This window comes from Gouania willdenowi, chromosome 12, assembly GCF_900634775.1.
Source record: "Gouania willdenowi chromosome 12, fGouWil2.1, whole genome shotgun sequence".
NCBI classification, from domain to species: Eukaryota; Metazoa; Chordata; class Actinopteri; order Blenniiformes; family Gobiesocidae; genus Gouania; species Gouania willdenowi.
Window position 1 is genome coordinate 17,784,587 of NC_041055.1, and position 116,450 is coordinate 17,901,036.

Consider the following 116,450-nt stretch of genomic DNA (forward strand, 5'->3'; position numbering starts at 1 on the left):
TGTCTGTAAATACTGTCTTACCTGTAGCAGCCATTCCTCACTCAGGTCTTTACTATTTAACCTTTCAAACTTCACAAAAAATGCTTGTTTTACTTGTTAATACAAAGATACTCAGAGAGCTTTTGCTACTTAACCACTTGCAGTGAGAGAAGCAACTGGCATTCTAAAATTGTTTGGTTCTCTTTCATCTTGCTGCCACGGCAACCATTCAACTTTCAAGTAATGTCAACAAACTGTTACCTAAGAAAAAACAAAAAAACTTGCAAATCCAGTAAGTTTGCATAATAATAATTATAAAAAAAGTATTAAGTATTAATACATGGAGCTCCTCCTGATATATCACATTCATTCTGTGAACATTGAGGTCAAACACCTTTTTTTATGTATTACATGTAGGGATGGGAATTAAACGCGTTAAATGCGATTGATTAAATAATTACAGAAAAATAACGCCGTTAATCGCTTTTTTTGCGCTCCGAACAGAGCGGAACCTTTGTTATTTAAAGTGTTCCCGGTATACCCGTAATACTGATGCACAGACTACAATACAAGACGGGACACAGGTGTGCTTCTTTGGCGATAATTTTGGCTTGTAAAAAGACCAGATGGAAAACAAAAGCCAAGTTGTTTTCAAATTGTGCAAGAAAGAGAGTTTGCTGGTCACTGGACCTTTTGCAGCCTCTTGTACCACCTCAATGCTAACATGTAGCGGCTAGCACGGACACTCGCACAGTGCTAGCTGCTACATGCTAACACGCTGTGTTGTCTGTACACACTGGACAGGATGACAGGGTTCAGATCCAAAATGAATAAGTCTACGACTGACAAATGAACAAAACTCACTGGATAAATGTTATTATCTGAAGGAGAGAAAAAGTAACAAGTTCTGTGTAATTACACGGACTGTGTTCAATGATGTTATTGCTCAGAAAAGTTTGGTTACTGTTTTTGATGCGTTAACTTATAGCACTTCATATGTACCTGATGTTTTATTTCATTTCTATTTTTTTATTCTTTGAAAATTGACAAAATTACACAGCAATATTCTCCCCTGATGGTGTGAACTAAAGGTAGCAGCAGCCATTGGGATTATAGTCTCAAATACAGATGAATTACAGTATATAGCTACAATAACCACAATAATGTTATTAATTTAAATGAAAATACCTGAAGTTGAGGGCTTTTCTCAGATAATTTTAGGTGAGATTAAAAAAGACATTAAATGAATAATTACAAAGCACAATTAGTTCAACACTCTTTTTTTTTTTTTTTTAATCTCTTGACACTAATAATTTGAGGAAAAAATATTTTCAAATATATCAAAACCAGAGTAAAAGTACTTTCTAAAGATCTAGGAAAATCTAAGGATTCTTTCAATGACTACAGTTTTCTTTTATCTTAGCAGATTAAAATTCCTCCTCATTTTGTCTGTAAATTCTGTCTTACCTGTAGCAGCCATTCCTCACTCAGGTCTTTACTATTTAACCTTTCAAACTTCACAAAAAATGCTTGTTTTACTTGTTAATACAAAGATACTCAGAGAGCTTATGCTACTTAACCACTTGCAGTGAGAGAAGCAACTGGCTTGTTTGGTTCTCTTTCAACTTGCTGCCACGGCAACCATTCAACTTTCAAGTTATGTCAACAAACTGTTTCCTGTATTGTACATGTATACATACAGTGTGAACAAAGTTAGTTAATGTACTTAAATACTGTACTTAACTAATATTTTCAAGTATATGTACTTTACTTGAGTATATTTTTTTGAGATATTTTTTACACTACATTTCTATTGATGCCCTTATTATTACTCAGTACTTTTTCTCTCCTGTCAGCTTAGTTTTTTTGCAATTGCTTAATTTCTGATAAATAGTTTCAGTAGATTCTATGATACATTTAGTCTGTCACACTCATCATTGCGTTCAGTATTTCAACACTAAAACCATGGAAATCACATCTTGTTCTGTCACTCCTAAAGTTTGGATTAAAATAAAAATAGCAGGCCTGTACACACCTTTGTTCTGAAAGCTCTCAAACTGCTTCAAACAGTATCATTAACACAAGATATTAAACTTGTTTTTGAAGGAAAATATTTTCTCAATATTATAACCACTGTTAATGTATTTTCTAAGGATAATCCATACTTTTATTTATTTTATTTTTTTTTGAAAGAAAATCTAGTGATTCCTTCAATGACTAAAGTGTTCTTTTATCTTGGCAGATTAAAATTAATCATCATATTTTGTCTGTAAATACTGTCTTACCTGTAGCAGCCATTCCTCACTCAGGTCTTTACTATTTAACCTTTCAAACTTCACAAAAAATGCTTGTTTTACTTTTTGATACAAAGACACTCAGAGAGATTTTGCTACTTAACCACTTGCAGTGAGAGAAGCAACTGAAGATTCAGTTTTGTTTGGTTCTCTTATATATTGCTGCCACGGCAACGTTCACTTTCAAGTAATGTCAACAAAGTGTTTCCTATATTGTACATGTATACATACAGTGTGAACAAATTAAGTTAATGTACTTAAATTTTGTACCTGACTAGTATTTTCAAGTAAATGTACTTTACTTGAGTATTCTTTTTAGGGGATAATTTTAAATTTCTACTGATGTCCTTATTACTCAGTACATTTTTTATTCATTCAGCTTAGTTAGGGGGCCAAGCCCGCGGGGACAGAGAACCGCAAATCCTATTGTAATCGTAAGGATTTATATTATATTCAGGAGGCCAAGCCCGCGGGGCCAGGGAACCGCATATGTAAGCATACGCGGTTCCTAGGACCAGTGGTGCTAGGAACCCTATTGTAATCGTTCCGATTATTATTATTAGAATTGTTACCTTTTATAGTTCCGTTGTTCAAAGTGGTGCTGCAGAATAAACCGTGCAAGGTAGGGCGGTGCCCTTTGGTGGTTGGGTCCAAAACCCCAGGGGACCTTGGATGCAAAAATTTACTTATATCCGCCAGCAGGTGGCGCTATAACAAAGATCAATGCGTTTTGGCTAATAACTCCCACACCGTTTGTTGCAAATTTAAAACCTTCATATCCACAGATTCCTTGAATAGCACTGAATCACCTGGGCTAGGCCAGGCCCAGGTAATTGGAAAACTAACTTTTTTGAAATCCTCTTTGGGGTTTTGTCCAATCAGCGTGAAACTTGGCACGTAGAGTCTTCAGTTGGACGTGATATACAGTGAACTAAATGAGTCTGTCAGGGTAACTTATGTGCAAATTATTAATGAGTAAAGTTTTCTAGCTAGCGATAAAAATGCGAACTGGCGCATACTTCGGTCAAAATAAATGCTAACAAGGCCAAATCTGAGATCCTTAGTTGGCATGTGACTGTGAAGAAATGCGCCAAATTTGAATGATGTAGGCCACTAGGGGGAGCTACAAATAATGAATATTTATATCTCTTAATTGGCAAGACCAATTTTTACCAAATTTGGAGGGTATGATCTTGGTTCCCTCCTGCGGCGATATCTCAAAGTTAATCGCAATTGGTCAAAGTGGGCGTGGCTAATGACATCATAACACATAAATAAACAAACATTTATTTCTGCTGAATTATTATGTTGAGGGCAGTGAAATTTACAGAGTAGATATAGAAGACCACACAGACCACCCTCACCAAAATTTGCACCACTAGGTGGCGCTATAATTTTCAAAACTTTTTTGCCTTTAACTTTCACAATTTAATTCACATCTTCATAAAATTCATATCCACTTGTTCCCGACATAGAGTCGCATTTTCTGACATAGGCCACGCCCACTCCCACAGCACAATGCTCGTTGTAAGTCACGACATATCAAAAACCTACTTTTTCAAATTCCTCTTTGGGGTTTTGTCTAATCAGCGTGAAACTTGGCACGTAGAGTCTTCAGTTGGACTTGATCTACAGTTCAGCAAAAATTTTGTTCGGGCAAAATATGCGCAAAATATTAACGAGTAAACTTTTCTAGCTCGCTATTAAAACGCCAACTGTTGCATATCTTGGTCAAAATATTTGCTAACACCACCAATTCTGAGATTCTTGGTTGCCATGAGACTGTGGGGGTATGAGCCAAATTTGAATAACTTAGGCCTCTAGGGGGCACTGCAATTATGAGAAATTTATATCTCCTAAATGGCAAAACTGATTTTTACCAAATTTGGTGGATATTACCTTGGGTCGCTCCTGGGAACGCATCTCGAAGTGAATCGTGATTGGTCAAAGTGGGCGTGGCTTATTACTACATAGCATATAAATAAACAAACCTTTATTTCAGCTGAAGTAATATGTTGAGGGCTGTGAAATTTACAGGGTAACTATAGAAGAGCACAGAGATCACCCATACCAAAAAGTGCACCACTAGGTGGCGCTATAATGGGTGCAAATGCATTTTGGCCTGTAACTTTCACACTTTAAATCACATCTTCCAAAACTTCATATCCACCTGTTCACAGCAAATGGCACGTTGGCCTATGTCCTGACGCTCGCCACGAGCCCGTCATCCTTCGTGATGTACTTCCACGGGCTCCTCGAAACCTGGGGGCAGAGTCGCACGGGAATGCTTGGCCCCCTTTAATAACTGCTTGCAGTTCAAGTTATTATTATTATTATTTATTTATTTATTTATTTTTTTTGTCACTGGCGATGTTTACATGGTAGCTTTCATTCCTCTTTAATTCAGAATAAAAGTTAAATCATCTTTAAACATTTAATTCCTAATGTAAATTATATTCCAAATTAAACTTAAATCTGAATTTGTGGCTGGTTCATTCCGATTTAAATTCTGAATTAAATAATTCCTCTATCTTATATTGCATTTTTACCCAACCATAGTAAACACACTGACGAAACAGGGAGCGGGTTTAAACCTCTAAACCCACAGAACACTATAATAGGAAAATAGTTGAGCAAAAACAACACAGAAAATCAGGTAACCGGGACTCGAACTCGCAACCCTGAGCATGAAAATCCAAAATATAACATAGGACAGTGGCTTCCAAAATTTTCCCAGTCCCGTACTGCTTCAGACATTTAACCTATAAAACCATGTACCCCCTACTCCTCCACACTTAAAAAAACATAATAATGTAATGTCATATGCAGTTTAGCCCTACAAGGGAATTTTTCTCAGAATTGTACCTATCCTGTTGAGGAGTAATATATAATGGAAAAAAACAACAATAAGAAAACATCTTATTCAGAATTATCACTTGTTTGATTCATCTAATAATTTAACCTACTGGCATTTTTAGTAATAAACCTACTTCTTCTTTGTTTTAGAAAAATAAGTTGACCAAACATTCATGTAAATTTGTTATGTTGCTGCTGTTTTTATCCTGCAATACGGGCCAATGCAACGACATTTCATTGTTATCTGTACTGTAAAGTTCAAGTTTGAATGAAGTTTGAATAAAGAAAGTTTATTATTTATTTTATTTATTTATTTATTTATTCAGTTCATTTCCGACATGTTTGCATTCACAGAAATTCATTTGACATTCAGAGCAAAATCACATCATTGTTTTTTTTTTTTGTCCTTTTACATGCCGGAAAGGGCGACGGAAAGAAGCATTATGCTTATCTAGATCCGTCCCCTAATTTGAACACAGATAATTTTACATCCAACCTCGTTTCTTCACATTTTATTTATTATTTTATTTATTTAAAGTCTAAGTCTTAATTGAACGTATCGCAGTAATACAGCATATTGATCACCCTGAAACTGTGAAATACAACTCACTACAACTTAAATAAGATGGATGAGCCAATGTTTGGCTGAATTTGAGTGAATCTGTCTTTAATCGTTCTCCACATTTCTATTTTTCTGTCCACATTCACTCAAGTAGGGGTCTATGTTTTGTCAGATTTTATTCCATCACAAATGTTTTACCAATTCTAAATATATGATCTGTTATTGTATCAGTGGCATTATTGTTGAAGCATTGCATGAGGTGAATAGATGGGACAAAGGCCACATGGACCTCTGGTAACCATAAGAGGAAGCTGAGATCATGCTACCATGTTGGTGTTTGGAATTAGTTTTTCAGGCCGACATGTATTGGGCAATGCCCAAACCCCTAGTGACATAAAAACAAAGCCCATTTTCATTTCTATCCAGGACTTTTAGCAGCTCTGCAGAACATTTAGCACACTACAATGTCAGGTACTTCCCCAAAAAGCTGAGAAAAAAATGTTTGAGAAAGGGGTTAAAACTATGAAAACATTAACAAAGCAGGTAAGTCATAAATGTTATTGTAAAAATGTCGCTAAATTATGCCAATTGCATGAGAGAGGGTACTCAGTACTGCAATCTTTGGGTTAATATGCCACAATTTTATTTAAAACAGGGTACTCAGCATCCCAATCCTCAGGCAAATGTGCCTCAATGAGTCCACATTTGCCGTTTGCATTAAATATGGGGTACTCAGCATCCCAGTCTTCAGGTGAATGTGCCTCAATGAGTCCGCATTTGCCGTTTGCATTAGATATGGGGTACTCGGCATCCCAGTCTTCAGGTGAATGTGCCTCAATGAGTCCACATTTGCCGTTTGCATTAAATATGGGGTACTCGGCATCCCAGTCTTCAGGTGAATGTGCCTCAATGAGTCCACATTTGCCGTTTTCATTAAATATGGGGTACTCGGCATCCCAGACTTCGGGTGAATGTGCCTCAATGAGTCCAACTTTGTTGTTTTGATGAGAAACGGGGTACTCGGCATCCAAGTCTTTGGGTGATTGTGACTCAATGACCTGTGCCTCGGTTTGACTAGAGGAAAAATTTAAAAAGATTAGTATAAAATTCAAAAGAACAACAAGTTGATTTCCATGTGCGCGAATGCTTAAACAGTGCAGTTACTCACTGTTCTCTGCTGTCTGGCTCCTGGCTCAGGTATGACCCCGTAATGTAGGGATGCTGAAGAGCATCAGTGGGAGAGATTCTCTCTTCACCATCCAAATTCAACAGTTCTTTCAGGAACTCGATGAAGACCTTCCTGTCTTCTATTGTCTCATTGTCCCATAGTTCAGTCATCTGGATTAATAAAAATATAGAGCGTTAGGTCAATACACAAGGTCATACCTCTCTTGCGCATGTTAACAAAAAAGAAACAGTGAGTAAATTCAGCTTATAAACGTATGTCTAAAGTAGGTTACATTTTAAAGAAGAGATCTCTACGTATTTGAACTCAAATATCATAGAGAACACTTACATAGAGCAGGTCATCTAATGATGACAAATGTGGACGATTTTCGGGCCACTCCTCAGCTTTTGTTCTGTTCCTTGACTCGTACTCTTCTGGTGTCTGAGGAAACACAATGACAATAAAAGGGGTTTAAGATACGTTTAGGGCAACAATCAAGGTTCAACAACAATAAAAACTATGTTTTACCAGCAGCCTCCATCTTGTGCCCAATTCATCCACCTCATGACAGAAGAACTTCTTGCTGTAAAGGCCAAATTGGAGCTGCTGGTTTGATGGCATTCCCAGGATCTCCACCATGCTCTGCATCTGCAGAAAGAACACAGTTACACACATTAGGGGCAGGTCGTCAAGACTATCTATACCTGTGTACATGTGAAAAAGAGAACGTAGGTACTTAAATGATTGGAGGGATGATGTATAAAAAGACGACCTACCATGAGGTATTCGCATTCGACCGGAAAGAGGCTGCCATTAAGGAAGAGGAATGCCAGCGTGCAGCCCACTCCCCACATGTCAATGGCCCCCGAGTAAGGAAGGCCAAGACAAATCTCTGGGGCCCTGTGAAGCAAAAATAATGAAATACACTTTAGAACACTAAATCTTAGCATTAAGTACCAACACTATAATAACACAGATTTGTTACAAAAATCCAGAAGTTGTTCAGGGTGACACCCTCATACCTGAAGCCGATTGCTTGAATTATGGTCCCGGTCATGGCTTCAGAAATGGGAGAAGCCACTCCAAAATCAATTAGCTTTACGCTAAATGAACTGTCATCATTGTTGACCATCATGATGTTGTCTGGCTTGATGTCATTGTGTATTATTTTTACAGCTTTGAGTCCCTGTAATGCCACCATCAGCTGCAGGGACACAATGAGAAAAGGATGAGAATGGAGTTCCTCTCATGGAGCTGTTTAAGCTCAGGTTTGAACTCATGGCTTTCTTAATTGATCAGCAAGTAATAAAAAGATTCATACCTGCTTTGCAATAGGACGGATGGAGTTGATGTTTAATGAACGGACCAGGTTGAGCAAATCCATGTCCAACAGCTCAAAGACGAGGCACTTATAGCCCAGGTATTCAAACTGCTCATAAAATGTCACCAGATTGAAGTGGTCAGCATTCAGAGAGCTGATGGTCTTCAACACTGACAGCTAGAGGGGAAAAAAGGACAATTAGATCATCTTTATCACTTTACCCCAAAAATTCATAGTTAAAGTTCTGTTGAAGGCACCAAACACTTACTTCGTCCTCAACATTTTGAAAATACTGACTCTTTAGGATTTTTACTGCCACCAATTTGCTACTGTTGTGAGCACGACACTTGGCAACTTTCCCGAAGGTACCTTCTCCGATAAACTCCAGGATTGTGTACCGAGTGGAGGGGCTGTGGAGGGCATGGCCTACCATTAGAGGATGTGCTGTCAAAGTGGATAGACAGGGCACAAGGTTAGTATTCAGTATTTTAATACTAATAATCAATCAATTGTTCTGTACTGTCACTTCTAAAGTTTGTGTTAGAAAAAAAGCCCAAAAGAAAAAGTCCTGAGTAACAAGAGCATCAATAGAAACATAAAGGTAAAAATATCCAGCAAGAATAATAATAAAGTACAGATAATTCAAAACTAGTTAAGTACAGTATCAAGTACTTCAAGTTCATTTGTCCATACTTAATGTATGCATGTACAATATAGCAAACAGTTTATTGATGTTAATTGAAAGTGAACGGTTGTCTAACTGCAAGATGATAGGAACCCAACAGTATCTACTTGTAGTTTGGTTTTAAAGAAAAAGCAGGCCTGCAAATCCACTATATATGTGAAGTCCTGTCCCTCTATTGACTACATGTGTAGCACATCCTAATTTTCTGTTGGTACACTGAGTATTTTATTTTTGCTGTAAAAGGTTTTAAAAATATTTAGGTCAAACACTCTTATATTTTGTAATACATGCACACACATCTTTGGCTCTGAAAGCTCCCACGAAGTGTTCCAAACATATTTTCTATAGCTAATCTGTAATTCTTTAAGGAAATCTAGTGATTCCTTCACTGACTACAGTGTTTTTTTTTTATTTTAGGAGATTACAATTCATCCTCATATTTTGTCTATAAATACTGTCTTACCTGTAGCAGCCATTCCTCACTCAGGTCTTTACTATTTAACCTTTCAAACTTCACAAAAAAAGCTTGTTTTACTTGTTAATACAAAGATACTCAGAGAGCTTTTGCTACTTAACCACTTGCAGTGAGAGAAGCAACTGACATTCTAAAATTGTTTGGTTCTCTTTCATCTTGCTGCCACGGCAACCATTCAACTTTCAAGTTATGTCAACAAACTGTTTCCTGTATTGTACATGTATACATACAGTGTGAACAAAGTAAGTTAATGTACGTAAATACTGTACTTAACTAATATTTTCAAGTATATGTACTTTACTTGAGTATATTTTTTTGAGATATTTTTTACACTACATTTCTATTGATGCCCTTATTATTACTCAGTACTTTTTCTCTCCTGTCAGCTTAGTTTGTTGCAATTGCTTAATTTCTGATAAATAGTTTCAGTAGATTCTATGATACATTTAGTCTGTCACACTCATCATTGCGTTCAGTATTTCAACACTAAAACCATGGAAATCACATCTTGTTCTGTCACTCCTAAAGTTTGGATTAAAATAAAAATAGCAGGCCTGTACACACCTTTGTTTTGAAAGCTCTCAAACTGCTTCAAACAGTATCATCAACACAAGATATTAAACTTGTTTTTGAAGGAAAATATTTCCTCAATATTATGACCACAGTTAATGTATTTTCTAAGGATAATCCATACTTTTATTTATTTTATTTTTTTTTGAAAGAAAATCTAGTGATTCCTTCAATGACTAAAGTGTTCTTTTATCTTGGCAGATTAAAATTAATCATCATATTTTGTCTGTAAATACTGTCTTACCTGTAGCAGCCATTCCTCACTCAGGTCTTTACTATTTAACCTTTCAAACTTCACAAAAAATGCTTGTTTTACTTGTTAATACAAAGATACTCAGAGAGCTTTTGCTACTTAACCACTTGCAGTGAGAGAAGCAACTGGCATTCTAAAATTGTTTGGTTCTCTTTCATCTTGCTGCCACAGCAACATTCAACTTTCAAGTAATGTCAACAAACTGTTACCTAAAAAAAAACAAAAAAACTTGCAAATCCAGTAAGTTTGCATAATAATAATTATGAAAAAAGTATTAAGTATTAATACATGGAGCTCCTCCTGATATATCACATTCATTCTGTGAACATTGAGGTCAAACACCTTTTTTTATGTATTACATGTAGGGATGGGAATTAAACGCGTTAAATGCGATTGATTAAATAATTACAGAAAAATAACGCCGTTAATCGCTTTTTTTGCGCTCCGAACAGAGCGGAAACATTGTTATTTAAAGTGTTCCCGGTATACCCATGATACTGATGCACAGACTACAATACAAGACGGGACACAGGTGTGCTTCTTTGGCGATAATTTTGGCTTGTAAAAAGACCAGATGGAAAACAAAAGCCAAGTTGTTTTCAAATTGTGCAAGAAAGAGAGTTTGCTGGTCACTGGACCTTTTGCAGCCTCTTGTACCACCTCAATGCTAACATGTAGCGGCTAGCACGGACACTCGCACAGTGCTAGCTGCTACATGCTAACACGCTGTGTTGTCTGTACACACTGGACAGGATGACAGGGTTCAGATCCAAAATGAATAAGTCTACGACTGACAAATGAACAAAACTCACTGGATAAATGTTATTATCTGAAGGAGAGAAAAAGCAACAAGTTCTGTGTAATTACACGGACTGTGTTCAATGATGTTATTGCTCAGAAAAGTTTGGTTACTGTTTTTGATGCGTTAACTTATAGCACTTCATATGTACCTGATGTTTTATTTCATTTCTATTTTTTTATTCTTTGAAAATTGACAAAATTACACAGCAATATTCTCCCCTGATGGTCTGAACTAAAGGTAGCAGCAGCCATTGGGATTATAGTCTCAAATACAGATGAATTACAGTATATAGCTACAATAACCACAATAATGTTATTAATTTAAATGAAAATACCTGAAGTTGAGGGCTTTTCTCAGATAATTTTAGGTGAGATTAAAAAAGACATTAAATGAATAATTACAAAGCACAATTAGTTCAACACTCTTTTTTTTTTTTTTTTTTAATCTCTTGACACTAATAATTTGAGGAAAAAATATTTTCAAATATATCAAAACCAGAGTAAAAGTACTTTCTAAAGATCTAGGAAAATCTAAGGATTCTTTCAATGACTACAGTTTTCTTTTATCTTAGCAGATTAAAATTCCTCCTCATTTTGTCTGTAAATACTGTCTTACCTGTAGCAGCCATTCCTCACTCAGGTCTTTACTATTTAACCTTTCAAACTTCACAAAAAATGCTTGTTTTACTTGTTAATACAAAGATACTCAGAGAGCTTTTGCTACTTAACCACTTGCAGTGAGAGAAGCAACTGACATTCTAAAATTGTTTGGTTCTTTTTCATCTTGCTGCCACGGCAACCATTCAACTTTCAAGTTTTGTCAACAAACTGTTTCCTGTATTGTACATGTATACATACAGTGTGAACAAAGTTAGTTAATGTACTTAAATACTGTACTTAACTAATATTTTCAAGTATATGTACTTTACTTCAGTATATTTTTTTGAGATATTTTTTTACACTACATTTCTATTGATGCCCTTATTATTACTCAGTACTTTTTCTCTCCTGTCAGCTTAGTTTTTTGCAATTGCTTAATTTCTGATAAATAGTTTCAGTAGATTCTATGATACATTTAGTTTGTCACACTCATCATTGCTTTCAGTATTTCAACACTAAAACCATGGAAATCACATCTTGTTCTGTCACTCCTAAAGTTTGGATTAAAATAAAAATAGCAGGCCTGTACACACCTTTGGCTCTGAAAGCTCTCAAACTGCTTCAAACAGTATCATCAACACAAGATATTAAACTTGTTTTTGAAGGAAAATATTTTCTCAATATTATAACCACAGTTAATGTATTTTCTAAGGATAATCCATACTTTTATTTATTTTATTTTTTTGAAAGAAAATCTAGTGATTCCTTCAATGACTAAAGTGTTCTTTTATCTTGGCAGATTAAAATTAATCATCATATTTTGTCTGTAAATACTGTCTTACCTGTAGCAGCCATTCCTCACTCAGGTCTTTACTATTTAACCTTTCAAACTTCACAAAAAATGCTTGTTTTACTTTTTGATACAAAGACAATCAAAGAGCTTTTGCTACTTAACCACTTGCAGTGAGAGAAGCAACTGAAGATTCAGTTTTGTTTGATTCTCTTATATATTGCTGCCACGGCAACGTTCACTTTCAAGTAACGTCAACAAAGTGTTTCCTATATTGTACATGTATACATACAGTGTGAACAAATTAAGTTAATGTACTTAAATTTTGTACCTGACTAGTATTTTCAAGTAAATGTACTTTACTTGAGTATATTTTTTTGAGATATTTTTTACACTACATTTCTATTGATGCCCTTATTATTACTCAGTACTTTTTCTCTCCTGTCAGCTTAGTTTTTTTGCAATTGCTTAATTTCTGATAAATAGTTTCAGTAGATTCTATGATACATTTAGTCTGTCACACTCATCATTGCGTTCAGTATTTCAACACTAAAACCATGGAAATCACATCTTGTTCTGTCACTCCTAAAGTTTGGATTAAAATAAAAATAGCAGGCCTGTACACACCTTTGTTCTGAAAGCTCTCAAACTGCTTCAAACAGTATCATCAACACAAGATATTGAACTTGTTTTTGAAGGAAAATATTTTCTCAATATTATAACCACTGTTAATGTATTTTCTAAGGATAATCCATACTTTTATTTATTTTATTTTTTTTTGAAAGAAAATCTAGTGATTCCTTCAATGACTAAAGTGTTCTTTTATCTTGGCAGATTAAAATTAATCATCATATTTTGTCTGTAAATACTGTCTTACCTGTAGCAGCCATTCCTCACTCAGGTCTTTACTATTTAACCTTTCAAACTTCACAAAAAATGCTTGTTTTACTTTTTGATACAAAGACAATCAAAGAGCTTTTGCTACTTAACCACTTGCAGTGAGAGAAGCAACTGAAGATTCAGTTTTGTTTGATTCTCTTATATATTGCTGCCACGGCAACGTTCACTTTCAAGTAACGTCAACAAAGTGTTTCCTATATTGTACATGTATACATACAGTGTGAACAAATTAAGTTAATGTACTTAAATTTTGTACCTGACTAGTATTTTCAAGTAAATGTACTTTACTTGAGTATTCTTTTTAGGGGATAATTTTACATTTCTACTGATGTCCTTATTACTCAGTACATTTTTTATTCAATCAGCTTAGTTAGGGGGCCAAGCCCGCGGGGACAGGGAACCGCAAATCCTATTGTAATCGTAAGGATTTATATTATATTCAGGAGGCCAAGCCCGCGGGGCCAGGGAACCGCATATGTAAGCATACGCGGTTCCTAGGACCAGTGGTGCTAGGAACCCTATTGTAATCGTTCCGATTATTATTATTAGAATTGTTACCTTTTATAGTTCCGTTGTTCAAAGTGGTGCTGCAGAATAAACCGTGCAAGGTAGGGCGGTGCCCTTTGGTGGTTGGGTCCAAAACCCCCAGGGGACCTTGGATGCAAAAATTTACTTATATCCGCCAGCAGGTGGCGCTATAACAAAGATCAATGCGTTTTGGCTAATAACTCCCACACCGTTTGTTGCAAATTTAAAACCTTCATATCCACAGATTCCTTGAATAGCACTGAATCACCTGGGCTAGGCCAGGCCCAGTTCATTGGAAAACTAACTTTTTTGAAATCCTCTTTGGGGTTTTGTCCAATCAGCGTGAAACTTGGCACGTAGAGTCTTCAGTTGGACGTGATATACAGTGAACTAAATGAGTCTGTCAGGGTAACTTATGTGCAAATTATTAATGAGTAAAGTTTTCTAGCTAGCGATAAAAATGCGAACTGGCGCATACTTCGGTCAAAATAAATGCTAACAAGGCCAAATCTGAGATCCTTAGTTGGCATGTGACTGTGAAGAAATGCGCCAAATTTGAATGATGTAGGCCACTAGGGGGCGCTACAAATAATGAATATTTATATCTCTTAATTGGCAAGACCAATTTTTACCAAATTTGGAGGGTATGATCTTGGTTCCCTCCTGCGGCGATATCTCAAAGTTAATCGCAATTGGTCAAAGTGGGCGTGGCTAATGACATCATAACACATAAATAAACAAACATTTATTTCTGCTGAATTATTATGTTGAGGGCAGTGAAATTTACAGAGTAGATATAGAAGACCACACAGACCACCCTCACCAAAATTTGCACCACTAGGTGGCGCTATAATTTTCAAAACTTTTTTGCCTTTAACTTTCACAATTTAATTCACATCTTCATAAAATTCATATCCACTTGTTCCCGACATAGAGTCGCATTTTCTGACATAGGCCACGCCCACTCCCACAGCACAATGCTCGTTGTAAGTCACGACATATCAAAAACCTACTTTTTCAAATTCCTCTTTGGGGTTTTGTCTAATCAGCGTGAAACTTGGCACGTAGAGTCTTCAGTTGGACTTGATCTACAGTTCAGCAAAAATTTTGTTCGGGCAAAATATGCGCAAAATATTAACGAGTAAACTTTTCTAGCTCGCTATTAAAACGCCAACTGTTGCATATCTTGGTCAAAATATTTGCTAACACCACCAATTCTGAGATTCTTGGTTGCCATGAGACTGTGGGGGTATGAGCCAAATTTGAATAACTTAGGCCTCTAGGGGGCACTGCAATTATGAGAAATTTATATCTCCTAAATGGCAAAACTGATTTTTACCTAATTTGGTGGATATTACCTTGGGTCGCTCCTGGGAACGCATCTCGAAGTGAATCGTGATTGGTCAAAGTGGGCGTGGCTTATTACTACATAGCATATAAATAAACAAACCTTTATTTCAGCTGAAGTAATATGTTGAGGGCTGTGAAATTTACAGGGTAACTATAGAAGAGCACAGAGATCACCCATACCAAAAAGTGCACCACTAGGTGGCGCTATAATGGGTGCAAATGCATTTTGGCCTGTAACTTTCACACTTTAAATCACATCTTCCAAAACTTCATATCCACCTGTTCACAGCAAATGGCACGTTGGCCTATGTCCTGACGCTCGCCACGAGCCCGTCATCCTTCGTGACATACTTCCACGGGCTCCTCGAAACCTGGGGGCAGAGTCGCACGGGAATGCTTGGCCCCCTTTAATAACTGCTTGCAGTTCAAGTTATTATTATTATTATTTTTTTTTTTTATTTATTTTTTTTGTCACTGGCGATGTTTACATGGGAGCTTTCATTCCTCTTTAATTCAGAATAAAAGTTAAATCATCTTTAAACATTTAATTCCTAATGTAAATTGTATTCCAAATTAAACTTAAATCTGAATTTGTGGCTGGTTTATTCCGATTTAAATTCTGAATTAAATAATTCCTCTATCTTATATTGCATTTTTACCCAACCATAGTAAACACACTGACGAAACAGGTAGCGGGTTTAAACCTCTAAACCCACAGAACACTATAATAGGAAAATAGTTGAGCAAAAACAACACAGAAAATCAGGTAACCGGGACTCGAACTCGCAACCCTGAGCATGAAAATCCAAAATATAACATAGGACAGTGGCTTCCAAAATTTTCCCAGTCCCGTACTGCTTCAGACATTTAACCTATAAAACCATGTACCCCCTACTCCTCCACACTTAAAAAAACACAATAATGTAATGTCATATGCAGTTTAGCCCTACAAGGGAATTTTTCTCAGAATTGTACCTATCCTGTTGAGGAGTAATATATAATGGAAAAAAACAACAATAAGAAAACATCTTATTCAGAATTATCACTTGTTTGATTCATCTAATAATTTAACATACTGGCATTTTTAGTAATAAACCTATTTCTTCTTTGTTTTAGAAAAATAAGTTGACCAAACATTTATGTAAATTTGTTATGTTGCTGCTGTTTTTATCCTGCAATACGGGCCAATGCAACGACATTTCATTGTTATCTGTACTGTAAAGTTCAAGTTTGAATGAAGTTTGAATAAAGAAAGTTTATTATTTATTTTATTTATTTATTTATTTATTCAGTTCATTTCCGACATGGTTGCATTCACAGAAATTAATTTGACATTCAGAGCAAAATCACATCATTGTTTTTTTTTTTTTTTTTTTTTTTTTTTTGTCCTTTTACATGCCGGAAAGGGCGACGGAAAAAAGCATTATGCTTATCTAGATCCGTCCCCTAATTTGAACACAGATATTTTTACATCCAACCTCGTTTCTTCACATTTTATTTATTATTTTATTTATTTAAAGTCTAAGACTTAATTGAACGTATCGCAGTAATACAGCATATTGATCACCCTGAAACTGTGAAATACAACTCACTACAACTTAAATAAGATGGATGAGCCAATGTTTGGCTGAATTTGAGTGAATCTGTCTTTAATCGTTCTCCACATTTCTATTTTTCTGTCCACATTCACTCAAGTAGGGGTCTACATGGTGGCAAAGTACATCAAGCTCTTGATAAAACATTTGTCTAGTGCAAACAAATGCAGCTTGTCAAAATGATTATGGACAGAGTAAAAATTATCACTACTGTTCATTAATCAATAATGTTTTCCATCCATCAATCCATCCATCTTCTCCTGCTTAGCCGTTTCCGGGTTGCGGGGGCAGCATCCTCAGTAGGGAGGCCCAGACTTCCCTCTCCCCGGCCACTTCCTCCAGCTCTTCCGGGGGGACCCCGAGACGTTCCCAGGCCAGCCGAGAGACATAGTCTCTCCAGCGTATCCTGGGTCTTCCCCGGGGCCTCCTTCCGGAGGGACGTGCCCTGAACGCCTCACTAGGGAGGCGTTCAGGGGGCATCCTAATTAGGTGCCCGAGCCACCTCATCTGGCTCTTCTCGATGCGGAGGAGCAGCGACTCTACTTTGAGCCCCTCCCGAATGACTTAGCTTCTCACCCTATCTCTAAGGGAGAGCCCAGCCACCCTACGGAGGAAACTCATTTCGGCCGCTTGTACCCGTGATCTTGTTCTTTCGGTCATGACCCAAAGTTCATGACCATAGGTGAGGGTTGGAACGTAGACCGACCTGTAAATAGAGAGCTTCGCTTTTTGGCTCAGCTCCCTCTTTACAATGACGAACTGGTGCAGACTCCGCATCACTGCAGACGCCGCACCAATCCGCCTGTCAATCTCTCGCTCCATCCTTCCCTCACTCGTGAACAAGACCCTGAGGTACTTGAACTCCTCCACCTGGGGCAGAACCTCATCTCCAACCCGGAGAAGGCACTCCACCTTTTTCCGGTCGAGAACCATGGACTCGGATTTGGAGGTGCTGATTCTCATTCCGGCCGCTTCACACTCGGCTGCGAACCGATCCAGTCTCAATAATGTTTTGTCAGATTTTATTCCATCACAAATGTTTTACCAATTCTAATTATATGATCTGTTATTGTATCAGTGGCATTATTGTTGAAGCATTGCATGAGGTGAATAGATGGGACAAAGGCCACATGGACCTCTGGTAACCATAGGAGGAAGCTGAGATCATGCTACCATGTTGGTGTTTGGAATTAGTTTTTCAGGCCGACATGTATTGGGCAATGCCCAAACCCCTAGTGACATAAAAACAAAGCCCATTTTCATTTCTATCCAGGACTTTTAGCAGCTCTGCAGAACATTTAGCACACTACAATGTCAGGTACTTCCCCAAAAAGCTGAGAAAAAAATGTTTGAGAAAGGGGTTAAAACTATGAAAACATTAACAAAGCAGGTAAGTCATAAATGTTTATTGTAAAAATGTCGCTAAATTATGCCAATTGCATGAGAGAGGGTACTCAGTACTGCAATCTTTGGGTTAATAAGCCACAATTTTATTTAAAACAGGGTACTCAGCATCCCAATCCTCAGGCAAATGTGCCTCAATGAGTCCACATTTGCCGTTTGCATTAAATATGGGGTACTCAGCATCCCAGTCTTCAGGTGAATGTGCCTCAATGAGTCCACATTTGCCGTTTGCATTAAATATGGGGTACTCGGCATCCCAGTCTTCAGGTGAATGTGCCTCAATGAGTCCACATTTGCCGTTTGCATTAAATATGGGGTACTCGGCATCCCAGACTTCAGGTGAATGTGCCTCAATGAGTCCAACTTTGTTGTTTTGATGAGAAACGGGGTACTCGGCATCCAAGTCTCTGGGTGATTGTGACTCAATGACCTGTGCCTCGGTTTGACTAGAGGAAAAATTTAAAAAGATTAGTATAAAATTCAAAAGAACAACAAGTTGATTTCCATGTGCGCGAATGCTTAAACAGTGCAGTTACTCACTGTTCTCTGCTGTCTGGCTCCTGGCTCAGGTATGACCCCGTAATGTAGGGATGCTGAAGAGCATCAGTGGGAGAGATTCTCTCTTCACCATCCAAATTCAACAGTTCTTTCAGGAACTCGATGAAGACCTTCCTGTCTTCTATTGTCTCATTGTCCCATAATTCAGTCATCTGGATTAATAAAAATATAGAGCGTTAGGTCAATACACAAGTTCATACCTCTCTTGCTCATGTTAACAAAAAAGAAACAGTGAGTAAATTCAGCTTATAAACGCATGTCTAAAGTAGGTTACATTTTAAAGAAGAGATCTCTAAGTATTTGAACTTAAATATCATAAAAAACACTTACATAGAGCAGGTCATCTAATGATGACAAATGTGGACGATTTTCGGGCCACTCCTCAGCTTTTGTTCTGTTCCTTGACTCGTACTCTTCTGGTGTCTGAGGAAACACAATGACAATAAAAGGGGTTTAAGATACGTTTAGGGCAACAATCAAGGTTCATCAACAATAAAAACTATGTTTTACCAGCAGCCTCCATCTTGTGCCCAATTCATCCACCTCATGACAGAAGAACTTCTTGCTGTAAAGGCCAAATTGGAGCTGCTGGTTTGATGGCATTCCCAGGATCTCCACCATGCTCTGCATCTGCAGAAAGAACACAGTTACACACATTAGGGGCAGGTCGTCAAGACTATCTATACCTGTGTACATGTGAAAAAGAGAACGTAGGTACTTAAATGATTGGAGGGATGATGTATAAAAAGACGACCTACCATGAGGTATTCGCATTCGACCGGAAAGAGGCTGCCATTAAGGAAGAGGAATGCCAGCGTGCAGCCCACTCCCCACATGTCAATGGCCCCCGAGTAAGGAAGGCCAAGACAAATCTCTGGGGCCCTGTGAAGCAAAAATAATGAAATACACTTTAGAACACTAAATCTTAGCATTAAGTACCAACACTATAATAACACAGATTTGTTACAAAAATCCAGAAGTTGTTCAGGGTGACACCCTCATACCTGAAGCCGATTGCTTGAATTATGGTCCCGGTCATGGCTTCAGAAATGGGAGAAGCCACTCCAAAATCAATTAGCTTTACGCTAAATGAACTGTCATCAATGTTGACCATCATGATGTTGTCTGGCTTGATGTCATTGTGTATTATTTTTACAGCTTTGAGTCCCTGTAATGCCACCATCAGCTGCAGGGACACAATGAGAAAAGGATGAGAATGGAGTTCCTCTCATGGAGCTGTTTAAGCTCAGGTTTGAACTCATGGCTTTCTTAATTGATCAGCAAGTAATAAAAAGATTCATACCTGCTTTGCAATAGGACGGATGGAGTTGATGTTTAATGAACGGACCAGGTTGAGCAAATCCACGTCCAACAGCTCAAAGACGAGGCACTTATAGCCCAGGTATTCAAACTGCTCATAAAATGTCACCAGATTGAAGTGGTCAGCATTCAGAGAGCTGATGGTCTTCAACACTGACAGCTAGAGGGGAAAAAAGGACAATTAGATCATCTTTATCACTTTACCCCAAAAATTCATAGTTAAAGTTCTGTTGAAGGCACCAAACACTTACTTCGTCCTCAACATTTTGAAAATACTGACTCTTTAGGATTTTTACTGCAACCAATTTGCTGCTGTTGTGAGCACGACACTTGGCAACTTTCCCGAAGGTACCTTCTCCGATAAACTCCAGGATTGTGTACCGAGTGGAGGGGCTGTGGAGGGCATGGCCTATCATTAGAGGATGTGCTGTCAAAGTGGATAGACAGGGCACAAGGTTAGTATTCAGTATTTTAACACTAATAATCAATCAATTGCTCTGTACTGTCACTTCTAAAGTTTGTGTTAGAAAAAAAGCCCAAAAGAAAAAGTCCTGAGTAACAAGAGCATCAATAGAAACATAAAGGTAAAAATATCCAGCAAGAATAATAATAAAGTACAGATACTTCAAAACTAGTTAGGTACAGTATCAAGTACTTAAAGTTCATTTGTCCATACTTATTGTATGCATGTACAATATAGCAAACAGTTTATTGATGTTAATTGAAAGTGAATGGTTGTCTAACTGCAAGATGATAAAGAACCCAACAGTATCTACTTGTAGTTTGGTTTTAAAGAAAAAGCAGGCCTGCAAATCCACTATATATGTGAAGTCCTGTCCCTCTATTGACTACATGTTTTGCACATCCTAATTTTCTGTTGGTACACTGAGTATTTTATTTTTGCTGTAAAAGTTATTAAAAATATTGAGGTCAAACACTCTTATATTTTGTAATACATGCACACACATCTTTGGCTCTGAAAGCTCCCATGAAGTGTTCCAAACATATTTTCTATAGATAATCTGTAATTCTTTAAGGAAATCTAGTGATTCCTTCACTGACTACAGTGTTTTTTTTTATTTATTTTAGTAGATTACAATTCCTCCTCATTTTGTCTGTAAATACTGTCTTACCTGTAGCAGCCATTCCTCACTCAGGTCTTTACTATTTAACCTTTCAAACTTCACAAAAAATGCTTGTTTTACTTGTTAATACAAAGATACTCAGAGAGCTTTTGCTACTTAACCACTTGCAGTGAGAGAAGCAACTGACATTCTAAATTTGTTTGGTTCTCTTTCATCTTGCTGCCACGGCAACCATTCAACTTTCAAGTAATGTCAACAAACTGTTACCTAAAAAAAAACAAAAAAACTTGCAAATCCAGTAAGTTTTAACAATAATAATTCTAAAAAAAGTATTAAGTATTAATACATGGAGCTCCTCCTGATATATCACATTCATTCTGTGAACATTGAGGTCAAACACCTTTTTTTATGTATTACATGTAGGGATGGGAATTAAACGCGTTAAATGCGATTGATTAAATAATTACAGAAAAATAACGCCGTTAATCGCTTTTTTTGCGCTCCGAACAGAGCGGAAACATTGTTATTTAAAGTGTTCCCGGTATACCCATGATACTGATGCACAGACTACAATACAAGACGGGACACAGGTGTGCTTCTTTGGCGATAATTTTGGCTTGTAAAAAGACCAGATGGAAAACAAAAGCCAAGTTGTTTTCAAATTGTGCAAGAAAGAGAGTTTGCTGGTCACTGGACCTTTTGCAGCCTCTTGTACCACCTCAATGCTAACATGTAGCGGCTAGCACGGACACTCGCACAGTGCTAGCTGCTACATGCTAACACGCTGAGTTGTCTGTACACACTGGACAGGATGACAGGGTTCAGAGCCAAAATGAATAAGTCTACGACTGACAAATGAACAAAACTCACTGGATAAATGTTATTATCTGAAGGAGAGAAAAAGCAACAAGTTCTGTGTAATTACACGGACTGTGTTCAATGATGTTATTGCTCAGAAAAGTTTGGTTACTGTTTTTGATGCGTTAACTTATAGCACTTCATATGTACCTGATGTTTTATTTCATTTCTATTTTTTTATTCTTTGAAAATTGACAAAATTACACAGCAATATTCTCCCCAGATGGTCTGAACTAAAGGTAGCAGCAGCCGTTGGGATTATAGTCTCAAATACAGATGAATTACAGTAAATAGCTACAATAACCACAATAATGTTGTTAATTTAAATGAAAATACCTGAAGTTGAGGGCTTTTCTCAGATAATTTTAGGTGAGATTAAAAAAGACATTAAATGAATAATTACAAAGCACAAATAGTTAAACACTCGTTTTTTTTTTTTTTTTTTTTTTTAATCTCTTGACACTAATAATTTGAGGAAAAAATATTTTCAAATATCTCAAAACCAGAGTAAAAGTACTTTCTAAAGATCTAGGAAATCTTAGGATTCTTTCATTGACTACAGTTTTCTTTAATTTTAGCAGATTAAAATTCATCCTCATAATTTGTCTATAAATACTGTCTTACCTGTAGTAGCCATTCCTCACTCAGGTCTTTACTATTTAACCTTTCAAACTTCACAAAAAATGCTTGTTTTACCTGTTAATACAAAGATACTCAGAGAGCTTTTGCTACTTAACCACTTGCAGTGAGAGAAGCAACTGACATTCTAAAATTGTTTGGTTCTCTTTCATCTTGCTGCCACGGCAACCATTCAACTTTCAAGTTTTGTCAACAAACTGTTTCCTGTTTTGTACATGTATACATACAGTGTGAACAAAGTAAGTTAATGTACTTAAATACTGTACTTAACTAATATTTTCAAGTATATGTACTTTACTTGAGTATATTTTTTTGAGATATTTTTTACACTACATTTCTATTGATGCCCTTATTATTACTCAGTACTTTTTCTCTCCTGTCAGCTTAGTTTGTTGCAATTGCTTAATTTCTGATAAATAGTTTCAGTAGATTCTATGATACATTTAGTTTGTCACACTCATCATTGCGTTCAGTATTTCAACACTAAAACCATGGAAATCACATCTTGTTCTGTCACTCCTAAAGTTTGGATTAAAATAAAAATAGCAGGCCTGTACACACCTTTGGCTCTGAAAGCTCTCAAACTGCTTCAAACAGTATCATCAACACAAGATATTAAACTTGTTTTTGAAGGAAAATATTTTCTCAATATTATGACCACAGTTAATGTATTTTCTAAGGATAATCCATACTTTTATTTATTTTATTTTTTTTTTTGAAAGAAAATCTAGTGATTCCTTCAATGACTAAAGTGTTCTTTTATCTTGGCAGATTAAAATTAATCATCATATTTTGTCTGTAAATACTGTCTTACCTGTAGTAGCCATTCCTCACTCAGGTCTTTACTATTTAACCTTTCAAACTTCACAAAAAATGCTTGTTTTACTTGTTAATACAAAGATACTCAGAGAGCTTTTGCTACTTAACCACTAGTAGTCAGAGAAGCAACTGACATTCTAAATTTGTTTGGTTCTCTTTCATCTTGCTGCCACGGCAACCATTCAACTTTCAAGTAATGTCAACAAACTGTTCCCTAAAAAAAAACAAAAAAACTTGCAAATCCAGTAAGTTTTAACAATAATAATTATAAAAAAAAGTATTAAGTATTAATACATGGAGCTCCTCCTGATATATCACATTCATTCTGTGAACATTAAGGTCAAACACCTTTTTTTATGTATTACATGTAGGGATGGGAATTAAACGCGTTAAATGCGATTGATTAAATAATTACAGAAAAATAACGCCGTTAATCACTTTTTTTGCTCTCCGACCAGAGCGGAACCTTTGTTATTTAAAGTGTTCTCGGTATACCCATAATACTGATGCACAGACTACAATACAAGACGGGACACAGGTGTGCTTCTTTGGTGATAATTTTGGCTTGTAAAAAGACCAGATGGAAAACAAAAGCCAAGTTGTTTTCAAATTGTGCAAGAAAGAGAGTTTGCTGATCACTGGACCTTTTGCAGCCTCTTGTACCACCTCAATGCTAACATGTAGCGGCTAGCACGGACACTCGCACAGTGCTAGCTGCTACATGCTAACACGCTGAGTTGTCTGTACACACTGGACAGGATGACAGGGTTCAGAGCCAAAATGAATAAGTCTACGACTGACAAATGAACAAAACTCACTGGATAAATGTTATTATCTGAAGGAGAGAAAAAGCAACAAGTTCTGTGTAATTACACGGACTGTGTTCAATGATGTATTTGCTCAGAAAAGTTTGGTTTCTGTTTTTGATGCGTTAACTTTTAGCACTTCATTTGTACCTGATGTTTTATTTCATTTCTATTTTTTTATTCTTTGAAAATTGACAAAATTACACAGCAATATTCTCCCCTGACGGTCTGAACTAAAGGTAGCAGCAGCCGTTGGGATTATAGTCTCAAATACAGATGAATTACAGTAAATAGCTACAATAACCACAATAATGTTGTTAATTTAAATGAAAATACCTGAAGTTGAGGGCTTTTCTCAGATAATTTTAGGTGAGATTAAAAAAGACATTAAATGAATAATTACAAAGCACAATTAGTTAAACACTCATTTTTTTTTTTTTTTTTTTTTTTTTTTAATCTCTTGACACTAATAATTTGAGGAAAAAATATTTTCAAATATATCAAAAATAAAGTAAAAGTACTTTCTAAAGATCTAGGAAATCTAAGGATTCTTTCAATGACTACAGTTTTCTTTTATCTTAGCAGATTAAAATTCATCCTCATAATTTGTCTGTAAATACTGTCTTACCTGTAGCAGCCATTCCTCACTCAGGTCTTTACTATTTAACCTTTCAAACTTCACAAAAAATGCTTGTTTTACCTGTTAATACAAAGATACTCAGAGAGCTTTTGCTACTTAACCACTTGCAGTGAGAGAAGCAACTGACATCTAAAATTGTTTGGTTCTCTTTCAACTTGCTGCCACGGCAACCATTCAACTTTCAAGTTATGTCAACAAACTGTTTCCTGTATTGTACATGTATACATACAGTGTGAACAAAGTTAGTTAATGTACTTAAATACTGTACTTAACTAATATTTTCAAGTATATGTACTTTACTTCAGTATATTTTTTTGAGATATTTTTTACACTACATTTCTATTGATGCCCTTATTATTACTCAGTACTTTTTCTCTCCTGTCAGCTTAGTTTTTTGCAATTGCTTAATTTCTGATAAATAGTTTCAGTAGATTCTATGATACATTTAGTCTGTCACACTCATCATTGTGTTCAGTATTTCAACACTAAAACCATGGAAATCACATCTTGTTCTGTCACTCCTAAAGTTTGGATTAAAATAAAAATAGTAGGCCTGTACACACCTTTGGCTCTGAAAGCTCTCAAACTGCTTCAAACAGTATCATCAACACAAGATATTAAACTTGTTTTTGAAGGAAAATATTTTCTCAATATTATAACCACAGTTAATGTATTTTCTAAGGATAATCCATACTTTTATTTATTTTATTTTTTTTGAAAGAAAATCTAGTGATTCCTTCAATGACTAAAGTGTTCTTTTATCTTGGCAGATTAAAATTAATCATCATATTTTGTCTGTAAATACTGTCTTACCTGTAGCAGCCATTCCTCACTCAGGTCTTTACTATTTAACCTTTCAAACTTCACAAAAAATGCTTGTTTTACTTTTTGATACAAAGACAATCAAAGAGCTTTTGCTACTTAACCACTTGCAGTGAGAGAAGCAACTGAAGATTCAGTTTTGTTTGGTTCTCTTATATATTGCTGCCATGGCAACGTTCACTTTCAAGTAACGTCAACAAAGTGTTTCCTATATTGTACATGTATACATACAGTGTGAACAAATTAAGTTAATGTACTTAAATTTTGTACCTGACTAGTATTTTCAAGTAAATGTACTTTACTTGAGTATATTTTTTTGAGATATTTTTTACACTACATTTCTATTGATGCCCTTATTATTACTCAGTACTTTTTATCCCCTGTCAGCTTAGTTTTTTGCAATTGCTTAATTTCTGATAAATAGTTTCAGTAGATTCTATGATACATTTAGTTTGTCACACTCATCATTGCGTTCAGTATTTCAACACTAAAACTATGGAAATCACATCTTGTTCTGTCACTCCTAAAGTTTGGATTAAAATAAAAATAGCAGGCCTGTACACACCTTTGGCTCTGAAAGCTCTCAAACTGCTTCAAACAGTATCATCAACACAAGATATTAAACTTGTTTTTGAAGGAAAATATTTTCTCAATATTATAACCACAGTTAATGTATTTTCTAAGGATAATCCATACTTTTATTTATTTTATTTTTCTTTGAAAGAAAATCTAGTGATTCCTTCAATGACTAAAGTGTTCTTTTATCTTGGCAGATTAAAATTAGTCATCATATTTTGTCTGTAAATACTGTCTTACCTGTAGCAGCCATTCCTCACTCAGGTCTTTACTATTTAACCTTTCAAACTTCACAAAAAATGCTTGTTTTACTTTTTGATACAAAGACACTCAGAGAGCTTTTGCTACTTAACCACTTGCAGTGAGAGAAGCAACTGAATATTCAGTTTTGTTTGGTTCTCTTATATATTGCTGCCACGGCAACGTTCACTTTCAAGTAACGTCAACAAAGTGTTTCCTATATTGTACATGTATACATACAGTGTGAACAAATTAAGTTAATGTACTTAAATTTTGTACCTGACTAGTATTTTTCAAGTAAATGTACTTTACTTGAGTATTCTTTTTAGGGGATAATTTTACATTTCTACTGATGTCCTTATTACTCAGTACATTTTTTATTCAATCAGCTTTGTTAGGGGGCCAAGCCCGTGGGGACAGGGAACCGCAAACCCTATTGTAATCGTAAGGATTTATACTATTTTCAGGAGGCCAAGCCCGCGGGGCCAGGGAACCGCGTATGTAAGCATACGCGGTTCCTAGGACCAGCGGTGCTAGGAACCCTATTGTAATCGTTCCGATTATTATTATTATAATTGTTAACTTTTATAGTTTCGTTGGTCAAAGTGGTGCTGCAGAATAAACCGTGCAAGGTAGGGCGGTGCCCTTTGGTGGTTGGGTCCAAAACCCCCAGAGGACCTTGGATGCAAAAATTCACCTAAATCCGCCAGCAGGTGGCGCTATAACAAAGATCAACGCGTTTTGGCTAATAACTCCCACACCTTTTTTTGCAAATTTAAAACCTTCATATCCACAGATTCCTTGAATAGCACTGAATCACCTGGGCTAGGCCAGGCCCAGGTAATTGGAAAACTAACTTTTTCGAAATCCTCTTTGGGGTTTTGTCCAATCAGCGTGAAACTTGGCACGTAGAGTCTTCAGTTGGACGTGATATACAGTGAACTAAATGAGTTTGTCCGGGTAAATTATGTGCAAATTATTAATGAGTAAAGTTTTCTAGCTAGTGATAAAAATGCGAACTGGCGCATACTTCGGTCAAAATAAATGCTAACGTGCTTAGTTAGTTATGCTTAGTGACGTACTTCCACGGGCTCCTCGAAACCTAGGGGCAGAGTCGCACGGGAAGGCTTGGCCCCATTTAATAACTGCTTGCAGTTCTAGTTGTTATTATTATTATTATTATTATTATTATTATTATTATTATTATTATTATTATTATTATTATTATTATTATTATATACACCTTTTGCCTGCTGGACTTTTACTGTACTATTTCACGACATTTGCAGCCACTTTCCGGTAGTGTTGTCGGAGCTGCCAGCATGGCGCTGACTCTGTATGCTCTCATTCAGACCGCTGTTCTCTGCACCAACGCCTTAGCTGTGCTACATGAGGAGAGGTTTCTCAGCAAACGTAAGACTTTCACTTTTATTTCAAAGTAGCACATAAAGCGTACACACACCAAGCTAACAGCGGCTAGCTAGCTAGCTCCGTTAGCTTTCAGCTCGGTGAAATTAGCATCTTTTCAGCAGTTTTAACAGCAAAAAACTTGGTCATAGATAATACAAATTGAATATATTGTTGCTTAAAGAGAAAGCTGACAAGGTTCATGTCCTATTGCGAGTATTTTTCCTTTTTTCTTCTAAATAACAGGTTTGTTCTCTCTCTCTCTCTCTCTCTCTCTCTCTCTCTCTGTGTGTGTGTGTTTACAGTGGGCTGGGGTGTGGAGCAGGGAGTTGGTGGGTTTGGAGATGATCCTGGAGTCAAAGCTCAGATCCTCAACCTCATCCGTTCAGTCCGGACTGTTATGAGAGGTGAGAACTTCTTGAGTATTGCCCGATATCGATCCGATATAATATCAGCACAAATCATACATACTTTAATTTGGGGTGTCCCGATCTGATATTGATATTGGTCCGAGAAAACGGATATCGGATTTTATCGGACTGCATATATATATATATATATATATATATTATGTTGAAGGTTTAAATGTATGTAACCAATTGGTTAATATTAAATGGGTCAGTTTTTATCATACCTACTGTTCCTGACTATTGTTCTCTGTTTTTAACATTTTACACTACAAAATAAGTAATAAAAGTATGTATGATTCGTGCTGATATCATATTGGTATCGGACAATACTCAAGGCTGCAATATCGGCATCGTATCGGAAGGGAAAAAGTTGTATCGGGACATCACAATTTTTACAATTTTTTTTTTATTTTGGTGATATAGAAAATGACATTATCGCATATATATATATATGGGCTGGGGTGTGGAGCATATATATATATATATATATATATATATATATAGCTTATTTTGTATTCTATTGCCAGAACAGCAATTAGATGGATTGCTGAGTGCATCCTAACCACACTACAGAACTCACTCACACATGCGGTCCCTTATAGGAGTCTGTGTGACATTTTGCTTCACCAGAGTTGTTTTTCTGGTCAGATTTCATTTGAAATAAAATGATCAAGATTTATATTGTATATCATTGTTTTCAGGAGAAAAAAAATATGGCTGTTGGTACCATTAAAACCATACAATACATTATAATTAGAAGCACATACATCAGGGCCACAGACAACAGTAAAGTCAACACAGGACAGGACAGGAGAGATTTACCACCACATTATGATCATTAACATAGGAATATTATATAATTGAATGAAACAAATAATAATAGAATAACCACAATAAATCTAAAAAAAATACATATTGGAATGGGCTTTTTGTATCTGATGTTTTAGATGGAGGCTATATAATCCCATACTTGTGTTGTGTTTTGCTGATATCGTTATCCTGACCTTATGTGAGAAATCTATTACTGGGGTGATCTATTAGATTTAATCGTATCAGTGCATTCTACTCTACTTTAACGTTAAACTAATAAATATTGTGTGTTCAGTTAATTTTTTCCAGTGACATTTATCCTGTTGTTTTCCAACAGTGCCCTTAATAATAGTGAACTCTGCCTGCATCGTGTTGCTGATGTTGTTTGGTTGACGGTTATGGAAGGACTCGCCAAAGAACGACTCGTACTCAAACACATCCTTGGATGAAAACTCCCAGAGGCTCCCATCGTCTTTTCAGCAGCAGTATGAGAGGACATTAGAAACACAGCAACACAACATGAATAGTTATTCAAATGTTTCCACCTTTCACTTCACAGGATAATGAAATATTGTCCTTCAGTTCTGTCTGTTTTTAAAATCTTTCTTTAGCATTATTTCTACACATAAAATGGACCAATTCAAGATTAATAGCCACCTCTTTTGGCAAGGTTCTCCTTGACAATTTGTTACATAGTTGTTGGCTTTAATTAGTGTGTGAATGCATCTATATTTCCTCTCAACTCTACACTCTGGTATTTTCCTAAGATATTAATTTTAAAACATTTTTTTGAAAAAGATATACATTTTAATGTTTTTCTTCTCTTTGACTTCTCTATGACTTTTGATTATAAGTCATTCATGTATTCTTTTTTTTTTTATTATTATTTGATGAAGCACTTTGTGTTTAAATCATTTAGACCAGGGGTGTTGAACACATTTTAATATGAGGGCTGCACATGACCCAGTTTAATCTGGAGTAGGGCTGGAGCAGATGATTTTGTTTGTTTGTTGGGGGGGGGAGGTGGTGTCTTATACTCAAGTTTGGAATTTTGTATTAAAAAAATGTGTTATTCACTCAGAATATTTTTGGTGTAAAAGTGTGACACTTATATTACTAACTCCATGATCACATACTTTATAATTCCTTTGAAGTTATCCGTTTATTTAAAGAAATCTTTGATGTTAGTTGAAGATTTATTTGCCGGTGTCACGGTCCAAGTTTAACTCGTACTGTGATTCTCTTACAATCTTAGCCTGTGACTGCTACGTAGTGAGATGTACCCGTGCTGGATTAGCCATGCACAGAGATTACTGTACTGATTTTTTACAAAAAATGTTATAAAACATCACATCAGTCGACCAATGATAAAAAAAATAAATTTGATTGTCATGATCAGATTTATATGAATACAGCAGCTTATCATTGTAAAATCGGCATAGAATAAATTCTAAAACATTTTTTTTTTTGTAAAAACATAATACATGTAATAATAAAAAACTGCATAAGATACATTTATATACAGTATATACAAACAATACATGTGATAATAAAAAACTGCATAGAATAAATTATAAAACTTGTTTTTTTTATACAAACACATTGCTTTGAAATTGAATTTTCAATCTCGGCATGGCGGAACTAGTGGGCATGCTCAATCTCAGTGCAAGGTAAACTCAGACCATGACATTGGAAATGAGGTTTAGAAAAAGGAGATCTAGCAAACAATTAAACAATACATTAAAAATGACAGAAAACATGTAACTATAGGCAGAGAGAAATTACAAATTTCTTGTACGTATTAGGGAGTGTCAATTTTTATTTATTTTTTTTAATTTAGGAGAGAATTAAATATCTGGAAATGCACTTTATGGTGATTTACATCATGATTTGTTTATGTGGTATTTTTTAAAACTATGAGGTCTGAAAATACAAACAAAACCCTCCCGTGGGAAGAAAGGAATGCTCTGGTGGGTTATGGGTTTGGCCGTCACTGGTTTAGGCTAACGGCTGTGGTCTCTTTGGAGAAAAACTCAACTAAAATGGTTTTAGGGACACATCAAGTTCCCCACATCTCAATTCAGTCATTAATCAACTAACCAGCATACACCTGTGGGCTGAGACTTCTACTTCCTGGTTGTCTGTGCGACTGTGTTTTAGCTAAAGAAAGGCCAAATATAACAGGTCCAACTTGTGGCCTTGCTCTCATCCTTGTGTGGACAGTGAAATGTGTAATATACAAAATTTACTTTTTTTTGTTTTGTTTTAAATAATAGCAACAGTATTTTTTAGTAACTATAACTACACTGTCATTGCTAATTAGCCACTTTCTAACTACAACCTCTGCTAAGACAGACAGTTGGGCCTCAAGTTCTGCTCAAGTTGTACTGTTTTACAAATGCCACCATTCACTTTTGACTACAGCACATTTTCAGATTTTTTCCACGTAGGCTACACTTTTCCAATTAAAAACTTAAAGTGTCTATTTGTACGGTTGTCGTACTTACAACCCCCGGTGCTATTTGTACGGTTACCGAGGTACACGCACGTAGCGTCTTAGGGTTAGGGTTAGGTTATAACCCTATATCGCAACAATTTTTAAGGCTTTGGTACGTTTACCGAAGTACACATACGTAGCTTCTTAGGGTTAGGGTTTGGTATAACCCTATATCTCAACAATTTTTAAGGCTTTGGTACGTTTACCGAAGTACACGTACGTAGCGTCTTAGGGTTAGGTATAACCCTATATCGCAACAATTTTTAGGGCTATTTGTACGTTTACCGAAGTACACGTATGTAGTGTCTTAGGGTTAGTTTTAGTCATGTGACCTAAACTGGCCAAGGAGGGGCGCTGCGTATGGATAGAATGTCGGTATATTGATACGGCAACCGTACGGATAGCCGCAACTAAAATTTAATGTACATAAGTGATTCTCTTGGTCTTTAGATCTTGGTGCTAGACACAAAAAAAAGGTCCTACAACATATATCTAGTGGCATCATTGGTAGCTAAACGGAGTGTCCGAATAATATTTCCATCCATTTTTATTAATTATATTACATGGTTTGATCACTACTCAATAAATTCCCAACCACTTTCATAAATGTTTGTTTTGACCCCTAAATAAGCACAGGGTTTACAGAGTGTGGATCTGTTGGGCTTAAAATCATATGTTTATCTGGGAGCTTTGACCAGTAAAGCCACTTTGATACGTGATTAGTCAGAGTTCAGCCTCAGCTCTAATGGAAAAGTGTAAACGATAACACTTCACAGGTCAGCATGGGTGTTGTATGGAAGCCTGTTTCTGCCATTTGAAAAATAAATAAAAATCACCACGGCAAGTCATAATTGCGAGTTAGTATAGTCGTAATTATGAGCTACAAACTCATAATTATGAGATACAAACTGAGCATTTGCTGCAGTTTATACACTTTGAATAACAGTTAATTCTAAACATATATTTTGGCTGTTTATTCAGTTCTTAGAATTCAACACATGGTACATATTTGTAGAAAATAGTGGAAGTAAATAAATACCTATTTTTTTTTTTTTTAAAAATCACATATTTATGCAATATTTTTTCATAATTATTACTTTCTGTCTCATAATAGTGACTTTATGATCATAAATATTATATTTATCATAATTATGACTTTATTATAGTTATGACTTTATTATAGTTATGACTATTGATCATAATATGACTATTTATTTTAATTATGACTTTCTATCTCATAATTGTGACTTTCTTTCTCATAATTATGACTATTTATCACATTTATGACTTTCTATCTCATAATGACTTTCTTTCTCATAATGATGAATTTACTAACTCATAATTATGAATGTACTAACTCATAATTATGAATTTACTAACTCATAATTATGAATTTACTAACTCATAATTATGAATTTACTAACTCATAATTAATTATGATTTTCCATAGTGATTTTTTTTATTTAATGGCTCTGGGTTATTGATAATAATGATCATACAAGGAAATACATTGACTTCATGTGCTGCTACTGATGGATGGGGATGCCAAATGTTGAAAATTGTGGAAAATTTGGCATTTTGTACACTGCTGATTTATTTATTTTTTTTTTTTAGAAATGTTCAAAATTATTACTCGACAAAAATGAAACAAATTGTCACAAATTTAAACTATAAAAGAAAATTGAATTCATAGAAGCTGTGCCATTTTAAAGTGATTTAAAAATACATTACTGATTTTAACAATTTAAAGTCCCAGCAGTAGATATATTATCAAACATCATGTTTTTGTCAGTTCCACATATGAAAAATATTTGTGCACAAATGAAACCTGCACAAACAGCCGTGTTATTCACCCTGTGGGGTATAATGAAAATGAAAAGAGGATTTAATCAGGCTGTCTGGCATCATGCGCAAAGAGGGCTTTTTTTATACTAATACCTCACTCCATATTAAAATGTGAGAGCCTAAAAGACCCACTAATGTGATACATCTGCTGGTTGTTAGTGTGATGAGACACATATGTTTATTTTATTTATTTTTTTATTATTCTAATGTGTGATTAGGTGATTAAGGGTAACCCTCTTAACTGATTATGTTTCATAAATGAGAGGGAATATAATACAATGTCATAAGCAGAGGAAGTGATTGGAATTCATAATCTAGAGCGAATGATATGAAAAATAATTTTACATCTAATAATAAATTAACGAAAAGAAATAAAGAATTACCTTAGGAAGTAGAAGTATTTACGTCATGAAACGGGAGGGGCAGCACCGAGCTAGAAAAATGCGCAGAAGAAGAAGAAGAAGAAGACGAAGAAGAAGAGCGAAGAAAATAAACCGTAGAAGAAGACGTACACACTGCTGCGTTCACAGGTTGGTGTGGAATTCTGATTATTTTCGATTTATTTAGCTGTTTCACCCTTCATATTTATTTTATTTTATTTTTTTCTTGTGTCTTCACAATTTGAGAAAATTAACAAAGTAGCAATAACGGAAACGAATAATATGTGTTTCCATAGTTTAATGAAATGCTCCCAAACTGTTCAGGGAACACTGTCGGCACTGCTCTCTTAACTTAGGGCCAAAACAACTTTATAATAATAAGTGCAAAGCCTGAGTAAATTGAATTATTTTCATATATATATAAAAATTCAAAACATTTGCTCTTAATTATTGGCGCACAAAGGTGAAAAAAAATAAATAATAATAGCTTTTTTGTCAAAGTGGTCGTGGTATTGTTTTATTATTATTTAAAAAATAAACTTTGAGATTGCATTATATACTTTAAAGGAAAATACATTCAGTTTATTCATGCAAAACTAGATTATAATTTATAAATAATAAAATTAGATGAGATTTTCAGTTTTTTAATTTTTTTTTCTTCTTGTAAACAGAGTAATAGCAGTTTGGGTTTTCTTGTTTTAGTTTTATTATATTGTCAAAAATATTGGGATAGTTGCTTTTAATCAAAGCTATCGATATATCACCCCTATTTTGAAGTGTTTAGTTAATTAATGGGATTATTTGACAAATTTTCAAAAGCACATTTTTAGGTCAGGCACTGTAGTTGAACGAGAAGGCCTAGTAGTGTAGTCTCCTGTAGCTTTCCTATTAGATGTTAGAGACGTTTCTCCACACCAAACCCACCCATTTATCATTTTAGTGCATTGGTTTGTAGGAGTGGGAACTTCTGGGTACCTCACGATACGACATGATACGTGATACAAAGCTCACGATAACGATTATCTCACGATATGACGATACTGTGATTATCGATATATCGGTCAGAAATCAATCCACGATAATCTATGACTTAACAAGAGAAAAAAAAGATTAGGTGAAAAAATACAATTTTTATTTTATATCTCTGAAAGACAATAAATTGAAAAGTGTCTAATAAGTATAAATAGTAAATAGTGCTTTCTGTAAACAAAAAATAGGGTTTTTCTGACCAGTGACACCATTATAGTGCAATACTCCAGTAAACAATATATTGGTTCCTTCAACAAACAGTGACAACATTTCTGTGAAGACGTACCTGCACATTTTAGTGAAAAAGCAGAAACGGTTTTGGAAAAGAAAAATGATACTTGACGCGAGCATATCGATAATCGATCGTGCGAAAAAAATATCGCAATATATTGCCGTATCGATGTCGTCACACTCCTATTGATGTGTACTGAACAAGTTGTTGTTGTTCTTACAAAGTGGAAAACATAAAATGGGTGCATTTACCTGTGTTGTGGTAATTTTATAAAATTTTAGAGTGTTAAAGTATTGAAACAATATTTTACTTGAACTTTATTCATAAAATTTCTCTGAGAAAGTTATTTTTTAAGGCGAGTCCTTAATTTCCTGTATCACACAGCTGGCCAAAACAGACCTGATACATTACTGCACAAATATAGAAGCAATAGGTAATGCCTTGTTTTGATTTTTGTGAATTTATCACTTCTTTAAATCATTTAGCGCCGTTTGAGATGTGTCTGAAGAGAAAAAGAAAGAAAGAAGTTTACATTGACTTCAATTGATTTATAGAGCCCTGGCCAATATACAGAGTGCATCTTTTTTATTCATCCTGCAGCAACAAATTTGCAAAAAACAACAAAAAATCCTACATATGTTGAACGTTTCAACTTGATTAAAGTGACGTTTTTAAACAAAACATAATCCAACTCGGCAAGACCTGTTTTTGCAAGGCAAATACGTATTTGGCAATTGAAAATTGAAAAAAATTGGCAAAAATGACAACCTGTATCTGGATTTGTTGACAATTTTGTTCTTTTTTACTAATTCAATTGAAAGTAATAATGCAGGTAAAACAGAAGACTGACCTCGACCTTAAATATGACCTTAAGCAAAAGTCAAGGTCACACATTGAAAGGAAATGTTGTTCAATGGTACCAATCTGAGCACTAGATCTCAATTTGGGGCCAAGTTATAGGGGGAAAAAGTTTTTATTGTGACGTCTTGAACTTTGACCCCTACCGATCTTTTTACTGGTAGGTCGTACAGTTTTGGTCCAAAGAAATAAAATACTCCACTTGAGATGATATTTTCAGAAATGTAAGCGTCAAACATGTACGATAAATATTTGTAGAGATATGGAACATTTTGTTTTTTGACACTTGACTCAACCTTGACATTGACCTTGACATTTTGGCACCAAAAAAGGTCGACTGCACATCCTTCACATTGCCCCTATGAGATGACATACGTGTCATTAGTGCTGCATTAATAGCCTAGGACGAATTCCATGACAAAGGATTTGCGGAAGAAAAATAACAAGGACTCCTACGAGAACAATTTTCAATTGCAAAGTACAATTATGTCATCGCGGGGAGCATTTTAAGTTGTTGAATAACAAACCCTTAATCTTATAAATTCCACAGCTCAGATCACGTAACTAAAATGTTTATAATCCCAACTAATAGCAGGAATCTCATAAACTGCCAAAAAAAAGAGAATAAATGTGCTTTTTATGTTGTTAAGTGGGCATTACATGCATTTTACTGTACCCTCACATTGATAACTACATGACAGAAATCCAAGCATGTCTAAATAATAGGGAATCATTGCCTGGGATCAAATTCCATAAGAATCGCTGAAGCCGTTTCTCAGGCAGTAATCCACCATTGAGCAATAATCTGCTCTGTTTGTCCTCATGTAGCATTGAACAACACAGTAATCTGATCAACGTCACTGTAGTGATTTAGAATTCTAATCTGTGTGATAATAAATTATTATCAGAGCAAAGTAAAGCTCCATTTACAGCCGACAGAGGTCATGTTTACGTATAATCAGAACCTGCTGCTGACCAAGAGGCTTTTATGCTTTATCTGAAATTCCACAAAAGCCTCTGGCTGATCATTTAATGTGTTTATTTTACATTTCTTTAAATGCCTCTAAAATACATCTAAAATGAACAAACTATTAGTTTTTGACCAGGACTCTTTAAATACATGACATTTAATAGCAATACTGTGCTTGACAGTGCATGTTCATCACAGAGAGAGGCAGGGATTTTTTAAGGGTGCATCTAAAATCTATGATGTAATATACATTGTTTTTTATTGAATTTATTGAGGGTATTTTTAGGGTCTTCTAATTTATTTTCTATTTACTTTTATTCAATTTAATGATTAATAGTCAAATATTCTCATGTTTAAGTTTAAAATGTATGTTATCCATTCATTAATAATAAATGAGTTAGTTTTTCTAATACCTACCGTTACTGACTGTTATTCTCTGTTTACTAATATCACCTGATCAAGCTTTTTCGAACATTCCACACTACAAAATAAGTCATAAAACCATGTATTATTCATGCCGATATTGTATCCATAGCGGTATTGATCAATACTAAAGGAAGCAATGTCGGTAGGAGGAAGATTGCGCTATTGTGGCAAATTTCACCAGATTAAAAAACAACCAAAAACATTTAAAGCATAAAATCTATAATTAAAAGACTTTCTTTCAGTGAAAAAGACACACATTTCTAATTTTTTGGTTTCTGTTATTTATTTATTTATTTATTTGTTCCGCTCCTCAGGCCTAACTCATGGCAGGTCGTCGGGCTCTGAAGGCTGTGCTCATCGACCTGAGTGGAACTCTACATATAGAGGACACAGCAGTGCCTGGAGCTCAGGATGCACTCAACAGGTAGAGACAAAACAAAATCACCTACAAATACACATTCTCATCCACTTTACCCCCAAATGACGACAAAGTATTTTAAGTCCCTACACTAATTGGATAAAATATACGATATATAGTGTTTATACTTCCCGGTGTCACGGTCTGAGTTCACATCAGTCTGAGATCGGTTATGAGCATGTGCACTACCGGAAAATGAATTTATGCTACTTCCGCTTAGCTTTTTTCTACTTCTGCCGTGCTGAGATAAAAAATGTGATTTCAAAGCTAAGGTTCAAAGCTAATGTTATTTGACGAGTGCTGGATAGCTTCTTTTCTTCTACAAAAATGTACAACTGCTCAATATACGAGGCAGGAGAGGTTCCAACGCCACAAAGAAATGACAGACAAGTTAATCTTCTTCATGATGAAGGGCACGCCATCACCGGACACCGACAAGAAGGAGCTCCATACGAAAATAAATAATTTATTTTCCAAAAAAACATGAATATAATATACAATGCAGTAAAAAACAGTTAACGTAATGTAACTTTATTTTTTTAAATCAGTATAACCCAGCACGGGTACATCTCAGTACGCAGCAGTCACGTACTGAGATTTTAACAGTTTTCAAGACTCAAGGACTTTTCCTTCCGCTGATGTGGGTTCGAATCCCACTTGTGACATTTTTTTTTCTTCGTTTAACATATTTAACACGGCAAATTATTCAAATAATTAATTTTTGTTTATTTTTGTTTTCAAAGTGAACGGACACGTGTTTTATTTGTTTATTGGATTATGTTATGTTATAATCTCAGTACGGAGGTAAACTCCGTGACACCGGACCAATAGCAACAGCCTAAAATATATAAACATTTTTATGATCAACAACAAAAAAAAGCATCTTAACAAGTATATATATTTTCAGAAAATATGTGTGAAATGCAAAAAAAAAATTGAGCTATGATTTTTGGTATTGTGTCTATATCAATGCATTTTTCAAGTTTTTTTTAAATTTTATTTAAGTTTAGTACACTTTTGCATGGTAAATTATTAGGGACTTTTGATTAATTGGTCAATGGCGCTTAAAGATTTTTAATAGGCCAATAAAAAAAAGAAAATCACAATCCAAAACAGATAAAAATGTAAATTAATAATTTTTTTTTACATCTTAATGAGGTATTTATAGTCTTAAAAATATCATGTGGTGACCGTGATTACACTTAATATTGGAAAATTTCCTCAATATACAGTATCTACATTTTACTTCCGAGTTCTTTAATATTTAAAGTGTTTGGAAACAAAGTGTTAGTTATTGTTTTTAATTTCTGTAATTTTATTTTTTGTAAGTACCGGTAATGATCCCATATTTTATTGTATGGCATCACAATCCCACTCTTAAACGTAGCTCACAGCCTTATCTAATCTGTAATAACATTTATTGCTATTATTAGCTGCACCACATGATATTTTTACAGTTTAACTAACAGCAAAAGTTACAAATAAGTCAACTTTTAAAGTTGTTTTACCCTTTTTAAACCTAAATGAATGCAGATGGATTGTAAAGCAGGTGTAAGCGTCACATTGTTGACCCATAAATATATTTGAGAAGTTTAAATGTCTTATTCACTGTTTAAATGGAAATGTTTCAACTATTCTTTTAAATTTTCTTTTTATTATTTACACAGCTGTCATTAAATCATTTTGGTTTTAGGATTTATCATAAAAAAAGAAACGATGGAGAATATTTATAGCAGTCGATATTATCACCAGCTAAAAAGTATACGCCCATATTATTCACGTTTGTTTTGCTTGTATCGATTGACATGATTTGGGATTTTTTTTTAAAAATATTAATGTTGTGTTTTAAGGTTAAGACAAGCACCTGTGGCTGTGAAGTTTGTGACCAACACAACCAAAGAGAGCAAGAGGAGCTTACTGGAACGACTGCAACGTCTCAACTTCAACCTCCAGGTGGCAAAACGACTTTGTTTGTGCTCCATATTGTTACGTTTCATTTGTGCTCCCTATTGTTACGTTCAGATGAATAAAGATTACGTCTTTGCACTGACGTGATGGAGTGGGGAGATCATTGAAGATAAGCACCTTTGTTTCCTGAACTGAGCGTTAAAATCTCTGCTCTGCAGGAGAACGAGATCTTCACGTCTCTGAGCGCAGCACGGAGTTTGTTGGAGGAGAAGCAGCAGCGGCCATTGTTGCTGGTGGAGGACAGCGCACTGGAGGACTTCACAGGTCAAACACTATTAAACACTGTTAAAAACACTATGTTGTTACTGAGAAATAACCAATTGTGGCCAGATAAAAGCATACATATATTTATTGTTGACACATTTATACGAGTTTCAACATATACTGTATGAGTAAAAAAAAATATTGGAGCTTATTGTTTATGTTAAACTTCGAGGGGATAATGACATTAAAAAACTATATATATATAATTTGAAATCAAACGATTAAACTGGAGTTTATTTATGAAAGTGTCTAGAGATACGTTAAACTGAGCCATAGCCATATGGGGATGTTTCCGGACCTTTTCTACGTAAGTGTAATGTGTCTGAGTTTTCAAGTGTCTAAAGCGCCGCACTCACAAGGATTCTAATCCCACTTCTGACATATACATTTTTTCATTTTGACATATTTAACACAGCAAATTCCACCTTTAGAAATACATATCTGACAAAAATCAACATTTTAGGGTATTTCCTGGGTTAGGGTTTGGGATAGGGCTAAAATAAAAAGGTTAGCGGGGTAGCTAAAAATAAATGTGAGCTAAAATACAACTGACGGAACTGAGGAGGTCTTTATTTATTTAGGGTTAACCTTTCAGCTTTTAACGCTAAGCGAGAGGCAGCATTGAGAGACATCCGATTTGATTAAAATAACATTTGTCTTTTTTTAAGTCGTTAAATAATTTTATTCATTCTTGCTCTGGTTTTATTGTCAACATTCTCACTTTTTTTCTATGAACATGCACTGTCCAGCTGTATAATTATACTCCTCCAGCATGTTTTCAATGAGCTATGACTAAGGCTGTGATCAAAATGTCATACTACGTGCTATGTACGACAAACTTATTGAGTATATACTGTCTACTATATACTATACGTATGGTTAGTATGATTAGGATGATGATCGTTCCCAATGAAGTATGAAGTTTCCCAAGATGCATTTTGTTCCCATAATGACAGAAACCGGGAGCACACCGAGTCTAAAAATCTCCACTTTTGAAAGTTCTAAAAACATTTTAAGTGAGAAAGTGACAAAGTAGAATATCTATATATATCGAATATATAAAGGGAGCTTCTTCTCCCCGCTGTAGATGCATTTTCATGTTCATAAGTGATCTCAGTAAGAGGGAAACTCGGTCCGTCACACCGGTCACAGGACAATTTTACATTCCGCTCGCAATGCATCATGGGTTTGTTGAGTACGAGTAGTATGCTCACCGTGCATACTTAGAAAATGCTCTGATATAGTATACATCCAGGTATTTCTCATGTTCTCACTCTTTCCATACTTTCTTATGTGATCTATCACTACATACTCAGCATCAGGAGCTGAAGGCCTAAAGAAGCTCTGAGGCACTTGTGTTGTCATTGTGATTGATGATGATGATGATGATGATGATGATGACTGTGGTCATAATGTTAAGACTGTAGTTCAGCATCAATAACAAACTGAACTTTTGTATTGACTGGTTATTACAGAACATTTTTTTTCTCTTTTACCTCTTCACTCAGGCATTAACACGTCAGAACCAAACGCAGTGGTCATTGGACTCGCTCCTGAACACTTCAACTACCAAACACTCAACAAAGCCTTCAGGTGACACCACTCTCACTACATTTTAACACAGGGGTGTCCAATTCCGGTCCTCGAGGGCCACTATCCAGCATGTTTTAGATGTTTCTCTCTTCCAACACACCTGATTCAAATGATCAACTCCTCATCCAGCTCTGCAGAAGCCTGATAACGATCCTAATCATTTGAATCAGTTGTTTTGGAAGAGGGAAACATCTAAAACATGCTGGATAGTGGCCCTCGAGGACCGGAATTGGACACCCCTGTTTTAACACAAGCTCACTTAAGGCAGGCATACAATGTGCGATTTTTGGCCCATTTTGAGCCGATTTTTGACTCAAACGTCTATTTTTTTCTCTGCTAGATTGTGTGTCGTGCATCGTGTAGTATACATGGGGTCACGAGAAGCGATTAACACCTCACGACCAGCTTCCGATCAGCAATCATATGGTTGTAAGAAAATCAAACATGTTTGAAATCCAATCGCTCTTCGTGAGGGTATCTCACAGTTTAAGCAGTGCCACGGACCGGCTTACCTTAAACTCTGACACTGCGCATGCGTGAACACCGTAGGACCGCTGTAACATTGACGGACTGTACTGCCCACATCTGTCCAGCCAGCTACTGGTCCATCACATCGCCCTCTTTTCTTTTTAAAGCTCTTTTTGCTTAGATTTGCGAGTGTCTCTCCACTTCCGGGTTTTTCTTCTTTGTCTGTTTTAATAGCGACGCTTCAGAGTTCTTCTTCTTCTTCTAATTTGTACGATGCATTTCCGGAAACAAGACCCCACCATGACGTGTATGAACGTACAGTGTGAGGAGTCAGATTGTGTCAGAGTGTCGGTACGTACAGTGTGAGAACATGAATCGTGAGCTGCGCACATTCGGCCTCTGCACATGAGTCGCACAGTTTGAGCTGGAGCAGAGTGTAACGATTGAAAAAAAAATCGCACAGTGTATCCCAGCCTTTAGACAATTACAACACCTATGACCGCATGACCACCATGGGGTCCAGAGCCTTCAGCCGTTCTGCCCCCCACCTCTGGAACTCCCTCCACGTCTTAAAAGCCATGTGTTCATACAAGCCTACTCACCTTGATTTCCATCCACTTCACTGCAAAACTTCTGTTTTAAAATTAGTTTTTATGTAAATCTGTTCATTACCTCCTTTTTAAGTCTCTCATTTTTATGTTTTATATTTGCTGCTTTGTAATTGTATGTTTTTATTGTTGTTATTTTTAACCCTACTTGTAACGTGTCCTTGGGTATTTTGAAAGGCGCCCGTAAATAAAATGTATTATTATTATTATTAGCACTTACTGTATGTCTGTGTACTTGTGCTATATTCTTCTATACAAAGTGTGTTTTGTTTTGTTTCTTTAGAATGATCCTGGATGGAGCTTCTTTCATCGCCATCCATAAATCTCGCTACTATAAGCGTAGAGACGGTTTAGCTCTCGGACCCGGGCCTTTTGTAGCAGGACTGGAATACGCCACAGACTGCAAAGCAACTGTCGTGGGAAAGCCTGAGAAGACATTCTTTACACAGGTTTGCAATTTGTTTCATCAGAAATATTAGTTTTATTCTTATTCTTTCACCTCTAACGGTGCCTTTTCCTCTTGGTTCAGGCTCTGTCTGATTTAGGGTGTAGCCCTAGTCATGCTGTTATGATTGGAGATGTAAGTATACGACTAATGTGCTACTTACTAATTTTCACTTCAGTCTTATGTTTCCGTCTATCTATCATGTTTGAGTAGATCTCTTAATAATCTATTAATAAAAGGAACAATGCACATTAAAAACCATAGAATATGAAAATGCAGTTCAAATGCTACTGCATCCAAAATGTTGTCCTTAAATAAAACTAGCTCACATGTTCTGTGCTGTAAAACCACCAAAACCATCATCCCAGAGTGGAAAAACAGTGTGTAATAAACATTTCCTAAATGTTTACAGTGACTTTTAGAAGAAAAAATAATTAATGAAGTATTTATATACTGTATATATTTCAAATCTTTTTTTTTACACTAGATGTGCAAATGTGTGTATCTTTATTTGTCATGTGTACCCACAGGATGCCAGAGATGATGTGGGCGGGGCCCAAAATGCAGGCATGCTGGGTATTCTGGTCCGCACAGGTGAGTTGGAAAACATGTCGTTAGTCACTTTACACACAGTGAAACTTAAAGACACAATAATTGAGTTTCACAAATACAGGTAATAGGAATTAAGATATCTCTAAAGTCAGTTTATTTTATACGACGGCATATTAGGACCACATTGAAATAAAATCAAAAGAAATCTGAGCTCTATGAGATTAAAGTTGTAATTATTTGTGAATAAAGTTGTAATATTTTGAAAATAAAGTTGTAATATTTTGAGTTTAAAGTTGTATTATTTTGAAAATAGTCATAATTTTATGAGATAAATGGTATAACGCTCAGAATTCCCTGTTGAAATGAACGCAACATAACACCAATAGCCCTGAAGTCGACCACTTGCGTCGAGTTCTTCTTCCACAAAAGAGGCTGTTTGCTCCAAATCAGTCTCGTTCTTTCGTCGGAACAAACGCAAACGTCTGCAAAGTTGCTTTCAAATCCTCAAACTGAAAACAGTGTGGTGATTATGGGCCAAAAGGCTCAGTATTTTACCATGTGTGAAACCTAAAGAGAAATATAATCTCACTAAATGCTTCACGAGTGACCGCAACGTAGACAAGAGTTTGTATTTCAATTTTATTCTCATAAAATTACAACTTTATTCTTGAAATATTACGACTTTAATCTTGAAATTTTATAACTTGAATCTAGTAAAATTATAATTTCATTCTAGAATTATTCTCATTTTAATTTTTAAATATTATGACACAAATCACAATTTTATTCTCAAAATATTCCAACTTTAATTTTGAAATATTATGACAATCTCATAAAATTACGATTTGATTGAAATACAACTTGATTCTCATAAAATTACAACTTTATTCTCAAAATAGTACGCCATAAATCTCGTAGTGACCACTCTTTTATTTTATTTTAATGTGGCCCTAATACACTGTCGTTATTTTAAAAGTCCAGTATTATGCTATTTTTCACTCATCTCCATTTGTTCTAAGAACTCCAACAACATAGTATTTGAGATTTATTTTCCCAAACTCACCTGTTTTCTGGAATTTTAGCCCTCTGAAAAGTCAATTTCATGACGCTTCTTTTAACAGGCCGTTTTCGGACCTTCATGCATATTCATGAGTGAGCGTGTCTATAGACGCAGGCTTCATGCCTCACTCTTGCGAGGGTGATCAGTGATCACCAAAAAATTTTCTTCATGCTATCTACACACTGTTGTTATTGTTTTCATCCAAAAAACGGCACGTTCCAGTAAAACACATACATGGCTATTGAAGCGGCTATTGTGATTGTGAGTCTGTCTCAGTGCTTCAGGCTGTGTTTTTCACAGCAGCAGCAGCGGAGTCATTCAGCTGATTCAAACACTCATCAGTGTTACGCTGCTAAGTCACTTTCTTCTCCTCCTCATCTCTATTAACTAGAGGAATAGTGCATTTACGGTGATAATCATTAGTTTTGTCCAACCGCTGAGTCGCATTGTGGCACAAACACGTCAGATCAAGTCAAAGGCGATACTAGGCGATATAACGGATACTAAAAGTGGAACTGCTCCTGGTGCTATTGTTGCTGCCCACAGCTCCTCAGGGAGGGGTTAAATGCAGAGAACACATTTTGTGTATGTAGCTTTACATATATGACAATAAAGTACAACATTTATTCTATATTAAGTGTTTGTTTTAGCTGTGAGACAGTTTGAGAGGGAGGAGCTCACATTCTTATAGGGTAGGAGGAGCCAGGATTGTCAGGAGGAGGAGTTTTTTCTAGGTGACATCAAGTAGCAAGAAAAATCCAACTCGGCTGTTTGGAGCTGAGTTTTTACAAAATGTGGAATAACAAGGGAGGGAGGAAACAGAACTTTTTCAACTTTGACCCTCTGAATGAGGCTAAAGGGATGTATATCACTGTAGCAAAACCATTAGAAAGTGATTTTTTCATAATACCGCCCCTTTAAGACTTCATTAATTGGTGTTGGTCAAGTAATTAATTTGTCATAGTTTTTGTCAACTAATCAACTAATATGTTGTGATCAAATGCATTGATGTAGCAGTAGCAGCTACTAAAGGTTTCTACTTCCTGTCATCCTTCAGTAGGTTCCTGATGATTATCTCCCCTCCCTCTGCTCTGTCCCATTTCAGGGAAATACAGAGACGGAGACGAGGATAAAATCACCCCCCCTCCTCACCTCACGTGCAACAGTTTCCCTGATGCTGTTGAGCACATCCTGCAGAATCTGCTCTGAATCACATGACACTCCAAGCCTCCTTTAATTGGATGTTGGGAACACATATGACATGAGAAAACACGCCTTTCACAGCTGTAGATTGGGAGTTTAGGGATTATTTTTGCATTATTGTATATTTTAGTTATTGAGGTATTAAATTGTTGTTTGTCCTAAATAAATAAATAAATACATTTTAATCGTCCAAAAGCTGAAAATGTGAAAACAATGGACATAAAGTGCTGAAGTAGATTTCACAAGAACAGCTCACATCAGCATCTTTAATCAAAAATTAAAACTCGTTAGTTATCGTCTTATTTATTTCACTGTATACTGTATAGTTTTTTTTTATTATACAAGCATCAATACTTTGGCCTCAGAGTTACAGTTTGTGAGGTTTAGAATGTCACAGTTTTTCTTTGTTTGATGTACAGTGAAATCACATGTTATAAAACCACATTTTGATGATCTTGCAGCCTCCAGATGATGTTTGTGTGAAAGCAGTGTTTTTTTTTTTGTTTCTTGGTCAGACAGACTCGTACTCCCTCTCCCACTCTACGTATCTGTCCATCAGGGTGCGCGCCGAGGGTTTGGTGTGTGTGATCACATCCAAGAAATCTGCAGTTGTTACAGTTTCCAGCTCGATGGCGGGCATCTTTGTCTCTGAGGGAGCAGAGGGAGGCACTGAGGTGATGGCTACAGCCTCCCAAATACAGGAGCAGATCGTGTGAGGAATGTCTGAATGTGCGTGTGTGTTTTTGTGTTTGTTTGTTTGTGTGTGCGTTACCATCCTGATGTGACTCCAGTGCGTCAAAGATCTTGCGAACTGGTCTCATAGCAGCTTCTTTACACACCAGTCTGATGTCAGAGCCAGAGTAGCCCTCTGTCTCCTAACACACACACACACACACACACACACACACACACACACACACACACACACAGGCACACATACACGCACAAAATGCAAGAAGATGAGACGACAGACCCAAACACACTCCCGTATTTAAAATAATATCAAATAAAACAATCAAAAATATGATACATGAAAAACAATTTGACTATAATTGCTATAAATAGGATTTTAGTTTTTTTTTTTTTTTTATATTAGTTGATTTATGAAGGTGTTCACTGAGAATTAGTCACAGAAGACCTAACAGAGTTAAGCGAAAAGAGAACAAAGAAAAATATATTCTTAATCTAAATGAGATTATCCTGGTTAAATAAAGCTAAACACCAAAGCTAAGCGAGGCCTAGGTGATAAAATCATGATATATATTGCGATAGAGATGTAATCAATATCAAATAGGAAATATGTGTGAGACAGAATGTTCGATAATTTCACTGAACTCGGTTAGAAAAAAACCATGAAACAACCCCCGACCCACAACTATAGCCAAGGCATTCTGGGAGATGTAGGCAGAGGAATGGTTGACTGGAAATGGGCCAATTTGTTTCATGTCAGTTGTTCGTTAGATGTTGTACTGATTAATTATTTACAAAATGTGTTGCACATTTTGTTTGATTAAAGGTGCAGTCTGCAACTCATTTAAAAGTGACTTTTTGTCATTATTGCTCAAGCAGTCACTATGTAAGAACAGCTTTACATCAAACGTAAAAAAAAGGTTCATTGAGTCCCTCCTGCTGTTCCTGCAGACTTTGGCAGATTGCCAGAATGCACCGCGACCAAGCAAAAAGACCCAATCAGAGCCAGGATTGTGTTTGATGGACTGTCTGACAGCTGTTGCTCACGGGGACTGCGCTGCAGTAATATGCTTTTAACAGAGCGTGTTATATTACTGTGATGTTGCTGTCGGACTGACATTAGCTTGTTAGCTCCTCTGAGGGAGGGACTTTGGAAAGTTTGGAGGCAGGGCAAGAGAGCAGCGGGGAGGGAGGGGGAGAGAGGGATCTTGCGGACTGCACCTTTAAGCATTTATTTATTGTCTATATTCGTACATTGAACAGTTTATATTTTTAATTGAGATTTTTTAGTTGTTTTTTTTTTTTTTCTCCATAGTATTGTAAATGTTAAAGATTACGTTTCAAATAAAGGTATTTAAATTTGTCCTTTTTTCTTCTGGTCCAGAATCAATAATTAGTGATTGACTGATATGAAACAGTTATATTCTGATACATTTTTCAGGCATTTTGCCCAGCCCTAAGCCAAGCTAACACACCCTGGCCAGCATGTCATACTCCAGCACAGTTCGTAGCTCCACCCCTCCAGTGCAGCCCAGAGGAGGCAGCCAATGAGAGATCATGGCTTGGCGAGCTGGCGTTGATGGAAGGCTGACCAGGATCCTCTTCTCCAGCCTCCGCAGCATGGCGTGGTCCAGTTCCCTGAAGGAAGGTGAGAGGACAGGTTTTAAGTCTGCAGTGATCCATTTGTACAGAGGATTTTCTGTTTTATTGTAAAAACTAACAAGATCACAACAATTAAAAGAGGAGCAGGAAGATTCCATTGTATTCATTGTATGTTAGCTGCATTCTTGTTGTAAATACAAATAGTCAAAGGCAGGAATGTTAAACTCTTTTTAGTTCAAGGGCCACATACGACATTGACCTCAAATGAGTTGAACCAAATGCAAATTTTTGTTTTTTGTGAAGGAAAAAGCACAAATTTAAAAAAAATCCTCAACGTTAAGCAATTGGTCAAAATTCCTTGACTCTGCAACTCATTTTCTAGAATTTTGCATTGTAATTTATCAGAATTTATCTGTGAATTTGCGAGAATTTTCCAGTTTTTTTTTTTTTTTAAATAATTGTGATTTAATATTACTGTAAATAATGTACTACTGGAACCCCCATCGTATTTGATCTAGAACCTATATGATCGTCCTGTTTTTGCTGTATTTTTTAACTTTAAACAAAATCTTCCCGTGGGCTGAACCAGATGCTCTGACGGGCCGAACTTGGCCCGCAGGCCTTAAGTTTGACATTTATGGTCAAAGGGATTCTTCTTTATATGTATCATGACCAACATTCTTCCTCGTTACCATGGCAAGTTGGAGGCGGCGAGGACAAACACCAGGTCGTCTGATCGGGCCAGTCCGTCCATTTGAACCAGTAGCTCCGTCTTCATTCTGCGGCTTCCCTCGTGTTCACCTCTAACAACAACACACACATCAGTCTTTATCACTTGCTTTAATGCACAGATATATTTTGCCATGTGATGCACGATATTTTCCGCCCGGTATCGGCCGATATTGGCTTTAAAATGAAGTATCTGCTATTCCACCGATAATATTAACCGATAAAATAACGGGCTATGATACTTGATGATTAAATACATACACGTTTTATTGCCTGTGAAGAGGCGTGGCTAAGCGACGCCATCTTTGTGTGTTTGGAGTAGACTGCAGCAGTGCTTCTAATCAGTGGAGGTAAGAGACACTATCTAATTAAAATATAATTATTCACTGAATTTTCCCATTTCCAAAGGGTTTGATTTATTACTCATACATAGCTGTGACACAGAATGCTTAGATCTTGTAAAAACGCTGTTTTTTCGTAACTGTTTTAAGTAGGTTTGGCTGCAATGAATGTGTTTTTGTGATAAGTATGATGTGTTATGCAGAACGTAGGTTGAAGAATATTTCTTATTTTGCGCAGGAAGTAATGATTGCTATATAATGTTAAGGTTTCATTTATTCAGACATCTGTTTTTCAGGAAATTTACTTTGATCTCCTGACGTGTTTTGACTGTCAACAGCCAGTCTTCTTCAGAGGCATCCGCTGACCGCTTTGATGTGTCTTTGACACATGTCAGAAGATCAAAGTAAGTTTCCTAAAAAAAAAAAAAAAAAAGTTGTCTGAATAAATGAAACTTTAACATATTATTCAAAAAGACAACAAAATGAACTTGCTGGAATCATTTTCATCTTCGTCATATGTCTATATATTATATATAATATAAATTACTTTTATGTTTACATGCTTATGTTTAGTGTCATTATAAGGATTGATTAGAGTGTCTGTTGTTGTGTTGTTCACCCCATGCCAGTTCCTCGCTGACCCATCACTGACTCCAACTCATCCAGGAAGATGGTGGACGGGGCGTGGTATCTGGCCAGCTCGAACAACACCTGCGTACAACACGAGAAAATCAGGACAGGTAATCAGATTCTTTTCTTTACGGTTTATAGCATCGCGATAAGTACCGTACGTACCCTGACCAGCTTCTCTGAGTCTCCTCTCCACTTACTGACGATGCTGGAGGCCGAGATGTTAAAGAAAGTCGTCTTACACTCTGTCGCCACGGCTTTAGCCAACAGCGTCTTACCTGTGCCTGGGTCGGTTTTCCCAAGAGAATGTTAGGTCTCAGAAAGACAATTAGGATTTAAAGAGGAAGACGGGCCTTACCTGGTGGACCATAGAGCAGCAAACCTTTCCATGGAGACAAGATGCCTGTAAACAACTGAGGATACTGTGGAACGTCAAAGCAGACCATTTTAGAGCAGAGGTGGACAGCTTCCATCACAGCAGGGGCCACAAAAATGTGTACATTTGATCAAAGGGCCACATTATCAACATTCATGTCAGCATTTAGAATAATGACAAATCTGAGCATTCACACGGGAAACAATAAAGAGTTTTAATAATTAATGTGTGTTTTTCTGCCATTCTTTTTATGTTGTTGTATTGCTTGTTATGAGGCATTTTGTTCATTTCTGTTGTCCTTTTGTGTATTTGTGTTGTCTTTTTGCATTTTTTTTTGTGTAATTTTTTGTGTATTTCTGTTGTTTGTTAGTGTTGGGTTCGCGTAATAATGTTTTTTGTGTTTTTTTTAATCTTTTGTGTACTTTTGTTAATATTGTTTGTAATTTTGTATATATATATTTTAAACCATTTTGTGTATCTTTGTTGTTTTGTGTTATTTGGAGTAAATGTGTGTGTTGCTTTGTTCATTTTTGTTGTATTTTCTGTGTTTTTCTTGTCTTTTACTGTATTTCTCTGCATTGTTGTAATGTATTCTTGCTTTTGTTTTGTGTATTTTTCTGTCATGTTGTACGTTTACTTCGGGGGCTGCCTGTTGCCCATGTCTGATTTAGAGGACGGAAAAGGTTTGGGCAGATTTACAAATGTAAATATATAATTCTATTCACACTGTTCAGTTTATAATGGGACAAGTTTGCAGCTGAACTGTGCACAAATAGCAAATACTACAAATGAGTCTGGATTCTTGTAGCAAACCGATCACCTCAGTGACCTTAAACCCCACACAATGAATAATAATGGAGACACGAGTCAGATTGGGGAGATGTGGAAGGAGAGCTTGTTATTCAATAAAAGCCGAGGCCAAAAAGATAAGACACATCAGTCCTCATCTTCGTCTTTAAATGCCAAGAGGATGCAGACACGATGGTGTCTTGTCATCATCTCCATGTGAAAGGTCTGGGCGATGATGATGATAGAAGTGTGTATTCTCTCTGTGTGTGTGTGTGTGTGTGTTCCTGTCCATCTATCCATCTATGTATGTGTGATTCCATAATATCCCAGATATGGATTTAATGTCACTCTAATAGACTAGCCTGACCCCAATGGCCTCCTTCTCTTTAAGCCCCTTAAAGGAGATGTATTCAGAATCGAAGACGGGCGACCGGCGCTGAAATACCAGCGTGGTGGGCTGAAGGCCGTACCTTAATGGGATAAACGACGGCCTCTTTGACTAATCGCTTTGCATCCTCCAGACCAATGATGTCCTCCCACCGTACGTTGGGGCTGTGCAAATAGATGTCCTTTAGGAGTGAACACACACACACACACACACACACACGGAGCACAGAGTGAGGGATGCATGGACACACACGTCCAGGTGCCATTAGGTGTGTGTGTGTAAACAGGTGTCCTTTGGAATAAGACATGATATAAGGGAAATGGATGGAAACTGGGCCTTTATTAATGGGACAGTGTAAGATGATTTTAATACAAAGCTTTACTGCGCCCTCTAGTGGCCACATGTTGCCACATAGCTGTTTGTGGTAAAGATGAAGATTTGAATGATTCCTGTTGAAAATTAAACACAGTTTGTCATAGATGTAACCAGGAAGTAGGGCTGGGCGATTTTGCCTGAAAGAAAAATCTCCGATTTTTTAAAAGCAAAGTTTGAGTTTCGATTCGATTTTCAATTTTTTTTTTTCAATGCATTTAAAAATGACTGCAGACATCAGATATATTGTCAAAAGTGCAACTTTATTGCTGTGATTGTCCTCAAGAGTTAAAATGCATAGAACAATCCCTAAAAAGTAAATGAGGGTCTGTCATTCAACTATTTCAAGCTTTAATCCAGGTTTAAGCAAAAGTGCAACAGCAACTTCACAGTAGCTTCAATTTTCTGATTAAGAAATCATATAACTACATATTTTATAACATATAACATTACAATAAAAATAATAATAAACTCTTCCCTTAGCATCTCAGCATAGTGTGAATGAAAAATTAAACATGCCTGTGGCACACATATAGCCTGTATACTCAAAGGGTAAACAATTGTAAAGAAAAAAAAAGGGGGGCCGGCTCACATCGCGCTAAGGTAACCCACAAGGACGGAACGCGAAAAAGTCTGAAAAAACACTGGTGGGAAATAATAAATAAAAAATTAAAACTCGAATTTGCAAAAATAAAAATAGTCTTTATCTATTGAATCGATATTTTTTGCCCAGGCCTACCAGGAAGCATTTTATTATCATTACTCCACATTAATAGAAACATACAGAAAACACCACATTGAGCTAATTGCTTGTACATTACACACAGTGTTCATTTGGACAACAATTGTTTGTTTTGTTTTAGTCATAGTCTTTTGACTAAAATACAACTTGGTTTTATTCAAAATATAGTCATCAGGACTATTTTTCTGTTATAATCTTGATCAATGGTTCCCAACCTTTTTTGGATCATGACCCCATTTTGATATCAAGACTTTCCAGCGACGCTAAAGACATTTTTTTTAATTATTTTTTTAGAATTACTTTTTGATTATGTTTGTTGTACTGTATTACAAATACAGAGTAGCCATGTGACAAGTTGTGCCAGCTCAGATATATTTTTAACTGTGTAATAATAATAATAATAACTATATTTAGAAGTATAGTAGAAGTTGTTTAAGATTGTGTTTTGATTCGAAAAAGAATAATTACAACATTTAGGTTTTTTCAATCAATTACTAGACATTTCAGACGACCCCATTTAAACTCCAGGCGACCCCACATGGGGTCCCAACCCCAAAATTGAAAAACACTGGTTTAGTTTTTGTCAACTAAATTAATTAAAATAAGGTTTTAGTCAACTAAATCTGTTTAGTTGACTAAAACACAAAGCATAAGAATTGATGCATTTTTTTAAAGATTGAATTACCATTGATCAACCTGATAGAGGATGATATTACTGTTTGTAAATACACACACAGACAAAATTGATGTGATCAATACATATAAGACCACATGATCACCTGAGTTCTGATTAGATTTTGTCCCATATGATGAAATTATAGTTTTGTTTTTATTAATATTATGAAAATATCTATATACCGTGGCGTGACATCGTTTTCGTTCACGTTTTTTTTTTTTTAATTATTATTATTGTTATTGTCACTTTAAAAAAAATTTGTCATAATGTTTGTCGATTGCATTTTTTGTCAACAAAATTATTCAATACTGATAGATTCAGAGGGAAAACCAATAAAATCCTGTTGTCCTGGAAACCTGCTGTAGGAGCTCTAACTAACCTGATATACATTAAACGGAGAACATGCAATGCAACCCCCCACCAGAGACGAGAGTTTAACTTTATTATGACGTGTGTGTGTGTGTGTGTGTGTGTGTGTGTGTGTTACCCTGCTAATGATGGCAGCCAGTTCTCTCATCTCTCCACTCATCCCAGACAAACCACTGAGAGGCTTGAGCAGCCGTTCCTGCAGATATATAAAAAAAAAAGAATGAATCGCATCATAAATCACATAGTCAGACTCTTGTGTTCAGTGTACCGTACTCACCACGTGGTCGGCGTTGATGCCTGTGTTGGAACCTTTAGCTTCACTCACCTGTTTTAAACACATATCTCTTATTATTCCCATTCAGAGTCAGATAGCAGACTTTCACCTTTAAAATAATGCTGGTGGTCACGGTGGACTGGGATAAAAATTCAGCCCTGGTATTTTGTGCCCAGACCAGCCCACTATATTGCTACACCATGTAGAAGTTGTTATGAAGTCAGTGATGCTCAACATGTGGCTCTTTGTGTCTTCATTTGAATTATTGTTCCCCCAGAAAACTTTAACCCAATAAATACCAATTCTTCCTTATTTTTTGTCAATTTTCTCAGGTTTTTTGACACTTTAATCCAATTTTTGTCCATTTTTCAAATTTTTTTGGCCACTTTTCATCCAGATAAGCTAAGTTTCGCCCAATAAATACCAAAATGTTACATTTTACCTCTTTTTGTTCCACATTTTTGCCCTTTTTCACTATTGTTTGCCACATTTTGCCCATTAAAGCTATCTTTTGCCATTACATACCACTTGGTTCCTCTTTATTTGCCCATTTTTTAGACACTCATGACTGCTTTTGCCCCCATTTTAGTGACTTTACACTCTTTTCTTGCCACAATTTGGCAACTTTTGGACCATTTCTGGCCACCTGTTACCATGTCTGCCTCCACTCTCTTGTAAGAAAAAAAACTATAACGTATTGCGCTGGAATTGTGCAGCGCCAAACCTGAAACCTGTATTTCTGTGCTGCTTCCTGCCACTTTTATTAAGAACAAAACCAGGACATGTTTACATTTAGTACAATTTGAAGTCGTACATTTGTAAAAGTGCATTTTATAGTAACGGGGCGGTGAGTTGTTTCTTCCCACTGTCGCTAAATGCTTGTTCATGTAGATCTTGTTGGGTTTTTTTCTTTTTTATTATGAATTTTATATTTTGATAAGCGCATTGAGATGACTTTGTTGTAAATTGCACTATACAAATAAAGTTGAATTTAATTGAATTTAATTAAACTTTATATTTTCTGTTCCTTTGTCTTTCCACAGCCATTGAAACTTACTATTTCTATGTTTACTTAACTTTTTGTAGCTACTCATGAATATAAATCAAAAGAAAGATGAAAAACATATGCATTCATGTACTGTCATATTATTGTTTGAGTGATTTCTGTTGTTTTTAATGAGTTTATAAATAGCAAGTTTGGTCAGTGTATGGTCTGGAGGAGTAGAAGATGGAATTGGTGACTTTTCTGCTTCTAAGTATTTACTACTGCTTGATTTACATTATGTTTGATTTATAATTGCTACACTAGAACTCTGTGGTGCATGTGTTCATGTGCGTGCAGCAGCCTCTGTGTGGCTGCTGTAAGTTACACTGTGTTGTTGCTGCTGCTGCTGAGGTGTGTGCACATTAAGAGAGAGAGAAGCGCTGCAGTAATATGCTTTAACAGTGCATGTTATACTACTGTGATGTTGCTGTCGGACTAATGTTTGCTTGTTAGCTCCTCTGAGGGAGGGACTTTGGAAAGTTTGGAGGCAGGGCAAGAGAGCAGTGGGGTGGGAGGGGGAGAGAGGGATCTGAGGGTTGCGGACTGCACCTTTAAACTGTGTAATACAAGTTTTATTTACGTACATTTGTTACATTTAATGTATTTCTCTTTACCTTCTTGTTCATCGCTGCTTCTCCTGCTGATCCGTTTCTGCAGGAGGAGACATTGAGGCCAAACTCTGCAGACTCTGGAGAAACAGGGTAAACATTCTCCTGGAGAAACGATCAGATGATTAAAGTCCTTTCTGTCATAATTCAGCTGGACTGGTGAGAGGTTGTGGGTTCAGTGCCGTACGTTTGGAGGCAAACTGGGGTTTGTCTTCTTGGCTGAGTTTCCACACTGTGGGCTGGAGGCCGAGCAGATTTTGGGAAGTGGTTTACCGACGGAACACGGAATCCTCAGGAAAGAAGCAGAACTAAACTGTCAGGAATGACTAACTTTTAACACATTTTTTTTTATCACCATGAAATAAGACGATTCTTCCAGTATTTATAGAAATCAGTCAAACTCACTTTTTCAGTCCATTTCTTCTTCCTTCACCTTGAAAATAAAATAGAAATGCACTCATTTGTTTGCCGTCGTTCAGTGTGACATTCGTGTTCCTCTGCACTGCACCTGCTTCTGTTCCTCTGCGAATGAGTTTAGGAAACCTCTGGAATTTGACAAAGTGATAGCTCTCGTATTCCATCAGCACCATCTCCAGATCGATGTTGTCACAGACCTCGAATCTTCTCATGCCGCCATTTGTCTCCTGGTCCAAGGCCAGAGCTGCTGCTACGTAGCTGTGGAACGAACATAAAGCAAAGGTTTGGATTGGAAACATGCAAGAGTTATCTACGAGCGCTGCTGTCTTTCATTATGTACGTTTGGTGTGTTGTTCTCAGTAATGTATACTCACCCCTGTCCCAGCAGGTGGTGGTAGATGAGTATGAGCAGGTTCTTCTTCCTCCTCTCAGTCTTCAGCTCATCCTGTTAGACAAAGAAAACAAAAAGAGAGAGTTGTGAAAGATGCAAACATCATTCATGCTTGTATTTGGCATTTACAAGTTACACTTGGTTTTTTTTATATTCTTAAAATGCAAAATTTTTTGACAGTCTTGTCAATAGGGATGTCCCGATACAACTTTTTCAGTTCCGATCTCGATCCGATACGATAACTGCACGAATCATACATCCTTTTATTACTTATTTTGTAATGTGGAATGTTAGAAAAGTCTTGGTCAAGTGACTTTACTCAAACAGCGAACAATAGTCAGCAACATGGGAAAAACTGACCCATTTATTATTAATCAATTGGTTATAGGGCTGGGATAAACGATTAATTTTTAAACGATTAACCTAGTGATTATTTTTTTGATGCATCGATTATAGGGATGTGACGATTCACTCAACTCCCGATACGATTCGATTCACGATACTGGGTCCACGATACGATTCTCTCACGGTTTATTTTACAAAATGGGACTGTAGACAAATTTTTTTTTTGGGAAAAAAACTAGAAAATACTGTATTATTTTCCTTTTATTTTTCATTGTCAAAAGAATTTCTTGATAAACTATTCAAAACAATGCAATTTAACTAAAAATAAATCTTGAATGAAATAAATAAAGGAATAATACAAATGAAAATGAAGCCTATTAATTTGAATTCTGGTTCTATAATAAACAATGCAAAACTGCATCATAGTTCTTTTTCTTTTAAAAGTGCAACTGAAAATGTATTTTGTGCCTTAACAATTGGACTTTAAAGAAAAAGAAAAAAAAAACGTGATTGCACTGATTTACGTCATATTTGTTTGGACCAGCAGAGGGCGCTGGAAACAGTGGTCGGTTGGCATGCAGATATCTTGCAGTGAAGAAGGGAAGCTATGCTAGCAGACAGAGCTAATAGAAAAATGTGACTTTTACATATATTCAAGTAATATTACAGATATTCTTTCGGTGCTGAAGGGGTAATGAATCATTTATTAGCATATTTAAGAGTAGAAGGCAGCCAGAAAGAAAGTATTAGCAGACTCCGCCCGCCGCCTACACTTGAAGTACTGCGATTCAATTTTCAGAAAATCGATATCAACCGTGATACCTATTAATCGATTTTTAACTGCCTTACGATTAATCGTTACATCCCTAATCGATTAATCTAACGATTCATTTTTACAGCTCGACTCGGTTATCGATTATCTCCCCATTAATTGACTAAAAGTAATTCATACATGTTGATTTACATATCTAAACTCAAAATTCCAAAATAAAGTTCAAGTAAAAATATAAAAGTACAAAATAATGCATTCAGAGTCAAAAGTAGCATTAAAATAAACTTTCCTTTTACCTGTGTGCGTGCGTGTGTGGGCGTGCATGCGCGCGTGTGTGCTGTCTTTAAGGAAGTTAAAGGGAAAAATAAAACCAGACTGCAAAGGAAAAACTCCAATAGATGCCTATGTGTACAGAAATCATACATTGTGTTTAATTTACAAATCAGGATGGACTACTAGGGTATCACAGTGGTATGTAAATGTGTTCTTTCATATCGCACGTAAGCACATGCAGCTGCTGCTGCTGCTGCCACGGCGGGCGTTTCCTTCTTGTCCCGTCGCCGCGCTGCCATCTGGTCAAATCCGGGATAAAGGACGAGGATTACGAGAAACAGCTATCTTCGACAAACGGTGCGTGCCTTCACTGCCTTGCACTTTTGAAACTCGGAGGAGCCACTTGCGTTAGTTATTCTCCAGCGCCGCCATCTTTGTTTTGGTTGAACGTTGTATCGGCGCGCACATTTTGCGTCAACGTACTTCATCGATAACGTTGACGCGTTGTCCAGGCTTTAATTGGTTACTTAAATGTTAACCTTCAACATAATATCTACAGTATTCTACAATTGAATAAATATAATATATATCGAAGATTTTAGATGCAGTCCGATAAAATCCCATAATGTTTTCTGGCCGATATTGGACCTATATCTGATATCAGTATCTGCTCGGGACACCCCTACTTGTCAATCATAAGTTACTTATTCAGGGAATTGTTTATTTTTTTTTTAATTTTTTCATATAGTTTAAAACCAAACTGTCATTCATAAAAAAAACAATGTTTTTGTCATTGCTCTATTCTTTGCTAAATCAAATAGAATAATAATCAAGGCAAGGCCAATGTATTTGTATAGTGCATTTCATACGCAAGGCAATTCAATGTGCTTTGAATAATTACAATAGTGCAACAGAAAACAATAAACAGTTTAAAAATCAGAACATTAAAATTAGCAGTAAAAATGTGAAATCAGCAATAATATAATTGAATATCAGGTTAAATCAATGTTTAACACTCAAAACATTTCTTATAGTGAAAACCTTTAAAGTTTTCTCTTACAACATAATAAAAAGAAACTATTTTGATAAGGGGATGTTGTTGATGTATCTTTATTGACAAATATTTGAAAAATCTTTGTTTCTCCTTCTCTGAGCAGTTCTCTTTGTGGCAGTAAATCAGGTAAGGCTAATTTATTCATAATTATGTATTTATCTGTTAACATGATTACGACAAAACCACTGAACAGTGGAAATGTTATCAAAGATAGATCATAATTCACAGTTGATTCCATTAAATTTGGTGGAGATGCGGATTAATATACTGATTGTGGATCAGTTTGATAAAATCTGTAAATCCCTATGTTCAGCTCTTTGAGCTGCTTCTCTAGCACCTATAAAATGTGACTAACTATGGTTCCATGATCAGGATCACTCAGCCAGTATCTATTAAAGAGGAGGTGTGCATTCTGCATTGCAGTCTGTCCATGAACGAGACGCTGAAACTCAAATTAAATAACCCTTTCTGTGTGTGTGACTATCAGGGAAATGTAATTTAAGACTCAAACAGTAGTTTCTCAATCTTCATTTGAATAATTTCAACTATTTGCAATGAAAATAATTGTTGTTAATGAGCTTGTTGAGTTTTCCCTGCAAATAATGGAGTATTTATCCTAAAATGCAGTATAATTACTTTCAGTACAATGCTTCATCAGTTGCATTAATTATTACACTAATCTATTTCTTTGCTAAAGCCTTTTTTTCTTCTTTAATTTGTTTAAAAGTATCAGCGCTGTTTTTGGTAATCTCCAGCAGAGGGCGACAGTACACCAAACACGCTCCTTGGTAACTAAGCAACCAAAAGACGCCGAACATCCGGGACACTGAGCACCACTGAGCACAACAAACTCCCATAGCTTGGACTAAACGAAATAAATAAATAAATTTAAAAAAAAAAAAACTTCTACATGTGAGAATAAACCAGTGACAGACTGACGTCATTACGTGGTTTATAATTCACTTCTTCACTCAAAGTTGTGACTAAAACTGCAGGTTTGGTCTGAGATGACACATCAACCAACTACCATCAAATCAATGGAAACACAAACATACAAACACAAAGAGTCACTCACGGCTTCCCGGGCTTGATGAGCTACTTTCATAGATTGATATGAAAGTTCCATCATTGTTGATCATTTACAGTAAAGCCGGTGTGTCTCAGGTCCTGCTGCAGTTTGTCCGGGTCGACATTAATCCTCCTGAATATGTCCCATTCCGGCCACCGTAGCTGACTCACTGCACTACTATTTAACTGTGAGAAATAGGAGTTAAAGGGAAGAAATATGGAGGTAGATTTGTGTCTTTATTATTCAATCAAAAAAAAAAAAAAAACTTTTCAATAAAAAGATAAATCAATTACTTAAAAAAAAACAAAAAAAAAAACACGCTTTTCAATCAAATAAAAACAAGTATTGAAATGCAATTATTTAGGTTTCAAAATTGTTTTTACGCTTTTTTAAAATTTTTTAATTGTAAGTATATATATATATATGTATTATTGAACAATAGTCACAAATCTACCTATATTAAGAAGATGCAACAAATAGACAAAATCATGTATTACAATACTTATAGGTATTTATATATTACTATGTTATATTATATAATGCAAGCATCATGAAACGTTTAATAGGGGTCTACTTTTTTATCATTATCTTTAAATTAAAGTAAATTATAGATTTAAAGTTAGGATCTATGTATATGTATGTATAATATGTTATAAGGATTATTTGATTGTTAATTTCTTATGTGAAACTCTAAAAAAAGTGAAATAATGTGGAGTAAATGGTGAGAATAATGGTTCCACTTGAAGTACTAAGTGTAAAGTTTGCCTTTGCTCCATTAATACATAACCTGATACTGTTGATTGATTTGGTTCAAATGATCATGTCTAAGTATTTCTGATTAGAGCCCCGTGTTTTTAGGAAACCGTAATTTATAGTGAGAAAATAAAAATAGAATGGCGTCATGTGTAATCCACAGTGTCAGTTGTGTGGGAGGAAGATTAAAGCCCTGATGGCACATGTAGCCTAACAAGCTTTGGTGGTGTGTTTCCTGTCCAAATGTCTCTGTAGTTGCTCTTTATTGTGCTTGTGGTTACATGTGAACACAGTAGCAATAAGCTCAACAATTAAGAATCTTTTTTTTTTTTATTTACTTACTCCAAAGTCATATTTATTTCCAGCAGTCAGTTTCATCTTTAGGCTCAGACACTGAACAATGATTTGCAGATATTTGTCCATTTTTATTCAATTTTTCCTCATCTGTCAGTCACTGAAAGGTTCAAGGCTGAGGCTGTTTAATCAGAGTGGAGTTTGGATCTGCTGTACAGTAGAGATAAAGGACAACCTAACAGGTTCTTAGTGCTGTTTGATTGTAGACGTATTCACTCGCACACAAAAATATACTTTTATAGTGTCTGGTGAAATACAGCGACACACAGTGTAGCACAAGCAGTTCAGGAATAGTGTATCTTCTCACGCATGTGTTAACTTTTTTTAAACTTCAGTTGAAACACAAAAAATTAATCCCCCCCCCCATCCAAATGGTGTTATATATAAATCTCTATCACAGTTTTAACTGTTTAACATGGGCAAACACTGGAGAGAAAATGTGATTTAAAAGACAAAATTCCACTGTTTATCCTTTCTAAAACCTCAGACTGACCACTCCACGTACAGTATGCCTTTCACCAACACTGGTTGGATTTACACATGATACAGTATAAAACTAGTGTTTTCTATTGTAGCTCTGTACTTAGGCAGTGTGAGCTCTCAGCATTATATTTGACAACTTTGAGGAATAGTGCATTTAGGAATTAAACATTTTCCGACCTTTGGGATTTTGTGAAGTTACGCAACAATAAGTTGTCGAACATAACCATTCAGAAGACTACAGGATGATAGGAAGACAATGATTAGGCAGTTTTCTCAAGGACAGTCAGATTAACTATACTATCAAAAAAATACAGTAAACCCACAGTGTCAGATTAAAATGTCTATTTGCTCTTTGAGTTGTTTTCATGATTGTAGATATCAGACTTTGGGAAAAAGGCCACGGTGACTTTAAAACACCCCGGCCTCTGTGAGCTGTGTAGCAGCCTCCAGCACCAGGGCCTTGGTGTAGACGCGTACTGTGTAGAACAACGTGACAAAGTCCTGTGTGCTGCACAGAGTGTCTGCCAGAGCAAAGCCCAGTGTGGACGGGATGAAACCTCGGCCGTACTCCACCATCCACGTCCCGGCGCTCCACTGCACAGATGTGGCCTCTCCTACACCGTGGATGATGGTGTCGCCTGTAGGAATAAGGATCTAACTTATAGGAGATAGAATGATAGGGAGGGTTAAAGTGTAATAATGAATTACCAGGATAGTATATTTCACTCTTGGTTGTGCCTTCCTTCCACTGTCTGAAGGTGCCGGAAATAATGGTGTCAGATATTTCAGCCCAGTAACGACCTGAAACAAGCAGCAAAAATGAGTGATTGAAATCGATATTTTATATAAAGTTGCAGGAGATAATTAAAAAAAAAAAATAAATCATACAAAATCAGATCCCACAATGCAATGCACAAAATAGTTTCAACCTTTTGCTACACAATGACCGAGTTCCAAATCACATACTAACGTACTACTCATACTAAGTCTGATGTCAAATTAGTATGTAGTGTGTTTTCATTAGGGGTGAGTATTGGCAAGGATGTTGCAATACAAAACGTAACACGATACTTGGGTCACGATGTCGCAATATCACGATATATTGCAATATTCTAACAAGTTAATATCAAAATTAAACGTAGAGATCAAAGTATTTGCTTCAAAACATCCTAATTATAATTTATTATTGGTGTTTTTGCACATTTTCACTGAAAAAAAGAAAATGCAGTGTTACACACTGCCATCATAAAATACTGAACATCACTGAAACTACTGTGTAGAAGCCTCAAAGTAATTACTGATTAAATATCAGGGGAAAAATATTTCATTTATTTTTTTAAATTGATTTAAAAAAAAAAAAAAAAATTATAATAGAAAATTGGCATCCAAAAAAAAAAAAAATCGCGTTATCTCGTGAAATCGATTTTTTTTCATACCCAAATAAATATCTGGGTGTAAACTATATGGGGACATTTTTGAAGTATGAAAGGTGGGCACACTCATACTCAACCGCCCCATGATGCATTGCGAGTAGAATATAACATCGTCCTGGGACCGGCTTCAAGCTAAAACTCAAACCTCCCTTTTCAAAACAAAAGCATCTCTTCTTGTCTTCCATTAGTTTTTTAACACTTTTGTAAATAGGGCTTTTGTTTTGAAGTTAACCAGAAGTTTTGTCAGTAGCACAATGGAGGGGTCTCTGAAAATCTCCAAAATGTTGGCATGAAATGTGTGTCCGCGAGTTTCATTGATTAAATGACCACATGTTGATATTCTACTTTCTCACTTCAAATGCTTTCAGAACTTTCAAAGGTAGCGAATCAACAGATATTTAGCCTCAGTGTGCTTCAGGTTTTGTTGTAGGTTCAAAATGCATCTTGGGAAACTGTGAAGTATACTTCAGTGGGAACGCTCATCATCCTAATCCCCCTAACCATACTTACAGTATATAGTAGACAGTGTATACCCAAATGCATTTGTAGTGTATAGTACTGAGTGTGTCATTTCAAACACAGCCAATGTCTTTATCTGATTAAAAAAAAAAGGCTGTGTCTATTCATACGGATCACCCTCATTGGCCAGTTTGGGCAACGTGATAGGTGGACTTAAAGTACCGTCAGATTTATTTTAGCTCATTTAATGTTAGCTACCCCGCTAACCCTTATTTTTCGTCTATTTTTAAAAGTGAAATTTGCCGTGTGAAATATGCTAAAATGACAAAAAAAAAAAAATCATACATGACTAAAGCGGGATTCAAACCCACAGCAGCGGAAGGAAAAATTCTTGAGTCAGGCGCTTAGACCACTCGGCCGTTTAATGATAAAATAATCTGTCTGTAGCAGCTTTAAAGCAAAACTAAACTATTCTTTTCACTTTTAAAAACATATTTTCTACAAATAAAATGCATTCAGTGTTGCAAGCTGTGAATAGAAATGACAGTGAACTCTGTTTCCCTCACCTGAGTGTCCTCCTGTGTCCACCGCAGTACCAAACAGCAGTAAGTATTCAGTCAGAGACGCGTGGAGAATACACATGGAGCCCATCCAACCTCCAGCATTCACAAACACCCACTGCAAGTCCTCATCTGGCAGAATGTGGCCAGGATATCTGGAGTTCACATTGACTTTGTTGTTAGTGTCCAGGCACACAGAGTAGAACTTTACGACACAAACTACAAAAATGTGGAGTTTGAATTAAAATGCAGTACTTCTGTAATTAGGTTTTTTTTTGGTTTATCTCCTGCAATGAGCTTAAAAAACACCAAGTCGTGTATGTCTACAAAATAGCAAAGAGATGGAGAAATTACATTTACCTAAAATAGATTTATTATGCTCACAATAAACAATTTGTTGTAGGGCTGTTTTTAAAATACACCAATTTACATTGAATGAAAAAGTTGACTTTTTTTTCTTCTTTAAAATAAAAAAAAAATATTTCAAAAGCACTGAATAGATTTATTAGAATAAATTATTCACATCATTACTTACTAATGTAAAACAAATAGTAATTTGATTTAAGCAAATAAAGTCCAGTATGTTCTTGTCACATAATTATAAAGTGTTTCCTGCTTTACATACACTTTAAATAATGACAAAATTATTATAAACATCTTGATTTTCAAATGAACCACGTTGAAAATATTTAATGCACAAAATAAAAATATCTAGCTGGAGTTAAATTGACAAATTAGACACTTTCAAAGTTTTAAACCACATTATTTAAAGCAAAGTACTGTTTTAATGGAAGCTTATGATTGTTGCAATTCTTATGTTATGTGTCCTACCTCTTTCTGAACTCCACTACTATTTTAGAGAAAGCTTGTTCATGGTCCTGTCCTGTAGACAGACAGAAACGCACATAAAACTGTCAAATATGACACATTAAACATCCCAAACTCATCAATAGTTAATAAATACACATGGTTTGCGTTAAGGCTAGCTTGATTTTGGCCTGGTTTACACACTAAGGTAAACTCACCTGCGTACTGTTTGGCTAATATGGCAACGTCTTCTTTGTTTAAAACGTATTGTTTTGTGGCCAACCAGTGCCTCAGCAGCAGAAAAACCAGGACGGAAACCGCAGAGAACACTAACAGCTTTAAAACTGTTCTGAGGACAGACATGGTTGAACTAAACTCACGGACAGACACAGCAGGGACACGGACAGACTACACACAGGGACAGTACAGCATCGAATGTAAGCGTGAGGCGCACACTGACAGCTACTTCCTGTTGAGAGGGCGGGGCGGAGCCGCTCAGCCAATCATGTTGTGAGTTTGTCGCGCTGGCAACCGCTACTCTGAGGTTGCCAGATAATTGCTAATACGCTTTTTTTGGATAGCTTCTGCAGCATGTTCCCTCAGAAAATGTATAAAATAAACCACCACACACACGTTTTTTTTTTTCAAAACTTATTTCCAGCCATGTTTTTTTTTGTTCTATTTTATTACCTTGCTTGTTTGTTTTGTTGGTTGGTTTTTGGACTTTAAATGGACCAATCACGTGTTCAACGAGCACGCCCCTGTAGTAAACAGGAAGCGGACTGCTGTGTATATATGATGATGGCTCAGTCAGCAGAAATCCACACGAGCTTGTGCTTCAACCTCAGCTGTTTCTACACAGATAAAGTCATTTAGCAGCATGAGTGAAAACCAGAACGGCATGTTTGACCCTAAAGGTAGGACGTTTCATTCGTTACCTATGCTAAAGGTTAACATCTATGCTACAGAACATGCTATTGCTAATGTAAACACCTCTGTACCTTTAAAACTCCTTATGTGGACAACATAAAATAGTTCACGTGTGTAATAACGCTACTAATGATGTCTAAAGTTTTATTTATTTATTATTATTATTGAGGCGAATAATTGATAGTCGTTAAATTTGTAAAAACGCAAACACAAGACATGTTTTTAACAAGGTTTTCTTTCTATAATTTTAATTTATTTAACTAGAGTTTGGTTGGCTACTGTATGGAAGCTCGTTTCTGCCACAAAAAAATCAAATAAAATCACCATAGAAAGTCATAATTATGAAAAAGAAGGTAACGATTGTGAGAGAAAAAAAAATGTACATATTTTTTTTTTTTCTATGTAAGGTTGCAAAGAAACATACAAAAGATACTGAAATGTGACAGTTTCAGTTCAGTTTATTAGCCATTTGCAGTATAAAAACTACATTGGAAAAAAAAAAAAAATGTCTACGGAGCACAAAGTTCAGTCAACTATTAAAAAGACTTTTCACAATAAAAAAAAAAAAAAAAAAATCATTCAACATGCATTTCACAGCATGCCTGTCAAAATAAAAGTCCAACATGAGGGACATTATTTATTTTTTTGTGGTGCAATAAAGACTTCCACTATTTTCTACACTATGTACCATGTGTTGAATTCTAAGAACTGAATAAACAGCCAAAATATGTTTTTAATTATTATTCAAAGTGTAATTAAGTGGTGAGGTGGGCTAACAGCATTATAATAACTGTGTCGATAGACTGCAGCAAATGTTCAGTTTTTATCTCACAATTATGACTTTACTAACTCATAATTATGACTTGCTATGGTGATTTTTAGTTATTTTTTTAAGTAGGTTTCCATACTACTGTTAGATAACCAAATTACAATTTAATGCAATAATTAAAGTGTTTTTTTAGACTGACTAATGTTTGCAAACATCTGATATTTTGTGAAATTTCAATATGTTAATTGTTGTAATATAATCCTGTTTTAATAGGAACTATTAAGAATTAATTTAGGAAATCTACTCCATGAATCCAATTTTCAGTTTTTTAAGATCACACTGTTCTGGAATACACAGATTTAACAAGTGACATTTTTGTGAATTTTTTTTTTTTTTTTTCATGTATTAGGAATTACTTATTTTAGTAGTGGTTGGCACATGTCTCACAGCACTACATCATAAAATTCAAACGTCACATTATTTTTGTGAATCTGTAAGATGATGACGCTTCCTACAGTTAAATGTTAAATGTCACAATGTCCCATTTCTCCCTGAATCAGAACCAGTCTTCTCTCAGGCGCCAAGATGGAAAGAAACATTTGATAAGAGCCTTTAGTTCAAAGTGACCGAGGACCATAGATTGTGGTCGTCTCTCATTGTCGTGATTAATCCGTATCAATGGTAGATAACATTTCTCATGTGGCAAAATCTGAAGTTTATCAAACAAACCCAATCAGATGGCACCCTACGAAGGCCGGTCGTTGGAGGCTATCTACCGTATATAAACAACAACAACATATTGAAGGAAGCACGACTGAGGGAGTGGATTGATCAACAGCTTCCAGGATCACCTGCTTTGGAGGATTACATTACAGGGTGACGCCATAGTTAATGCTGAGGATTGTAATTTCCAGTTTTTTAGTCCAGTTGACTTTTTGAGAGGCAGTATTGCAACTATGATCCCAAAACAACTTGTAGTGTACATTCATGGATTATATCAAGTTTTGGTGAAAGCTAGACTTCCAAAACCTCATCCAAGAAAACTTTTCTTTAATAATTAACATTAATAATAATGATAATAATAATAATAATAATAATAATAATAATAATAATAATAAAAAGAAAGATCATTGATATTAGGGGTGTGTATCATTTGGTGATACGATTCATATCCCGATACGATATCCTAATAATAAAGTATAAGGCGATTATTGCGATTTAAAAAAAAAAAAAGAAACAACTTATCTGTAAATGTGTACACCTTCATGAGAACATTATATATGAAATATGTTTTCTGATAAATCTTACCTTAATAATTTTCTGATATAAATCTGCCTGTGGCTTTTAAACCAACTTTGACTTTAGTGCAACATGACTTTAGTGCAACTTAACTGATGCATATGCCTAGAACAACACATAAATGCCGAAAGTTAGCACTTTTTTTTTTTTTTAGATTTTTTTGAAATAAATAAATAAATAAATACATATATATATTTTAAATAATAATAATAAAAAATCAATATGGATGCATTTTGAATCGATCCAAGAACCACGCGACGTAATATCGCGATATATCGTTACTTTTCAGCCCCAGTTTCCCTTTACATTGATTTGTTACATATTTTTGAAGCTTTGTTTGCCTATTTTTCATCATAAAGTGCTTTTATCTACTTCGTCTTGTCTCTGTCAGAGCATCAACACCTGCGTTACAACCCCCTGAGGGACAGCTGGGTGCTGGTGTCAGCTCACCGCATGAAGAGACCCTGGGCTGGGCAGGTAGAGAAACCATCAGAGACCAACGTTCCCAGATACGACCCCCTCAACCCACTCTGTCCCAGAAACACACGGGCCAATGGAAAGGTAAGAAGAACAAAACTCCTCATGCAGGTGTTTAGTATTTAACATGTTGTTTTTTATCCGTTCAGTAATTTTCTTTTTTAATTTTTTTGCTTTTGTTTTGGCTTCACAAATCGTTTCTTTTCCCCTTTCTGAAAGATTGTGTTTTGTTTTTTCTTTTATTCCCTCAGCTGAATCCTGATTATGACAGCACTTTTGTCTTTGAGAACGACTTCCCTGCTCTTCAACCAGATGCTCCAGACCCTGGTTAGCTCAGAATCAAAACTATAACATCATCACAATCACCCAATACATGTTTGTTCATCCATTTATTCACCTGTGCATGTGTTTATTTAGTTTTCTTTGTTAAATTGTCGTTTTGGTAAACAATAAAGCCAAAGACAAAAATCACTTCAGGTCAGCTCTTGTGAGCCATCTTTTTTTGTGGAAAAAAAAACAAAAAAAAAAAAATGAGCATTTCCTGTCTTTTTAGCAGCTGATCAACATCCACTGTTCCAGGCCAAAGCAGCCAGGGGTGTTTGGTAAGTCTAAACGTTTTTCATTTCTATCATTAAAACATTTAGCACAAGAAAAACATTAAAAATAAAATTACAGGATGTAGTGGCACCAAATGACATGCTCTTACCAGTAATTTCCAGTGGGTTACAGTTGTTTTTTCTGTCCTACTTTGGTCACTTTGACCTCCCTCAGAATGTCTGCCCCTCACCTTGAGAACCAATACACAAGATAAACACTTTCTTTACCCCAATCTTTATTTTCATTTTTTAACATAATAGTAAAATTAAATTGCACTAAGTTATATTGTAATAATTACATTATATTAGGACATCTGCGTTTAGATGCTCATTATGGAATCACAGGAGTGCCAAAGTGAAAAGGAAATGCATGTGGAAATCTAAAAAGAATCAATAATGAAAAAAATATACACATAAATTCATATTCTTTTTCCATTTTGTCATTTACATGTTTTATGAATCCTGATTACGTAACCCTGTCACTTGTGATCCGTTACTCCCCAAGCCTGCTAATACATAGCCACGGCAAGCAGGAATCGTGTGCTCAGGTATCGACTAGTCGCCCTGGACAGAAGGGTTATTGCTTTGACATTGCTATTACTTGACGGCTGGAGCCATCAAGTAATAACAACGTCAAAACGCAAATAGAAAAGACAAAACAGAAAAAGCAACGACAAAATGGAAAAAGAATATGACTACATTTGTATATTTTTTTCATTATTGATTTTCGTTATTTTTCCACATGCATTTCCTTTTCATTTTCGCACTCCTGTGATTCCATAGCTCATAAGATTTACCCAACTATAAATAACATATGACACTCAAAGCTAAGCTTAAAATCACTTTTCTCGCCCTATTTACACAAACTACTGTTTGTGTTCAATGGACTTTCATAATTATGGTTTTATTAAATCATGTAAACATGGAGATTTATGATAAGTAATGAAAATCAAATGACGGCATATAAAAAAATGTTATTCAAAGCTGTGGATTGTAGAATTAATTGTTTTTCACAAAATTAAAATAAAGTCTAAACTATTTTGATACTTTTGGTGTGATGTTTATGAGTTCATGTATATTTGTTAAATCACTGCTTCAGTGGTAAGATAATATACAACCTTAGATTTTCCTTTATAGTCCTTTTTCCTCCACTTTCTCATCTTAGTAAACTATGAAATAAACTGATAACTTTGATGAATGGTGAACGCCCCTTAAATTTGAAACCATTATAAAACAATATCAACCATCAAACACAGATGCTAATTTTAAACATGAATAATGGCTTTATTTCAATTAAATATAACCTAGTACAACTACAATTTTTCATTCTTCTTTATAGTTAAATAGATTTATTTTATGGGTAACATACAATATGTGTGAGTGAGTGAGTGAGTGCACCTTTGTGGAACTTTAGATAAGCCATGAATATCTCTCATGAATTAGATAATTACATTGTTGTTCTGTCAAACTCAATCTGATGCACAACACTGACTAAATGTTTCATATTGTACAAGAGCTCAGCCAATTATAAATGATTTGATTATATGAAGCTGCTCATTACACATTCATAAACATATTTTTTTTGACTAAATGAATTATAGCTGATGAGTGTAGTCAGAGCAGCTGTGATTGTAATCATCAGCTCACGAGCTTCAGTGCGCCACTCACGCACTTCCTTCTTTAAATGTAACTCAGGCTTGTGTAAAAACAAAATATCCCAAATACCATATCTTTGCACACAGTACGTGTCGTTCCACTCCTCCACCAGCAGGTGGGGCTCTTAGCTCACAGCTCCCTGTTGTTGGCGCTCCATCTGAGAGAGTTTCCCTCTGTGTATTGTTGAATAAAACATGACTCGGTCTTGTCTTGAGGTCGAATTTTTTATGTTCTTGGGTGTACTTTGTATTCACCAAATGTTGCCTGAAAGGGTTTTAAACCAGCGTTCGGATCTATAAGCACGACCTGCTGAATTTATTCACTGTGATGTTCGGCAGGCTTAACAGGAGACCCACTCCTTTGTTTGTTCATCCATACAATATACACCAACTTTTAGGATTTCAGCACCCACAGAAAAGAAACGGCTCAAAGGTTGTTGTTTTTGTTTTTGTTTTTTCTTTTGTTTGAATTCTGACATTTGATCCAAGTGTTAGTCTTGAGTCCGTGCCAGTTTTGGTGCCAGTTCACACTTTTTCTTTTTTCCCCCCACACAATTCTTAGTGTAGGGGGTTGTTGTAGGAAATCTTTTATTAATCTAGCTCAGATTTTCAGATCTTCTCAGATCCTCTGTAAAGTCAGAATTAGGTGTGAGGATTGCGGTGACGACTGGGATGTTAGCGCTGACATATTGATGCATTTCTCAAAACGTGAAACTTTGTAACTGCACTTTCTTGTAGTTTCACATTCCTGTGAGTTAATCACGGTGTTGCAGATCTAGGGTACAGTTAGCGGACTGACTGATCCCCAGGTAACCTGCTGCAAAGATATTTATGTTTAGCTAACAATGTCGGCTTTGAAGCAGCATTTGTTTACCTATTCTTTCGGATCCTGTTAGCTCATTGACTGCTAGACCGTCTAAAGCCGTCGTTTGGTTTAGTAACGTTGACTGCCAAAGACGTCTAAAGACGTCAATTGTGTTTTTCGGCTGGTGTTGCTAGGAGACAGTGTGACGAAGCTCTCCCATGAATATCAAGCTTGCACCATGATGTAGTGACCAACTGATGACATGCAGGTGGCAGCAGCGCACCTTTGGATGAGAGATTACCAGTGATGTGCAGAGCTCAGAGGGAGAGGAAAGGAGTTTGCAAAACAGAAAATGGTGCTACGAGAGTTGATGCTGAACTTCCCAGCAGCTCACAGCAGCTCACACTTGACCAGAGCATGTATAGAACTAAGTGGACTATTGAGAGTGTCGTGATGGTGAGGGAAAACGATCATAAAATGGTGCAAGTGGTGACACTCGGCATGTCCGGGATGAGGAGGAAGTTGCGTGTATGGAGAATGACGGGGGGAGAGACTTGGAGGAAGGCCAAAATATAGTAAGACAACCATTGAACTCTGACATAGATATCAATAATAATAATAATTTTTCCATCAAAAGCCCGGTCTCAGTGTTATTTTTGTAGTTTTATAGAGGGAAACCAATGTTGAGGTGTCACTAAAGCAAAAAAAAAAAATGCTTCAAAGTCAGTAATAGGTTTTTTCAGAAAAAGCTGCTTTTCTCAGGTTTTTGTCTCAAACTGGTGATTTTTGTGAAACTTGCAACTTATTCAACTGCTGAATACGGAACAACGAAACAAGCTAGAAACAAAATTATATTTTTTGATGAAACTAGAGAGTCTAATCTTTCAGAATCTGATTTCCGATTGTCATTGTACAAAACATTCTGTGGGTCTTAAAAAACCAATGAAAATCATCGAAAATGCCTGGCAATATTGGGTTGGCTACTTTGAAAAGGGATGGCAGTGAATGAGTTAAAGGGATCATCCACTGTTTTTACAAATGTGGCCTAAAACCTTTGAAATGTCCTTAGAAGATTTATGCCTAACAAAATGCATTATTTTGCACCATGTTTGTTTTATTAACTTTTAAAAATGGGACTAGTTTACTGTTTGAGAGCCTGTGTGCCGCCATGTTGAAATGACATCATTGATGACACCAATCGGCCTTTTAGTCCATTGAGTTCCATAGGAGGTGAAGCATTCAGGATCAATTAGCAGCTTTTTCAGTCAAAATGACAACTTGTGCTGCTTTGGGTTGCTCTAAAAATCAGTAAAAGTTAAAAAAGTCGACGTAAACCTCTTTTGTTTACTGAAATTTGATAAACAAAATCCATGCCTCGAAAAAATCTGTGACCACTTTGCTGTTTCGTAGACGGCATGAAGATAGAAGAAGAGCTCCCTGCATGTAAATACAGGCAACCAGGATTGTCTGCTGCTCATTAATGTCGACCCAAGTAGAATCTGTCTGCTGCAAAGAACCCCTGTTCTTGTCAGAAATGGTTGAAGGTATGGTTTAATGGTTCAAGTTCAGATTTTTTGCTCTTCTCTTCTTCATGCAGTCTACAAAACTGCAGAGTTGGAACTGTCGCCTCCTGCGGTCACAGATTTTTTTCGGGGCATGGATTTTGTTTATCAAATTTCGATATATCAAAGAGGTTTACATCAACTTTTTTAACTTTTACTGATTTTTAGATACTCAATGATCATGAATGCTTCACCTCCTTCAGAAGTCAATGGACTGAAGGGATTAATCACGTCACCAATGGCATCATTTCAACATGGCGACGCACAGGGTAAAGTAGTCCCAGTTTTAAAAGTTAATAAAACGAATATGGTGCAAAAATAATGTATTTTGTTAGGCATAGATCTTCTAATAAGGACATTTCAAAGGTTTTAGGCCACGTTTGTAAAAACAGCGGAGGATCCCTTTAATGCAAGCCCGTAAACTACGTCACTTCCTTCACTCGCAATCTTTACGAAAAGAGCTCCTGGGATGTGATAGTTAAACATTTTAATACTACTTATTAGGGATGTAACGATTAATCTATCCGGAAGTGTTGGCGGCGGGCGGAGTCTGCTAATACTTTCTTTCTTTCCGCCTTCTACTCTTAAATATATTCATAAATGATTCCTTGACCCTTTAGCACCGAAAGAATATCTGTAATATTACGTGAATATCTGTAAAAGTCACGTTTTTCTATTAGCTCTGTCTGCTAGCATAGCTTCTCTTCTTCACTGCAAGATATCTGCATGCCAACCGACCACTGGGTTACCAGCGCCCTCTGCTGGTCTAAACAAATATCTGACGTAAATCAGTGCAATTGTTTAGGCACAAAATACATTTTCAGTTGCACTTTTAAAAAGAATAAGAACTATTATGCAGTTTTGCATTGTTTATTATAGAACCAGAATTTAAATTATTAAGCTTCTTCTTCATTTGTATCATTCCTTTATTTATTTAATTCAAGATTTATTTTTAGTTAAATTGCATTGTTTTGAATAGTTTATCAAGGAATTCTTTTGACAATGAAAAATAAAAGGAAAATAATACAGTATTTTCTATTATTAAAAAAATAAAGGAATATTTTTCAATCATCATTTGTAAAATAAAGCGTGAGAGAATCGTATCGTGAACCCAGTATCGTGAATCGAATCGTATCGGGAGTTGAGTGAATCGTTACATCCCTACTACATATGTAAATATGTGACTGTTTTGTGGTGTTTTTAATTATTAATTTAAAAAAAAATAAAAATTCTGCTTTGTTTTATCGTGTTCGTAACTTTTAATCCGTGAAAACACCAGAAATGTCACTTTGGCAGTGGTTTTGGGGTAAATCAGGCATCAATAGTGAAAGATGAAATACAGTCTGGTACAGTTAAAAAAAATTATCTGCGTCAATAAAGTAAAAAGAGACGAATACTCAAGAATTAGAATAAATACAATAACTGTTAGGGGTGAGTATTGGCAAGGATGTTGCAATACGATACATATTGCGATACTTTGGTCACGATACAATATTATCACAATATATCACAATATTCTACTCAGTTATTATCAAAATTAAGCATGCTGCCGAATATGTTCATCAGAAGATATTGATCATTCAGAGGACAAAATGAGTCAAAACTATTTGCTTCAAAACATCCTATTTATTATTTATTATTAGTGTTTTTGCATATTTTCACTGTAAAAAAGAAAATGCAGTGTTACACTCTGCCATCATAAAATAAAGTGCAACACACTTCTTTTCACTGAAACTACTGTATAGAAGTCTCAAAGTAACCATGACGACATAATGACTGCATTGCAACAACTGTAAGTGAGAACATTAAGGATAAAGCACCCTGAGTTACTGATAATGCACAAACATAAGAAAAATAATATTTCTCCTATTGTATCAGTTTAAACAGTGATCTGAACAGATTATATGAAAATAAAATGACAGTGCATACATAAATATTACAGGCATTACACACTGCCATCATACAATCAAGTGCATCAAATAACCATTGCAACACATTGAAAGCATTGTAACCACCACTGAAATATTGCACAAATTCACAAATACAAAAAAATAAATAAATTGGCACCCAAAAAAATCGTGGTGTATCGTGAAATCGATTATTTTTCACACCCCAAATTATACAAGTTAAACACTCCTATAAAATAAAAAAAACACACACAGGGAGAGAGGATTTTTACATACTGTATGTATGTAAAACAATAAAAACTGTATGGAACGTGTGGATAATGGCCTCAACCTGTTGGTGTACTGGTTTGTGGTAGTTGTGTGTAGTGGTTTGCACTTGTGTCTCACAGCAGGAAAGTGTAGCTTCATAAAGCATCCAGTTTATCCAACTCTCACCCTTTGGTTTTCTGTCGTACACACACACACACGAGTAAACATTACCCCAATATTCAGCAAAGTCTATATCTAAAAGAAATGCTTTTCTTTTTTTGGGGTAAACAATGTTTGGTCCCATTAAAGAGAAGTAATACTCCCTCACAAAGCTCCAAACTCCGACATCAGTCCAGACATAAACAATTTATAAGACCAACCCGTCAGTTATTGATCGTGTGCTAACACTTTGGTACAAGATGTTTTATTACTTCTACAGTTAAAGTTATTTCACCAAACGACACGAATAACGTCAACATAGCTCCCCAAAAAGTGGGTAAAATAAGAGTAAAATAGAGAAATATTCTGCTTTTTAGTGTTTTTGAGCACCTGTCTTTAAATAATTACTTGTATATATGTATATATCCATCCTTTATATTTGTTATTATTACTATTATTGCAGTGTTTACGCTTTATTTTTGTTTTTCCACACCATCCACCAAGTCACATCCCTTGTATTGTTTTAAACAGGACTTGTCCAATAAAAACTATTCTGATTCTGATCACAATGATCAGTTAACAAGTATCAATTAAGTATTTTAACTATCATTATCTTTCCAAATGCATATGCGATTTGACGAAAATATTATATTTGTTTTAGCAAAATGTACATTTAAAAATTAAAATAAAGTTCATTTTCCCCCTATTTTAAACATCTTTGTTACAGTCAATCCACTTAAAACATCTTTAAAATTCTTCATTTGGTATAGAGGAATGACATAAACATCAAACTGAATTAATCCTTATAGCATAGATAATATTATAATATTATATCACCTACTGATCTACTTTAATTTTGAAAAGGCATTAAAGGCTGTAAAGTTAAATCCATGCATTGTCATCAAAAATTGTTGCAAAATCTTATTCTATATGCATTATTTAAATCCAATAAAAGAGGATCATTTTTTTTGATATTAGTATGTCAGAGTCCAAATAAATGCCCAAAGTCTACGCACAGAATGACTCCAAAAATACAAAAAATAATCAAATTGACTCCAATAATCCACAAGATGAGTACAAAAGTACACAAAAATAACAAAAAACAAAAACAGAACAACAGAAACACACAAAAAAAGAGAGAGGACAGAGTTACACACAACAACTGAAAACGTACAATTTAAGAAATAATATACAACACTACAGTAAAACACACAAAAAACCCTTTGTTCTTTTCTGTATTCTTGCTTTGATTGGTCATTCTTCTAAATACTGACTTTTTCCCATCTGTGCTACACAGTAAAGTCATGTGCTTCCATCCCTGGTCCGATGTCACCCTTCCACTCATGAAACAAGAAGAGATCGTCAGAGTGATTGACAAGTGGGCGGGGCTTGTTGAAGAGCTGGGGCCTGTTTACCCTTGGGTTCAGGTACATTTCTCTCTCTGTTACAGCCATAAGTTCTGTCACAGCAGAAAGTCATTCATGTTGGAACCTTTGATGTCGTCCTAACACTTTTCTTTCTTTACATTTAATATTTACACTTGGATTATTTGAATGAATGGATGCATACATGTGACCTCTTCTCTTGTCTTCTTCTTTTTTGCAGATCTTTGAGAACAAAGGAGCAATGATGGGCTGTTCAAACCCACACCCTCACTGCCAGGTAAAATTAGATGGATTAATGATTGATAGATAATAGGTTTTACAGTACATCCTTTTTTCAGGGCTGCAATATAACAATCACCAAAAGAGGGCAGTATACGACCTCAGAATCGTGTCCTGGGTTATTAAAGGACAGAGTTCTCTGATGTGGTCAATGTTTTCCTCATTTTCTCCGAAGTCTCCTTATGTGTATTCAATTGATGTTGAACTTTGTTTTTTTTTAATACTTCATATCCCTCTCTATAATGCATCAAAGTCTCAAAGAAGTTGTAATATGTGTGTACAGCCAGGAAGCTCCTGCTGTGCAAAACGTACCAAGTGTGGATGTAAAACTTTGTGGAAAAAAAAAACAAAAAATGGGAATATTGAAATTCTTGAGGCAGCACTGTCCCCACGGGAATGAAAATCCCTTTGAGAACAGGAATGGAAAAATACAGTGTATTTTTATGTAAGCGGACAGAAGAAAACACCTGTGGAATATTAAAGTATTTTTTTTATTTTTATTTTTTTTTGAGGTTTGTGGCCAAAACCATACATTTTGAGCATTCTCACAGCTTTGAAAGACTGATATTTGGCAGATTAACCAGTATATAAAGATGTTTTTTTGCTTGCAAACAAGTCAAAACTTAATTTCCTTTTCCATTTTCTTGTACTTTATTCTTTCTTTTATCATAACCAGTGTAGAAGTAAGCTTTTTTCCATGTATTTGTTTTGTAGTAAAATGGAAATTGAATTCAAAATGATGTTATAAACATCATTTTGAATGATGGAACACAATTTGATCTAAAAACAATTCAAAAGGCAATTGAAAGTAACAAAGAGTACCATTGATTATTATTATTATTATTATTTAGGAAGGAACAAACAAAAAAACTAGTTTGACAGAAGGACTGCAGCAATACGTTCTTAACAGCATTGTTTGTTTGCCAGTGTAACAATAATCAATATTCAGTTTTCTCGTGTACATTGAACGTATTGCATATGCTCGCAATGAACATTTAACATCTGCCTTCCAACATAGGCTGCTGTTCATTAGTAGAAATGCAAACCCATCTGTGAATAACCTCAGTCACTATTTCAGGTTCACAAATTTTTCATTGTTTCATTCATTTGTTTCGTCCAAACATGGATCATACAAATGTGTGTCCTGATGTTGGCCCATTTCCATTAAACGCTTGTTGAGATGCGCCAGAGGTACATTAAGTGATTTGATTGCCGTTTGTTGAGGTGATCAATGCAGGCAAGTCGTTCCTCTGCAAATGAAACGACCTGCAGTGTGTTGTTTGGGGAGGGGCTCACTTTACCAATCAGACGTCCCAGCATCGTCTCAGTCAGGGCGCGCGTGATTGGAAAGAGGACGCCAGCTGGTGGCTGATGAGGACAGCGATAGCTTTGTTTGACACAGTTCGACTTCAAAACAGTTGGTTGGATTTGTCAGTTTAATCAGAGACGTTAGTATGAGTATGAATGTTCATTTATGACCACACATAATTCTCTCAGTAACAGTTTGCAAAGCTTAACAGTTTTTGCACTTGTATATCCTTATTCCAGGAAGTGCTACTGCAGCTAAGAGCACATATTCCTGTGTGATTAGCAAAAGTACCAGTTAGCAAGTGTCAAATCAATGATGATGGCATTATTTTTAATTATTATTAAAGTACAGTTGTAGGGTATTATCTTTTAAGTGTTACAGCAGCATTAGTTATCTGCTTATTACAGATGTATTACCAATTTGCAAGTCTCTGAAAGTTTGGGCTTTGTGACTGTGGGATCTAATTTTGTAAAAAAAAAACTGCCATCTGTTTACCTTACACAGCCTCTGTCCTTATTTGTATTTGTATTTTATTTTTTATTTTATTTTTTTTAATTAAAAAGCCCTTAATGGTCCTAACTAGAAAGTCTTACTCTGCCTTGCTTCCAATGTTAGCTGGGATTGGAACCAGCAGCTCTTACCTAGTTTTACGTTATCAAAGCTGCGACTTCTAAAAGATGTTTCCAGGCTGCAGTAGGGTTGTCATTTCCACAACACCAAAAAGAATAACTTTAAGACTAAAAAAAAGCAAGAATAAAGACTGAAAAATCTTAGAACATAATCATAGTCTGAGATAAGGCCAAAAATAAAATGTGTATATACACACACAGCTCAGCTATAGTAAGTATTTCAGGCATAATATACTGTATTTCAGTGATAATAGAATACGCTCTGCTAAAAATTTTTTATCCCCAAAGTAAATCCCTTTATTTCAGCATTTTATATTCTTAACATACTGCCCAATTGTACTCCTATATTAACTGCTGTTATGAAAGCTAGCAAACCAGAGCGCAAATAATCATCTCAAAGAATAGAAAATCAAAACCCGGTGAAGGGGGCCGACAACAGCGGAGTAGCCAGTGAGTAGGGGGTAGCGCCACCGACACGGTGAGGCCGGCTGAGCACCGAGCCTCCAGCGGCGGGGAGAAGATTGCGGCGGTGGAGGCTGCTCCTCCAGCCCATAGACTGTAGCCACTTTGCACCCCAGCCCTGAGAGCCAAATCGTATCCCAAAGTTACGGATCTGACTTGCCGACCCCCCTTCCTAAAGACTCCCCGTTTAACTGAACTATCACGGTGATTAGTGCACCATTAACCCAACACGAAACTACCATATTGTGCTCTTTTGGCTGTAAACACAGGCTAACTCGTTTCAGCTGCCCACAGCAATGGCGCCGGGTCGGGAAATGCACGTATGTTGTGATGTTACGTAGAAACTGCAGTATATATATCCGAGCCTGTGGTTCCAGTTTCTGTCTTCTCTGTCTGTCTTCTGTTTTAGATTTTCCATTCACCCCACATGAAGCAGTATGCTCTGTGTTGGTATAGATAGAGCGAGAAATGTCATCCATAAATTGTCAGAAATCCACCAAAATCTCACTTTCAGAAACTCTAACTGGGCAACACAACTTCTGCAATGGTTGACTTTCCTGTCTTCATTTTACTGTTGATACATTTTACACTCACTGCCACGTCTCCTTTTTTTTATGTTAGGGAAATTGAGGAATTTTTATTTATTTGTGTACTGATATATTCTTATTCAGGACCATTTATATAGTAATTCTCTACAAATACATAAAAGAGCATGTGGTCAAAAGTTTTCTTTACAGTTTTCCCAAATTCATTTGAAAAAATATAATTCTATGATGTACATAATATACACATATTTTAGTGCCATAAAACACAGTTACTGTACAAAATATATGAATACATTTGTTGTAGATTGTGTAATGTATTTCTTGTAGTATAAGCTTTTAGTGAAATGGTCCCAAAGTTTTGAGAGTTTAGGTTGGTTCTTCTTTCTTCTTCATAATGTAAATGGTGAAGAAGCGACACTGCTCCCAGCAGTTCATAAATGGTACTTCAGCAAAAATGAAGCAGAAAGGCCTGATTTTATCATGAATTTACAAAATTAAATGATGCGTCGACGCAAATGTTTTTGGTCAACATTATCAATTATGTTACTAATCCTTTTTGCATTATTGTTTAGTAGTACAGTGCCCATCGGAAGTATGTGTTCATATAGTGGGGGATTAAATAGAGTTGTCAATTATGGCCAAATGAGTATGTGTTTGAGGGTTGAATGTACAAAGAGGTGTACATACTCTGTACTCTGTAGTGTTATAAAGGGGTTTATTTGCAGGTGCAAAGTAAAATAGCGTGTGCACTTTCCCTGCTTTAATTCTATGGGACATGCGCATGATAAATGTTTGTTTTCTTTTTACTCATTTTTATATATTTTTTGTTTGGTGTATTTTTCTGTAATGTATGTTTTTTGGAATCATTATGTGTATTTTTGTATTTTTCTGTTGTCTTTTTGTGCATTTTTTGTATTACTAATGTTTTTGTTGCTATTGTAGTGTGATCCTGGAGTAATTTTTTGTATTTTTGTGTAAATATTTAGTTTTGTGTATTTCGAGTCATTTTCATATTTTTGTTGTCGTTTTTTTGTTAGACATGTTTTGTGTATTTTTGGAGCGTTTTTGTATATTTTTGTGCATTTCTGTTGTTGTTTTGTGGACTTTTTGTATAAATATTGTTCAGTTTTATTTTACTCATTTAGTATATTTTTTATTATAAATGCTTTATGTGTGGTGAAGGCGTATTTTGAGATGTGTGTGTGTGTGTGACTCGCTACCTGTCATCCTCCATTGGTTCTCTCTCCCGCATCAGCCACACGCATGCACATACTCCGTCACAGGTTGTTGAAATGCGTGTGTAGAGAAAAAAGAAACGGACCCTCGGGAACTATTTGAAACTTCCGGGAACTCTTCCGTCGTCGCAACTCTCTCTCTAAACGGCTCTGTGTGCGTTCAGCAAGTACATCCAAGGTGCGCATTTGGTTATGTAGCAAGCGGTGAAAATATCAGCGTTTATAATGCCGTATCCGCGGAGAAATTTGCTGTTCGCTTTCAACACAGCCGCGGCCATTGTCCACCAATAACTTCCGGGCCCCGTCCGTCCGGTCTAAACAATGAACGGTCAAACAAACATGAAAATAAACATTTTTGAATCAAAATAAGGGACAGTCAAAAAGTATGTTTCCTCATTCAAAACTTGTGAAAGAGCCCTAAACTATCTTCCTCTCTCTCACTCGTTTGCCTTATATGTATATGTATATATATATATATATATATATTTATTTATTTTGCCCTCCTTGACAAGAATCTCAAACTCTGTCTTTGCTGGCAAGGCTTGAGTTTCTGCTGGGATTCTGGTGATTGTATGAATTCTAATGGTGAACCTTGTACATTCTTTCACTAGAACAGTTATAGCAGTTTCCTTACTCTGAATCAGTGAGGATTTAAGGTTTATTTGCTTGTAAATTCCTCAGAGCTCGTGGTCGGTAATGTTCAATTTAGCAGGTCATATATAGCTTTCAGACTCAGATTCAGTTTTATGGGTCAAGTACTCAAGCCTACACAAATTAGCCTTTAGCCTTAGCCGTACTACACTCGACCACTTGGTAGAAGAGTGTATATAAAATGTAATCTTTAAATCTAAAACAATGATATGCTGTCTAACTCCAGTTTGCAAGCTGGGAATTAAAGTCAAATGTTTTAAATCATACAATATCTAATGTCTTTACATCCAGGACCGTTCACTTCTTAGACATAGTTGTGATTGTTCAGGCTTTATTTGATCAAATTCTATTTCAAAGACCAGAAATGGGATAATACATAAATATTGGTTGAAAGCTTGTATATTTTTAAAGGCTGGATTATTGATTTGCCTCGTTGGATATAGCTGCCCTCAGGGTGCCCTTATGTTTTATGAATGTTTTGGTTTTCAGTCAGTCTAAGCTTAGGATTTATTATGCATAAAATGCCATTGCTTAAAATATCCTTATATAAATTTCTTCCATTTTCGAGTACAGTTGTATTGTCAACAGTTGCAGTACAAAAAATTCTCCTTTTTTTAGATTTTTAATGACAAACATTTAAATGAAATCATTTTATAACATCAATTTAACAACATAATTGGTAAAAAAACATAATGAGGAGTCTTTGGTCATTAATTTAATACAACCAGTCAAACAACACAGAAAATAAAATATCATCTTTGTCCAAACTACACAAAAAAAGGAAAACTTGAGAATACATAATGAATTAATAATGAATTTATTTTTTAAATAGGCTTAGTGAAAGATTAAAACTGATTGTAAATCATTTTGATTACATGTATTTTCCTTTATTTTTTGGTCAATCCTCAGTATGTGAACTTCAATAAACGTAATTAAAATGAAATTCCTCTTTTTCTTGTGATAAAGCACCTTTTGCTATTGATATAATATCGCCATTAAGTCTTGATGCCTGTTGAATAAATGAACACCGATGGCTGCAGAGAATCAATTTTTCAAAAACAAAAGCCGAAAGAAGACGAGAAAATAGTGAACGTGAGCTACCAGAAATCTCTGCGCCCACAAGCAATTTATTGATTGAGCAACAATGATTAATAACCCAAATAAACCGCAAATGTGATGTGCTTGTTTCTATCAAAGCAGCTGGAATGGGGGGGGGGGGGTGTGGCCTACCTATTATCTATACCTATTATTTTTTTTTTTTATAGTTTTCCTCACTGCTTTATACATTTATCTTCATCCTCTTGTTGCTTTCTGCTACGCTGTAGGTTTGGGCCAGCAACTTTCTACCCAATGAGCCAGCTTTATCAGACCGGTGCCAAAGAGAATACTATAAGAAGCACGGAGAGCCCATGCTGCTGCAGTACGCGAAACAAGAGGCAGAACAAAAGGTACAACAACTGCACCCATCAATCATGTCATTTTTTCTTATTTTTTTGACCCTCGTTACAGGTTTATCATATTTTACTGGGCTTATGATTAAGAAGAAAAGGGATTGAGATACCAGTAGCAGGCTCTTAGTAATAAATGTCCTTTATTTGCATGATGATGCAGCCCATACACTGTGTGATAATGTGAGTATAGCAGTAACTCAAAGTACATAAAGCCACAATTTGTTTAAGTGCCAGATATCCCAGTTGGACATTTTCCCCCCATTTAGTACTTTTTTTTCCTGTTTTATTTCAAATTTTGTTAAGTAAAAAAAAAAAAAAAAAAAATATATATATATATATATATATATATATATATATATATATATATATATAATAATAAATATTATTATTATGATGACTGTGTATACATATTTTTCCTTCCCTCTTTATTCATGTTTATTATGAATTCTGCAATTTATTCATCTTTTTTTCTTCTTCTGGTGTCAAGAGCATTTTATTTCCATTATTGCTGGTTCTTTCTTATTAACAACAATAAATAGGGATGCAGCGATACTTTTTCCCAAACCGAAATGAAACCGATGCTTGAATTTATATACTTGAAAATAGGGATGTAAAGATTAATAGTGAGGCGGTTAAAAATCGATTCAAAGGTGTCACATTTCACATCGATTCCCTGAAATTTAATCACAGTACTTAAAAAAAATATAATAAATATACACATATATATATATATATATATATAATCTTTTTTTTTTTTTTTTACAGCAAAGGGTGCTATCTATTTGGAATTTGAAATTTAGGACGCACCACCGTGTTTTAAATCAGAAGTGAGGAAGCATTTTGGCTTCCCCAAGACTAAATGAAAGAAGTGAGAACGAAATAACGTGAAATCCAAGGTAAGGGTGGCACAGAGAGGAAAGGGAGAAACAAGAGAGAGAGAATGAAAGCCATTGTTTGTTTATTTATATTATTTCTTTGATATGGGATTTGTTTTAAAGTCCAATTGTTAAGGCACAAAATACATTTTCAGTTGCACTTTTAAAAAGAAAAGGAGCTATTATGCAGTTTTGTATAGTTTGCTGTAGAGCCATTTGTACTATTTGTTTATTTATTTCATTCAGGATTTATTTTTAATTAAATTGCATGCTTTGCATAGTTTTTCAAGGGATTTTCTTGACAATGAAAGATAAAAGAAAATATTACGGTATTTTTATTTTTGAAGAAAACAAAAATGAATATTTTTCAGTCATCATTTGTCTACAGTTTCATTTTGTAAAATAAATCGTGAGAGAATCGTATCCAGAACCCAGTATCGTGAATTGAATCGTTTCAGGAGTGGAGTAAATCGTTACATCTCTACTCACCGATCCCGAGTACCAATACTGATACTTCTACCACAAACAAATAAAAGTGTTAGGCAAACTGAAATGAATTGGATGATTGAGTTTTCTTCCCTGCTTGTTACAGCATCTATTGATATAGATATTAGAATTCAAAATATATATTGTTTTTTAGTTCAAAAATGGAAACATTTTCCATAAAATAGGTCCCCCTGGTGGTAAATAAAATGAAATAAAATAAAATAAAGAGGGACAAAAAATCAAGGTCAGACAGGGACTGATAGATCAGCTGTCCTCAACTGGTCTCACAATGGGACCCACATTTTGCCACGTTCATGAAATCGCAACCAACTTTTTTCAGAATTCAACCAAATTTTAGTTTTTCAAAAATAGCCGTTGAAAACAAACATATATCATCTTTTTTCAAACATAAATTTATATATTTTCTTGTGCAACATGCATCACAGCATGCCTGTCAAAAGAAAAAAGAAAAAACAAGTCCAACATGAGAAACATTATTTATTTATTTATTTTTGACCAGCTGTCCAGGACCCACCCAATACAGGTCTGCGACCCACATTTGGGTCCTGACCCACCAGTTGAGAATCTCTGTGATAGATGGCCTGGTAGCAGGATGTTACTTTTACAAATAGATGGCATTGAAAACAGCAAAGCTTGTCAGAATATGAAAAAAATACTACAGCATATTTTCCTGAGCCAGTGTCATCTTAGTTTACTGACCCAAGGATTCTCCTTTCATCCATATATACCTTCATAACTTCCTGCTAAGTCTCTTCGCTCCTGTCTTACTAAATCATTCCTTTAGATGTTCTATCTGTATCCTCGGCCTATCTCTAAGCCATTGATGCACGTGATTGAGCCGAGATGTTTATTAGCATAATGTTGTACAATCCGTCTTCAACCCGTGAAGATTAGATAAACAGTGCTCAGTGGATGCCAGAGTAACTTTCCAGCAAAGTGTGTGGAGCACAGCCTGTATGATCCTATGCAGGCGGCACTGAATATATAAAGGATGTTGACAAATGTCCTATAGAAAGTGTAAAAAAAAACACTAACTTTCTGCTCCAAGGGACTTATACTTGAGTGAGTTAACTTCATTTTTGCAGCATTTGTATGTTAAATTGTAAAGAAAAAGAAGACTTTTATCACCCAAACAATGCATAAAAACATGCTTGTATAAAAGCAAGGCTCCTGAGAATATACCATTGAACACCCTGGCCTGTTATTTGATAGCTATGTTAATCTATCCTGGAGCACCTTACATGGTGGCATTAACGAAACATAGAATAATACCACTGAGAAATAGCCAAGGGTGTAAAAAGTACTAATATATCCAAGTAGAAGTACTGTTACTTGATTGAAATTGTACAAGTAAGTCATACATAAAATACTCAAGTACAAGTAAAAAGCAGCTCAATTAAATTGTACTCAAAGTAAAAATTACGAGTTACTTTCACCCCCATGTTTATTTTTGGTAATAATTATTGCCACGGTTCCTTTGCATACAGTAAACATCTCATGTATAAACTTATAAAGGAAGAGATTAAATCTTGCACAATTGGAGCTTAATTTATTTTCCACAATTGTCAAAATGTGAAATTATTATTTTTTAAATAAGACGACAATTAATTTAATTCAAAATAAAAAATAAAATAAAAATAAAATAATATCAGGCTCCATGTATAGCTACATTCATGACGTCTAAAACTGAGAAAATGACCTATATTCGATGATGTTTTGGCGCCGTGTGTTACGTTTAGTTTGGTCGGTCGACTATGATGTGATGCATGTGATTGTTGTCTGGTCATTTCAATTTACTCAGTAACGGTTGGGTGTTGAAATGTAACAAATGACTTCACTTTAGATGGGATTTTTCTATCTTTTCTACCTTGTACTGTACATACTGTATACATCTTTATTACTTTTTAAATGGTCATAAATATTATTATACTTGTCTTTTCTCTGTTTTGTTTTGTTCCTTGCGGCCCTCGGTCTAATTTTATGCGGCCCACAAAGTAAACTTACAAAAAATACACAAAACAAAAGCAAGAATACGTTAAAAAATACAAAGACTTACAACAATGCAGGATACTCCAAAAGCACACGAAACTACTGCAAAAATGGACAAAACAACAACAGAGATACACAAAATGACTAAAAAATACAAAATTACAACAAAGCTACACAGAACGACGAGAAAAACACAAAAATGATTCCGCAAACTCACAGTACTAACAAACAAGCAAAACAACAACGGAAATACACAAAAATCACTCCAAAAATGCAAGATGACAACCGGACTGCACAATATGACTCCAAAAACATACATTTTAGAGGAAAAATGCACAAAAGGACAACAGAAATGCACAAAATGCCTCGTAACAAGCAAGACGACAACGAACATTCACAGAATGACAGAAAAACGCACAAAATTCCTATAAAAACTCTTTGTTCTTTCCTGTGTTGACGCTCTGATTGGTCATCATTCTAAATGCTGATAAAGGTTGATAAAGTGGCCCTTCAATCAAATAAACACATTATTGTGGCCCCCGTTGTGATAGAAGTTGCCCACCTCTGCGTTAGAGAGCAGAGACTTAAATTTTCTTGACGAGTGCTCACAGGGCCTGACCTTTCTCAAGTCAGGGCGAACACAGAAGCATGTGCAGTGATGTTTGTAAGAATTCCTGCCTCGCCTGCGTGCGTCCGTGTCCGCGTACGCGTGTGAGCAGTGAGCACGCTTCCTGACCAAAGGTTAGCATTGCAGACTGGCGCACTGCAGCGTTCACAGCCGTCTGAATTGAGCTTCAGCTTCCAGGGGACACTTAACTTTCTAAGAAAACTTTCCAAGCTAATTGAATTAAACTGGTTGGGATTTGCAGTCGCTGAGGTGTCTGTTTCAGGACATCTTTCACTTCCTCACATTCTACCCAATTCACATCCAATTCTCACTCTTACCTCACCATCCAGCTCTTCCATCTTTATTTCGTTCCCTTGAAATCTTGTTAAAAGTGTTCGAGCCGTGGCTTTAGAAGGGAGTGAGTATGGAAAACTAAAGTAACAGAAAATATATGAATAGTGTTTAATTTGATTTTTGTTTTTGCGTCTTTGCTCATTGAATGTTGTTAAAAGTAATTTGGTTATAGTTAGGGATGTCCCGATACTTAAACACCTAAAACTTTTTCATTTCCGATATCGGCCGATACCGATATTCATCCAATACAATATCAGCATGAATCATACATACTTTTATTACTTTAAAAAAAAATAAAATAAATAAATTTAAATAAAAAAATAATGACTTATTTTGTAGTGTGGAATGTTAGAAAAGGCTTGATCAAGTGATATTACTCAAACAGAGAACAACCGTCAACATAATATCTACAGTGTTCTACAATTGAATAAATTCATAAAAAAATGTATTGCAAAAAAAAAAAAAAAATCGGAAATTTGAACCCGATATTCATTTTAATGCTTATATCGGACCGATATCGATGTTATATCGGGACACCCCTAGTTATAGTAACACATATTCAAGCTAGGTTTGTATTGTGCTTTCAGTACAGTCCTATAGGAATGCTCCTCCACTTTTGAAGGTGCTTTTTGAGATTTCCTTTGATAGTTTTTACAAATCACAAATAATCGTGCATGTTGATTATAAATCTACAAGGCTGTGAGATGAATCATTAGTCTAGGTATCAACACATTTCTCTCTATCTTTACCTTAGCTTTATCCGTAGCATTTAAGAGATGACTACTATTCCTGTGACGATATATTTCCTCACAAAATATGGACGATCAATGATATCATTGTCAATATTTTTTTTCTTAAATGAAATTAACCACTAATGCAATGATAACATATCATAATAATTAGAAATGGAGAAGATAATATCTGCCCACTGATATTATTGGCAGATTATAGTCAATAAAAGGTAATATTGGTCTATATTAGTGTACAGTTGTCCACAGATATAAAAAAAAAATGAATATGGTACATTTTTCACTCCTAAAATTTAACAAGTATTCTTATTTTGCAGAGATTAGGTTTAATTGTGTAAAACTAAAACATCCAGTGGGGCATCACATTAAAAGTAGCTTTAGCCTGTTATTTCCATAGCAACACCAGATATAACTCCAAAAAAAAACACGTTTAATGACAAGTGTAACGTTTGGGGCTCACGCCCTTCATCAGACACAGCACGAACAATGGGTACACTTCCTTATAAAGGTAACGTGATCTAAAACACCTGTGTGGTCATGTGACAAAAATAAACAACATTGCAAAACGTAATATATAATTCACAGCGTTAATTTTATGTAATGTATATACCACAAGATTACAAACAATAAGAAATTAAATAAAGTATTCATTTTAAATCCAAAGGCAACAATGCTGATATTAATTTAGTCCATTGTCTGATGAAGGGCGTCCAGCCTGAAACGTCACGTTTTTTTAGTTATCGTATTTTTCGGACTATAAGGCGCACCGGATTATAAGGTGCACTGGTTTGTTGTTGTTAGTATTATTATTATTATTATTATTATTATTATTATTAAGGCTCATTAAGCGAAACAAAATAGTCTGATAAGTCAAACTTTATTCAACTCATTAACAATAACTCAACATTGTTCAGGTTTAACACATAAAATACAGAACATTACACTCACTTTTTCAGTTCAGTATGTTGAAGCACAGTACTGGTACATATCACTCCACGAGACGTCTGACTACGGTAGCCCTGAAGCGCCAAAAATCCATCAAGCGGTGCAGCTTCATAGTTTACCAAAGTTGTACTAAAACATTTTGACATATTAATTTCATACATAAGGCGCACCTGATTATAAGGCGCACTGTCGATTTTTGAGAAAATTAAAGGATTTTAAGTCCTTATAGTCCGAAAAATACGGTAAATTAAAATTGGGAGCTAACCGAGCTAGCTGACTTTTTTAAAAACACTGCTTTCAAAGGGATGTGCATGTTTTTTTTTTTTTATTGTGTTATTTTATGTAAATAACTTTGGCATTTTCATTTGTTGCACTGCGTGGTTTTGCTGTAGTTCATACGGTATATGTGTTTCTACTGTTAGGAGCGTGTGGTGGTGGAGGGTAAGGATTGGTTGGCTGTGGTTCCCTACTGGGCAACGTGGCCCTACCAGACCTTGCTGTTACCACGGCGACATGTACTCCGAATCAGTGATCTGACACCAGAGGAAAGAGAGGGTGAGTGTTTGAGTGATCTGATGCAGTGTGAGCAAGAGACTGGGGATGAAGTTTAGCAATTTAGATTGAATTTTGAGATTGTCCAATGTGCAGCAGTGTTGTAATGTTAAAATAAGAAAGAATGACATTTTCTAATCAGGTTTAAACACATGATTTTCTTTTTCTGTAATTCATATATAATTGATTGCACAAGAAAGTCGTGTATTTTGTGGTTTTAATTGTTACTGAAATTTGTCTTAACCTCTTATTTGAATAGATTTATGATCGCATTAACTGAATTTAATCAGATGTAATTTGTGATGAATGTTGTATTAAGTAAATACTTTTAAACTCTTTATAATTGTGTAATTAGGGATATTACAAAGAATACTACGCTTCCAAACAAAACTTGAAATATCTCACTGTCATCAAAGATCAAATTGTGTGGAATTAATTCTGTAAAAATCCTGCATTCATTCCTGTCAACCTGTTTATTCAGCGTTGATCACTCATTATTAACAGTACCATGTGAAATATCATCATTTCCATCCATCTTTCTGATGATCTGTTTCTCAGATTTGGCTTCCACTATGAAACGACTGCTGACCAAGTATGACAATCTGTTTGAAGTCTCATTTCCCTACTCCATGGGCTGGCACGGTGAGAAAAAAAAAAAAACAAACTAAATTTTTAAGTATAAAACATGTTATCAAAAAGGGGATGAGTGTAGGAAAGATTAGAGACCATTTCAACAGATTTTTATGAATGGATTAGTGGATCAGTGCATACATCTACAGCTCCTAATTTGGTATTAAAGTGTTGTCAGTCGGTAAGATTGAAAAGCCTGTGCCGCTGTGCTGACAGAATGTCAGCCTGTGCCATAATCTGTAAAATCCGTCATGACACTAGGATGTGATGTCTTTTTTTACACTGTGGATTTTGACAGGCTATCACTGCAACATTCAATTAGGCAGAGAGAAGAAGACTTGTTATGACACTTCACACCCTAAAGGACTTCGACACACACAGAATCTATTCCCTAAATCAGACGTAGTCAACTCGCAGCCCGAGGGCCACATCTAATTTTATGCGGCCCCCAAAACAAATCCCCAAAAATTGTATTTCAAGAAGTTGGAAGAAATATAAAGCCCAACATAAGACACAAAATAACTCCCAAATAGGAGTTTTTTCATTAAAATGTGCAGGTAGGTCTTCACAGAAATGTTGTCACTGGTAAGAAATACCCAATTTTTTGTTTACAGAAAGCACTATTGGAGATACTTATTTTGTTTACATTAGTATGTTGACACTTATTTACAGAAATGTTGCACTAAAATAGTGTCACTGTTCATAGGACACTTTTTCAATTTATTGTCTTTCAGAGATATAAAATAAAAATTGTATTTTTTCACTTAATCTTTTTTTTCTTATGTCATAGATTATCTTAAATTGATTTCTGACCAATATATCGATAATCGCAGTATCGTCATATCGTGAGATAATCGTTATCGTGAGCTTTGTATTGCGTATTGTATCGTGAGGTATCCAGAGGTTCCCACCCCTACTTCCAAAACACGCACTTTGACAGCAAAATGCACAAAAACGCACACAAAATGACTCATCAAACACAAAATGACAACAAAGACAGGCACAACAACCACTTAAACAAACAAAATGACTATGAAAACCCAAAAAACAACACATTACAGAATGGCTCCAAACTACGGGTGCAATTTTCTGGTCGATCACCGATTTTTTTTTTTTTTTTTTTTTTTTTTTAATCATAAATGACATCATACACCTTTAATGTTCCAATCTTATTTTATAGTAAAACATTCAACAGCACCTGTGAAACAATACAAATGTGTTGTTTTAACTGCACATGAGGTAGTTATCTCAAATATAAATTAAAAGTTTAGAACATCGCTGTCCAACATTCTAAATATTATCAATTCCTTTAGTCTTTCATTTTTCACATTTTAAAACTAAATAAACATGTCCAACAGGTAAAATAAAGTGCACACTACAGCAGTATTTAGTTTTACAAATGAAGAAAATCACAGGGTTTGGGGTATATTATATGATATAATAATAATCTACATGACAAACTAATAGTACAGGTTAGTTGTTCTCACACTTATTACAGTCACTTATACATTAGTGGAAGGTTTTTATTCAAATCCAAATCCATGAACTCCATCATTTTCCTCGTAGTAGCTTTACTTATTATAGCATAGCTTTAGCATTAGCTTGAGTACTAGCTTCAAATGCTGCACACTGAGCGGTGTGTTGGTTTATTAAATGGTGAATGAGGTAGCGTTTTGTTTGCAGCTCCACCAAGGCTTATTTCCGTGTTACAGGAAGTACAAACTGTGATCCTTTGTTCTTTTTTTTGTGTAAAACTGCAGAACTGCCGACATGCTAAGCTAACCATGCTGTTGTTGTTATCCTGTGTAGCTTAGGCATGCGCAGCACGCACATGCAAAACATGAGATGGTGGGAGGGCCTGTCGGTCAACTCACAGCAGAGGTGGACAGTGGCTGACTTTATGACGTTTGTGAAGGCAGAAAAGATTGGTTTCATATTCAAGGATCGGCCGATCGCCGATCCCCCAAAATCAGGGAAATCTGCGTTGATCGATCAGTGCATCCTTACTCCAATGACACACAAACTGTCAATAAAATTACACGAAATTGCCAGGAAAATACAGAAAGTTACTAATATAAATGCAAAAAAATACGCAAAAAAACAAGAACACACAAAATGACTCCACAAACACACATAATGACTAAAAACCATAGACAAAGAGGGAAAAAAAAGACAAAATCCTCCCCCACTCGTATTGGTCATCTTATTGGGGATTATTCTAAATGCTGACAAATGTTGATCATGTGGCCCTCGGATCAGATACAATCACGTTTGTGTGGCCCCCCGCTGTGATAGAGTTGCTCATTTCTGCCCTAAACCCTACTTCATTTTTATCATTTTAAATATAAGCATAAAAGGCCATCTTTTCTTTTGTACTTGTTTCCTAGTATCTCTCACTGTCCCCTTCTTGTTTACCAGCAATAACCAATTCTCTGCATTTGCATAATTATTTATATTTCTCCTCTACTGCTTTCCTTTCCAAATCCTACATATAATGTGTTTGCTTCTAACAAACAACAGATCAATAACATTTAGCATGCATATGGCTTCTATTTACATCTTTCACCTCGCCTCCTTGTTTCATCCGTCTTCTTTCTTGCGTGTAATTCAGAAAAAGCAGTGATCGTGTGCCAGCACCTATTGATTTGCTTGTTTAGATATATCTGCGTTAAGGTGCACTGTGTGTGTTGGATAACACTTTACATTTCAATCACTCCTGCAGTTATAAATTAGTGTCTCTCAGCTTTGATGTCTCCTACTCACTTAGTGTATCAACACTTCAATGCGCACTCAGATGCATCAGAATATTTAAAGTTCTAAGAGTGGCTTCTCTTATGTAAAGCAGGAGTTCTCTCAGGTGAAGGGCCCTCACTTGGTATTCCAGGGTTTCACACCGTGCACCAATGTAGTGCTGAGAGACAGACTCTACACAGTGTTCTTTTACTTAGTGAAACTATTAAGTGGTTTGAAAATGGGAGGAATAATGTTTTTATAATGTTTGAGCATTCTAATGAGGCTTTAATTGAACCCACGGGCTGAATTTAGTTTATTTATTATATTTTTTGTTTGACCTCTAGGGGGCAGTCCAACAAAACTTAAACCTACATTTTGAACTAAAGTGTGTTTATGTTGTAATGAAAATAAATATGTATTTACTGTTCATAGAACACCTTTCTATTCTAACTAATTATATTGAATTTATTTATTTTTTCATCTACACCACCGGTCAAAAGTTTTAGAACACCACACTTTTTTACAGTTTTTTTTTACTGATTTTATGCACTTTATTGTGTCATTGCACTCTGAAATGACAACATAGAACAAATAAGCAATTTGAGTTGAAAAAGAAATGATGGCATCAATAAACAATACTGTTCACCTGATGTTCATGAGGGTCTGGTACCACGGTGTGTTCCAACACTGCTTCTATGCAGACAGAGGGGGTTGGAAGTAACCAAGAAAAGTTGGAACACCTGAAGGAATTATTAGCAGCAGCTTTCAAAGCTGATTCAACCTCTATTGCTGCAGAACAGCTTTATATTGTTAACCCACTTCATGTTACCTGAAAAAGGACTATTTGTATAATTTTGAAATGTACATTGTTTTTCAGTTTTGGGTAACCAAACTTTTTTCTTTTACCTTTGGCTGTTCAGTACTTACCTATGTATTAGGGATGTAACAATTAATCGTAAGGCAGTTAAAAATCGATTCATAGGAATCACGATTGACATCGATACTTTGAAAATTGAATCGCAGTACTTTTTTTAAACAGCAGAGGGCGCGCTATATTTATCCCTTCTCTTGTCCAGCAGTGTACCGGCGGGCGGAGTCTGCTACTATTTTCTTTTTGGCTGCCTTCTACTCTTACATGTTAATAAATTATTCCTTGCCCCTTTAGCACCGAAAGAATATCTGTAATATTACGTGAATATCTGTAAAAGTCAAGTTTTTCTATTAGCTCTGTCTGCTAACATAGCATCACTTCTTCACTGCTACATTAGCTGCATGCCAACCGACCACTGGGTTACCAGCGTCCTCTGCTGGTCCAAACAAATATCTGACGTAAATCAGTGCAATGACGGTTTTTTTTTCTTTAAAAGTCCAATTGTTAAGGCATAAAATACATTTTTTCAAAAAAAAAAAAAAGAACTATTATGCAGTTTTGTATTGTTTACTATAGAACCAGAATTGAAATTAATAAGCTTCTTCTTCATTTGTATTATTCCTTTATTTATTTCATTCAAGATTTATTTTTAGTTAAATTGCATTGTTTTGAATAGTTTATCAAGGGATTCTTTTACAATTAAAAATAAAAGGAAAATAATACAGTATTTTCTAGTTTTTTTCCCCCAAAAAAAGAAAGGAATATTTTTTAGTCATCATTTGTCTACAGTCCCATTTTGTAAAATAAATCGTGAGAGAATCGTATCGTATCGTGAACCCAGTATCGTGAATCGAATCGTATCGGGAGTTGAGTGAATCGTTACATCCATACTATGTATCATTTCAAGCTATTCATTTGGACTTGCACGACTTGAATTGCAATAAATAACTGGAAAAATGAGGGTGTTCTAAAACTTTTGACTGGTCTGCTTTACATTACTGATATTTCTAATAGTTGCCAACATAGCCAAACTACTGTATCATCTGCAAATTATAAAATAGAATTATAATCCCAAGTAAAATTTCACCCACCCTCTAATCTAGACTAAGGAATCTTAAAGAGTAAATAAACTTTTTCTGCAGAAAAGTAGTGTTGATGATTTGATCCTGGTCCAACTCTTGATATTTTGTTCAATTGTTCAATTTCATTTTCAACTGACTAAAATTAAACTTGCAAACCAATTAGAATTCAAAGTATTTCAATTTGACAGCTTTTGTTGTTAACATTTTATCTAAAACTTTATTCGTTAAAACCCAGCTATGATAATCAATTGCGTTTGGCTGAAAATGGTGGTTTTTGACAGTTTGGCGGCTTCTTTGCATCACGAACCAACACCGTTAGCCCCGCCCCTCCTAAAAAAAACTAGCATCTGTGGACTCTGCATCCTAGTAGGCGAGTTGGTTGGATTAAGAGAATTCTGAATAGCGAGGTATTAGTTGGTAGCATAGCATACAGTAAATGATTCTTTAGATTTTGTGGTGTAGACTGGACATATCTTAACTGTTTCAGGAGCCCCGCCCCCAATCAAGGCATTTAAAAACGAATTCCACCCGAGAAGCACATCAGCCAAAACCTCAGAATTTATTCCAATCACTACAAGTTGACCAAACAAACCTTTAAATTATCTTAAAATAACAGAAGCAATTAGAAGAATCCAAGCAACTGATTTAGTAAAGGTTTGCGTGTGTAAAAAAAATGAATAAAATGTGCGTGGACTTGAAAGCACATGCTAACACATCGAGGATTGTGACAAACTGGCAAAAATAACACCAGCAATTATTTTACATGTGTTTTCCTCTGTTAGATTTGCAACCTGGGCATCTGTGCCACAATAACACGAAAAATATTTGGTGGAGGAAAATCAAATATATCAATTCAGCACAGGAAACCTGATTTAAGAAACATTCAACTGAATTACCGGGTCTGCTGTTATTGCATTTATTGAGCTTGTTTGACAGGCAGGTGTTAAGTGTGTGTTAGGTGTTACGCACAAATGGCTGCAGTTATTGTTGCAAAGATGACTGGACTCAAGGCGATGGATCCTTCATGCTTGAGTTCACATCTCGAGAATAAATCTATCAAAAACAACAACTTTGAAACATTTCTTATGAGCTAAGGTGTCCTTCCCTTCTTTTCTTGTTCTTATTTGCTGTTGTTCCCCCCCCACGGCTTCGACTTTCTCACCAGCCTCTGTTATTACTTCTCCTGCTTACAGTATATTTAGATTTGTTACCTGTAATTTAAAAAAATATCTTAATTTGCTTCTTCCACAAACACGCTCTAATTGTCATTTTTGACAACTCAAGGAAGAGTCAAATTCCTTTTAGTTCAGCACCCACAGAGCTCATTTTCATCTCACTTTGCCAAACCCTAGAAATAATTGCGTGATAACATGTTATTACAGACATTTGTGTGATTGTGTGTGTGTGTGTTGCTTTCAGATGAATTCCCTTGCCGAGTGATGACTTTTCACACTCCCTCGCTGCTACGCTTTCATGCTAACTTCTGTGGATATTCTGACATGTTCACCCAGCTGCAGCAGCCGATTTCACTTCACTTTTCTACCAACAATTGTAGCTATTTATCATCCCAGTCTTAATGCTGCAGTAGCTTTGCACTGACTGTCGCTAAATATGGTGACTTTCTAACTCCTCTTAGTGACTTTAAAATTTTTTTTAAAAAAAGCCACTCGCGACATATCTAGTGACTTTTTCTTCTGTTATTGGAGAGTTATCTGATGTTTTAGAACAGGGGTGTCAAACTCAAATACTCAAAATGTAAAAGTTGGACAAAGTTGTGGGCCAACATTGATATTTATTTAATAATCTTCTACCAGATAACAATTAACATTTTCATAAGGGTCCAAACAAGTTTTGCTTTGCTTTACGTTCAATTTAGAACAAGCAAAGTTCAATACTATACAGTATATAACGAAACTAACTAATTTTTAATTAAAAAAACACATCAGTGGCATTCATTTCTTAAATAAAATTCAAATAAAGATCATATGCATCTTTGAGTCATGTCCAGGTCCTTGTGTGAGGAGATCCTCCGTCTCCCCATCTATACAATCACAATTTAAAAGAAAATGAAGAGCCAGACGGCTCAGAACTCTTGGAGTGAAATATAAGCAACTGCAGGAAAGGAGGAGAATGCCATCACTAGACGTGGGGATATTTTTGGGATCGTTACGTTACGGAACGCTCGCAGATGTATGCAGTCGTCCGCGCACTTGCGGGCCAGCCCTGGTAATCATTTTGAAAATCATTTTATTGCTTCGCGGGCCAAATATAATTGGCTGCCACCTCTGAACCTGGTTCTGCTGGAGATTTCTTCCTTGGAGTTTATCAATTTTCCTCTTTCTCTGTCAAGCACCCCCATCCAAGAAACACTGCTTTAAATTACAATATTCTAAAAAGGTTATTATAGATTTTTGACAAAATTAAGCCAAAAAAAAAACCTTACATACTGCAGCTTTAAGACCAATATGAAAATTGAAATTTTAAATGCTGTTTTTTTTTAACTCACCAATATTACATTAGGGACCAAATACTTAACGGTCCTATGTCGGTTCATCCCATAAAAAGGAACTGTTAGCGAGTAGGAGATAATCTGTCTACATGATATGCGTAGAGGGATGCTGTGGAGACGTTTGCAAGACTACCTCACATGTCTTGCATATCTTACTTAAAGAATGCATCAAATGTTTGTCCTGGGAGTATATATATATATATATATATACTGTATATATATATATATATATATATATATATATATATATATATATTTTTATTTATTTTTTTTTCTTCTCATTTGCAGGCAAAACATTATACTGATACCAATTGACACATGGAGATCAGGAGATGTAACACATAGAGAATGCTTGTTTGACACCATGTATCTATTGTTGGATTTGAATAATCACCTCCATCTGTTTGGGAATTGTTACGGGTTTGCTCATTTGCACATTTTTCTGGAGAACAAACAAGGACCTGGAGAGAGCTCGACATCCAGTGTGGAAATAAATATGTCCAGGTTAATATGAATAAGCAAAGCTTCCATTAAAATGAAAATAGCTGTATTGTATAAGGTGTAGCTTTATTTAAGTACAAAATAAATATTACATCTCACAAGAGTTTAATCTTGCTCGATAATCTGGCTCCGACACATACACAAACAAACAAAGAAACAGACACAGGGATTCTTCTATAGGAGCCGTTTAGCTATGCGTAAAACTAAAGTGTAAATCACAACTCTTTTTAAAAATGAAAAAGTCCAATGGTTTTCCATCCAGTAGTGATTCTTTGTGATAGTTTGGGTGGAAGCTTTAAGATAAAGGAGTCATCAGAGTCCACTTGCCTTTGTTAGAGTTGCTGTAGACTAAAGCAACAGTAGCCTGTCCTTTGGTTCTTGGGTCAGGGAGAGGGCAGTCTCTATTTGTGGCTGTGGTTAGCACTCAGGTAGTTCCATGTGGTATAGTGTGGCCCTGCTGGCACACTGCCAATGCTATCAAAAGCCTCCTTTTCTCATTTCCTGTAGGCAGCAGCGGCCACTGCCTCACTTTCAGCAACTCCTGTGCAGTTTGACCTGTTTTACTCTGGTTTTATTTTCAATTTTTGGAGCAGGTGTGAACTGAATTTGTTAGCAATAAGGTTTTTTTCCCCCCAGGAAATTATATGTAATAAATATCAGACTTGTAGTAGGTCACTTAAAGTTATTCACTGACCTCTGGTTTCATTTAAAACACACATAAATATCTTTTTGCTCAAGTCTGTTCATGGTTAAGCACACACAGCTAATGTAAAGCTTACAGTCTGTTACATCTATAACTAAAAAAATCAGTAACTAAATTTACACACCTAAGCAGCCATTTCAAAGTTTGGGTAGCTTTTTGTTCAATATTCCACCAAAAATGGTCAGTTTCCCATGTTTAACAAATTAAAACAATTAAATGTATTTATTTATTTATTTTTTTGTTTGTTTATTTGACAGGGTCAATGTTCATTCATCAACATTACAGTAAGGGGCGGATTCACTAAAGGTTTAGTGGTATTAAAACGTGTGCAAACGTCACTCCATGCGCTAAATAAGGAGTACAAACCTTAGGGAATCAGGAGTGCGCCACCACTGCGCTTCCCAATGCGCCCTCAGTTCATTTATCGCGTTTCCCCCTAATGAATATGCATAGTAGGCGGATCTCCCAGGGGGAGAAAAATACGGGAAGAGGAATTGCAAATAAATTTATGCAGGGACAGCAATGCAATTCATGAAATCTGGAACTGTTTGCGGTGATAGTTTTAGTACCAGAAAATAGTACGACTGACTAGCAGGTGGAAACACACACGCAGAGATCATCACTGCAGTAAATGTGGACAGGAAACACAGCAGAGATTAACAAAAGGCTCTAGTTGTGTGTGTGTGTGAGAGAGAGAGAGAGAGAAAAAGCGGGACGTGCGTCCATCTCTTCTCCGCGGATTACTGTCTCACACACACGCACTCGATCAGCCACACGCACATCTCCACGGATCACTGTCTCACACACACTCACTCGATCAGCTGCACGCACATCTCCACGGATCACTGTCTCACACACACACGCGCGATCAGCCGCACGCACGCATGCACATCTCTTCTCCGCGGATCACTGTCTCACACACGCTCGCGATCAGCCGCGCGCATGTACCCATCCGTCACTCACAGTCACATCCACGCACATTTCTCCACTGCTGGATGAATAAAGAATATCTATCTATCTGCTGTAATTCATCCATTTTTTTTATTCGTTTCTTCCATTAGCACCTCCAATTCTGCTGCTTCACATTTTTAGTTCACCCTCCCTGTTCAACACAACATGTACAAAACGCTCATTTAAATAAGGGCGGTCTGCACCAGTTCCGCACGGGCACTAATCATTGCTGCAATAGAAAAAACAAAATCTATCAATAAAAAAAATACAATAAAAAAATGTCACATTCTAAAAATAGTCATAGAACTTTATAATTCACTTCACTAAAAATGTATGATTAAGTTTTGATCAATAGTTCAATACTGTACATATTTTAAATATGAATATAAAATAAAATGCAATAGAACTCATGACAATCAGGGCTGATGATCGCAGTTCTAATTACTCATTGGGTATTTTCTTAGCTGGGTTTTAATTAATTATATGTGGGAGTGTCCCTAATATTTACAGGTAATGCATTACAGTAATAAGCAGCTTGAAATGCAAAGGACGACTGGCCAAATGCACTCTCATTGGGATTGTGTAGTCTCCTCTAACTATACCCTTTGTGTTATGCTGAGTGACATTTCTAATATTTACAAATTGATTAAGTGATTCATTAAATTGATCATTAAATTGATTAATTACTCTCCAATAGCTGAAGGCTGGCATTAATGAGCAGGAACAAAACCTATACAGTTCTTTTTTTTTTTTTTTAAAGTAATTGATTTGGTTGTATTGGGCAATAATCAACAGGTTTATGAATTCCCTTTGGAAAGAAGTAACTAGTAACTGAAACAAATGACTTATTTGAGTAATTTTCCCAATAGTCATCATATTGAATTAGTGACTCGCTAACTGCTATTTCCTTTATCCTACTGCAATTTGGACCCATAATCAAATTATTGCATTGTTTTATTTATGCACGTGTATTCATAAATCACTTCTTTACATAGCAATGATTTAAAAGCTGTATTAATTTCACTAATAACGTCCTAATCAGCAGGCATTTGCACTAGCAAAGTGTGAGTTGATTCCTATAGTTGAAACAGAATCTTATGCAACATTCAGCTCTGATAATTGGCAGCATAGTGACAATTCCCATTTGTTTCATAATGGGAGTGAGCTGTTGTTTAAGACAGGGACACATTGATGGAAAAGTGGAGAGAAAGGAGAGGATTCAGTTGCTCTTAAGCTACGTGGGAAAAAAAAAAACAAGAGGAATAATAGTTGTTCAGACAGATGCAGATGGGCGCTGTTATAAAGCATTGTGATCATGCATGAATTACACAACATAATATGAATATCTGATACTTGTACTAATGTAAATTAAGTACAGATTATACAGTTTGTCACAAAATGTTATGCATATAACTTATTAGAATAAAACACAGTGAGTGCGAACACGACAAAAGACAAATTAGATTGTGGTAATTCTTCACTTCTTGGAGCATCCAGCTCTATTTATTCTTCATTTATTTATTTATGCCTTGGGCTTTTTTCTTCCTCTTTTTTTTCTAAGCTGTCGTTTAGGTTTTTTTCTATATGCAACCCTGCAGTTTTCTTTCCTATCAGTGCGTGTTTAGCCCATTTTGTCTCAGACAAAATAAAGGGAATGAATTAGATTTTTGGAGAGAGTACAATGCCTCCAGGGATCGATTAAGTATTTTTCTCAACTTTTTAATTTATTTCGGTATGTTTTATATCACGTTATGACGTTTTTGTTTGTCTAACCATTCTCCATAAAGACTACACAGCAATGAGGAAAAACATTGTCTCTTAATATAATTTCATTGATTTCAGAAAAAAAAGGACATTTAGTGTGTGTGTGTGTGTATATATATATGAATATGCTTTGACTTGTTTTGACACAGATCTGGTTTGTGCCTTGTTGCAACTTGTCAAAACGATAGAATCATTTTTTTTTGCAGGTCTGACTTTGCAGCGACAAAGTCAGACCTGCCTTCTTTGTTAATTCACCTTGTTGGTTATCTGATGGAAAAGCTGAGACTTTAATGCCTTAATGAGCCGAGGGGCTTGTTCATGCAGTGCAGACGGCAGAAGGATAAATGAGCATGCTGTGCCTTGACTATTCATATCCTTAATTACCCTTTCTTGTTTTTATTTTGCTACTTTGTGTGAATGCCTGCGTGTTTGTGGACAAATTTGAGTGTGCTGTTTTCATTCTACTGCCATTTACTCCCAACTCTTTATCACAATGCCATATTTTATAATCCGTGTACCCTTCGGTCTTTGGTTATTCTGTTTTCAAACCAAATCAAAATAACAAACAAACAGTGTGGTTATTTTGTTTTACTTATTGAAAACTAATACAGAAAAACCAAAAACAGATTTTTTATTTATTTTTTAACTTGTTCTGTTTGTGTGATATTTGGATATTTTACGGGAAAATTAGAGTGAGAACTGGAGTCCGCTGCCCCTCGTTTCCCTCCCCAGGTCCTGGACCAGGTCTCCTCACATAATAGGACTGTTTAGAATTTATTTCATCAGTTTTCTGGTCCTGCTCCTGTTTTCATTCAGTCTGTGGATGTTTTAGCTCATAAATCGCTGCTGTTTTGTTTCGCGATGTTCCGATCCAAATAGTATCCAAATAAACCGGTGACTGACTATCTACTGTGAGGCTGGTGTGAGGAACAATAGATGTTAGAACTTCTACCATTTGACACTTTTGCAAAAACAATTACAGCTTTTTTTGAGGGCAGTAAAAATGTTTAGTTTGCACGTTGTAAATACCGCTAACAGCAGCCGTCGACACACACACAGAAGTTGATCACAAGAAACGAGGAGCACCAGTAGATTTATATCACCACCTCTGGTTCCGCATCATGTGCATGTTTTACGGAACATCTTTTTTTTTTTGGTTTTAATTTCTTTATGTATTAATAATGTTTTAATTCACCAGTAATGTGACTTATGCGTTGCTTCTTTTTATGTCCGGGAGCAAAAGTCCACCCAGTCACCAGTTTATCTGGACACTATTTGGACAGTAACGCTGTTCGGTAAAGTTGGCAGATATTCACAAATTTGGATTTCCAGCATCAATAACTCTTAAACGAAACGTCATCAACACAATTTACACCTCTACCATCAGTGTGAGGTGGACAACATGATACAAGATCGTTTTTATCAAATGCAGCAGAGTAAAAGTCAGTCTGTGTGTCCCCTCTGTGTGGTGAGATTAAAACATGAAGCTCTCGTCCTAGTTTTCCCGTAATTATCCAAATATCACACAAACAGAACAAGATTTAATTTTAAAACAGAAAAATGCTTGTTTGGTTTTTCTGTGTTTTTGTTTTGGTTTTAAGTCAGAAAAACAAAAAGAACCACGCTGTTTATTTGTTATTTTGATTTGGTTTTAAAACGGAATAACCACAGAACGAAGGGTCCATGGATTTTTTATGAGAGTAAATTTGCAAATTGGCAAAAAAAAAAAAAAAAAAAAGGGCTCTCAAGATGTGCTGATTTTTCAGTTTCATGCCCCAGAGTGGTAAATTATCTGCTTCAAGTCTTTGCTCATTTCTAAACCAGTCTTGCAAACTGTATTAAAACTGAGTTTCACTATTTAGTGTTTAATTCAGACGGTTAATTATGGGAGTTTGTCACAGCCCGGGTTACGTTTAAAGTCTTGGACTCTGTTATGTTGGCTATAAGGTTTTAGGTAATACTACATTCAGTCAAAAGTGGTCTACCTAAAATCCATTTAGTCAGTCAAAAAAATTATTTACAGAGTGGACTTTAAATAAATGAAATTAAAAAAGCTTTTTTTTTTTTTTTTTGCAACATTGCTTTAAATTAACATTTTGGCACAACATGAAAACCTGATTTTAGTCCTAAAATGTGCCTGTGTCTGCTTTCTAACAGTCAAATGAATAGAAGTGTTTCCAGAGTCTGTGACTTTAAAATGTAGGTTCAACTTTGAATACTTAAACCAATATATATTCGTTATTATGAGGCTAATAGATTTTTGTTAATCTTTATTTAGTCAGGAGAACCACATTGAGATGAATATATTTTACAAGCGTGTTCAGCAGCAATACATAAAAAAAAAATTGTTTTGGTTGAAAACAAAAGGTTTGCGTATGCATTTGTCATAATTAGTGTGGTTTGTTTATTATTTCAGTGGTTAACCAAATCACTTGAGGAGCTAGTTGTAGTTGTAAACTTGTTTAGTCCAAAAAAACTTCTGATACATTCTATCTAAACAATATTCCAGTGTCCCTGCAGCATTCTAATGCTACACTAATCTCTCAGATCTACAACTTTTCTAATGGTTCACGACAGCAGAAACATCACATTTAGAATGCTTTTCTTTGCATACAGATCACAATGACTGATTTTCAAACGTCGACTATATTCGCTATAGAGAAACCTTTTGGCTTTGTGTCACATGTCGATTTTATTTTCTTCTTTCTGCGTGGCTCCTCGTTTAGTTCAGTCAAACCACCTGCCTTCAAAGCGAACCATCAAAGCCCTGAGTCTGAAAAGATTCCACCTGATGAACTTGGCCTTCAAAATAAAAGAGTAACTAAACCCTGAGGTTTTGGCTCCAGACTGGAAATACAAAAAAATGTCTTAATTATGGGTGGGGCTACTGGAGAAGTTAAGACACGCCCAGTTTATACAATCTGTCAGTGGTTCTCAAACCTAGTACCCCTTTCTCTTATTTCTGAATCCAAGTACCCCCTTTGTCCGACTACAACATTTTGCTTATAAAACTATTTAAAAACAACTTTAGAGCATAATGATGGAATGAACGAGTGATCACATACATTTTAGAGAATCTTATTTTGTAAAAAAAAAAGTGGAAAAAAACATTTAGTGCAGTGGTTCCCAACCTTTTTTGGATCATGACTCCAATTAGTTTTTGATCATGTTTGAGCTCAGATATTTATTTATTTTTTACTGCATTTTAGTTGAACTCGATTCATATTTCACAAAGTGAAAGTATAGAAATACAGTTGTTCAAGATTGTGTTGTTTTAATGAAAAAAAAGTCTGTTTATATTTTTCAGAAATTTCAGGTGACCACACATGGGGTCCCAACCCCAAGGTTGAAAATCACTGATTTATTGGCTCCTGAACAGATTTATTTCTATAGTTTTTATTATTGTTTCTGGTCATCTCACGCCTGGTGTGGTACCAAGTCTGACATTTTATTTGTTCATTTTCCACCCTCTCTCTTATGTACCCTTTGTAGTCCCATCGCGTACCCCAAGGGGTTCAAGTACCCCTATTTGAGAAACACTGCTCTATGCTATGCTAACTACTCACTCACTACCATAGATTGTAAAAAGAATGGACGATTCACGCTCACGGGGAAGTGAAGCTTTATTTTTAGAGCTCCCCCTGCTGACTGGCTGCAGTATAGGTCATAAACCCCGCCTCCTCATTGATAACGGATGGGACGTTGGTCAAACTGTAAAGTTAAAATAATAATAATAATTATTTTCCAATACTAAACTCTGCTCTGATCATTAGTTATTATCACCCTACATTTTGTTCAAGTGCCCATTTTTCTGTGAAGTTTGTTTTAAATAATTTATTTAAGGTTGAAAAACAGCCTTAAATTGACAGCCGATGATTGGGCAGTACGCAAAATGGGCGGGGCGTGCTCCTAGGCCTCCCCTCGCCGGACCCTACTGCGCAGACTCTGGCTACAGATGACGTCAAATTTGCAAGATGGAAACGCCCCTAAGTGCTGTATTTTGGCTTCAAGAACATTGAGTGGGAACAGCTACAGTGCACACCCACTGCTCAATACTCACTATACCTCTCCATTCGCTATTCTTTTAATCCAAACTGCTCACCACTGATTGCGGAGTCGAAAGCTGCTAGTTTTTATTGGAGGGGCGGGGCTAACAGTAAAACGTCCTAATTTACCATTCTCAGCCAATAGCAAAATTGTATTGTAAGTTTCAACCCATAAAGATGGAGAAGAATCAATCAATCAACACTATGTTATACCTATATACACTTGTTTACAGCAGAAAAAAGTAGTTTAGTTGCTCTTTCATTTGCTCCTACCTTAAAAAAAAACAGATTAAATTCTCCTTGGTTTTCATTTAGTCATTTAATCTGATTCTTCTCATTTTAAAATGACCTGCTAACGTAATTAGATGAAAATGAACAATTCTAAAATGTAACACTGTAATTTATAGGCAAAGAAGAGGGAAAAGGTTGATTGTTTCAATCTTACAAATAGAGCTGTGACTGGACTGGGAGGATTGCGTTAACCCATCCTTTGGAGTTTCACAGAGCCCCGAAACGTTCCGAATGCACCGCCACCTGTCTAAGAATTAGTCTCTTTTTCCCCAAACGGTACAAACATTTTGAGGTTACTTGTATTACTCACTGTACCCTGGGATTTCTACTGAGGCTTCCCTCTTCAGATTGATTTTCACACTTGTTGATGGACATTTTTTTGGTCTGTTTTTTCTCTGTAGGAGCCCCAACTGGCCCATATTTAAAAGAAGATAACTCCCACTGGCAGCTGCACGCCCACTACTACCCACCTCTGCTACGATCAGCTACTGTCAAGAAGTTCATGGTGGGGTATGAAATGCTTGCTGGGGAGCAAAGGGACCTCACCCCTGAGCAGGTACTGTATGTTCTGCACTACACACCCCCTTTGCATTGTTGTCAAATCATGTGTACCCCCTGTTCATATCATAAGTACCCTCTCCATAATTTAATCTGCTTTTTTATATGTGGAACAGCCCTAAATGTGTCTCAAACATTGGTTTCCTAAGGCTTAATCTACAAATTCATAACAATGTGTGCAAAGTGTAAATTATTTAAAAAGAATATATCATCCAACTTATATGCAATTACTTAAATTGTAAATAAATAGGGTCTCCTTTGTAAAATGTAACTATTTATTGTCTCCTATTGTCAGAAGTGTGATAAAATGGCATCTACAGCATAAAATAATCCTGTTTAAATAATTTACAAGAAAATATATTAATTTATTGAGTAGTTTGCAGTGAATTTGCTCAAAAAAAGCCTAAAAAGGAACTAGGAACATTTCCCAACAGTTTTTAATCAGTTGTTAAATCTGTTCGAGTACCCCTTGCAATGTGTTCATGTACCCCTGGGGGTACACGTACCCCAGTTTGGGAACAACTGGTTTATAAGACGTGTACAAAATGTGTTTTTGTTCCTTCAGTGTATTTTTTTTTTTTTTACATTACGGTTACGCTGCCAAAAGTGAAATCTTAACAAGATGAAATACTGTATTTTGTCAAGGCAATGTACTGTATGCATATGTTTTTGTCTGATAAGACATTTCTTCTTGTTTTGCTTTCTTCAAAATATTTTTAACTTTTTTAAATATCCCTGATCTGATTATTATTTTATTTTTTCTGCAGAGTAGATTTCAAATCTATTTTCTATCCATTCTCATGGTCTCACCAAGCTGAAATACAGTCTTTTTCTCTCTAAATTGTCCATTTACCAAGAGAAAAAACACCAGCCGACTGACAGCCATAGGTATTCGGTTTCACATCTAAATGTTGATGTTAGAAAGGAAAAAACGTAGTTTGCACCCCCTGACATGTGCCCAATTTCCACATCCTCTGGCCATAATTTGCTCTTTTTATTTGTCAACAGTTGCCGCAGCTGTTAGAAATCCAACTGACCATAAATGACCAGATGTTCCATATGTCTTTAAATCTTTTTCATTATTTTGTTATGTTTGGTTTTTAATGTCATTAGATCTGAAGCAGGGGTTCCTGCGGATCCTTAAAAAGTATATAAAGGCATTAAATGAACGCATTTAAAAATATGGCCTTAATTGTGGTTTAAAAAAGTGTTAAATCAATGTTTCGAAAGTCTTAAATCTTAACGCATAAGGATGATTTTATGATTGTATTTAGTCTCACGTGTCAAAATAAATGGTAAAGTATAATTTAACGTAACATTGTGCAATCACGACAGCGGAACCAAATACAAAACAGTGATGTGTTTGTGCTTTAAAGTGATTTTAATGTCTGTTTTTTTGTGTGTATTTTACTGTAATTTTGTGTATTTCTGTGTGTTTACTTAGAGGGGCACCAGTTACACGCCCCCCCCCAAATTAAGTTTACTGTGAATTTGGTCTTAAATGTGATTTCAAATGGCAATAAAAAGTCTTGAATTTAATTTGACTGTAGCTGTAAGGAACTCTGTGAAGTGATTTTAGAAAAAATGGAATGAATAAAAAAGAGAACAGTGCTTTAGTGTCTTTTGAATTTTGAAAAAAGGGGGAATTCCAGTATTTTGTAAATTGGAAAATTCAAAATTATTAGCCATCAAGGCTAAAAATGGCTTGTAAAGGGTTTGAAAAGCTGGTGGTGATTCAGTAGTTGACAATAGTTGATAGAACATTCTTGCATTATTGTATTGTATTCAGGGGATATATTACAACTTCTTTTATGAACTAAGGGCTCTATTCTCCCATGCGCGTAAATCCAAAAAGCCACACAGCGGTGCTGTTTTTGAATGTGTGCTATTCTCCCCCTGTACTTAAGTAAGTTACTGCGTGCCTTCATCCCAGTTACACACTGTGGGGAGAGCAGCCCTGAAATGTGGATGTTCCCATTCAAATCTGGCTTTACGCTCCGGTGTGCATAAGTTATTTTCCTCTTACGTGCCTCTAACCCTGGAACAAGTGCAGCGCCCCGATAAGGTGAAACATAATTTTGCACTAGAAATATGGACTTAGTTACATTTGAAGCCACATGGACTCGTGCGCTGCGCAGCAGCAGCTGTGATCACTCAGCTGCTGCTGCGCGATTATTTATAAACTGTGACAGACGCAGACTTCTGTCCACGTTGGTCACAGTGATTCAACTATTTTCATACTATGTCCGACGTAAAGTCACCGTTTGATCCACTACAGAGTGAAACAAGCTGTCATATGCAGATGAGGATGGACCACAAACTGTTCCCACACATATTTTAATGAGGTTCAGCTCAGGTCGCTTTAAACTATTTATATTTAAAACTGCGTATTATGGAACCTAATAGTTCTGTTTCACTGCAAACATCCCTCTGTATTAAAGCAGGACACTCTGCGCCAGGGTTATTTCCTCATATCTCCAGCTTTACAGCGATGATGAATCTTCTTTTAACAATGATTTTGTATTTCACTTTGAAACAGACAAGAAAAAACAGATCCCCAACCCTAGAAAGCTGAATGTCAGTGTTTTTTTCTTTTCTTTTTGTGGATTGTTTCATCAAAATGCAACATTTATGAAAATGAAGGGTAACAAACAACAATAGCTAATTATTTGTATATACGGTGGGCATAAATACCAAAAGACAAGGTCTAAACCTTACAATTAGTCCTCATTAAACTAAAAATTTTGAATATTATCAGGGATCATTCACAACTGAAATAAACACTGGCCTTATTATAGGGGATTGACTTGGTTTAATATTGAATTTTTAAAAAACTGATGGTACCGTCTTTGTTTTTTAGGCTGCGGAGAAGCTGAGAAACCTGCCAGAGGAGCATTACAAAAGTCACGAGGACTCTGAAAAAGGAAAGTAAGAGTCCAAACAACTCCTGTGTGAACAATGCAGTCACCTTGACTGCCACGGGCGCTTTTTAAAATACAGATTTTAAGGTTGTTTTAGGTTTTATTTGGAAGTGCCTGCTAAACTCAGGGTTTAAAGACTTAAAGTCAGTGTTTTTATCCCACTCTCTTTGTATACCAAAAGCTGTAGTAATAGCTTTTTGATTGCTTGTGGCATAAAGCCTCTTCACTGTATTCTAAAAGGGACTTTAGAGTAGAACCACAAGTGTTATGTCCTTCCCTGCTGTCTCTGATACTGAATGCAAAGCAGCCTTGTTTTCTTCCAGCATCACAAACTGCTTTGTTTCGTAAATGACTTATTTTCCCCCCAATAGGCTTAAGAAAATCCATGCTCCAATAATGAAAAACATAATGTTTAATCTTACACTCTAGGTATATTTACTGAAAACTTGAATGAATTTGATTTGATGTTAATTTTGCCATAATGGTGTTTTAAGCTTAAATGACATTTAAAAAAAAAAAAAGAAAAAAGTTTAATAAAGAATTGCTGTGCTTTCAAGAATTAGCGTTATTTTTTTCTTGCACGCTAAAAACAACACCGTTCTTTCTCACTGACTACAAAAAAAAAAAAAAACACACGCATCAAGGTTTTTAGAGGTTTTTTCAACCTCACTTGCAAACAATTACCCTGTTCATTGAAAGAGGGAAACATCATAAGAGGCCACCAAAAAGAAATAACGACTAAAACTCACAAACACAACTTGGTTTTGATTGTTCCAACCTTAACTAGAATAGAATTGGATTACAGTCAGCAGACATGACATGTTTGCAATAAAATCTTCTCAAACAATGACGACTTTTAGTGATTTCAGGTCCTTTTAACAATAAACGCTTCCCTTAATTCTCTGGCAAAAATAAAGTACCATGTGACTTTACCTGTTTGGAGTTTTAATTAAAAGCATTTTATCTTCTTTACGCTTCTACATGAATAAGGAACTTACTTAAATAAAGAAAAAGTTATATTTTTAGGTTTTCTTTGAGTGGATTTAGTTTACTTTAGTTTGCAGATGAAGGTATATACAGTATATGTATTATAACTATTGTTTTATTGAGTAAATACTATGCCAAGGTAGGCTTGGAATATTGTATTCTAACCAGAGTTCGACAAATCAAGACATCTATAGATAAATACACACACTTACACACATCTGTCACAGGTTCCACCCTCAGTGGTTCCCAACCAGGGGTACGTGTACCCTTAGGGGTACTTCAACACACCTCAGGGGGTACACAGAAACATTTGTCAATTTATTTTTAGACAAAGAAAGAAAGAAAAAGAAAAGGGGGAACATTGGATAAAAAAGGTTGGGAAACAGTGCCTTAGAGAATGATCAATCTGCTCACGCTGCGGTTTACAAACGCCATGTATTCTAATGTTTTTTTTTTGGAAAGTGGGTGGAAACCAGTTTAAATGCAAATATGGGGAGAACAGAAAGTTTGCAGCTGTGCAGCTCGAAAAGTGCTCACCAGTTACTTGACCTAATTGTGTCTACTACTGGGTACCAGTAAACTGCAATAACACCAAGTTCAGAAAACAAATAATACACTGTTAAAGAAATTTACCTTTTCCTTACATTAGAAAGTTGTGTAGTTTAGAGGAAGGGGAAATTAATTAATTAAATTTATTTTTTTCCCAAATAATTGGTAATAAAACATTAATTTGTTTTGTTTTGGTTTTAGTGAATGAAGGCGTTTGAAAATCATTATATTTGAGCATATAATATAAACCATCACTAATCATTTCTGATAAAGCAAGAATCATCCTCCGTTTTTTTATTTTTTTTTATTTATTTGCACAATTAAGAATATACACATAAAGAACAAATGTACAATTACAGCGCAGGAAAATGTAAAAACTTGAAGAAAAAATAAAAATTCATAAAAATGAATAAAAAAAATGTACGTCTGGTGCTTGGTTTCTACAAATGGAGCCAGGACAGTTATTGAGACATTGGGTTTCAATTATTAGGAGAAATGTGGAAATATTTTTGCTAGGGTTGGGCGGTACACCCGGTTCATACCGAGTACTGGTATATATTTTCATTATGATATGAATATCGATTAATATACCGATGCATTTCATTACACAACTTTCGGAACTCTACGCTGCGCTGCGTTTCAGACGGGACCCCTTTCGACGTTGCACTTCTAACTAGGAAGGTAAACAGTAGCGCTCTGGTGTTAGTTGTGGTGTCAATCATACGTGTAAATAAATAAGAGAGACACAATTGAAAGCGCTGAAGCTGCATGTGAGCATGTGCCTGCAGTAATACACAAAAAAAAAAGCAAAGGATCGCAATTTGTAAATTCTATAACGCGGAAATACTTTAAGTCCTGGTGGAGCTGCAAACAAAACGCCACCTTATTCACCATAAGAAACCACCACACCACTGAGTATGTAGCATTTAAAGCTAGAAATCAAGCTAATGCTAAAGCTATGCTAAGAGCCATTGGGCTGCTGTTGCAAACTTGTATTACTACTAGTGTGGAATTATTCTACAATATTCACTCATCATGACAGTAAAATAGACCATCCTAAGTCAATCCACTGCAGTAATTCTTCTCTCAACCAGTAGAAAATGCTGTGAACACCTGATTATGCACGAAAAAACAAACCATAAATACCGTCATATACCGTGAAACCGTTAGAATTTTGAAAAATACATATACATTTTTGGTCACACCGCCCAATTCTAATTTTTGGCAATCTATTGTGTTGTACATCTTCTTTTCAATGTGTGTATTATTTCCATTTCACTCATAAAGGTGTGTCTCACCTCTCTGAGTACATCTATCCTACTGAGGCCCAGTCCCTGTTTCTCCATGAATATTAAAATGGATTTCTGGCTTTGTTTAGAATATGTCGGCAATTGAAGAAGATGTAGGAGTATTTTACAAACCTTGGGGTTCTGTGAGGGCAGGGTTGCTTCGAGACTGTTGTGTGTGTGTGTGTGTGTGTCTGTGTCTGTGTACACGAGTGCATTGCCTCCTTTATGTACCGACAGACCTCATTCATCCTGGTCAATATTTATCCAGTCCTCCAGGCTCACCGTGGATTCTCGTCTCATCTTCTCTGCGGTTCCTGTGAGACCCTCGGCGTGCACGTTTGTGTGCGGAAGACACATTTCTCGCTCGCGCAGATGTGTCGTGTGTGTGCGTGTGACGCACCGTATATCAAGACACCTTTGCCAAATTTTCTGTTGCTCGTCTTTCGCTGCCAACTCGGGGAGAGAATTGTTCTCTTTGCAGCAGCAGCAGCGGCAGCTAATGGTGCCAAATGTGCTCGATGAAATGTGATTGGTATCATTTGTATTCTCTCATTGTATCAGCATGGGGTGCTGCTGAAAAGAAGATGCAGGAGAAGCAATCGTTCACATATATGGCCTTGTGTCACTGGAGAGTCCGGCTCCAGTAGTTTGGTATATTTTTCTCCTACAATCTCGGAACAAAAAAAAAAAAAAAAAAAAAAGATGAAAAGCAAACAAAAATAAGGTTATAATTTGGTCATAAATCCAAAATCTACAGAGAGCAAGAAAAAAAAAAAAAAAAAAAGCAAAGAGAAACGAGAACAAAAAATTGATTTTTGCAGAATCCCATGGAGATGATGAAATAAATAAAAACTAGATACTTTCCACCACTCAAATGTACATCGATCTGAAATTGAGCTCTGTGCTCTGATGAAGAAACTTTTATCTTCTGGATAACCAGAAACAATCGGAGGGATTGTCCACTTGTATAACAGACGCTTTACTGCAGTTTTTTTATGTTTGTTGACCAAAATGCTCAATCATATGATTTGTTGTGCTACTTTAGGAGTCAGATCAGTCTATTATTTCATCATCACAGGGTGAAATATAACTTTACAGGCTCTCGTTGATCTCCGGTGGCTCCGTGCGACATGTTATCTTGTTGGTAAAAAATTAAACAGTGTGTGAAAATGTATCTTGTAGATGTCAGTTGAGTTTAATTTCAACTTTTGGGGTGTTACTGTCTGAGGTATTTTAGATTGTAAGGTAAACAAACGCTGGCATCCTTTAAAAGAAGTGCTTTTATTTGAAGAATTCCCACCACAACTTCCCCAGACATTGTTTTTTTTCTTTCTTCATCCTCTCACTACCGTGAGACGATGCAGAACGAGCAGTTCAATAGATTCCAATTCATGTACGAATCTCACCTTTAAGCCTGACACGACACCTGGAGTCATGGATCCTGGTTGACATCAGGGTGTTTGTATTGTATGGAGACGTATACAAATATATGCAAATCTGAGACATAAAGTAACTGGTGTCTATTGGGAGTATGGCGATATATCGTGATCTTTTTTGCACGATCGATTACTGATTTGCGCGTGCTAAGTATCGATTTTTTTTATTTATTTACTTATTTTTTTGGATTTAAGATTTATTATTTTCAAAACCTTTTCTGCTTTTTCACTAAAATGTGCAGGTACGTCTTCACAGAAATGTTGTCACTGTTTGTTGAAGGAACCAATATATTGTTTACTGGAATATTGCACTATAATGGTGTCACTGGTAAGAAAGACCCTATTTTTGTTTACAAAAAGCACTATTGGAGATACTTATTCGTTTACATTAGTATGTTGACACTTATTTACAAAAATGTTGCACTAAAATAGTGTCACTGTTCATTGGACACTTTTTAAATGTATTGTCTTTCAGAGATATAAAATAAAAATTGTGTTTTTTCACTTAATCTTTTTTCTTTTCTTGTTATGTCATAGATTATCGTAGATTGATTTCTGACCAATATAATTGCAGTATCGTCATATCGTGAGATAATCGTTATCGTGAGCTTTGTATCGTGTATCGTATCGTGAGGTACTCAGAGGTTCCCACCTCTCGTGTGTATTGCCTGTCATCTGGCAATACGATTCATATCCCGATACATAGGTCTCTATACGATACGATATATCCCGATATTAACGTATAAGGCGATTATTGTGATTTTTTTTTTTTCTCTATATATGACTTAAATAACAACTAATCTGTAAATGTGTACACCTTCATGAGAACATTATGTATGAAATATATTTTATTGGCATATTTTACACTCAAAACATTGGCTTTAACATGCCATGTGCCAACAACTGTGGCTTTTAAACCAACTTTGACTTTAGTGCAACATGACTTTAGTGCAACTTAACTGGGGTATATGCCTAGAACAACACATAAATGCAGAAAGTTAGTACTTTCTTTTTAGATTTTATTGAAAAAGCACAAGCTGGTCAACATGCCCTGGTTTCAGCACACTTCTTTGTGCAGTTACAATATGTCTCCTGCAGTGGAAAAGACTTACCTAGTTAAAGGTGCAGTCTGCAACTCCTATAAAAGTGACTTTTTGTCACATTTGCTAAAGTTGTCACTATGTAAGGACAGCTTTACATCAAACTAGTGGTCTGTGTGAAAAAAAAAACAGGCTCATTGAGATTGCCAGAATGCACCGTGACCAAACAAAAAGAGCCAATCAGAGCCAGGATTGTATTTGATGGTCTGTCTGACAGCTGTTGCTCACAGGTCCCACCCCTTTCCCGGAGCAAGAGAGCCGTCTTTTTTACAGTGTATGGTCTGGAGGAGTAGAAGATGAAATTGGTGACTTTTCTGCTTGAAAGGTAATAACTGCTGCTTGATTTACATTATGTTTGATTTGTAATTGTTAAACTAGAAATCTGTGGTTCGTGTGTTCATGTGCATGCAGCAGCCTCCGTGTGGGCTGCTGTAAGTGACACTGTTGTTGTTGCTGCAGCTGCTGAGGTGTGTGCACATTGAGAGAGAGAAGCGCTGCAGTAATATGCTTTTAACAGATCATGTTATGTTATTGTGATGTTGCTGTCGGGCTAACGTTAGCTTGTTAGCTCCTCTGAGGGAGGGACTTTAGAAAGTTTGGAGGCAGGGCAAGAGAGCAGCGGGGATGGAGGGGGAGACAGGGATCTGAGAGTTGCGGACTGCACCTTTAAATAAACGTTTATATATATATATATATATTTTTTTTTTTTTATTTATTAGAAAAAATCAATATGGATGCATTTAGAATTGATCCGAGAATCGGGCAACGTATTATTGCGATATATTGCCGAATCGATTTTTTTTCAACGCCTGAATGGTGTCGCCTGAAATAACGACCAGGACTGTCATTGTTTATATGAGCGACTAATACTGTTTTATTCCACATCATTCCTGGGGCTACAGTGTCCAACTTCTGATTAGTCATCAGTGAATATTAGACTAATTATTGAGGATACCCCCCTCCATCCTCACTATTGTTATCCTATTTTATTATTATAGAGTTTGACCAATTTTGACAATTAAGACCTCAAAACGTGTCAAAAATTTGGCACAAGGGTGCTTACACTTTTGTGATTAGTCACTTTTGTCAAAAACATTTTTTTTTCTTCTTTTTTTTTTCAAAATGTTCCATTATAATAATAGGGAAATCCCCCCTTTCATTTTTTTTCCCCATTCAACTTTGAACTTCAGCTGTTTGGTCATTCTTCAACCGATTTCAACCATTCAACTTTTTGCTTTCACCCACTCAGCAGTCCTGCATTCTCCATGTAGAACACTTAACATGTGCATAAATGCTGATTTAAAAGCAAAATGATGACTGCTATCTAATTAGAAGGTATTTACACACGCAACAGATTTTGCGCCCTAAATTGGGGATCTTAGTCAAAATTATTGTCTGAAAATAATTCAAAAAATGCTAAAAATGTAGTTTTAGAGTTGAGAAAAAGTAATAAAATCATAAAATAAATATACCCTGCCAAAATGAATGAACAGTCCAGTATTAATTTTATCAACTAAAAGTTTTTGTCCACTATATTTTTTTTCAAGTGACAATAAATAGACTGACTAATTAAAATAAATACATGTGGACGAAAACTAAAACACATTATATTGTCATTTTCATTGAGTGATGGGACGAAATCCAATAAAAAATAACTTTCTTTTTTTGGAAAGGTATTGTAATCTAAACTAGTTTACTAGTTAGTTAGGTGGAAGGCGGGACAAGGCTTTATACATCCCATATCAGGTTGATCAATGGTAATTGAAGCTTTAAAGATTGATAAATGTATATATTGATTTATCTTCAACAGTTTTTGACCTACAGCCCTTCAACCGCAGGGACTTTTCAGCTCCGATCCC

General features: G+C 35.8%; 7 protein-coding genes and 1 long non-coding RNA gene across 9 annotated transcripts in view; 4 read left to right on the top strand and 4 right to left on the bottom strand.

Moving 5' to 3' along the window:
• Positions 1–138, bottom strand: part of LOC114473719 (homeodomain-interacting protein kinase 1-like) — a 1,893-nt gene extending 1,755 nt beyond the window's left edge. The window contains exon 1 of the mRNA XM_028463488.1: positions 22–138. Coding sequence (XP_028319289.1) covers positions 22–34 — 13 coding nt within the window. The 5' untranslated portion in view covers positions 35–138. The remainder of the gene's footprint in view (positions 1–21) is intronic.
• Positions 139–18,201: 18,063 nt separating this feature from the next.
• On the bottom strand, positions 18,202–21,155 carry LOC114473720 (homeodomain-interacting protein kinase 3-like). Its single transcript, XM_028463489.1, has 9 exons — positions 21,143–21,155; positions 20,261–20,436; positions 19,993–20,169; positions 19,694–19,875; positions 19,448–19,571; positions 19,200–19,319; positions 19,020–19,112; positions 18,672–18,841; positions 18,202–18,577 (listed from the first exon to the last, which is right to left on the bottom strand). The coding sequence occupies exons 1-9, from the start codon at positions 21,153–21,155 to the stop codon at positions 18,202–18,204; spliced, it is 1,431 nt and encodes a 476-aa protein (XP_028319290.1).
• Positions 21,156–27,752: 6,597 nt separating this feature from the next.
• On the top strand, positions 27,753–30,201 carry ier3ip1 (immediate early response 3 interacting protein 1). The gene is made up of 3 exons (XM_028463048.1): positions 27,753–27,907; positions 28,207–28,308; positions 29,459–30,201. The coding sequence occupies exons 1-3, from the start codon at positions 27,817–27,819 to the stop codon at positions 29,512–29,514; spliced, it is 249 nt and encodes an 82-aa protein (XP_028318849.1). The 5' UTR covers positions 27,753–27,816; the 3' UTR covers positions 29,515–30,201.
• Positions 30,202–33,910: 3,709 nt separating this feature from the next.
• On the top strand, positions 33,911–46,391 carry hdhd2 (haloacid dehalogenase-like hydrolase domain containing 2). The gene is made up of 9 exons (XM_028463138.1): positions 33,911–33,993; positions 37,673–37,782; positions 39,627–39,729; positions 39,903–40,008; positions 41,517–41,601; positions 42,961–43,126; positions 43,207–43,257; positions 43,653–43,716; positions 45,840–46,391. The coding sequence occupies exons 2-9, from the start codon at positions 37,682–37,684 to the stop codon at positions 45,941–45,943; spliced, it is 780 nt and encodes a 259-aa protein (XP_028318939.1). The 5' UTR covers positions 33,911–33,993; positions 37,673–37,681; the 3' UTR covers positions 45,944–46,391.
• On the bottom strand, positions 46,237–60,030 carry katnal2 (katanin p60 subunit A-like 2). 2 transcript variants are annotated; one of them, XM_028463136.1, is made up of 16 exons: positions 59,896–60,030; positions 56,360–56,430; positions 56,077–56,243; positions 55,974–56,001; positions 55,756–55,858; positions 55,575–55,673; positions 53,919–53,966; positions 53,760–53,837; positions 51,565–51,663; positions 50,288–50,351; positions 50,095–50,213; positions 49,919–50,010; positions 48,922–49,032; positions 48,103–48,265; positions 46,710–46,812; positions 46,237–46,585 (listed from the first exon to the last, which is right to left on the bottom strand). In XM_028463136.1, exons 1-16 carry the CDS (start codon positions 59,947–59,949, stop codon positions 46,449–46,451), a joined length of 1,536 nt encoding a protein of 511 aa, XP_028318937.1. In that variant the 5' UTR covers positions 59,950–60,030; the 3' UTR covers positions 46,237–46,448. The 2 variants fall into 2 exon arrangements, with proteins under 2 accessions (XP_028318937.1, XP_028318938.1); XM_028463137.1 differs by lacking the exons at positions 53,760–53,837; positions 53,919–53,966.
• Positions 49,644–56,222, top strand: LOC114473487 (uncharacterized). Its single transcript, XR_003675253.1, has 3 exons — positions 49,644–49,703; positions 49,929–50,039; positions 55,618–56,222. It is a non-coding gene; the product is annotated as an uncharacterized LOC114473487 (long non-coding RNA).
• A 923-nt stretch (positions 60,031–60,953) lies between the features above and the next one.
• Positions 60,954–65,199, bottom strand: sigmar1 (sigma non-opioid intracellular receptor 1). Its single transcript, XM_028462970.1, has 5 exons — positions 64,957–65,199; positions 64,763–64,814; positions 63,938–64,086; positions 62,188–62,280; positions 60,954–62,117 (listed from the first exon to the last, which is right to left on the bottom strand). Exons 1-5 carry the CDS (start codon positions 65,099–65,101, stop codon positions 61,888–61,890), a joined length of 669 nt encoding a protein of 222 aa, XP_028318771.1. The 5' UTR covers positions 65,102–65,199; the 3' UTR covers positions 60,954–61,887.
• A 295-nt stretch (positions 65,200–65,494) lies between these two features.
• On the top strand, positions 65,495–109,786 carry galt (galactose-1-phosphate uridylyltransferase). The gene is made up of 11 exons (XM_028462897.1): positions 65,495–65,655; positions 68,128–68,297; positions 68,465–68,540; positions 68,767–68,815; positions 76,444–76,573; positions 76,752–76,808; positions 82,967–83,089; positions 89,541–89,673; positions 90,229–90,312; positions 106,153–106,307; positions 109,170–109,786. The coding sequence occupies exons 1-11, from the start codon at positions 65,619–65,621 to the stop codon at positions 109,239–109,241; spliced, it is 1,086 nt and encodes a 361-aa protein (XP_028318698.1). The 5' UTR covers positions 65,495–65,618; the 3' UTR covers positions 109,242–109,786.
• Positions 109,787–116,450: the final 6,664 nt, after the last annotated feature.

What these genes read in the sequence shown, in the direction of transcription:
- LOC114473720 (XM_028463489.1), bottom strand. An exon ending in TCCGTCCTATTGCAAAGCAG is followed by an intron (nt 19,876 to 19,992) that starts GTATGAATCTTT and finishes GTGTCCCTGCAG; the next exon opens with CTGATGGTGGCATTACAGGG. An exon ending in ATTCAAGCAATCGGCTTCAG is followed by an intron (nt 19,572 to 19,693) that starts GTATGAGGGTGT and finishes TTTGCTTCACAG; the next exon opens with GGCCCCAGAGATTTGTCTTG.
- ier3ip1 (XM_028463048.1), top strand. Translation starts at nt 27,817, where the DNA reads ATGGCGCTGACTCTGTATGCTCTCATTCAGACCGCTGTTCTCTGCACC. An exon ending in GGAGAGGTTTCTCAGCAAAC is followed by an intron (nt 27,908 to 28,206) that starts GTAAGACTTTCA and finishes GTGTGTTTACAG; the next exon opens with TGGGCTGGGGTGTGGAGCAG. An exon ending in AGTCCGGACTGTTATGAGAG is followed by an intron (nt 28,309 to 29,458) that starts GTGAGAACTTCT and finishes GTTTTCCAACAG; the next exon opens with TGCCCTTAATAATAGTGAAC.
- hdhd2 (XM_028463138.1), top strand. Translation starts at nt 37,682, where the DNA reads ATGGCAGGTCGTCGGGCTCTGAAGGCTGTGCTCATCGACCTGAGTGGA. An exon ending in CGCACTGGAGGACTTCACAG is followed by an intron (nt 40,009 to 41,516) that starts GTCAAACACTAT and finishes CTCTTCACTCAG; the next exon opens with GCATTAACACGTCAGAACCA. An exon ending in AGAAGACATTCTTTACACAG is followed by an intron (nt 43,127 to 43,206) that starts GTTTGCAATTTG and finishes CTCTTGGTTCAG; the next exon opens with GCTCTGTCTGATTTAGGGTG.
- katnal2 (XM_028463136.1), bottom strand. Translation starts at nt 59,949, where the DNA reads ATGATGGAACTTTCATATCAATCTATGAAAGTAGCTCATCAAGCCCGG. An exon ending in TCGCAGAGGAACAGAAGCAG is followed by an intron (nt 56,002 to 56,076) that starts GTGCAGTGCAGA and finishes TTTATTTTCAAG; the next exon opens with GTGAAGGAAGAAGAAATGGA. An exon ending in CCGTCGTTTATCCCATTAAG is followed by an intron (nt 50,352 to 51,564) that starts GTACGGCCTTCA and finishes GACGTTCCACAG; the next exon opens with TATCCTCAGTTGTTTACAGG.
- sigmar1 (XM_028462970.1), bottom strand. Translation starts at nt 65,101, where the DNA reads ATGTCTGTCCTCAGAACAGTTTTAAAGCTGTTAGTGTTCTCTGCGGTT. An exon ending in ATTAGCCAAACAGTACGCAG is followed by an intron (nt 64,815 to 64,956) that starts GTGAGTTTACCT and finishes GTCTGTCTACAG; the next exon opens with GACAGGACCATGAACAAGCT. An exon ending in GTAGTGGAGTTCAGAAAGAG is followed by an intron (nt 64,087 to 64,762) that starts GTAGGACACATA and finishes TGTGAACTCCAG; the next exon opens with ATATCCTGGCCACATTCTGC.
- galt (XM_028462897.1), top strand. Translation starts at nt 65,619, where the DNA reads ATGAGTGAAAACCAGAACGGCATGTTTGACCCTAAAG. An exon ending in AAAGCAGCCAGGGGTGTTTG is followed by an intron (nt 68,816 to 76,443) that starts GTAAGTCTAAAC and finishes TGTGCTACACAG; the next exon opens with TAAAGTCATGTGCTTCCATC. An exon ending in AACAAGAGGCAGAACAAAAG is followed by an intron (nt 83,090 to 89,540) that starts GTACAACAACTG and finishes TTCTACTGTTAG; the next exon opens with GAGCGTGTGGTGGTGGAGGG.